We start from the raw sequence: 140,815 nt of genomic DNA on the forward strand, positions 1-140,815 counted from the left end.
GCCCACCATGCTGCAGAGCCAAAGCTCGGGTGGGGCATCCACAGGCTCAACTAGTGTGTTTAAGGGTTTGGCAGATGCACCCAAGTTGATTGCGTCCTGCCCACATATCGATGTGAATATGGCTGGAACAACTGTGCCATGCCTAGTTGATACAGGATCAATGGTGTCTACTGTGACCGAAGGGTTCTTTCGGCAGTATTTTGAGCCCTGGGGGGAGGAACGCTTAAAGGCTTGTCATTGGCTCCAGCTCAGAGCAGCCAATGGACTTGAAATCCCCTACATCGGCTATTTAGAGTTAACTGTTGAACTCTGCGGTAAAGTGATGCCCCACTGTGGTGTTTTAGTAGTTAGGGACCCCCCAGGGACTGTTTCCCCACCAATCCCTGGAGTGTTGGGAATGAACATTCTTAGGAAATGCTACCAGGAGTTATTTGGACAGTTTGGACCGTCTCTGTTCAACACCGATCCCGTGGTAGCATCCCCTGCTCAGTTGGTAGACGCCCTCCAAAAATGTCATGCTGCGGACCTGCAGCCTTCCCCAAAACAGCCAAGTAAGGTTAAGGTGCAGGGAAGGAGGGCCGTTCGAGTCCCAGGGGGTGCTATGAAGATCGTTGCTGCTACCTGTTCTGAGCGGTATTCCAGTACCACAGCATTGTTTGAACCCCTGGAGGCTGGTCTGCCAGCAGGTTTGTTGGCATCACCAGCCTTGGTTCAGGTGGTCAGGGGTACCGCTTATGTTCCAATTGTCAATGTTGGTGACAATGACGTGCTGCTTTATCCTCGTACCCTAGTAGGGACACTGGACGATGTCACAGTGGTGAGCCTTCCAGCAGGGGTGACAGAGGTTCCCCCAGTGGCTGCGAGTGTCTCCTCACAAACTGCTGCTGCTCCAGCTGCGGACCTGTTTGCAGAAATTGACCTGTCCTTCCTGTCCCCTGAAGAACAGGTGAAGGTGCGGTCACTGCTTAGAAAGTACACCTCTGTGTTTGCTGCAAATGATCAGGATTTGGGTTGTACCAACCTGATCACTCACGACATCCCCCTACTGGATGATGTCCCGGTCCGGCAGCGATACCGCCGCATTCCTCCATCGGAATATGAGTTGGTGAAAGAGCATATCAATCAGCTCTTGAAAGCACAAATTATTAGAGAGAGCTCCAGCCCATATGCTTCACCTATTGTCTTAGTCCGGAAAAAGGATGGCAGCATTCGTCTGTGCGTTGACTACCGTCAACTCAATCTGAAGACCCGAAAGGATGCTTTTCCGCTACCACGAATCGAAGAGTCACTTGATGCTTTGACAGGGGCCCGCTGGTTTTCCACTATGGACCTGGCCAGCGGGTATAACCAAGTCCCTGTTGCAGAGAGTGACCGGCACAAAACAGCTTTCTGTACGCCCTTCGGTTTGTTTGAGTGGAATCGTATGCCTTTTGGGCTCTGCAACGCCCCCAGCACCTTCCAACGGTTGATGCAACGTGTCTTTGGGGACCAGCAATGCCAGTCGCTCCTTCTTTACCTGGATGATATTGTTATATTTTCGTCCACGGTACAGCAACATCTGGAGAGGCTGGGCGTGGTGCTGGGGAGGTTGCAGAAAGAAGGGCTCAAGGCTAAACTGAGCAAGTGCCGTTTCTTCCAGCGGGAGGTGCACTACCTGGGTCATGTGATCTCCGATCAGGGAGTTGCCACGGACCCCAGCAAAATTGAAGTAGTAGTTAACTGGCCTACACCATCCACGGCTACGGAACTCCGTTCCTTCCTTGGATTCGCCAGCTACTACCGACGTTTTGTCGAGGGTTTCGCCAAACTGGCTGCTCCCCTACATCGCAGAGTTGCTGAACTGACTGGTAAGAAGTCCAGGAAAAGGCCCGTCCGGAGTGATGCTGGACCCTGGACCCCAGAATGTCAGCAGAGCTTTGAGGCTCTAAAAGCCAAGCTCACCATGGCTCCGGTACTTGCCTACGCTGACTTCTCCCTCCCATTCATTTTGGAGGTTGATGCAAGTCATGCTGGATTGGGGGCAGTGCTCTCCCAGGAGCAGGAAGGGAAGGTGCGGCCTATTGCCTACGCCAGTCGAGGGCTGAGTCCGACTGAGCGTAATATGTCCAACTACAGCTCTAGGAAGCTTGAGTTGCTGGGCCTTAAGTGGGCTATGACTGAGAAGTTCAGGGAGTATCTCCTAGGCCATAGATGCATGGTCTATACTGACAACAACCCCCTGAGCCATCTTGCGTCTGCCAAACTGGGAGCTGTTGAGCAGCGTTGGGCCGCCCAGTTAGCTTCGTTTGATTTTGAGTTGAAGTACCGATCAGGTAAGTGTAACAAAAACGCTGACGCTTTGTCTCGTCAGCCTGGCACCACTTCACAGGTATCGGCATCCAGGGCCTTGGGCACGTGCTTGCCTGAGCAGTTGCAGCAAGCTTTGCAAGGAGTAGCTACATGGGCAACACAGTCTGTGGTGACTGTCCTCCCTTATGTTACCCCTGCTGACCTCCGGGAGCTTCAGCAGTCTGACCCCACCCTTCAGGAGATCCTGACCTTCTGGCAACAGAATCGACAGCCCACTCGTATAGAGCGACGAGCCCTTTCTTCCGCTGCCCTTTTAGTGCTGGCCCAGTGGGACCGCTTGGTTGAGTTAGAGGGGCTGCTGTATCGGCAGGTGTTTTGTCCTGATGGTGGTGGGGCTGTGTATCAACTTCTTCTGCCCAGAGCCCTTGTTCAGGATGCCCTCACCCAAGTCCATCAGGAGCATGGACACCAAGGTATAGAAAGGACTTTAGCCCTGTTGCGTTCCAGGTGCTATTGGCCTGGTATGTCCCGTGAGGTAGCCCAATGGTGCCAGGCTTGCGAGAGATGTCAGCATGCAAAGGACAATCAACCTGTTGCGCATGCGTTCATGAGCCACTTACTGGCCTTGCAGCCGAATGAGATTGTTGCAGTCGACTTTACACTACTGGAGCCAACCCCTGATGGTCTGGAGAATGTGCTGATAATGACCGATGTTTTTAGCAAATACACCTTGGCCGTCCCAACCCGCAACCAGCTCGCCTCTACAGTGGCGCAGGTCCTGGTCACGGAGTGGTTTGCGAAGTTTGGCGTGCCGGCTCGCATCCACTCCGACCAGGGCCGGAATTTTGAAAGTAAACTCATTCAGCAGTTGTGCAGCTTGTACGGGATCATCAAGTCTCGCACTACCCCATACCACCCAGCAGGTAATGGGCAGTGCGAACGCTTCAACCGCACGCTGCACAACATGTTGCGTGCGCTGCCTACATTCCGTAAGAGAGACTGGAGTTCTTGCCTGCCTCAGGTGCTGTACGCCTACAACACCACTCCTCATCAGTCTACAGGCGAGTCGCCCTTCTTTTTGATGTTTGGGCAGGAGCCGCGACTGCCGATCGACTTCCTACTCAGTCGGGTGCCAGAACCTGTGGGGGGAACTGTGCATGAGTGGGTGCAGGAGCACCAGGCACGCCTTCAGGTGGCCTTTGATGGTGCCAGGGAGAGACTACGCTTAGCTGCTGCACGCAGAAAGGCAAATCATGACCAGAACGTAAGAGAGGTGGTACTTAAGGAAGGCCAACTGGTGCTACTTCGCGACCACAGTGCCAAGGGTCGTCGAAAGACCCAAGATCTGTGGGGCCCAGTCACCCATGTAGTGCTTCAAGCCCCAAGAGAAGGTGGTGTTGTATACACTGTAGCCCCAGTGGATCAGCAGACCAAAGTGAAAAGAATACACCGGTCCTTGCTGAAGCCCTTGCATAATAGTGACTCTCCGGCTCCCCTACCGGTCGTGAGTCCTCCTGTTGCACCTTCAGCTCCAGTGCCGGACGACGAACTGTCCTTTGAGGATGACTTATTTGTGCAGGTGTCTGCCTCACCCCCAGCAGCCTTGCTCCCTGCAGTAGTGGTGCCGCCCCCACCCTCTCAGGCCTCTTTATCGCAAGTTTCTAGGGCTCCAGAACCATCAGCGGCTTTTCTTGCTCCTTTGGCTGGCCAGGCGCCGTCTGCACCTGAGCCAGCAACTCGTTGTTATCCTGATCAGGTCACCGTGCGCAGGTCTACTCGGTCAACAGCTGGCCACCACCAAAATCCCCATCATCTTCCAAGGTCCATAGCTGGACAGCCATCTAGGGGAGTTGATGTGGCTGAATCGTCATCTAGGGCCACCTATGTGGTGTTTAGACCGTGGTGCTAAGATGTGTCTCTTCATCGTCGGGTCGACGATGCAAACCGGGGGGGTAGAATGTGGCAAGACCGGCTTTGAGGGTCTAGGCTGCAGGTGCTCTTACCTGGCGTTCCGTGGCGCTGCACTGGTGGGCTATTTAAGCGCTCCCTTCTCAGTCGTTCCCCCTTTTGGCTCACACGCTCTTCCGGGCCTCTCCTTGTGGCCGCTCTGTCCTCCAGCTCAGGTAACTTTCACTTTGTAAATTCCATGCCCGTTACATCAAATTTCCTATCACGTTTCCTTTTAGTGTCGCTGCTTGGCCGCTGCTTGGCCACTGCTTGGCCGGTACTCTCACCACATCTGTCCCTCGCGTCTCCGAGTCACGCAGCACCTAGGGCGCGCTTTCGTCTCCCCTGATAAGGTAATGTACGCCCGGTACTCCTCCACTCATTCATCCGTGCCCATACTTTTACCGGTGTCTCTCTGTAGCTCCACGGGTGAGCCGAGCGAGTCCCTCCCCATTGCGCTTGGCGGTGCGCCGCCGTGTCCCTTAAACCGCGGCGGCAGGTAACCAAACCCTTATCATCACGTGCTACCTGTGCCAAACCACTCTAAATTGTATGTTTGTAGCGTGTGCCGGTCCACGTTGTCTGGACCACTTCTGGACGGCGTTATCCTGTGTAGTTGCCTTTGATTCAGCCTGGGGATTACGCACCGTCACCTTCAACCACGGTATGTTTAGCCCAGATCCTTGCACTACAGGCTCCGATTTTAATTCCAAAATTTAATTTTCTAGGTGTCAGCGGGGGCCTGCAGCGGCGTGAGGACACCACCTCTGCTGTTTTGCTTTTTTTTTGTTTTATTTTGTTTTGCTTTTTGTTTTATTTTGTTTTGCTCTGTTTTGTTTTGCTTCAGTTTTGCTTCGGGTTTTGGGGCTTTGTTTTGCATTTTCAATATTGTGTACTCGTTTTCTCACTGTAGTGTTTTACTGTTTGCTGATTTTTTTTATTTTTTTTTTTTTTTATTGATGTAGCTACTTTTAAACCACTTAAATCTGTCTTTTAAAATAGAAAGAAATAAAGATTTGTGCAAATGATGGAACCTGGCTCTCTTAATGATATGCTTACCTGTGGGCCTTACATTTAGATTTAATTTGCGTTGTTGCAGCAACTCACCATTAAACTTAACATTTCCCGGAGTGTTGAACCCCTCGGTTGCCACACTTAGCCCACCAGAGGAAAGTAATTCATCCATAAAAGAGAAACACACATTTCAGTTTGGATAATTTCAGGCCACAGTGCTTAATACTACAAGTGCAGTATTTACTTAGAGGGTCTTTATCATGCCCTTATGTCCATCTTCTTATTATCCATAGTATATTTTGAAACAGAGATTAAAAACATTGAACTGATAGGAAATACTTTACCATAGTATAATTGAATTTGTTTGTTTTAGTATGAGCATGAAATATATTTCACTGCTGTATATACAATATTCTACAACATATACTTTTACCACAACATTCAAAATATAATAATCAATTTATGATGATGGTCATGGTCAATTTCAAAGCCATTAAGATGTGTCACATTAGTGGCCATATCAAGATGTAAGCTCTTTCACTGACTACACTCTTTCCATTGACTACATTACCCATTAGCCTTTACAGCCAAGCGTAATGACGTCACAAACACATCAACAACTCACATGTGGCCTACGCTTCGCCGCCGTTGCGGTGTTAGCAACTTGGACAGCGAGCGCATTTACCAGCGCGGACACTTGATTTTGATATATTTATACAAGTGTAGGTTGTCTGTACACTGTCAACCCTGAGCCAGTATGCCTCCGAAGAAACCCGTCCAAGCCACGGGAAGTAAAAAGACTCAAGAAAAGAAAAAGGAAAAGATAATTGAGGTAAAGTGACACGAGGTACCAGAACGTTTCTTAGCATTAGCTGCCCGATAACACAGGAAGCTAATGTAAGGCTAGTCTACACTGCTAAGTCACTTAACTTACAGATTTTCTATCCTCCTTTATTTCCTTTAGCATTTTTAACACCACCAGAGCATGATAACTGCCTATGTTTGTGATATGTGTGGAGGTTGTCTCAGTGTCCACCGGCATAACGCGACCGAAGCCCCCACGGCCTGCTCCTAACATGTCGCTTTTACGTGTACTAGACTTTACTAGATTGTAGACACACTCAGTAGATCAGATCTGTCACAGTCCCTCTATAATTAAACCCCACGTTTGTGTCAGTTTGTCCCTCGTAACTCTGCGGGCATGTGCTGACCTGATGCATTCATAAGGATGTATTGAAAACCTTGGATCACAGTCTTCATTTTCCTTCCTTTTCCATACAAGAACAATATCGCGCGTAATTGCTTCGCCAGGAAATCTAACATTAGCTCATTAGGACTTTGTACATGATCATAAATGACTGTATGTGTAGTATAGGGCTGCATTGTATTGTAAATATGATTTCGATTTTCTAATTTAGTCTCACCACAGATCTAAAATATGTTTAGTGAAGCCTATTGGAAAAATAAACCTCATGCTCAAATTGAATCTCAATTATGCACAGCTATGCACAGCACATTGGTGATGATTTTTTTTTTCTTACAAACAAATTCATTTATACCTAAAAGGAAATGTTCCTGGCGGATAGTGAAAATCGCACAAGCTCATCAGTGCACAAAGGCACTAAATGAATCTGGTATAACAATAAAGTGCAAATCTTTCATTAGTGAATTGGAACTTTTCAGGACAAGACTTTTGGCTTAAAAAACAAAAAGGGAGCCAAACAGCAAAAGTTCATAAAGAATGTTACACAGCAGGTGAAGTATGGCCAACAGAGTGCACGACAGGTGAGTGAGCTACTTGAGATCCTTCAAGATTTTCTTTTTATTCCCTTTATAATTGTAAATTTCTTGACAGATGGCCCAGGCTGAAGCTGATAAGGGCAAAAAAGGTGACAAAAAGAAAGAGTTGGATGAACTAAATGAGCTCTTCAAACCTGTAGTTGCTGCTCAGAAAGTTAGCAAAGGTCTGAACATAACTCAGTTTCTACCACTGTATAAATAGTAAATGAATTACTGAAACAGAATTTGTCTGCCTGCTGTCACTTTTAGGTGTGGATCCAAAGTCAGTTCTGTGTGCGTTCTTCAAGCAGGGCCAGTGCACAAAGGGAGACAAGTGCAAGTTCAGCCATGACTTGTCCATGGAGAGAAAGTGTGAAAAGAGGAACATGTATGTTGATGAAAGGGACGAGGACCTGGAGAAAGGTTAGGGTTCACAAACTCTTTTTGTTTGAAAAAGCCTTCAAGAACTTGTGCGATTAGATTTTTCTTACGGCACAGACACTATGGAAAACTGGGATGAGAAGAAGTTGGAGGAGGTGGTAAATAAGAAACATGGCGAGGCTGAGAAGAAAAAGGCCAAAACACAAATTGTGAGTGACTATTCCAGTGTCAGTATTCTTTGTTTTATTAGCAGGGTGACAATGTCAAAAACTTGACTTGCAATAGCGACTACTGATGAATTATAATAGCAATGGTTGTTGCGACTGAAAGGTCAACTGCGCAATTTAACAATTTTACAATTGTATCGTTGCAAGAACTATGTTCAATCTTTTCCAGGTGTGCAAATATTTCCTGGAGGCCATAGAGAGTAATAAGTACGGCTGGTTTTGGGTGTGTCCAAAAGGAGGAGATACCTGTATGTACCGTCATGCACTTCCACCTGGCTTTGTGCTGAAGAAAGACAAGAAAAAGGAAGAGAAAGAGGAGGAGATCTCACTGGAGGAGCTCATCGAGAATGAGGTAGGCAGACATCCATAAACCTACCCGATCCCATTTATTTAAACCAACACTATTATATGAACCGTAAAATAATGTTGGTAATAATGTTGTGGTATATACTTTCTTTAGGCACTTTTCAATCTCAATTCTTTTCAGCTCAAGTCAAAGAACAAAAGACTGTTTCCTAACTCTGTTGTTTAATTGTTTTTTCCCGTGTAGCGCTCGGCTCTAGGTCCAAATGTCACTCGAATTACGCTGGAAACTTTCCTGGCTTGGAAGAAGAGAAAAAGACAGGAGAAGGTTGGAGTCCCTCAGATTTAACTGTTGTAAATACTCTTGAACCAGTGTTTCAAAAGTGTGTGGTGTTACATAGGTGGACCGGGCCAGGGAGGAGATGGAAAAGAAGAAAGCCGATTTCAAAGCTGGAAAATCCCTGGTGGTAAGTGTCATATTCCCTTGGCTGCAAGGTGCATCAGAAGCAGTTACTGAGGTGCTGTGCTACAGGTGAGCGGGCGCGAAGTGTTTGAATTCCGGCCAGAGCTGGTGGATGACGACGACGCTGAAGCAGATGACACGAAATATGCTGATGAAGAGGAGGAGGAGGAGGAGCAGGAAGCAGAGGTATTGTTTTTGTGCAGTTCCACAACCGTGAAGTGTATTGTTGTTCTAATGTATTGCCAATTTGTCTAATTTAATCCCTCCAATCCTGGGCAGTTTTTTACCTGACCCTCCAAGAATATACATTTCTCCATTGCCTTAAAAATATGAGTCCAGACACTGGTTGTACCTCCCAGAGTTCATATGGGTGTCATTGGCAGGTGGATTAGCCAATCAAGCACACGCATGGTCCATCCATATCAAATCAAATATGGCGGCTCACAGCGACAAAGGACAGAGATATTTCAGGGGATTGAAGAACATTGCAGATTTATGTGGAATCAATGACCAAATTGAAAGAATCTACAAAATGATGACTAATGAGACCATTTGTTTTCTATGTATGTCACTGAAACACAGCCCTGGCTTTGGCCTGAAGCATAGCAGGGGAAGTGGTGACCAGATTTAGGTATCTTTTCTATATAGAATATGCAGGGAGAACCAGTATACATCTCTGGCAAGGTAGTTCTGTCCCACTGTGTGCGCTTTGTGACCTGCTTTTCCAACAATAGATGTAAAGATTGTTAAGTGTGCCTGGCTCCTGATGCTTGTATGAAATGTCATTTAATATTTTAAAGGCGTCGTTGTATTAATGCAGTAGACCTAAAACAGCCTCAATTTCTTGTGCTCATGTCACAGGTGGATGCTGCTGTACAGGACATAGATCTGTCCCGTTTTGTTCCACAAGAGGTTGACAACACGGGCATTACCGTAGCCTCGGTAGACCGCTTTGCCTCCAAAAACGCGCCAACGTCAGAAACTGGTGAGCTTCATACAAACACACTTCACATAATGCAAGTGCAGAACATTGAACTTTGCTTCTTACAGATGAGCAGCTGAATGGAGCATGTGGTGGCGAGACCAACGGCCTTTCTGGAGGAGAGGAGGGCGGAGGTGAGGAAGAGGTACCTGTGGATGAGAACCTGTTCACTGGAGAGGACCTGGATGAGCTAGATGAGGAGCTAAACACCCTGGACCTTGAGGACTGAGAGTGGGACTAACAGACTGCTGCATGGAGCTATCAGACACTATAATTTTATCAGACTAAATAAAGCCTCATTACTGGAAGATGAGTGGCTGCCTGCCCCTCTGTTCTGTAATGCCATGCCCCTCACAACAGCTCACGAATGTCTGAGATACATCTGTTTAATGTGAAGTCCAAAAGAAGGGGTTCATACAGTTCTACGGTTGTGAAAGTGAGAAGAAAGAGAAATGCTTTTACTGGGATAAACTCTTTGGCTCCGGGGCCTAAGTGAGACCAGTGTGAGCACTGTAGAATCAAGCCCATGTGATGATGATCCTAGTGCCAGCCCAGCTCGGAAAACTGCTGTTGGAAAATAAATGTCATAATTCACTAAAATATGTTCTGCCACCTGTAGTGGTGCTGTGAATTGTTCCATTTCATCCCTGCTGACCACCAGAGGGTGCACAAGTATTCAGTGCTTTAATACACTGAAAATAAGGATTTATAGAACCCTAGTTTGTACTTTTGTTGGCCTTCCTCTACACGCCCTTTAAAGCTAATTGATATCTAATGATTTTATTTCCTCCCATCCCACTAAGTTAGTTTTTACACAGAAGGCCAAAGTCTTAAATCCTTAATCTTGCTTTCATCAGCATTAAGACGTTTTAGTAAGATTTTACAGTGAAAAAAGGTCTGTCCTTTGTTCACATGGTTTATCTGCAATAATCAAAGGGTGGACATTTTTTTTTATTTACTAAAAAATGAATAAGACTCATGAAGATGGACTCATAAAAAATGTTAAAGCAAAGTTTTAAAATTTGAAATGTTTGGCTGTTTTCTCTAGTATTTTCAAACTTGTCAATCAGAAAAAGTTTGGAAAAAAAAAAAAAGCACAATGTTTAGATCTAAATTCAGTTAATGTCTCAGCCGTACTAGTTAGATAATAGCTAACTGGAGTTGTAAATTTAATGTAGAAATGTATGAATGAAGATGGATCAAATCGGACTAACTCAGGTGTGACTTAATTGTATAAACTCTGGAAGACAAAGTAGAGACAGACAGGGAATGGTATGTTTAGAGGGTCACATTTGGGAGTGGCATACATCCAGACAGGCATGTCATGCATAAAGCAGATTTAATTACAGCACTGGTTCACAAAACAGATTTTTCATCTTGAAGCTTTTCAAATTGAGAAATAAAGACATTGCACAAAATGTAGTAATTCCACTTTTAATTTTGACACATTAAAACAAAACTCAGGATGCAGTAATTCAACAGTTAAAAAAAAATCTTGGAGAATCATATGATGCATTATATGGTAAAACACTAAATTTGGATGGTCACAGTGAGGTCAGTGATCCCAAGTAAGGTCAGACAGGTGTCAAATGTCGGGTCAGAGGTCGAGGATATGTCCGGTGTTGGTCGGGTTTGTCAGGTCACGTGTCATGATCAGTCGCCTAGGAAACAAGAAGCTGCACAGTTAACACAAATGTTTACAGTCTGCCTTGACAATTACAACACTTCAGGGTCCCCACTCTGGCCTACATAAGGTCCAGAGGCCTTTGATGGATTGAGTTGTAAGAGAACTGTAGGTCTTTTGAATATTCACATTAGTACTGCTATAAATGGAAGTAAATTGTCCTTTTATAAAAGACAGACCAATTTCCAAGCTTTACAGGGTTTGTGTGGCTCAAAATTTGTTCAAATATTTTCTTGAGTATAAAATGCTAATTCACCTGCATTTAACAGCTAATCTCAAAAGGGTAGGATCAAATTATATTCTACATTATTCTAGGACTTGTGGGAACCCTGAAATATACATTACTGAATGCATAAGAAAACAAATTCATATGCTCTGAACAATTAGTAGCCTAATTAGAGCACTTACCATTGTAGTACCACTCTAATAAGTGCGGGGGCGCTTGTGAGATTCCTCTCGTGGTGGGTCTGCCAGCATAACTTTCATTTTCACTCCATTCACAAAGCGCCCATGCAGTGCTGCCATGGCATCGTCTGCACACTAATAGACAACATTCCATTTACACACAAACATTCAGTATACACACAAAAGTGACATTAACAATATCTTACCTGCTTATCTGCATACTTCATGTAGCCAACCTTTCTCCCAGGAACCAGGTGCACTTCGATCAGAGAGCCAAAGCGGCTGCACAGACATTTAATAGTTGACGTGAAGGGAAATGTGTGGCAAAAAATAATAAAAAGACAATACGTTCAAAATGGAACACTTACCAGAAGACATCCTCCAGCACATCCAGAGGCAGAACGGTCGGGGTAAAAACCACAAAGAGGCGCTCCTTGGACTGGCTGTCTCGAGGAGCCAGTTTTTGTGGAGCAGGCAGGTTGACATCAGTCTGAATGCGAGTGGACACAGGGCCCACAGCCGAGTAACCCTGCAGAGTCACAGGCAGATTAAATATGGTCCTGTGGCGCTCACACTTTCACTGCTGCTTTTGCCAATAATCCAAGCCCACTGCTAGTCTGGAGAGAGTCCTGGACTTTCGCATCAGCGAGAGCATGCGGTTACAGGTAAGGATGTAATGATATCCAATCTCACGGGTTGGCATCATAATATTGCAAAATTTTGGAGAGGCCAACAGAATTGTAGATCTGCCTTTCTACCATTTCTGTCATTAAAGATTTGTTCATGTCTAAATAGAGATAAGAATCACGACTAAACAGTTCCCTCTTTTTTAACTTGCTGCAATAAAACAATGCTTTAAGGAAAGAGGATTGTAATTTGATATACAACGGCCATGATATTATTGAGATACTTGACAATGTGAAATCAATATTTCGTTGTGTTTCATCAGCGGTGATCAAGAGTGCTGACTTATTGCGAACACTCACTGAGCCCTTCATCATGTGACCACTGGAGGCTCCACTCCACACAGCTGACATCATCTGGGACGAAACGTACTGCACGGCCATGCGATTCACTGAGCTACAGAAACACAGACCAAACAAAATGATCATCACTGAAAATATGTACATTGATATACTCAGATGGGCCCAGAGAAACATTTAAAGGACCCTCTCTTATCTAGGCTGGGGTTTTTAGCAGTTGTCTTATGCAGAATAAGACAGGAAACTGTGTTGTTTGTGAAGGAAATTATGGCAATCTATGGAAATATCTTATGGTAAATGCAGCCTTGGCAATTTGCTAAATGTGTCCATACAAATTGAGATTTTGATTCAGTTTAAATTAAATGTGCAGCGCTAACACAGTGCATGCATAAAATTGTCATATTAATACAATGCATACAAAACACATTCTTTGAAAACATATTTACAGCACCAACACCAAAAGATATTTATCCTTTGGCTTTAACTGCCGAGGCAAAGCAGGGCAAGTTTATCTGTATAGCACAATTCATACAAGTAATTCAAAGTGCTTGACAGAATAAGAAAGACATTAAAATCACAATACAAACATAAATCATTATAAAATTCAAAATTGCAAGGAGAGTAGTGCAGAGTAAAACCCTTTAAGTCAAAAATACACAGCTAAAAAGAACAGTTTTTTAATCTGGATTTAAAACAAGTCAAAGTAGAGGCCTGTCTCACATGTTCAGGAAGACTCTTTCAAGTTTTAGCTGCACAAAATTGAAATGCTTACTCCCCATGTTAAGTCCTGACTTTATCCATTACAAGGCCTCCCTTGTGTAGTGGCACGAAATTAATTAATGAAGCCCCTGCTTAATCCTGAGGCAGATTACAGCAGATTGACATTTCCAGTTGAGTTCCTTAAAAAATAACATCTTACCTGCTGCGGTCCTCTCCATCTTCCAAATAGGCCACCACCAGCCTGTTTCCAGGAGGATACTCAAATCCATTCAGCTTTTCTTTGGCATAGACAGCCGAGCCCAGGTTATTGTAGCGGATCAGTGCCTGACCTGAGAACAGTTACAATGAAGCTCACACATAAAACAAAAGTGACAATTGTAGAGAAACTAAATGTCAATATTTAAAAATGATTATAATAGACTGCCCACAGGAGCTCTATATATGGCCCTAATGTTTTTATTTTTTAAGAGGACTGGACATTGAACTAGTATAACTAGCTGTAAATCCCCAAAGGTGATTCTTAGCAGGAACATTTGTGCGTAATGTCCCCGACCTGATGGGAAGTGTATGATAAGTTTTTTCATACCATAGTCTCGCTGCAGTTCACAGTACTCCAGGCCTGGGATCAGGTCAAACAGAGCGAAGTACTGCTCCTGGGACAGTGCAGCTCTCGTGCTCACCATCAGGCTGCGGGTATACTCCCCAGATCGGTAATCCAGGTACTGGTAACCGGACGCGTCCGCTGCACACACACAACATCAGCTGATGTCCCAAACAACAAACCCATCACACACAGACTAGGTTTTATTTTATTTTATGGCTGTAGGACATAACATGCTAATAAGATTTAGCAATAGGGGATAAATGATTTAGAACGAAATAATAAAAGAATTACAGTAATACTACTATAAGTCTATGGTAGCTATAAACTAATAGTCTATAAAGTATTGAAAACACAGTTTGATTGAATTCTGGTCTAGTTCTATAATATGATAAAACATGGAAATCGAGCTAACCTGTGGGGAAGCTGTACTGGCTCATGGCATCTCCAGTGTTCATGTACGCAGCTGTTGCAGTACCATAGTCATCTCCAGTTCCAGATTTAGTGCGAGGTTCAGCCACCACAGCCTTGTAGGCTGCAATATACAGAGTTTATAGTAACATACTGTAAAAGGCTCAAAACCATTTGGATAAAAGCAACAGGTCTTACATCTGTCGCAGTTCTCTATGGCGAGGGCAGCCTGAGATGGCTTATAGTATCGAACGTAGCCCAAACCTTTACTCTCCCCAGTCGTTTTGTTCTTGATTACTATAGCATACTCAATATCTCCATACTCCTGCAGAAGAGAGAGTTCAATAAATGAGGCAACAGTTTTTGCAGACATAAGCAAGTGAGTGCTTGTCTCTGGTACCTTGAAGGTTTGGACTAGGTCCTCCTCTGTGAAGGTCTTCGGGATCATGACAAAGATTCGGGTCAAATCCTCATCCTCCACATCTCTGTGTTTGCTTGAATTTCGGGATTGGGCAATAAATACCTGCACAAGTGAAATGTATCCAGTTAAAAATGAAAACATTTGTTTGTGTATCATTAACTGTAAAATCTGCTGTTCAGTGTGATAGTAAAAACACTGGCACACAGTCCATAATAAGTTAGTTATCATTTGTGGTTATGTTCTGCTTTAGTGCCATTTGATCTTTTAAATAAAACAAGTAGGGTGTGTGCATCAATGGGTCCTTTAAGTGTGTCCTTTAAGGGGAGACACAGACAACAATGTGTTCTTTTTTAAAATGCATCACATGAGAAGACATGGAAAGGCTTTTTCCTTAAACCAACTGGTACTTTTCTGTGTGGTTCATGTAAGCATTGTGTCAATGTCCTCAAAATGAATTCTTTAAAAGACCCGTCTGAATCCAGGACCTTCCATTGCCACAACTTTGCCAACTCCAACACCACTCACGTTATTTATAAATTTTCCTATCCGTGTGATTGCTTCTATGGGGGAAAGACTAAAAGGAGATTCAAGGACAGACTTTCTAATCACAAGGATGCCATCAGAACCAGAAACCCAAAGTATCCTAAAGCACAGCACTTCCCGCAGATCTTTCAAACATTAATGAGTTTGAATAAAGTTAAAAAAAAGTAAGTGGTTGTGGTCATGCAAGAAAGTTGGTCCAAAGAGCAATATTCTATTTTAACCAGAGTCTGGTCCTGAAGGAGAGCTCTGACTGGCCAGTCACTGATGGACCACGTGCACTTTGTTAGGCTTGGCAGGAGTTTAATGATTTGACTCGTACACATTTACAATTATTTTATTCAAAAGACTCAGAAGCATGATCATCACATTTTGCAAAATGTGTTGGGTGTTTACATAAATATTAAAATTACCATTTTAACATTTTAAAATAGTTTAATATTGTTATCCAAGTAGGCTGTAGCAAAATTATGTAGTAGTACGTATGAATCTTCATAAAATAGAATAAACTGATTAAACAATGTGCTCCACATTTCTTTTATACTAAACCCGACCACACCAAACAGTGAAACAGAAAACTGAGTTCTCTGTCTGAGGGAACATTAATCCTGACTTAACTCTTAAACCCAGAGTTAACTGGACTTCCTTTGTGAAACAGGGCCTGCCCCTGATCTTTTACAGTCTCTTCCTCATAGTCTCCCTTGCTCTGCCTGTAGATATCACCTGTTATTACCTGTGACATGTAATGGTGCTGTATGCTGTGGCCCGATCCATTTAAAAATGAGCAAATATTACAAACCGACTGTTAATTTTGACATGGATTTTGTCCACCTCATATTTTCTTCCATTCATGTGTATTTCTACATTTTTTTTGTACTCACTGTGTACTGTTCTAGCATCATGACCTTCTCACGTGATGCCTCTTAATAAGAACACTTGTTGTCTGTTGGCGCAAAATGATGTAGACATTTTTAGTAATATTATTTGAATCTTAATAAAATAGGATAAATTGATTAAATATGTTCCTCCATATGTTTATATTAAATCTGACTTATCCACAGTCACATGACTTCCTGTCCCTCTAAAATGGAAGTTTCCTCTGGTTTACTTTTGCCATGGTGAATCCTCTTTTCTGGGAGCCATTGATAAAGTCTTGTGTCTTCTGCTAAACTGTTGCTTTATTATCTGAGTTTTCTAACTCTGTTCCAAACCTGTTTAACAAAACTGAAAAATTAACTCTGACTTAATTCTTTAACCCTGAGCTAATTGAATTTCCATTGTGAAACAGGACCTGCCGCCGTATTGCTTGCTGTACCTGTTTGTAAATAACCACCGGTAATTAATTGTGGTATGCAATAGTGCTGTATCTTCTCATGTGATGCCTCTTAATAAAAACACCTGCTCTTAAACACATAAACTCTGGACATGATGGCCATTTTAATTTTGGTGTTGGTACTGTGCCTAGACTATTATCAAAGAGCGCAGAATGCCTCACATGAGTGTCTCAGTTGGGTTACTAGCTTCAGTGCAGAAATCCAATTAGTTTAAATGTAAAAAGGAGTCTCTCTGATATGAATCCTCACTATCTAAATCCCAGCACCTAATGCTATGTGCTAGCCATAGCGCTAGCGCAGGCCTCTGCAGCTCAGCGGAGATTCGACCAGATCCAATATGGCCGTTGGTTTGCATGTAGGTCACGTGTCTGAACCGTATGCTTTCAATAAAAAATATAAGGACAGTTTATTTTTTAAAAAAGGTCATAGTGTAAAATGAAACTAAAATGGTCCAAAAGGTATTGCTGTGCATATTTAAGAAAAGGGGCATTCCTCCGTTCGGTTTTCTTTTAATTACCTAAGCAGTATATTTCGGCGCCCATTAGCGCTAACTACAACTGAACAAAAGAAACGCTGTTACTGCGGCCTGGTCCATGAAGGCTCAGATTCTTACCTTGATGGGTTTGGATCCTTCCCCCAGAAGCCGTCCATTCATCGTCTCCATGGCTAGGCAGGCCTGCGAAGACTTTGCGTACTTCACATAGGCGACACCCCTGGACTCCTTTGTGTTCTTGTCTTTGACCACCCATATTCCCTGAATGTCTCCGTAAGCGCTGAAACTGTCGCGTATCTGTTCTTCAGTCACAGTGCGGCTGCTCACAATGAAAAGCCGACTGTTTGGGGGATCATCGAGATTCTCCGGTCCTCTGTTTGATGTGCAATCCTCCATGTTGCGTTAATGCGTTCCTTTTGCCAACAATGCAGCTGCACCACTAAGCTACGAACACGCTTCGTTTTCGTCTTCGTCGTCGTCTTCTTCTTCTTCTTCCTCTTCTTTTACGTTTAGTTGGCTGTAGGCAAACGTCAAACCGAGCATTACCGCCACCTACTGGACTGGTGTGTGTGTATACCCGTTTGTGTGTGCATAGGCCCAGTTAATTTCGTCTTTTTCATGAATACAAAGAGGTGTTTCCATATGGTTTCTGAAGAATTTTTCAGCATATAATTTAATAAAAGGAAGCTTTTCTTTTGCAACTGCTGAGCATAGTGGTCTTCCCTCGTCGTCATGGGCACAGTACTTGAGGACATGGGTGTGTGTGGTTGACTTTATAAATTGTTCATGTTTGGATGTTCCAGCTGCTCTCAAACACGAATGTCGAATTTTAGGCCCATTACTAAAGTACCTGTCCTATCAAAAACCCTAGAAAAAGCGATTGCACCTTAAACTAAATAAAATTACAGAGAAATTTCAGTCAGTTTTAACTCACTCCACAGCACACAGATGGCGATGGCACTTTTAAGTTTTTAATGATTTGTTTTTAACTGTAGCCCTTTGTGTCTTGTGTAGACATCAGTGGCACAGCTCTTTTGTTTTTGTTCTTTTGTATCCGATGCTCCTTGAAATATGGCTTCTGCAGGGTCCATCCTCACCCCCATCTTATCTTCCCTGTACCTATATACCTAAGTTCCACAGGGACAACATTTTCTTTGTTTTGCGGTTGACCTTTAGACTTATCTCCTACTTAAGCCAAATGAGGCCTCCCATATAGGTCTCTTTCTTAAACCTAAATAAAAACAAAACAGAGATAGTTGTCTTTAGTGACCAAAGCACTTTAGATTGTGTAACTAGTGCAATTGCCCCATCCTCCCCCTAAATTATTTTATTTGTCCCATCTAAAAAAATCTTGGCTTTTTATTATTTATTATTATTATTGATCCACCCCTTAACAAATTACAGCTGTAAGAGACTTTGAAAAAATCATACTTTTATTACATCCAAGCTGGACTATTGTAACTCACTGTGGTCTGGCCTGGACCAGACTTCTCCCTGCTGCTTCCAGGAGGTGCAAAGCGCAGCAGCCTGTCTCATGACAGGTACCAGAAAGTGAGAACGTATTAGCCCTCCACTGGTTAAATGTCAATTTTAGAATGCATAAAAAAAACCAACTTTGTTTTTAAAAGTCTACATGGCCTAGCCGCACCGTACTTTTAGAGCTCCTACAGCCCATAGGAGACAGTGCCTTCTACTTTGTAGCTCCCAAACTTTGGAATAGCCTTCCTAAGCACAAACATTTACCAACCAGAGGAGTAGCAGCAAAGTCTGGTTCCTGGGTACAAATCATCTCGAAAGGCTGCACTACATGTCAACTAATGAAAACATGTTATGCCCCCGAGTCTGACGAACTAAGAGGCAACACCTTCCAATTTCAGTTATTATTTTTTAAAACTTATCTTATCTTATCTTAATCTTGTTTTTCTTGCTGTATATTGTTTATTTTATATATTTTGTATTGAGCTTTTGTCAGCACATTGGTCAGCTGTGGTTATTTTTAAATGTACAAATAAATTTGACTTGACTTGACATGCTCTACTGTTTCAGTGCAGTAGTCACAAGCTCCATAACAGTGTTTGCCAATCTTCAGAGGGAGTAGTTCAAACCTGTATGGCCAACCCTCAATCGTGAGATAATGAATTCTTCTCTATGAATGAAACAGGAACCCATTTCATTCCCATTTGGTTTTGAAGAAGAAAATCCATCCTACAGTTTTTATACTTAACAGGACAGCTTGGTTATCTGATGCAACAATAGCTTTATGTATATTTAACCAGAAACCAATTAAGGGAAAGTGCAAAGGCAATTATTTCAACAGTGTACAACGTAAGATGGTCTGGCACTCTTTTGATGCTAATGCCATATTGTGGAATGTTTACAGCAGCACTAGTCCTTCCACATGCCATTTAAAATACTAGCACTATAAACCATTCTGGGGTGGATCTTTTCTTTTCTTTGAGGGAAAAATAGATCGAGAGCTGAAGCAATAAACCATGGACATTTAACATCAGTAAAGCCAAAATGATGTGCTTTTATTTCACAGATCTATCAGAAACTGAAAAAATCTAACTCTCGTTGCTACCAGCAATCTTGAAGTACTGCCTTTGTTGGGTGAGAAACATTATGTCCTTGAAAATGAATCCAATATGGAAGCATGAGTTTAACTGTTTTGACATGAGGGAGCTCCTCTGTCTCAACCTGTAGAGGTGTTAAAAGCAATGAGTTGAATGCTCCGCAGCATATTCTCAATGCTTGAGCTTTTTAAATGTCAGCAGCAGATATACTGTATATGCAAAACATCCATAATCAAAAGAAGGTCTCATAAGCGCTTGATGAGCTCTCACCAAGGCCCTTCTTGTTTGTCTCCAATCCTGACCTGCCAAACATCAAATAAATTATTGACTTTGTTAAGACATAAACACAATGTTTACAATTTCAAAGATTTTATTAAGACATTAAATAGAAGCAAGTGAAATAATGGAAAACTATACATCAAAGTGTAAGGACTAAACAATTTTAAAACATACCATATTTAAGTTGAAATTAGACCCCATCTATGATGTTTGACTCTATCATTTTTACCAAAGGAACAATACAAACAGCTGTTGTGATTATGTGGACAATGCAGCCTCGCAGGATGGTCAATATAAGAAAGAATATGAGACACATGCTTTACTCATTCACATCACTTCTTCAGTAGCCTACTACAAATACATGTAAAAACTCATTTAAATCTCCGCATTGGACTTTGGATTGGTATCAGAATCAGAATGTGTTATTGCAATTGTCAGCAAACAAAATACACAAACTAAGAACTTGCTTCGATTTTATGATGTAACACAAAACAATTCATAAAAATGTAAAAACTATGATGATATTGTCTTAGTTTAGCTCAGCCCTATGCGACTTGCACCCTGGGGGCTAGATGAGGCCCTCCAAACAATCTTAATAGGCTCACGAACCCTGTTCCAATATCCCTGCTCTGTTCCTCTGTTCATCAACTAGGCCTAGAACTTTCTATTTAATCTAATACTAATGAATTATTTGGATACTATAATGTTTTAACTACAAACTGTGCTGCATATTTGTGCAGACAGACATCTTTATAGGTTTATAGGAACATTTCTCGGCTGTAGACCTACGTGAGAGCCACACACACGACACAGCAGGGCAGCTGATGCCAGGGACATTAGAGCTCAGAGGTAGAGGCATTATCACAGGGCAATAACGTCGTTTGACCACTTGACTGAACGATATAAAGCTACGAGGGAAACACATGCACACGTGACAGGGTGACGTCAACAGCCGGTGCCGCTAAACAGGAGTGACCTCTGCGTCCGCCGCCACATCAGAACTGTCTACCGGCGTCTGAGCATCTACACGGACCACTCCACAGGCACTCGGTACCGGTGACCTACTAACACGGACAGGTGAGCGCAGCTCTGCTCTTCAGCCTGGGCCGGCCATTGAAGGAAGACTGTAAAGAGAAGTTATGAAGTGAGGGCGCTCGTTGTTTAGTAACGTGAAGCTTAGCTCGGTATGAACGGGGGTAGTAGGCATATGAGGATCGGGACGACTGTGTGGGCAGTTCTGTCACTGAACCCCGCTATGATTAATCGAGCTGATCCAGACTTAGCAGGTGACACGGCGTAGCGGCACAAGGAGAAACGACCTTCCGTCATTCAAGCATCCTTGTCAGTGTGGATTACCAAACGCGCGGCCAACCCCCCCGCTTGCATCCTGTGTGACCTCATGTGAACTAGTGTTTTGTGGTTTGGCAGTCTCTACAATTAAAACGTTTTAGGTGTTTTACTGTTTACTTACAGAAACTGTCCTCCAAATTGTTAAAATGTGCTAACTACTGAATGTGTAAGTGTCCTTGAATCTAAAAGATGCGGAAACAGCCGGCTAACGCATCTGTCCGCCATGTTGGAGTGGGAACAGGGTGGCGTTTTGGTTGCATCTCTTGTAACTTTACTTGTAATAACTTGTTGATCAGATCGATGTACAAGCACCACATGTTAGACCACCGACTACGTGTATTACTTTTATCTTGTCAGCCCTTTCGGTATCCTTTTCGTTTCCCTTAAGCTAACATTATGTATTGAGGGTCATATAAGGACACTGAGGTTACCTATCTCAGCCGTTCCCTTCCTTTTATGGTTTCATACCTACATATCTAAAATATATCTTCTGTCGTTTAAACATACATTTTTTTGTTGTTGTTGTTGATGCGAAAGCCACACAAGGCTTAAAAAAAACTTTAAGCGTATTATGGCTCCATGTGGGCCACCCCCTGTAGCGCACACGGCAAATGCCAACAGCCAGAACAGCTACAGGTAACAATTGTGTTTGGTGTTAGCATTACTTGTCATGGGTGATTTAATCGAGGGCATTTGCGGAATAGCGGCCTGTCTGGGTCAGTTACCTTAAATGACCTTCAAAGATGGCGCTGGTCACCCTAGAAGTTATGAGCGCTCTCCAAGAATAGATCAGATACTCTGATACTACTGCTTAATGCAGGTTGTAAATGTACTTTGTAGTAGGGCAGAGTCTTGATCACTGGCTTCTTTTTCTCGACAGTAAATTATGGGTGATATTGCCAAAGGAAAGAAGGCCTTTGTACAAAAGTGTGCCCAGTGTCACACTGTAGAGGAAGGGGGCAAGCACAAAGTTGGGCCAAACCTGTGGGGGCTATTTGGCCGCAAGACTGGCATGGCAGAGGGATACTCCTACACAGACGCCAACAAGAGCAAAGGTTTGTTTCCTGAACTATCATTTCTTCCCTTCCTCTGAGAAATTTAAAGTTTGAAGGTGCCATAATTCAGAATGGTTTGGAGGTTATTTTCCTGCTAATTAGCAGCCATGGTCTCTATAAGATATCTTATTTGGTTTGACTGGTCCATAATTACTTTAGTGTCAACTCATACACCTTCACAATTCTAGTCTCAAAATGATCAAGAACTGACTTATATTATTATTACTATGAATATTACGTAAATAAATAGGATTTTCTTGCACTGAGTCAAAGCTACTATAAACTTAAATTATATTATTATTATATATTATTATTATAATTTCATAGAAATTTTAAAGCAGTTACAATGGACATGTTTAAACTGCATAGACCTAAAAGCTTATGACATGGATACTAACAGTCACTGTGGTGCATGTTTGGATTTTATCTCATATTGTATGTATTTCATGCATCCAGGTATCATCTGGAGTGAGGACACCCTGATGGAATACTTGGAAAACCCCAAGAAATACATTCCTGGAACCAAAATGATTTTTGCTGGCATCAAGAAGAAGGGCGAGCGACAGGATGTCGTTGCATACCTGAAGTCTGCAACTTCATAACATATGTAGAACAGTATAAAATATTTAATTTGATGTTTTTGTTCACTTATTTTAAATGGTCAGTTTGGGATTTGGTGGTTGTGCTGAATCCATGTTTAGTCCGAGCGGTTGTCTAAATGATCCTGCACTAATCTTTTTGGTGAATCTATAAATTTTGTCATCATTTGATGGGAACAATCTTGCTCCAACACTGCGCATCATGCGCCTTTTTGTGGTTTGTAACCTCGCCATACAGTTCAGAATATTTGTGCAACCTGGTTCTGACCATCACATGTGACCTGTTTTACTATTATTAAAATTATTTTAATGAGTGTGTGTCTGGTTGTGCCCCTCATAGTTCACCTGTATCTGTAATGTAATTCGATTATTGCACATGAGAGATGGTCAGTTGAATTTATCCATTGATTAAAATATTTTAAAGTATCACTTATTTTTATATTTAATTGTTTTATTTATTCTTTTTTTTCATTAAGGTGATCAGTGAGTGCATTAGAGTTAAAAATCTTATGTTTGAAAAGCCCATCTTCTCAAAAAGCCTTTGATTTAACTTGTATAGGAAAGTTAGGGTACACTTAAGTGTTACTCATGTAGAGAAATTTGTCCCTGTATTTGAGCCATCTTTAAATGCTGCTGTGCTCAGGATGACCTCAGATGGAAAAGCCAGATACAAGGAGGCCTGGATGACCCAGGAATTGAACCCTATACCTTTTTGCTGAGATTCAGTGCTAGCTTTTTTTTACTGCTGTGTAAGTCAGTTTTGGAGCATGTTAACAGTAGAAAATCACCTATCAAGACTGATAAAGAATAGCATAATGAACATAGTTCACTGAAGACAGGCCTGCAGCACACACCAACTAATGAAATGGCGTTAATATGATTAACTGAGATTCAGGAGCTGGACCACACCTCAGCCTCCTCTACAGCCAACCACAGCTTATCTCAGCAATGCCTTCTATTACTCAGAAGCCCTATTTATACTGCCTATACCAACAGCACCGTCCACGGCAGCTCTCTCAACCCCCTCACGCCCACCCTTGTCTTTCGCCCATCCTTCAGTCCGAAGATGTCATCTTCAAGGAGAGGATTCCGATTCAGCTTGGTGACCATTTTGGACTGGAGACCCTGTCTCCCCCTAGCCATCACATCTATCTGCCATCAACAAACATCTTTATCATATTCCATTGTTGTGGTGTGGTCCATGCTAGTGAATTCTGTTTGTAGTGTAACCTAGGTGTTCTGTTACTGTTACTGACATAATGGAAATTTGGGGTGTATCCTTTTATAATCCCAAGACATCTGATCCAACTGATATCAACTTCACAATAGCAACTGTATAATAAAATAGTTTGAATAAACTGGTTTGTTCTCAAAATTATCCAGAAGGCAACAGAAGATGGATCTGGAGCAGATGTGAGGGAGGGTTAAGCTACAGTGACACACAGCTTTATTATAGAATGTATAATGAAGCTACAAGGCTAAATATCATATTCTGGTGTGTTCATAAATACATAAACCACAGGTCTAACGTGGTAAAGTCAGGAGTCAGGAATTGTCCTCTGAATCACAGGCCATAGAGTTTAAACAGAGAGGTCATCGGCCCTGCTCCGGCTGCTTGTTCCACTGGTTTTGCTGAAGCGTCTCTTGTCTTTCTGGCACATAGCTGTGTTCGGGCACAGCAGCGGCCTTTCATGATTGCTCCTTTCTGGGGGCTTGTAGTTAGCCTCAGTCCTCTGGTCTTCAGTGGGGTTAGTTACGGTCTCGTGCCATCCAGGACTGTAGCAGGAGAGCTGCAGGAAGTCCTCTTCCACTGCAGCAGCCATGTTACTCTTCTCTGTAGCCATGTTCTCAGAGTTCTGCTGGTTTGCCAAGCGGTGCTGAGGGAAGGGCATGGGTAAAAAGTGTGTGGACCCTATAACACACTGGCTGAAGTCAGGGGGTGGGGTTGAAGGTGGTGGTGGTGACAGAGAGACTTGTCTGGCCAAAGATGGTTCTTCAGGTTTAGCGTTATTCCCAGCACAAAACAGTTGCCTGAAATCACAGAGGACAGTTTTACATAAAACTACACAGCATGTCTTTATTTATTTATTTATTTATTTATTCGGACAGTAATACATAGAACATAAATAAAAAAATAACTAAATAATAAAAAAACCAAAAACGTAAATACATAGATATCACACAAAAAGTAACTATTTCTATTCTATAATAATAGGCAAAATAAATGTTACGCAAAATTTTCCTTGTCTTCTGTTTGGGAATTCAGTGACAATGTAGTGTAGTGAAATGTAATATTTATAGTTATACATTCTGCCTCACAGTCTCAGATGGGGCTATAAAGCTTAATGCCAAAGGTTAGAATGTGCAGAATGAACATAAATTGATAATAAAACTGGTGAAATGCCTGTAATAAATAATGGAACATTATTTATTCTGTTTTATTCATGGTAAAGAATATTTGGTCAGTTGTCACTTATATGCTTTTCTAAATCCATTGGGTGATCAATTAGATGACTGCTCACGTGTTTCGCTCCTTGATCAAAGTGTGAATGTATGAACCTGAAGATGTGTGAAGTGTACCTGCAGCAGTGTTTCCAGGCCAGGTGTTGCAGCTCAAGTACACTGAGGACTAAGGACACTGCTGACACAGCCAGCATGAACACAATAAAGACGTTCTTCTCTGTGGGTCTGGAGACATAGCAGTTGACCGGATGAGGACAAGGCCAGGCCTGAAAAGGAGAGAGCAGTGCTCAGAGAGATGTGGCTCATCAGGTGTGTCTTTATTTACTTTGGTTTTACCTTACACACATACAGTGGGTTCAGAAAGATACCATAAAGGAAGTATTGAAGACACAAAAACACTACCTGTGGGAAAAAATGTAAATCTCACGGAAGTTATACATTCTGAAAAAAAAAAAAATCTAAACTGAGGAAACTACCTCCATGATGCTGCGAATGAGGATGCTCAGGACATAGGTCTGCAGCAGAGCCCCACGCAGACGGATACGGCCCTCTCTCTTGTCCTTAGAGCCGTCCTTTTCTGTCCTTGCCTCCTGGATGTCCACCCTCCCTCTGTCATGCCCTCCCCCAGGGTCATCTTCAGACCGTCGATCTTCCAGCTCCTCCTGCCGACTCCTCCTCTTTTCTTCTCTTCGGACGGTGTGCATGGCATGGCCCATGTAGATGAGGCTGGGTGTGGACACAAAAACAATCTGCAAAACCTGAAAAGCAAAAGAGACACATTTTCTAGACTGTCAGTCATTAAATGAACACATGGGGTCAGTGCGTGTGCGTGTGTGTGTGTTTGGGAGGGAGGTGGGTTACCCAGTATCTGATGTGTGCGATTGGGAAGGCCCTGTCATAACAGACATTCTCACAGCCTGGCTGTTCAGTGTCACAGTTAAAATCCTCCTGCTCATCACCCCAGGATGACTCTGCTGCAGTGCCCAGTACAAGGATCCGAAAGATAAACAGGATGGTCAGCCACACCTGACATGGTGCAAAAAAATAAAAATTAAATAATATTAATTATTACAATAAAATTCATAGGAGGAATTCCAGAACAGTACTTATCATTTGATTGATTGAATTGCAGTTTAAAAGTAATACAGTCTAATTCAAACTATCATTCCTGAATAATTGAGCTATAAAGGTTGCCTTTATGTAATATGGGAATTGTATGACCTTTCACCATGGCAGATAGCAGTGAAAAAAGTTTTTACAGCTGCTCTAATAGTATATTAAAGATGCACCACGAGATTTTCGAGTGGAGAGTCCAGGAACTTGTCCTCATGTAGATATGGTTACTTTGCCTACAGTGTTCCACAGACTATTTTGCATTTATTCAGTTAAAGGTATTTTATTAAATAAATAAATAAATACATAAAAAATGTAATATTATTGGTAATGGGGTTGCCTCTTCAATGTGGACTACTGTAGCAATAACATCTCCATGAAAGCTACAGGCACGTAAAAGTTGCATATACATCTTAAATGGACAGTTCAGTTTTTGTTACAGTTTTTTCTTCTTCTTTTTCTTCTTTTTTCTCTGTTAGCTACTTAGTCATGTGGATTTTCTTAAAAGGCTACATGCATGCTTTAAAACTCAGCTTTAAAACTCCAGTACTAACTGACATTATGTCTGACTTACAATGCTTATCTCAGGAGAACACATGAAGCATTGATTGAAGTCTCCAGTGCATTATGAATGAGACACTGCATTAAATGTGTACACTGTGAGCACCGTGAGCCTAAATTGTTATTGTTATTTTTCCATAACATATTTTTCTAAAGCAGAGCGCAGAGCAGTCTGGCAGACCCGGGTTATTTCTCTCAGAGTAGCCCAAGTTGTCATCTAGCTTTTAATTGCCACACCAGAGGGCACTGTGGCTTGACAGATCCTTTTTCATCTGCCCTAATATTTTTCCAGTCACACCAAACACATTGTATGTATGTATGTATGTATGTATGTATGTATGTATGTATGTATGTATGTATGTATGTATGTGCTTATATAGACCCTGACTATACATTATTAAAACAGTAAATGTGAGGATTCCTTCATTATAATAATTTGGATTTAATCAATTGGGTCCAAATTCATTGTTGAAACTTTTATTCAAAATCACCAAAAACATGTTTTGACAGAAAACTGTATTAATAACAAAAGGGAAACCAAATGACCTAGTGGGACAACCCACCCTGACATGGAACAAGATGTCACAATAGATTATATTGTCTTTAACAGTTACTCTTGAGTAAAAAATGTGATAGCCAACCCCAGACTTTCTTATACATACTGAGTCAGAGCGGCAGTTTATGATAGTAGTTTCCTTATCAGAGGAAAACTATTAAAGGATCTATGTTAAGATATTTTCTTATCTATATTACAATGTTGTTTCCTCACACTGGAGTTGTGTTTTGTTTCATTCCATTCACATGTTTAATACACAAATCCTGCACTAGAGCACTGCGAGTTCCTTGAAGTTGGAAAAGTGCTATATAAAAATGTGATCATTTATGTGATCGCTTATCATTTATGATAACAGCAATATAATATGGCTTACAGCTCACAAGAATCAATATTATGTATGTATTATTACATATCTATAGTATATTCATTGTGAATTGTGGTTGTGTATAAATTTCCTTGCTTATTAACATGTATCATAGAGTCATATGATGGATGAAGTTGTAAATTAAAGCATTTACATGAAATAGTAACATGATTTTTCCACTGGTGTTATAAATGAAACCCTAATAGTTTGTTTTGCACTTCATTAACTCTAACGCTCCTTCCTCCATGTAAAAAGTTTGGGAATTGAACCTCTTCAAACTTCATGTGCTGTTGAGAAATTACTTAGATATTTAAAGAATATATGTCTAAAACTGTACCTTCCCCACAGAGGTGGAATGTTCCTGCACTTCCTCTAAGAAATTTCCCAACAGGCTCCAGTCCGCCATCAGAAATTCAGAGCTTAGCCTCAGCAAGGCTTCAGGACCAAACCCAGATCAAGGTAGGACTTCAGCAGGACTTCACCAGAAGCAAACCAGGACTTCAAGTGGATTTCAAATGGACTTCAAATGGATTTCAAATGGATTTCAAATGGATTGCAAGGATCAAACCAGAAGTAGTATTTCCAAGACCTCAGCAGGGTTTAATAGGACGACAACCACAACAGGCCTCACCAGGTCCTGCAGAAGACAGATGTTATAATCTTCTAGACAATTAACAAAACATTGATTTTATCTGCACTACATTATGCATATGTATACAAGAGTTCAAGTGGCATACTGACCCTGACTTAGGCTTTACCTTTCTCTCCCCTCACTTGACTCACACATGAGAGCAAATGTGTTTAAAAGGACAGTTCTGTTACAGCAACATTTAGGGAGGAATAATGCAGAATACACAATACAATAAAAGATGATGTTTCTGACAAATATTATTACAGTTCATTTGGATGAGATGTATTTGTTCATGTTACAACTAATTTAGCAGTGAACATAAATATATCATGAGTCAATACCCTCTTCCCCTTTGTGGATAGAGGCAGCAGAGAAGGGAGTTGAAAGGGAGTTGACCTGGTCTCTCTCTTTCTGCTGGAGTAGAGTTGGTTCCCACACTGCACCTCTCCTGTGTCCAGAGAAGGAACAGAGCTACACTCCAGAGACATTGTGGGAGGGGCCTTAACTCCCAGAGCGAAGGACCAGGTCACTCACTGACTCATATATTTTAACCCCACAATATACCCTATATACCCTGTACCCTAAGCCTGGGAAAAGGTCACAACACCACAGCTTTCAACAAGATAATCTCAAAATGCTCCTTCACACAAGCTGATGTTTTGAGTTTGCTGTCACAATTTCACAAAAATTCAGTAAGATATGACGCCATGCTGATAAGAGGAAGAAAAGTTTACCTGCGTACTCCTTACCCTCTGTAGATGCAGTCACGCTGTTTGAAGGTACTCTGGAGCTACAGGACTGAGAAGGTATAAATGTACACCTAAAGGTGTCCAAGGCCGAGCTGAAGAAACTGCAGGCCCAAATCAGGTCAAAGTCACTTCAGACCATAGAGAGAGTGAATTCTAAATTTAACAATTATGTTTGCCCTCAGATCACAACTGATTCTAAGCAGTCCTGACAGAGCTCCTCAGTCCCATGCAGAAGAGTCAAAAACCAAAGCGACTGTGGGTGTATGAGCTCTCTGTCCCGAACAGTGCACAGTGGGTGTTACTGTGGGGACTTCACCCTCCTCTTCTACCCCCAGGGCAGTCCAGAGGAAGCGGCTGGGTGCCTGTGCCTCCAGCATGTCTCTGCTGCTGTTTAGGCTGTCTGCCACTTAAAGGAAGTCACATATTGTATAAGGCACAATAGTCCAGGTCGCACCCGGCATTCCGCTCTGATTCTGCTCTCCTTTAAAAAAACAAAACAGCATCACATCATCATAAGTTCTACAGCTGTGTGTACAGGTGTCAGGAATGTAAGAGATGCTCTCTTGTGATGTAGCCTCATCTGGGCAATAGACCTCACCATTCAGCCTCCAGGTACTGAGAAACCGACTTTGAAACTTATTGATAACACGGTCCATCAAGGACCACAACAGTCCTCCACAGTCCACAGACGATCATGTGACAGAGTGTTAATTAGAGAGTTAAGGATCAAAAGATGTATGAGCTGATCTTATTTCTGTCCACTGAAATGTAGTCTGTGTCAATTTTAAAGTTGTTTTATCTTGATTCTTGTAACAGAATCAATGGTCTCTGTGTGCTCTATGAGGGGGCTCTTAATGGATTTAAACTGTGGCTAATCCATGTGACACTTAAAAGGCCTGTTTATCAGATTATTAATACTTCAAAAAATTTGTGTTAAACAAGGGAAATTTTGCCATATTCAGAATGTGTGGTTATGTTAAAGCAGGGGTAATAAAAACTCAAGTATCTGTGTGAAGATATAAAGTTGTATTTTTAGCTACTCAGAAAAGCCATTCCCAGGCACTTCCAAGTCCCAAGGCTAAAAATGTCGACAGACAAAACATGTTTGTCTTTTAAAACAAACAACCATGAAGATTTCCAAATGATTTCTCAAAAGACCTTCTCATATCAAGTCATCTGACCAACCAAATCTCTCCAGACATCTTCATGAAGCAAAGCTGGCAGTTCAGGCACTTTATATTATAGCCCTGAAATACAAAATCTATACTGACAGAACAGACTCAGCAGAGAGCAAGAGCTGGTTCTCTGTTCACCACAGTACCAGCCAGATGACTACATATGAAGTTACCTCTAAGATGGGTGATAGTCAGGAGGCCCAGGTGAGGCACAGTTCAGCTCTAAGGTAAAATGGATAAGTTGGTTGGTTAGATGTGTTTATATGCTTCCTGTTGTTTATTCTCTTGTTAGACTGAAGTGTGATTTTGAGTGCTGTTCTGTCCACATCACCCAAGTGCCTCACACCTTCTTATCAGCTGCACAACATCACATGCCTTTCCTTAAAAGAACATGTATTCTAACATGCACATGTGGCAAATTGAGATGCAGTAATATTAAAGTTCCCCTCCATATCCCTCCACACCTTTATATTAATACCCCTCTCTGCCCCCCATTCCACACAGCTCGCATGGGGGTTGTAGGTATGACATGTGTGCCAAGTCTAAGTAGTTTAGTCTGTTTGTGCTGAACCATCTCTGTGAATTATTGCCATTATGTCTTCACAAGTGCTTAATCTATTAGTTTCTGTTTCTGACATATGAAAACAATTATGCAGTTTCTGGACAATCACATTTTTTCTCTAAAGAACTTTAATTAAATAAATAAAGGGAGAATGGGGACACACTGTGATTAAACATAAAATACTGATGAAAAGCAAAACAATGTTGTGGGTCAGGAGGATACAGAAGCATACAACTGTAGAGAACTATGTATGAAATAATAATTGTATGTCTATAATATGACATAGTTCTCTGGAGTTGTGTGCTCTTTTTCAGATGGCAAGTTTAAAACAACATTATGGTATGGATAAAAAAAGCAAAAATGAGATCACTGCTATAGCTAGCACATAGGGCAAGAGGTCCTAGCAGTTGCCAAGAGAGTAGGAAAGAAACCTATTACCTTTAATATTATTTGTTTTGTACAAAAAAAAAATTGAGTTTCAGAAAAACTTTTTTCAGTAGGGTCTCCAGACAGGCTCCTCTCCTCTGACAGAAAGACATGCTCCTTCAATGTAATTGGTTAGTGTGTTGACCATGCCTCGCTCATCCCCTGGCCCATGGAGCTGCTGGTTTGCTCCATAATAAAAAGAGCCACTGTGGCTTAGGGGAGGTGGCTGTGGTGGGGGAAGGTAAGAGCCATACGCTGCAGTAGCAGGAGTGTAGGCATGTGGCAGGTGCTGGGACAGAGAGGAACTCAGAGATGTCATGTGACCCAGAAATGATGGCTCATTGGTCCAGATTGTAGATGAGTAGGCCTTACACTCTGCTGGAGGATACATGAGAAACAAGTCTTAACAAGAGTAAAATGTGTGATTGTAAAATTGAGGTGGAGACATACCTGAGGAAGAGCTGCGGCTGTGAGGCACTCGGATCACTGCTGACCTCACCTCTCTCTGCCTCTGCCCTAAAGGACACACAGAGGTGCTCAGTAAACCATGAAAAGAACTACACATGCTCTATGTTCAGTGAAAGGAATACAGACGCCGGGGCAGCCGAGGGCCGTCCACTGTCACTTTGATGGCTCTCTGGATAGTGACGATTTGAGGAGGTGTGGTCAAAACGTTGATGGACAGAGTGAAGCTCTTACCTGAAAAATGTAATAAGCACTGAGAAGAGTGAATTAAAATCAGTTACCAGGAAGAAGAAAGAATCAGACCTCGACCACTTCGGCCAAGGAAGCGCAGATCAGTGAAATGGGCAGAGCCATGCTTCATGGTTGTTGTGGCATTGCGAAGTTCAGCACTGTAGTTGTCATCATTACCTGCCATGAGTGTAACAACCACACCATCGGGCACATCAGTCCCTAACGCCACCACCTGGAGAACAGAGCACAGCGTCTAACACAGAACCGTGACATCAGCCTCTCACTCTGGCTGCTCTTACTGTGAATGTCCTGGGGAGGCTCTTGTTACATCTCCAGTGCTGGGGAAGGCCGCTGCACAAGAAGTTTGGGCTGTCCGTCTGTACCAGACCTCTAGAGGGAGCTGTGCTGCGCAGGTACTGGGCCTTCCCTGGATCTCTGACCGCATGAGGAGGTGGAGACAGGCGCTTCATCACAGCCTCTAAAAATGACATACAGATGTAAAACTAGAAAAGATCACGAGATATTGCAAAATGGCTAAGTGCTAACTAATAATTACTAATAAGTAACAAGCACATTTTTGTAAAATGGATTATTATTATGATACAACTGATTATGATTAGGAGTGGCAGTTCTGTCGCTGAGTCAGGGTTAAACAGCCTTACTACAGTCCTGCTGTGTCTCACACAAATGTACTAGTCCCAAGTGCAAAAGGAAATTGTTTGCTTACAAATAGGTGTGTGTGCGCGCGCGCGTGTGTGTAGGGGTGTGTGTTTGTGTGTTGGGGTGTGTGTGTGTGAGAGAGAGAGAGAGAGATTGAGAGAGAGAGTACCATGGAGAGTTCGACTGTCCACCGCAGCTTTGTTGGGCCTTGCAGCACTTGCTTCAGTCCAGGAGAACTCTGCAGCTGCCCCTGACAGACACAATCAGATCAGTTCATTTCTGTAATGTGAATTTTATGATATGTTATTCTGTAGGTAATGAAGAAGAAAAAAAAAGTTGTTTTTTAAAGAAATATGACTTTGTTCAAATGCGTTTATTTTTGTCTGCGTGACTTGAACTCTTATGCTCTTTGATGTTTTATTGCTATATTGCTTTGCCTGGAATGTTCTGCAATGTGACAATAAATGCATCTATTTTAAATTACATGTTAATAAGGACCATTCCAACATACCATATCCATGGATTAGGTGGCGGACTCTCACCAAAAAGTTACAGGGTGCCCCTTTAAAATACACACAGGGCAATCGTTCCAAAAACATAAACCGAAATAATAAAATATACTGAGCTCTAAAATGTTATCTTTTTTAGCCGGTGCTGTTTGTGCTTCCAGTGCGTACATTCGATAAGGTGATCGCAGTTCAACTTACAGCCACCAGAGAGCGCTGTTCTATCAGTGTGTCCCAGCTGCCCTGGTGGTTGTGGTGCTCTGCTTTATGAGGTGTGTCGTAGTATCGAACAGCCCCATCGTGTAGAAGTACAGTTACCAGTGTGTCATTGAGGGAAACTGACACTTTTACATCCCAACCAACCATGTGTACATCATGGTTACTTTAACAGATCCATGATTATAGTACTTCATGGTGTACATATTACATACGTCATCAAATCGCGCTGAGACGATAAGGAAAAAAAAACAACAAAAAACCAAGAACAGGATCAAAACAGGAGCCCATGTGGAGCAGAGTTGTTAGCATAAAGTCTATGGTTGTTAGCAGTCACATAAAACAGGTCAGAGAGCCCGGACCCGTGTAGGCTCTTTGTTTGGAGATTGTTTTGTGTTCAACTCGCCACAACCTTTGAATACAAGGAGGGTAAGGCCATTATCATTCATATTGGGACAGGAGGAAGTTGCTGTGGTTTTACCCATAGATCTATGTTTTACCACCTGTTTACATATCTACAACATGCTACTGGTCCCTTATTCCTTTTATTCTGACCCTTGCTGATTTACAGCCTGAAAAAATGATATGTTTAACTGGATGGTGATATATAATGATATATAATTTGTATGTGATATCATAATATAATATGATAATACATTGTGCAGAATATGAGCAGTCCCATGGTCGGGTCCAAAGAACGAGGAGCCTCCAGAAGCAGCTTCATCCCAGAGCTCCAGAGCATGATGTAAGTACACCACAGCCGTACACCACAAACAAAGTATTCCACAGTACTACTCAGGACACTGCACTACAGTACACCTCAGTACAGTAGTTTGAACTTACCCCAGAACAGAGTGGAGCCGAACAAACTGTTTGATGCCATGGCAAGTTGTATGCAATAGAAAGTACCTAAATTGGAAACAGTAGACCAGAATGTGAGTACACCAACAAGAATGAGAACTTGATGTACTACTTTATAAAGGCAATGATTTATGTAATGACCCATCAACAAATAATAATGCACATGATTTATCAAAATGTGCAGCGTGGAATGATTTAAATCCATATGAAAAATATGTACATGGCACCAAATTATAGTCTTGTCCTGGCCATTCCAGATGACAGTTCAGAATAGAGCCCTAAATGCGAGGATCTTGAAGACATACTGCTGGGGTGACCTCAGATCCTTGTGTTTACTTACAACCCCTACAGCAGCTGGGGGAGATGCTGAGATTATTTTGGCAAATGAAAGCAGCAGTAGAGAGTAAAATAGGCCTGTCATGATAACCAATTTTGATGCACTATTGCCACAGAGAAATGCGATAAATGATTATATTAAAACTACTTTATGTCACTGACACAAAACAGGTTTCAAGAGTATCAGGGCCTGAGTTTCAACAAATAAATAGCAGAATGAACCAATAGCCATAAGCCATTTGAACCAAAAGCCATAGAAGTTATTTAATCAGCCCTTTACAGCTGAAATCTTATTGTATTACAAAAATGACAAAAAACATACACCTGATAAATAAATATATTGTTTCAGGTTTCATATATTGAACAGTAAGTCAATATAATAATTATTGTGACAGACCTACCTAAAAGGATTTACTTAAAGTGGATACAATTAGAATAAAATATACTAAATAAACCTGACTTTTTCCAAATATTTTTGCTCACTTGTTGTTACTCAAATGTGCCAAAGGTTCTAGCAGAGAAATAGAGGTGTGTGTAAAAATAAAGCAGTCTGTGTGTGGTACTTACCCAGTCAGTGCAGACTTATTGGTCGTGGTCAGAGCTGCTCAAACCAAACTGACCCCAAGACTGGGCAGACCACAGCCCAACAGAGAGAAACTACTTTCCTGATGGGACTTTTAACCAATCACGGCTGTTGTGATGGCTGTGACACTAACTTGGTTTGGGGCATGGCCGGGAGCTTATTGTCACAAAAGAAATGAGAGGGGAAATGGCCCCAGGATGTGGCTTCTGTGTGCAGTACTGTCCTGGAAGTGGCTTTTCTAGATGCAAATGCTGGTCAGACCCAGTGTGGTCAGCTCTCAGCCTCACCTCCTGTGCTTTTGTCTGACTCCACAACATCCAGTGACAAAACCTGATGACATGGTATTCACACAGACACATGCACACGCACACGCACAGGCACACGCACGCACACCTTGCAGCAGGACCTTGAGAAACATCCATTTTAGAATTAAGCAAACTTTAGCAAACAGAGGCACAATTTGTCTATTTGCTTATTTGCGAGTGCAGATTGAAATCATGTTTTTTTTAATTCTGGTATGTGTGATTTATAATTTGGGGCTGCATGAGCTTTGACAGTGTGACAGAACAACTAAACTTGTTAGTATTTATTTGCAGGTTTGCACTGGGTGATGCTCGCAGACCACTTCAGGAAACAGCTGCTTTGATGGAGGACATTGTTCACTCTCAGCTTGTCACTTTGGTATGCACTGCTAAAACTGAGCTTAACATTGATGCCCTCCTTCACACATTCCCCATCTTCCACATGTTTATGTTGTTTCAGTGCTAAAAAAAATCAAACTTGAGTGATTAAAAATATACTAGTAATTTAGATTTTAGACATCATTGTCCGCTTAGATGTGGTTCAATAATTACAATTATTCACAAAAACCTGAGAGTCTAACAGATGAATTTGTCTTTTTAAACATAAAAATAATGCAAATCTAATAAAAAAAAATGTTTTCAGCTGCATTTGGCCAGTGAGGCAGCAACTCTGCGGGGGTCAAGGGTCATTTCAGCGGAGGACATTATATTTGTGATGAGAAGAGATAAGGTAAACAAAACTATCTGTTTGCTAAAACTTAAGTGCTTTTAAAAAATTGTTATTGGTTTGTATTTCAGAGAAAGGTGGCAAGGTTATTAAAATACCTCCAGTTCAGAGATTATAAATCAAAGCTTATGAAAAGTTTGGATGATGATGAGCCACAGACAGATACAGGTAGGATATGACTGGGTTCAGAGGTTAAAATCTGTTAAATGTTAAATGAGGTTAAAGTTAAAGATTTAAGTGTGCTGGTGCAGACAGGTGGAGCTCCATTTCCTCAGGTGGGGCCCAGCGGAGGCAGCGGTTGGCCCAGGACTACCTGCTGTGGATGGACCAGACTGGAGAGCTGTTGGCTCTGGCAGAGAAATCTGAGCTGGACCCGGTCAAACAGGAGCGTATGGAGGTCAGGACTCAGCTGGAGGTTCTGGTCCATGTGAACTGCAGCTTTATGTGCTAACAGTGTCTGTGATGTTCCAGCGTTTAGAGCGGCAAACCCGAAACATGGACCAGACCCAGTATTCAGAGTTCTGCGAGAGCCGTCAGCTCACTTTTGGTGAGGTTTTAGCACATAATAAAAAGCACAATATTGGATATGTCTGAAGCTTTTTGCAGTTCATTTTTCTTGTATATACAGATGGTCATGGCAACACTCACTGAATATTAATCCCAACATTTCTGTATTTAAATGACTCAAGCAAAAAAAGCCTCAAAGTTTCGGGACTGGTTGGACTGCAGCAGCTTGGAGCTGAAGCCCAACACTGTTGCCATGGAAATACTGTCCTACTTGGCCTATGAAACAGTTGCACAGGTAAAAAAACAAAACAAAAATCCCACCTAGAACAGAGAGTGCAGATTAAAATAAACACACATATCTGATTGAGATACGATGATTACAACACTTTAAAAAGCAGCAGAAACACTCTGGGTCACATCTTCTGGCTGTTCCCATTAAACTGTGCAGTGTAGCCCAATGCTGACCATTCTGTAAGTACCGAAGGTAGTGCTTGGTAGTATGAAGGAAAAAAAAAAGTGGTTTTGAATTTGATTGGAATAAAATGTTAATTAAATAACAAAATTAAACAACACATTTATGCTTTCCACTCCAGTGACATTATACACACAGAAACATCTAATTTATATCTCCAGTGTACAAACTAGGCCAAAGGATTTGCAATTAAAAAGTCCAAAGCTGATCCCTGACCATTTGAAATTATTTTATTAACAAACTTAAGCGTTGTTAGTGCGGCATTTGTGTGAAAATTTTCTTTTTCTTTTTAGATTGTGGACCTGGCTCTTTTGGTGAGGCAAGAAATGACAGCAAAGATCGATGCTGTCAGTCATGTGATCAGTGCAAGCTACATTCAATACCAACCCCCACACGAGGTAGTCATCTTAGTGCCCCTTGTCCTCCCACACACCAACATTAATGGTTGTCTGTGAATTTAAATAAATAAATAATTAATTCTTAGGTGAAGAAAGATCCAGATTCACCTGAAGCCACACCCCCATCCACCCCTGGCTCCTCCCACTCCACGAAGTCTCTGTCGCAGGGCAATGGAAGCCTGGACGGACGCACGAGGCAGAGGAAACGTAAAAAGGTTTGTTTTTTTGCAGTGCTGGTAAAAACAACACTTTTTTGTGTTTATGACTATAATTTGCGACAAATGTAATGCAGAATGTTTTGGCTTTGGGGCAAATTGTAAATATTTATTATGATTTCAGAGCTGTCCAGTTGCAGCAGACCCACCGACTGGAGCTCTACAGCCCTGCCACATCAGAGAGGCCATTCGGCGGTACAACTACAGACACATGGTACCTACTCACCACCTAAAATAGATTAAGACAAGCAAATATTTGCTGTTTGTACTGCAATGTGTAATTTTCTATATTAGAAGAGCTGGTATCTAAACCTCACAAGTAACTTAGTTTTATGGTTTAAATATATAGAGTGGATTTTAATATTGCTAATACTAATCCCTTTCCCTCTTTTACAGAGTGCCTGTGGGAGGAATGGAATGGCTCTTTTTGTTTGCTAAAATAATTGTACATTTCTTACATTGAAATAAAGTTTGAATTCATAAAATGTTTAATTATTTGTATTGACAAAATACTGTTCTTACAACTTTATTGGATATTACACAAGAACAAAACATTAATTCAAAGTGAAGTTGGTTGTAAAGGAGAAGACCTGCATGTACACCACTTGGCAGCTCCCAGATTTGACAATAGAACTGAATGATCTGCTTTGATCATGAGGATTATTCTTACGTTTGCATGTACACATTTCATATGACTCCACATTATTTTCTTCACTGTGACGAGTGAGACATGGCTGGCTGTTTACAAGTATATGGTTATGTGCTGTCCAAGAAGCCTCAGAACTTGTGGCCACTGTTCATTAAAGCCTCTCTCTCCAACAGGAGCTCTCCGTATCTGTGCTGCAGTTCTTTTTCTCGCTCCATCTGTCTCTCGACATCTTCTCGCAGTGCCTGAAAAAAACAATTACGTTTTGTAAGGGCTTCTATTACCAGAATGAATGAAGGAGGGCTCACAGTACCTCCAATCTTCGGGGAATGGCTGTATCTTCTTGTGTCTTGAGCTGAGTGAATGTCTGAAGCTCTGTGGCTGCCTGCTCCACCTGAGAATACATGTGCACAAGTCATTATCTGCCAAGTGTAAAACTATCCCAACACTGCGTTTGCCATTCCTTTTCTCTCGGCGACTTATTTTACTGGTGGATACATTGGAGACACCAAACACTTTCAACCTAACAAATCTTTCCTCATTACACTTGTTTCACCATTTAGAAAGCATGCTTTGCTTTTTGCATTTTAAGTGGGCTCCATTTTTGCTGTATTTTATTCAATAGCTACATACAAAATTCAACAACGCTATGGAAACCCCCAAAACTAACAATCTGCTTATCTTCAAATGTTGCTCATAATATTTCACCAAAGATAGATTGACCAATATGCAAACTGGTCCATAGTTGTGTGTTGAGGGCACACCTGTTCCCATAGGTCATTGTGCTGCTTGAGGAGCCCTAGTGCTCGAGACTGGAATCCTCCCAAAAGGATTTTGAGTTTCTTCTCTAGTTTAGCTGCTCGCCGAGCTTCTGCAGTCATGTGACCACGGTTTACCTGAGGACACATGAAATGCTTATAGATGAGTTTGTGACAAAAATCTACAGCCAACACTGGGAGCTATACCTCTAGTCTTTTCTCCAAGCTTTCAATTCGATCTTTCTTAGACGCCAGGTTAGCTCGGGTGTACCTGTTTTGAACTGGAAGGTACAACACCTGGAGAGAACATTAAGTCATATTTCATTGTTGTCTGATCTGAATGATGTCCTGTAGAAGACGCAAAAGAGCAGAGAGTTACCTGTCCATAGCACTCCTCCCACACCTGGCTGTAGGCCTCCATACTGAGCTCACCATGGCCCATTCCTGCTTTCACCACCTCCATTTCAGCAGACAGAAGAGTTTTGGCCTGCAACATTATACAGCCACATATACTCTTATAAGTCAATTTTTATCTGAATGAGCAGTATAAATCATCACATTCAGTTATTTAACAATGCATACAAACCTGTTCCATGTCTTCAGGACTCAGAGGTTTATATTGGTGACTTTCCAAGTAAGTAATATGTGATGCGTTGTTTGAGGTGGAGGCAGGACCTTTGCCTTTGCTGCGCTGTAACTGGCTGGCTGCATTGGCTGCAGGATGATGAAGACAATCATAGTGCAACATAGTGATCATTTCCTGTTTAATGAGCTCTTCGGCCAGTTGCAAGTCCAAGAGGGCCTCCATGGAGGGGGGACGCAGTACTGACTCGTTTACCTGTACAAATCGCATTAGATGTGTTAATAAGCAGCAATCTGAAGTGAATGCTAGTGCTTTTGTAGGTGCACATTTGTGTTACCTCAGTAGGTCTTGGGAGGTCCCTTTGCACAGAGGTGTGCCGCAGCTTCAGCTCCTTTTGCCGCTCGGCCTCTCGAACAGCCTAGGCACACGTAAGACTTTATGACAGATGTCACACACACAGCGTTGTACCTGCAATCTGTCAGGCAGTACCTGTTTGCGTGCTTCCACATCAGCTGAATCTTCAATGAATCCAGTCTCTGTTTCTGTTTCCTCCAGCTCTTTCTCAGCATTTTCGGGAAGAACAATCTCAAAGTCGTTCTTTGGGACAGGAAGTGACATCAGACCCTGTCTCAGCTGCTGCAGGCTTTCTCTTTGCTGTCACACAAAATATAGTAGGTAATTACTTACACTGTACAGTTTTTACATTAAGTTAGAAAGTTCACATTTCCCCAACTGCTATATAGAAAACATAGAAACATTTCTACACTATATATACATACAGTATCATCAGCAATATGACAAAGCTATGTTGAGCTTAATAAATCTCAGATTCCGTTATGAAAGTTTACCGCATGCTTGGTGAAGGCAGGGTCTGACAGCTGCTCCTCACTGTTGATGTTAAGTTTGTCCCTAAGGGGTGTGCGTCCTGGAGTCAGTCCTGGGGTTACAGCCCCACGGGGAGTCATTGCACCTCCAGCCTGAGGAGTCATGCCCTCTGACCCCTGGCCTGGTCCTGGGGTTCTGTACAAGCCACAGGTGTTGTTAACAAATGGTTAAAGCCACACAAAAAGAGATTTGGCCAAGTGAATAATGTTGTCATGAACCTATGTATTTCAATCTGTTTATGCAAAGAGAGGCAACTAATTCTCACCTGAAGGGGGTACTGAGCACTGTGTTGGGGGTCTGGACGGTCTGTCTCTGGGGGGTCACTCCACTAAAGTCACTCTCATGCAGAGGGGTGTTGAGCCCTCCCTTCAGAGGTGTGTCAATGTTGGTTAAAGCCATCAGATTCTGAGCTTCCTGTAGTACACAACAGCAACACATGAGACCCTGAGTGAAAATTGTACTTTATTACCCAGTAATGTTTTCTAACCATGAATGTTAAGAGAAGAGCTGCTGCTTACCCATAAATTTTTTCTGTTAACACGTCCACAACATTTTAGCTAAATTTAATTAGAAGCTGATGTGCAGTCAGTGGAAATATGTTTCGATAAACTACTATCAGTGATTTACAACCAACTGTGGCACTTCACAATCACATTCTCAGTGTTACACTATACATTTCAGTGTTATACTACACATAATATAGTCAATCCAGTTCTTTGTTTAGTAAAGTGGAGCAACATATGTAAATCACCCCCAGGGGGCATGGTTGCCTACTTAAAGGAATAAAACAGTGACATGGTGTTTACCGAAATTTAAAATAACCTGCAAAAATGGCCTAAAATCAGATGAACATCAGACAATTGCCCATTAACCAAATGTTTGTGACAGCCACACGGGCATTATGCCACTGTGTCTATGGCACTCACATTGCCTTTTTTGTACAGCTCAGATCCTAGAAGTGTGAAATAATCTTCTCATCCCCTCAAAACTAAGGGTCAAAAAGACTATTTGAAAGATGCTTTTTAGAATAGTTAATACAAATCCCTTTCCCTCTTTTACAGAGGGAATAGATTTGGGGTACCTGTAGTATGCGATCCTGGGCAGCAGGGGTCCTCGGTGTCCGGAGCCCAGTGCCAACAGCATTGGTCACACTGTACTCAGACAGCAGAGTCGATGATGCAGCATTACCACTGTCACTCTCCTCTGCCGCCTGGCGCGCTACCTCACTAGCCACGCCCATCTTCACCACCTCCTCCAGCTCTGCATCACTGATCTGTCCACAAAAAAAAAAAAAAAACATCTTAAATTACTAGTCTGTGCAATGGGCACATACATTCATTTACACCATTTATAACCTGTGGTGCAGGCAAAACTAGTTTGGAACGTTTTTTAGTGAATTCAGCCACTCCACTGGTCTGAAGGATGGCAGAGGGAAGGTCACTCTCTTTCTTCTTCTTTATCTTCTGTTTGTCTCTCTTCCGTTCATGCTCCTCTCGCTCGCTGGAATAGAGAAAAAAATAATCTTACAGTGTTATTCCCCTGGTAGTAACAACTTCGGCATTACATTAGCTGTCAGTTAAAATGTGTTCATTTGAACATACTTGCGCAGTTCTCCGTCCAAGTGCTGCTGTCGCAGACGTTTGAAGTCGGGCTCCATGGCCTCAAAGTTTTCCATACTCGTGTCGTAAAAGCCCTTAAGTTTATCAAGAAAAACACTCATCAGTTCCAGAAGAAGGCTGCTCAATTACAATTATCTTGTAAGTGCATTTTCCATGGGTTATTCATTGTAAATAAAGCAATTTGTGCATTACAATTACATTTACAGCAGGTAAAAAATCTGATGTGTCCAAACATTTACTCAGTATTAAGTGCCAACTATTCATGTCTCTACATTCTACATTTTCTTGTTGTTGTTGTAATTTTCTGTTTTCTTAAGGTGACCCAGTGTACATCATAATTACAAAATAATTTTATCCATACATGTTTTCAAGTCCATATATAGTTTTCTTTCTCAGAATATTTTATTTTATCTATAAATCTTTTGAACATGCATAAATCTTATATCTTTCTTTCTTTTTTATTATCATATTCATTTATCACATTCAATATTATTGGTTTAAATTTTATTTTCATTATTTAGAATTACTATACTATTTTTCTTATAATATTAATTTAGCAGTTTTATATTATTCATTTGGATTGCAGGTATATTACAGGTTTTCATTTAAATTCCTAAACATAATTTTGAGGGACTAAATATGCAAAATAAAATGTAAAGTACAATAATTTAAAAAAGCAAAGCAAATAAAACATAGTTCCAGCTAATCCTTCTTAGAAAACATACAGAACCCAAATGAAAAAAGAACAAAGCCGTAAATAAAAAATAAATAACAATGAGATTTCTTGGAAAATATAGTGTGATATCATCAATATGATTGCTAGAACAAAACATACATTTTACTGTATCATTATTTTAGAATTTCTTTTTACCGGAGCAGGTTTCTTCTCAAAAGGGATCTCTGCATTGTAGTCCACCCCCCTTTTCTTCTTCCTTTTCTTGTTAATGCGAATTCCTGCTGCTCTCAACTCCCTGCGTTTCTGCAGAGCTGCCAGTCGTCTGAAACGAAACACATTAAACAGTTAGACATAATTTCAGAGGGCAACGGCTGAGGTATGAGATCACAGATTACTGACCGAGCTTCTTCCAGCTGCTTTTCTCTGGCCTTCCTTTTGGCCTTTTTACCCTGAGTGTTGGCCAGACGAGCTCGAGCCTCTGAGAGCATCTCCAACTCATCTGACAAAATATATGGACACATTTCATTTTACTTGCATACTACACAAACCCTATATTATATATGTGTGTGTGTGTGTATATATATGTATATATATATTTTTTTTATTTTATTTATATTTATATATTTATTTATGCCGTTGATTGTTGATAGATTTTTTCTTAATATATAAATAAATAACCTTATTATAGATTATAATAACCTGCAGTCTGTTGACACACAATCACAAAAAAACAATTAAAGACTGGGGGCTGATAAATCAAAAAGGTGGTCCAGAAAAAAACTCCTACCTTCATCCATATCAACAGGGTCAGGCCTAGCAGGTTTAGTCTCAGGATTGGGGTCAATCTCTCCCGGTTTTAACTTCCTGGGGTCATCACCCACCTCTTCCTCATTATCTCTCTGTGCAGCTTTGTCTCTGAAAATGTACACATGTCAAAAGGACTGCTATAGTGTGCACTTGTTGGGTGCACAAAGCATGAACTTACAGCAGATATTCGTAGTGCTCCAAACATTGAGCAGCTGTGCGTCCTATGATGGGAGCAATGGTCCTCCACTGAGTTGGCATCAATTTGGCCAAATGCAGCAGCTTCTCCTCTTCTTCTCTAGACCATTCCGTTTTCTTGATGCTTGGGTCCAACCATTCGTACCTAACAGAGACCAAGACCAACAAAGTTACAAACAGCAAACAGGAACATGCTGGTTTCATGTGGTGTTGGATAAATTGTAAATACAGCTTTCTGAGTGGAAGTTGCACATGAACACTGCACCAAATCAAAGCAATAGAAATTCTGGAGGTAGCACAAACAACCCCAGTTATGATGTCAGGTGCACTGATTGGTGGGAATCAGTGACTGATGATCAATGAACAATAACTCTGCAAGATACTTTGTATCACGTGAACATTAGGTTTAGGGTGCTGAAGGCAATAGTTTCTGTTCAAAATATCTAGTATTGAATATTTAGTCACAAACAGATCAGTCAGCATCTGTCCAAAAGCACATGAACACACACAGATTGGGTGTATAATAAGCACCACTCTCAAAACAATCTCCCATTTGAACCCGGCATACAAATTAAACGCATAAATCAGACATAACTTTCTTCAAAGCTCTGTCTCCTAGATGTTGACCAAATCCAATGTTCTCGTAACCATAAAACATAGCTAATGTTACTATTGTTTTTTTAATTTATTTTTTATTCTACCTTAAACCCTTATGACACAGCAAATGATTCAATAATATTCTGTCAATTTTCAACTTAAGTGATGTGAAGAAAAGAAAGGGTAAATGATGCTCCTTATGTTATTTTATTTATTTCTTATCAACTAAGCTTTTTTCTTCTCCTTTTCAGAGGCAAGGCAAACACTCACCATAGAACTGTGTGTGACTTTCTCCCTACCCTCTCTATAAATCATAAATTATGTCAGATGTACAAACATCATAGTCCAAAAATATTCCTGTTTTACAACAACCGATTATGGATAGATTATAATAGCCTAAAAGCACAAACAATTCTAATAAATTGTGATCAACCCAATAAAACCAAGTGAGACTCACCATCTGGCTTTACACTGTTTGGCGGACTTGCGATGTAGGAGCGAAGCAATACGAGACCACTGATTTTTCCCATATTTCATCACCGCCGCCTTGAGGATCTCATCCTGAGGAAATTATAATAAATGCATTGTTTTTTAACAAAACCAAACTTCATGTGTGTTGCTCCACGCGCGCTGCGTGGAATGTATCGTTCTAGGCTTGTAGCTACCACAAACGGGCTCACTGTGTGGTCACAATATTGTGTAAATATGGATTAAGTTAATATTTATATGTGCATGCAAGTCTACATACTACCTAGGCACATATAATACGTAATTAGCAATAAGCTAACGTAAACCTATAGATTTCATTGTAAACGTTAGCATTGTGCTGTTGGATTAGACATACACACCTCGGTATTCCGCCAAACGCCTCCTTTTATCATAATTCGTGGCATCTTTGAAAATGTTTAGGCACCCTATAGATAAAAAACAACAAGTAATAAGTTCCCTTGTTTGGACTGTTACAAAAACAGATGCGAAAGCCTAGCAGATAGAGGACTGCGTTAGACGAGTGAACGTGCACAAAATACCGGAAACTGTTAACGACGCAATGTATTATGGGTTGTGTAGTCACCGGTTGTGTAGTTAGCGAAGAGTGCAGTACCGCCACCTACTGATAATAATTTCTCTAGCCACCAATGACCCCATTTGTACTTTCTTTACAAAGCAAACCATTACCAAACCCTAACCCAAACCTAACCTTAAATCTCTCCAAATTTGAAGATTGCTCTGATGTAGGCACTCTAGTGTAGATAATTCAGGATTTTTACACATAGCCTACTCTTTCTTTGCTTTAAATAGGATGGTTTCATGTATTTTCTCTCTCTTCATGTATATTGCAGTAGAAAGACCAGAAAAAGAGAAAGATTTTGAGATTAATCACATTTATGATTCACATATATATAGGCCCATTATGTTGAGCGGCTCTGAATTTCCTGCTTTGTCTTTTTTGCATCTGTGCTTAAGAGAATGAGAACTGCATATTGCTAAATAGTGAGTGAGTGGTGCTTTTATTGTAACATTTACTGACTACAGATACCTTACAGTTCACATGTGCTGCTGCTGATAATACAAGAAGAACAAGAACATGACAATAGACATGCACAGACATGGTAGGAGTCACTCTGTCACCTACTCCCACTGACACACAGAGCCAGCCAATCACAGCTGTAGACGGGTGAGAGGGGTTTCTTTGTAAGGAAGACATGAAAAAGAGGGCTCACAACTTCTAATATTCAGCACCAGAATAAACAAAAAAGAATACTATATAATATATTTCTTACACTAAATAACAATTTCATAAAGTATTTTCAATAACACAAATATGTCCAGAAATAGATCATATACATTTTACCATCAAGTATTTATCTGACACAAACGCACTGACAGTCCAAGCTGTCCAGTCTTTAGAGCAATACTGTTGAGTTGGAGGACTGGGGCGGATGATGTGATGTGACTCACTGGGTTGACATGCACTGATATGTACAGCTGTAGATGCCCCCTTCCCACATAAACTTGGGTACATGATGCTTGTTTATTTGAGGTCACCAGCGTCACCCTGGATGGTCTTTTTGATTCGCAGCAGCATTGTGGTGAGCCACTGGTCCAGACGAGAAACTGAGTCAAACTCTTTAACTGCTTCTGTGAAAGCCTCGCTGTTCTGCTCCTCGTGAGCCTCCAGCAATTTCTGCGAACAGACAAAATGCAAGGTAGAAAAAGTTTCAGAAGTAGTCATCTGGACACTGTTGACATGAGGTGTTTTGGCGGCCATGCTTTGCACAGGTTTATTACACAAATAATATAGACGGCAAATCCAAAGTTATTCTATGCCAACAGCATTTTACTCCAGTCAGTGAACTACTGTCCCTACTGACTATTGTTTTATCCTGTTTCATGTCAAGATGTGTTCAAGAGGTAAAAATGAAAATGTGATACCTTTAAGAGTTTGAGCTCTCTGGAGTCTGTGAATGCTGGGAACATTTCCTCATACTTCTCAATTGCCAGCTGCAACCACACACAAAATATTCAGTGTAACTTTCAAATCATGCAGTTCAGTGACTCAAAGAAGACATGTTGTGTGGGATATCAGCTTTTTCTCTTTCTCTTCACTTCACTTAATAAGACTTCAGTTTAACAACACAGAGCAGAGCAGCAGAACTGAATGAACTGGATATGCATCAGTTACACTAGGGTAGTGCTTCTCAAATAGTGGGGCGGGCCCCCCTGGGGGGGCGCGAGGCTCCGTCAAGGGGGGCGCGTTTGACCTCGGGGAACATGCTTTTTTTTACTGTCCTAGAATAAAGTGCAATTGCACTTCCACTACATTAGGGGGCAGTGGCGCTCTCATTGGCAGAGTGTGCGCAGGGAGCATTCGCTCGGTGGTGTAGGAGTTTTGTTTGCACTGAGCATGCGCGCTTTGCACAGCACAGAGTTTGAGTATGAAGTGTAGACACGAAGTGTAGCAGACCCTCAAGTGACACCATGAAAAAATATTTAACAGGGATGAGAAGACAGACGGGGAGAGACGGAGATAAAGAGACAAACGAAAATCTCACGAAAGCTAAGACGAGGAAATATGACGAAGCGTATGTAGCGCTTGGCTTCACTGTGAGATGTTTTATTCTTCCTAGGGGGGGCATGACAGAAAATAATTGAGAAGCACTGCACTAGGGCATTATAGCATTGTTAAAAGTGTTTCTTCTATGAAAAAGTTTTAGTATCACCACTTCAGGTTTGTTTGACTCAGCATATGTCATTAAAAGCAGATGTACCTTAGCATTAAGCTCATCCACAATGAAATGACACAGAGATGCCTTGAAGAAGTACTCTTTCGCATTATACTTAAGCAATGGGTTGTCCATAGTGCTCATGGCCACCTTAAGCACAAAACAAAACATGCCATCACTAAACTGAATTATTATTAAAATAATATCTATAATTAAAATAATGTATTAAATATAGGCAGAATACCTGTTCATAGATTTCAATGGCCTTCTGGTACTGTTCCAGCTGGGCACTGTAGTGGCCCACCTTCAGCAGACACTTGTTGGCAGAACTGAAAAAAGTCACATTTGAGAAAGTAGCACTTTCAGTAGCACTGAGTATATCGTATACAATGTGTACACAAGACACATATACAAGACACATCCTCTTGACAGAACATGCTGGACTACCTGTTAGATTCCTCGCCCTTGTAATAGTCTGCTGCCTGTTCATAGTGGGCAATGGCCTGGAAACAAACTAATGTGTTTATATTGTCACATACCAAGGCTGTGAGTTAAGGTAGGAAGTCTGTGGCTCACCTTTTCAATATCTACCAACTCTGACTCATAAATCTCTGCAATGGTGATGTGATGTTTGGCTGCGATGGTGAACCTTCCCTGAAGCATAAGAACAAATAAAGAAAAATATTAAAGATAAAAATGCACATACACCAATAGGCTTCTATAAAATGTGAAGATGCACAGAACACAGGAGGAGCATGTGAACAACACAGGAGGAACATGAACACATGAAGAACACATGAGGAAAACAAGAACACATGAAGCACGCAGAGGTAAACATGAAACATATGAAGACACATGAAGAACCTGTGAACAACACATGAAGAACATATAAACATATGAAGAATGTGTAAAGAACATCTGAACAATACATGAAGAACACGTGAATGACACATAAAGAACACAGGAGGAACACATGGAGAACACAGATACAGAGAGTTATAAAGGCACCATGTCCGTGTAGATGTCAATGGCCTGGTTCAGACAGTTGATAGCCTCTGCCAAAGGATAGAGAGCAGAGCAAATTAGTTATTTGTTTAACTCCAGGGCATCAGTAGCCAAGTACATGTTCATGAACAATGTCATAACATCCCTGCAGCTGTTCAGTGCTTTAGTGCTAATTTTAGTGACTTGTAATTTTAAGTGTAAGAATTAAAGATGAAGTGATAAATGTAACCAAGAACATTTTAAGTTTATGTCCTTCACTAGACTACACTAATCTGCTCTTACCTTCCCTCATCAATGAACTCTGTAAAAACTTAAGAACCTCATTTACCAGAGGCAGGGACTTTCTGTCATTGTGGAGAGGGTGCCACCATTCACTAGTGCTTTTGGGTAATTTTGATAATGTGTACCTCTTATGCCTTCCTAGCACCTAGGATTTACTGGTAAAAACAAAATACAAAATCAGACTTGACTCCCCCCACTGCCTTTGCTACATGGGTTGTGCTTAGATTAAAGTCATGATGCTCACCCTGAGGGTCAGCCTTCTTGTAGGCATTCCCTGCATCCACAAAGCTGGTGGCAGAGTCCAGTTTGTTCTGCAGCTGCATGTGTAGTCGAGCAGCTTGACAGAAGGCATTTCCTGCCGCTGTACACACAAACATACACAAACTTACACAAGGCACATCAGGACAAAACAGTAAGAGTATATCTTGAACGTGAAGAAGTGTGCAGGAGCATCATTACTACAATTAATGTGTGCACCCACCACTCCAGTTCTTGGCCATCTTGAACATGTTGGCAGCTCGGGCGTACATCTCACATGCATCCTCCACCTTGTGGTTCCCCCTGCAACATACAGCTTTCATCACCAGAACATCTCCACTTCAGACAGAAGCAGTTTTCTGGGTCTGAGGGTCCAGAAGTGCAGGTTATTTCTGTCATAAGCTATGTGCTAAATATCCCTCAAGTGAGGCACTGAACTAGGTTACATCAGCTTGTTTACAATTACTACACTAGGCTTCAGTCACCTTTGTGTGTTTACATTCTTAACATTCTGCCAAAGTAAGGACCATAGGGACAGTTTTTGTCTTTTAGACTTCATATTGTCCAAAATGTCCAAAACCCAAGGGTTTGGACATTCATATTCAAGGGCTGCAGAGTCCCACAACATTTGGGCAATGCAAAACACGAAGTTCTAATGCCCATTGGAAACAAACAAACAAACAAACAAATCTAACCAAAAAAAAAAAAAAAAAAAAAACACTCAACAGCCTAAACTCTAAACTTGAGCAATAGATACAATAGATCATAAACAATCAAACAGCCTAAACATCCGCCCACATAATGCGTAGAATAATCTCTGGAATCTCTTGCTTTGTGAAGGGCTCCTCTATCCTATTACATTACACCTCCCACTGCTCAGCCCCGGCCTCACTCCAGCCCAGGTCCAGCAGAAGCTGCAGCACCTACATTAGCCTATAACAGTCTGTGATGGGTGCGTGACAGTGAGCTCTGTGCCTGTTGTGCGCTATGTCGCTTGTGCTGTAAGCTGATGGCGCATGAAAAAACTGAGGAGGCCCAAGAAGGACAGAATGTCACAGTGGTTGCGTCTATATGGCCATCCGCGCGTGTTCCGCTGTCATTTATCACAAAAATAGCCCATCTTAAGCGGTCTAAAGCTGACAACATGGAAGGCACGGGTTAATGCAAACCGAGCCCTTGCGTTTGTCCACCAAGGATACAGGACGGGGGCCCGTCCCTCCCCCATCAGCAGCTGAAACAGAGAGAGCGTTTACCCGAACATCCCTCCGAGAAAGGAGCCGGACGCCTTCACCTTCTTGTCAGCCTCAGCCATCAGCTGCATGGCCTCTTTCTCTTTACCGGAGTTATCCATAGCGCCTGGTTTGACACAGGATTCTTAGAAAGGAGCGAGAGCGGCGGAGAAGAGCACGACGCGTCAGTCACAGATACTGGTGCTGATGCTGAGGAGCTGCTTCTGCTGCTGCAGGAGGCTGCCCGGCTCTGTGGTGACCTCCAGCGGCCAATGGAGGCTTGAACACGTGTTTTGCCATTTCACAATTGGCAAAACACATAATTAAGCTATATGCTATACAACCTTATTAGGCATAGAATGAAAAGAGGCTTATAGAAATGTTTAATTTCATGTAGGTAATCTAAACCAATGCAGCAACGTCTTCACGGAGGCAGGAAAGTGAAGGCTCTACAGCCTATGTGAAGATAACAGTCTGTTTATCATGTGAAATGTTTTGCAGCACACCTTTAAATTGTTAGCCTGACTACATTCCAGAGTCTGTCTCGCCAAGCTGCTTAATATGCCCCAGCACCGGCATTCATAAATGAACTTGTCACAGAGCTCCAGGAATGTATCGGCAATATTAAGCTACACATAGCTCTAATTACTATCATTCAGTTATAGACTGAGACTGGTGGCCTGGTGTAAACTATTATTATATCAGGTTTATTGATTTCAGTTAACAGTTCTTCATTTAACATGATTTTGTAAACACAGTATAAAGAAAAAGTCTCAGAAAAGAATTCACATTTGCAAGGAAGCAAATAACTTCCAACACTTCCAAAACTGCACACTATCCTATAATAAATATGGAAATAAATATGAACATAGAACCAACATAAAAAGTTAAACAAGTCAAATATACAGAAGGCTGCCTTAGAATGAACCTAAAACAACAACCGGTGAAAAAAATCTGCTTATGTCAGAAGCCTAACCTGCTCTCATCCTTCTCCAACAAAAAAGAGCTGCAGTCCATGCATTATATATTTTATTTTAAACATGTTTTAGTGAAACTAAAATCATGCATAAATGCTCAAAGGGTAACATGGTAAATGTGTCTAAAATGATAGCAGTAACATTGTAGAATGTGTACAGGTGAATCCTCTACATTCTCCTCAGTCCTCTTCTGACAACGTTTCATGAGGGGTAGATACTCTGGATTTGCTGTGACCTCTGACCTCTGACGACCTGTCCTGCAGGAAGACCTGGATCTCTCCCGGCAAGCAACGAAACTTCTCCTGAAACTCAGCTTCCACCGCCTCTTGTAGCTAGAGTTGCAATCATAATTTCAGAGGATATTTCAAAATGTTTTTAGAAAAGACTTTAAGACCTTAAATGTCTAAGCATCCAATTCATCATCAGTACATCCAGACCCCTTTTTGAAATGTCTCCAATAAATCCCATTAGCTGCAAAACTTCTAATTGTGAAATTTATTCCAAGTTTGTTTCACAGTCATAATGAAAATAGAATATTACTGTAAGTATAGACACAGTGTGTCTTTGTGTGTGGACACAGGCTCACCCTGGGCTTCAGGTCCTGGATCTGCTGCAGTAGATCTCTGTGCTGCTCCTGGAGTTGCTCTGCACGCTTGGCCTGAGCCTCCTCCAACTACAACAAACACACAGCACCATCATCACACTGGCCTATGTCAGACCATAGTTAGTTATAGTTCACCAAGGCTCACCCGTTTGATGTTCTGGACCACCTCATTTACATAGCACTTGTTGATCTCGATCTTCTCCCTAGTGGCAAACAAAGCAAATATTACCACACCTTTGACAGAGGCAGCTGTGATGTGTGTAGAGAGGAAGCAAACATGGCATATAAGAGAGTTTTAAGAAGGGGCTGAGGCAGGGTCATACTCCTGTGCAAGGTGTTTCTCTTTGGTTTTGGCCTGGTTGATCTTCTCAGTTCTCCTTCGATCCATCAATCGCTTGAGTTCCTTTTTCTCCCTGAAGGCCAGAAACAACCCATTACAACAAGCTTGTTTGTTCTCATTTAGGGGATACAGTAAGCATGAGTTAGCAGTGTGGTGATGCATTTTGTAGTACCAAAGGAGGTTTGAATCTTCCATTATTGATTTGTTTGTTTGTTTCTTGGGCGTGGCGTGAGGAAACAGATGGGTGTAATGTGAAATCTTACTTGTCCTGGATGTCTCCAAGTTTCTTCATCTGGACACAATGGTTCTGCTCTGCCGCCCTGCTCAGCCACTCTGTCAGCTGTGCACAACAACAAACATGTGCTGAGGCACTTTGTGGAGCTCTGGGAGACACTTGTGACGAGTCCTACCTCTCGAATGTGCTCTCGGCGGAGATACTTCTGGCTGTAGTACTGCTCCTGTCTCAGAGACAGAAGGTGCTGCTGCTGCTCCTGTCTTGCCTGTAGGAGGCGCTCTTCCCTCTCACTTGCTTGAGTTCTGTTAGACAATAAATCACACTCAAACCAAATAAACCACTTTTCTAATTATCTACACATGTTGCAGACATTACTGCTTAAGGCCAGATAATACAATAAAATAATACACATGTTTATGTGTATATATATATATATATACACACATACATACATACATACATACATATATATATTAGGGGTGTCAAATTATCGCGTTAATTGCGATTAATTAATTACAGTCATATTTAGCGCGTTATGTTTTTTAATCGCGTTAATGTCATTTTTAATCTCTAACTTTAGTGTTTCTGTATGCGAGTTGCTTTATTATAAAACCTGTTTTTATGTGTTGTTGGGACAACAACACACACACAAAAAAACACATTTATACATTTTTTTTTTTTCGGTAATTCCACTCATTGCCGGAAACCCACACAAAACGCACGCAGTAAGAGCGATGTAAACGTCATGTTAACGTTGGTGGCGTCAGTCGCACAATGGACGAGGTCGTAGAGCCAGTAGTAGAACAGAGTCAGCAGTGCACAGGTAAAAACGCATTCGTGTCTTGGAAATTATTCTCCCGACGTGAAATATAAAAGAAAATAACTAATATAATATCGCCTACAACTTAAATGTCACTGGTGAAAACAACCTGCATAGACTCATGATGTCTGCACTACTGTCCTATAGTGACCTGCCACATGAGGGGACACGCACACAAACACACACAAACACAAACACACACCTTCATCATCGTCATTAACCTGAGAACGCGCGGACCACGTTTCCTTCCGTAGTTACTGCGCGGACACCGCTGTCCTCCCGTGAGCCACGTGTGGATCGTGTTTTCTCACGTACGCTGCGTAAACCGCGCTTCCTCCTGTGCGCCTCTAAACCAGAACTAACACCAAGACTAAAACCAGAACTTATCCAGTCCAGGACTAAACCAGGTCTAAACCAGGACTAAACCAGAACTAAAACCAGAACTCAAACCAGGTCTAAACCAAGTCTAAACCAGGACTAAACCAGAACTAAAACCAGAACTAAAACCAGGTCTAAACCAGGACTAAACCAGAACTAAAACCAGAACTAAAACCAGAACTAAAACCAGGACTAAACCAGGACTAAACCAGGACTAAACCAGAACTAAAACCAGAACTAAAACCAGGTCTAAACCAGGACCAAACCAGAACTAACACCAGGACTAAAACCAGGATTAATTCATTCCAGGACTAAACTAGGACTAAAGTAGGACTAAAGCAGGTCTAAACCAGGACTAAAACAAGGACTAAAACCAGTGATCTCATATATAAAGCATTTCTCTATCAATAATATTTTTAATATGGTTAAGGAAAGACTGGACTTTTTATTGTCTTTAAGTAGACAAAAGTTATTATGTTCAGATTTCCTCGTCTTTGCTACTTTACAGCAAACAGTTTCTTATTCATGGAGACTTGGGCTCAACAGCCAATTTGGGGAGATTTGTTAAACAATAAATGACTTTATCAAGTCACTTTTTTTTGTTCTATATCAGTCTTTTGATCTGCCACAATAATGTAATAATGAATTTAAATGAAAATACCTCAAATTGAAGGCTTTTCTCAGCAATTTTTAGGTGAGATTAAAATGAGATTAATTAATTACAGATCATAATTAATTAATCTCTCAATTTTTTTAATCGCATGACAGCACTATATATATATATATATATATATATATATATATATATATATATATATATATATATATATATATATATATATATATATATATATATATATATATATATATATACACACATACATACATACATACAACAGAAAAGAAAATTCAATGACAGAATAAAGTAATTCTTTTTGGCATAACCTGCTATGATGCCGAGCCACTTTCTTGTATTTGCTTTTCAAGTCTAGATATAGTTGACTTGTTTTCCTCTGGTGTTTCCTGAGAAGCTCCTTTAGCTCCTTACTCTGTCGCCTCTGCTCTTTCTGGTACAACTTGGACTGCTGGAGACTCTCCATGGAGCACACCTGGAGGTCTACGGTGGACAAACAGCTCTAGCTATTCACAAACTGCTGTATTTCTGGTATTTGATAGAGCCACATACAAGGAAGAACTTCTCACCAATGAAAACACAAAGGACAAGGTCTTCGGACTTGGAGGGGGCTTTGTTGGCATCTAAAGTAGACCAAAATGAGCTCAGTCCAATTACAGGAGACAATCGAGATGTTCTGTGGGCATTACCTGTAGTAGCTGTCAGCTGATTGGCTGTTGAAGCTTTGGGAGTGGTGGTCACTGGGGTGTGTCCCATTGGTACAGAAGCCAGGCTCAGGCCATTTTCCACTGTTGTTCTGGTGTCAGTCTTTCTCTCCACACAGCTGTCTGCCTCACTTTGCTGCAGAGTTACAAGACCCTAAGTCACAGTATTTACTCTTTTTGACACATGCAGTCTATATGACAAGTCAGAACAATTCTCATTTGAGCGCATGGAACTAAATTACTCACACAGAAGTTCAGTTGTCAGTGCACAACAAAACAAAAGCACACCTCAGATTGCATGTCCTCCTCAGGCTCCTCCAGCGTCAGAGCGGCCAGCTGCTTGGACCTCTGTTCCAGTAGGTTCACGTAGCGGATTGGATTAGACAAGGCCTCTATCACATCTGAGCCACACAAGCATAGGAAATTAGACAAAAATAACCCTAATGCTTGTGTGGTGTGATGCCTGACCATTAATTATAAAATGAACAATGAATAACAATTTGACTGTTTATCTGAAGTTCATGTTTCCTTTTTGTCTCTGGGTAAATCGTATCTGGTTTGTCAATTTGAGGTGTACAAGTGGTCAAACTACAGGCCAACTTGTTTTTGTGTTACATTAAAGCAAAGGAAATCATCACCTGGGCCAGGACAATGCCTCTTCTGTTACCTGCAAATGTATCTGGTACATAATCTTTGACTTCCATGTAAACAAAAACAGCAGGCAGAGTGAGGGGCTGGTTCTTTTCATTCCTCAGGCCGATGTAACGGTAACCTAAAGAGAGAGAGAAAGCACAGTCAGTCCTTTTAGACTTCAGATGTGGATATCAGGTAATGTGCCAAATATTCCGGCAGAGGCTGTGTGTGTGGGTTTAGTGATAAAATTAAAAGAAGCAGATTTATAGGCATGATGTACTCTATATTAAATGTGAGACAATAAAGCTGGTTTCAGAAATCCCCTGCCTTGTGGGCACAGTATTTAACAAATAATGTAGATAATTCAATTATTCTGTAATCTCTAATGCTGGTCCTCTGTGGTGATGAATTATATATTGCCTATGTAAAAGAAATACAGAGATACCATTCTGGATTTGCCAGGCAAGATGAATTAAAGAGCTATATGAAACTACATACATAGATCAAACCATTAGACTTAAGATTTTATTTAAAAAAAATCCTGATTGGACAGACACAGGCAGTAGATGACGGACTTAGAGGTATGTTACATAAAACACATAAGGTTAAAAAGGGCCAAAACTTAAATTACACATCATTATCATTATCATTTTTAAATGACAAATAAAAATAAATGACAACATCTTTATGTTGTTAAATCAATATTTAAACTGTCAGAAAAAATGACTTCCTTGTCTGTAAATTCCAACTTGATGAAATAGGTATTTCATAGATTTAATTTTAGAACTCCCTTCCCTTCCTGTAGAAGGGCTCAGAATTCAGAGCTAAATTATTTTTCTTGATTTGTTTTATAAAACCATGAAATATGATTAATAAAGTGTCAAAAAATAAAACAGTACATAATGCACAATGTTGGAATTGATTGCAGAACACTCTTTTGTGCTTTTCTTGGTTTAAGTGCTTTTGATTCTTTAATGAAAAATACATATTAATAGGCCTTAACAATTAAAGTATAGCCTCCAAAACAGCCCTGTCCAGATGATCTCAGATCCATCTGTTGTTTTGTATATGCTGTGCATTCATCTTGAATGGTGAACAAGTTTAATTAAAACATACCAATTCTATTTACCGGTAATTATTTCACATTATTACTTAACTTCAGGCATACCTGGCCTTATTGCTGACACTGGAATAATCCTGTGTCCAATAAACTTCCCTCCTTCTTCAAAAACAGCCACTCTGAGGGAGGCCAGAGTGGGCAGTATGACCTGGTAGAGACACACACAACTGTCAGAATCACACAGTGCTACAGTGAAATGCTTTCCTCAGCACCACCTCACCTTTTTGAAGACAATTGGCTCCTCGTCCCACACTGGGTTGATGGCATTGTTGTTGGGAGAAGTTCTGGTTCGGAGTGCTTTCCTCCTTGTGTCTGCCGGCAGTCCAAACATGTCCATCTCCACATACACGCCCACTCGTTTTTCACTCAAGAACTGACCTGAAATCACCTGCACTTCCCAAATCAGACTCATCAGCAGCTCCCACAACAAAAACCACAACTACAACCAGCAACACCTCCAATACCATTCATAGCTCTGGTACTATGTATACATGCCCCCTGTAGCCTCACCTTCACAGACAGAGTGTTTGCCACAATGCCATCCACAGTATTCTCTGTGAATGGGTCAAAATGTTTGTCAGGCCGCCTCATAAACTCTGGCTTCAGTCTGTACCCGCTCCGACCGTTATACTCAAACATAAAGAGGTTAAGCTGCATCGAGAGATCTGGAAACACATGACACAGGGCCTCAAATATGAATCATTAAGTGATAAGTCATCAGTTACATTTAATCCAGTTACTGGCATTGACTTGCTGATATTTGGCGATACATTTACTTATGTAATGAGGTAATTAGTCCACATGATTCATCTGTTATCTTTTGAACTAGGAAAACCAGTTTAGTAGATACTTATTAGGTGGTATATGACAGCATTTATTGGTCTGTATTGTTATGGGAAGCCATACATACTGTTTATGCTAAATGAAAGGTCCTTGTCAGTAAAACAAATACTCAGGTTCAATATTTCATTAATTTCATTAACAGATCATCACAGAAATGTAGCACCAATCCCTCCCTCAAAGTAAAAGTGGTGTCTTAAGGTTAATAAGATCTTACCAATCGTTTGATAATTGAGAGCCACCAGCTGACATCCAGCATTCCAGAAAAGTTGAGGCATGAAGTTAGAGGAGTCCACTCTAGTCCCTTTGGGGTAGATTCGACTCAGTTGAGATTTATTATATCTAACACATGGTTAAGGAGAAAGTTTGCATATGTATATATGGGATATTGACACTTTAAAATCCAGTGCCATGGATACTCAACAAACTCCACTGGTGATTTCGTGAGATGCTCTAAAGCTTTGGTCTCCACAAAAGATGACATGTGATAGGAGCGGTCGGCCTCTATACAAAAAGAACACATCACAGGAAATGGGTCTTTCCCACAGCAGGGTAGCACGGTTATTGTAACTATTAATGTAGCCCAGTGTATCTAGATGATCACAGTTTATGATTTCTGTGCTATTAGGTTTGTATACTTACTTACAATAGAATTCTGTGTTTCAATACACCCACACAATGCATTATATAATCTTTTACATACTCAGCAATGTTAAAGAACAGTTTCTTACTTCTGGAAGCTTCAAATGAGTTGAATTTGGTGGGCTGCACGTAGTTGACCAAAGTGGACATTTCCTCTGCGGCAACTGCCTCACGCTCCACTGAGCCCTGCACAAGAAAAGCACTGGAATCACTATCACACATCTGGAAGTGAGAAAAGCATGACAGCCAGGGTACAGAACACCACTCAAAATACAATGTGTCAAACAAAAGAACAAAACTGAAATGATCGACTACACTGTGAACACTAAAGAGTGTAGCACTAGCAGCAGCAAAATGAACCACACACAGAGCAGCACCTGAAGACACCACAAAGCAGCTCACTGTGTCACTACTAACCTTTTTACCCTCATCGTCTTCATCTTCCTCATCTTCCTCACTCTCAGCCTCAATCTCTGTAGAAGAAAAGAGCAGGCTTCATGCTCTATCTGCAGACTTGGTGCACACTTAAGCATAGACTGTTGACTGGATCTGGTGCTTTTTAGAAGACTGTATGAACCTGATTGCATACTAACTGAATGCACAACAGAGAAACCTTTCCATAATCAATCAGTCTCTTGAAGAGACCTTGGTGAAGTTGTATAATATTCTTAATATTTGAAGAGTGGGAGATAAACAAACAAACAAACAAACATTTTAACAAGTCTCACCTCCAGTATTGTTGCTAAGTGACAGTAGCTCATTCTGATTGGCTGTCTGCTCTGTCAATTTCTTGGTGTCACCAGTGGAGGCGGGTTTATGGGACTTTTTGTTCTTGATGAGTATTTTTCCCATCAGCTCTTGGGGGCTGGGTAGAGGGACACCAGGCTGGAGCTGCTCACACACACACGCACGCACGCACACACACACACACACACACACACACACACACAACACAGTGAGTTTCCATGTTTTTGGGGGATTAACCATAATCACTGCTTTTCTAACGTTAACCCATACCATAATCGTAACCTAATTAATCTTAATTTTTCGGTCAGGCCCACATAAAGTGGTTATATAGATTTCAGTGTCCCCATGTGATAAATACTCGCCTATATGTTAAAGGTTTATAGGTCCTGAATTTTGTAGAGATTGTGCTTTTCTGTTTGAATCCAGTTCCTTCCAGTGCATATTTCCTTGTCTCATTGCGCAAGGCATTTCATTTGCATCACCTCCAGTATCTATGCACACTGGTTAAATGAATGTGTATGTGAATGGTAAAATGATAAAAAGCATTTTGAGTCTTCATGGTGGAAGAAAAGAGCGGTGTCTGTCCCAGAGATCCTCTGCAACTTTCAATAATGCAAGATAACTTACTGGATATTTGTCCAGAGGGTCGATCAAGAGTGCTTCTCCAAAGATGGAGCGACAGTATTCAGCCATCTTGGCCTGCTGTTTGAGCCTGAAGAAGCAGAACAAGTAGATTGGAGATGGCTCCACAGTGAAGTGGAAAAACTTTTGCACTGGGTCTATTTAATTTAATATATTTACATATTCACAGTGTTCCCTTACTTAAAACAACAACTGGCCAGATGGCCAGAATAACTTAAATTCAAGCAGAAATGGAGTGTGAAAAATATGCAACATGAGGCTATTCCAAATACTCACGAGTCGACATGGTTTTCAAAAGACAGTATGACTGGGAATGGTGAAGTCTTGAATGCACACTCTGCAATGGCTTCAATCACTTCCTAAAATGAACAAAAAGTGTTGGTTAAACACAACTATAATGAAGGGTCTTAACCCAACACACAACACCAAAGAACAAAACTGACTTTTCATGTTCCAGTTCAAATAGAAACAAAAGCATGTGTTTGATTATTAATATGAGTGATGTGTCATTTATTTTCAATAATATTATATAGAAAACAATGGAAGTACAGTAACATGCAGTGAAATCAACTCAGGGTACCTTGAATGATATTTCTGATGTCATGGTAAAACCATGTGTGATGACAGGCTCCTCCTCAGCAGTACGGCCCTTCCACACATCCAGCTCCACACAGCGACATCCGGCCAACAGCACCTGGCGGTACATCTCCACTGATGAGCTGCCCGCCAACTGGCCCGCTGTTAACGTCATGACAACCATCATGAGCTAATACTGCACAGCAACAACCAACCAGAAAGATCCACTACTAACACACCAATAACAACCAGGACACGAGCTGCTGCTGCAGCTACAGGGCACCACAGAACAATCCTCTGCACACTCATGCAGGTGTCCTGGAGCCACACCTGTCAGGTACGTGTTGTGGGAGGAGTTGATAAAGTAGTGTGACAGAGGGAAGCTCATGTCCTCAGACTGATCCAGTTTCTCTGGAGGGATGACTCCATTTTCGTCACTGGAGAGGTAAGAGCAGAAGGCCTGCAGGGACACCAGCCCTAGGGGTGGCACCAGAATATACAACATAATTAAAGAGTTTAATATGGGTCAGGTATCAGAGCCACATATCCTGTTCTACCTTCCTGCAACAGGTGGGGTTGGTGCTGGTAGCGTTGCAGCAGTGAGCGAGTTTGAGGTGGCCGCTGAGGTGGGTACAGGATTTCATTGAGCCGCGGGTCTCTCTGTGTGCTGTTAATGAAGTCTGTCATTTGGTCCAGTGTCAGCGTGCCATCAGTGCCCCCTCTGCAAAAACAAGACAAACCACTGATATTTCTAGGGCTATTACAACACAAGAGAAGATTTACGCAGCACTTGAATTCTCTTATTGTTTGAAACAAAGACGTGTTTTTTTTTAATTTATTTTTTAATCAGTACTCACTGCTGTTTGAAAATTAGAGCAAGTTCTGGACGGGGACATAAATTTTCCAGAAAGCTGCGGTACACATCCAAAGTGAAGTCCTCCAGTCTAATGCTGTCACCCTATGAGACAAGAGCCAGTGTTTGTGTTATAGTGGAGCTAAATCTTCTCTGCACCGGCTTACCCGGCCATAAGGCAGTCTGCAGCTCTCCAGGGCACTCTCCACTCTCTTACGATCAGCGGAAAACAGACGAACAATGCTGAAACAGAACAAAGCTTTCTTACGGAACATTTACATGTTCACACTTACTATATTTTTTGTTAGTTTATAATCTGATTTCTCCAAGGAAACACAGATTCAATAGCCCTCCAATCACAGTTAGAGACATATTTAATGTGACAGGAAGATATAGTTACTTTTTGACGGGTATTCTTTCTTCTGCATTGGGCAGCAGTGTCAGTCTAACATACCTGTAAGCAACAAAGCACAGCAGTACACATCATTGTCATTATCATCAAAACTTTATTACAAACAAAAACACACACAGCAAATGTATACAGCCACAAAAATAATATGAATATTTAGTTATAGAGAGAATGTTTTTATTCATATTTTAACAAGTCAGTGCATATGTTGAAGTAACAGGTCTTATGTTTTTAAAAAAATGTGTCTGTCACTCACGCCTTCAGTAAACTCCTCTCTCGATTCAAGTTGAGGCTGAGCAAGTTGGAACACAAAGCAAACAGCTCCTCGCTCCACACCTGAAGTGCAGGACCAGAATACCATATGGTAATAATCTCACATTGGCCCCTCTGTATAGTCACTCTACATGAAGCCCCCCCGTTACCCCACATAGGTCAGTAAAGCCCTCTGCACCTTTGCCTCATCCTCCTGTGAAGCAATGAAGATGAGTTGGCTGACATTGACCAGGTCAGAGGCAGTAACCACAGTGAGCATGCGGTTCTCTAAGCGCCCCACCAGGTTCCCTGCATCCAGCAGCTCACGCAGCTTGGCCTCCTAATGTCAGATAAATAAGTGACTCAAAACAAAGACAAGGGACAAACATCAAGAGCAAAGCTTTAGAATTAGCACTTGGATGGCAGCTAGAAGAAAACAGTAGGAGGAGACAGTAGAAGGAGACAGTAGAAGGAGACACCAGGAGGTGCTGTACCTTGGCAGTCTTGGTGCTGCGACCGGTTCGGACATCTTTGACCAGAGTCAGGTCCAGGAGCTCAGTATCCTGGGGAATGCAAAACTGTTTTCTAGTAGTGTACTATTGCTGAATCAGATAATCTCAACATGTAGTTAGAATTTTGCCTGTAAGATTTACTAATGGATAGTAATTCTGTTATTAGCACACAAAATGTCAAGTGAATGAACACACAAAAACATTATGTATTAGAAATATGGTAGGTCTGGACTATAGGCCTATGTAATGGAGGGATCAGCACCTTGTTCTGATCCATCCACTGGAGATAGAATCCATGTGAATCCACACGGAGCATCACCGGAGTCACTGTGGACAGGTCCTACACAGACACCAGGATATTCACTAAGTTAGGACCATCTTTGGAAAACAAAGAACAGCGAGATCATGACCAGATTTACAGATATCAGGAAGTCATGGATGTCATGCTGAGCATGTGTGCATGCAGCAGATAATGCTGCCTCTAAAACCCAAACAACAAACAAATCTACAAGTGAGAGGGGCACATGAGAAATGCCCTCACTGATTTAAGAAAATGACTTTATGGTTTGATAGTCCACAGGGGTACAAACAGAAATGTCAGACTTAGACAAAATTGGCTACATTACCTCGTCCCATTTAATGAAGTTGCTGCCGGTTCTCAGAGTATGAGATACAACAGGGGGCTGCAGTTTGAGCGCGTGGACACCGGGCTGAGCGCTCGCCATGGCTTTAATCACAGATGTACGTCCAACTTCTCACAACCGCTCTTCACTCTGCTTTCCTGTGTGTTACTGCGCCTCATTGCGCCTCACCGCCCCTACCGCTGTGCGCCCACCCCGTGCGCCTCTGTTGGTGCTGTTATGCACAGAGACGTAGGCTACTCAACAGATGCTTTCGTTTGTGACAGGATACAGATTGACTCATCATTGGGGACATGCGCAGATCGCGGCTTCCCACAGAAAATGTGGTGAGGAGAAACTGGGAGGAAAGAGAATAACGCGCGCAAGGCCATATGAGGCCACTTTAGGCCTATTTAGCTTACTATAAGGTTACCATGACGATGGCTGGGCAAAAATGCTGCAGCCTTCTATTCTATTCTTCTATTATTATTATTCTATTATTTATCATAAATAATGTATTCTTCTTGAATTATCATTATTTGCATTATAATAATTATTATATTTCTATTCTATTATATTTCTATTTATATTGTATACCAAAACTGCAAATATCCTTTGACTTTTCACAAATCAAAAGCTTAAAATATCAATTTTATGTCATTTTTACTCTGTTGATAATGTGTGAGCACAGGCAGGATCCGGAACTGGAGGACAGCAGGGGAGATCTTCCTATTGGGAGCTGTCAGGATCCCAACAGGAGTGATTATAGGCTTATCAATTCAGCCCAAAAATAAGCTTAAATGTAGGCCTACTGTATTCCTACTTCCTGTAAAACGTTCCAAATGCATTTGCATCTTATGCTACCTCGGAGCTACCATCTCTCTCCTCTCTATCACCTCTGAACATCTTACTCTCCTCGATCACCTCCTCTGAACAGCTCACTCTCCTCCGTCACCTCTAAACACCTCTCTCTCCTCCATTGCCTCCATCATCTTCTCCATCACCTTCTCCAAACACCTCAATCTGAAATGAGTGCACTATGAGTCCTTTCTACAGGCTTGACCTCAAAAACAAACTTCAGAAGACCAGCATATGTGCACAGATATAACAGGGAATGGCGGTGGAGGAAGGTTGAGTTTAAAAGTTTCTTAGTTATGAAACATGCTCACAGCAGTCCTACACTTAACTCTGCACATCTTCTGATCTCCTGAAATAGCTCAGCCTCCCACTCGTCCTTATATAAGCTCCAGCTCAGAGAGGGGCTAACATAAGGAGTGTGAGTACATGTGCCTGTGGGAGCGTGCACGTGCTAGTGTGTGGGCAGCATCTTCTTGTGCATCCTTTTTGTGTTAGCAAGAATAGCATCCATTAGTGTATTTGAGTGTTGAACACCTGTATCATTATTACATGCTGTTTTTACTGGACACAGTTAAAACAGGGCATCATTGGGGTGACAGGGTGAGAGCTCAGTAATAACAAAATTTATTCTCAATCTCTCTCTCTTCTTTTATTTTTATGGGTTTAAATCAATGCGTACTGTAAGTATGCAGTTTTACATATAGCACCGTAGTGCAGTGGTGCTGGCATAAAGTTAATAGCATAGGGCATCTCCCTTTGTGTTTTTTGAGAACTCCCAACCACTTCTGCATAAATAAACATAAATATAAAACAGTAGAAATTTTGCCAATTTTAAATGTGTCATTTACTGTGTTGGACACTGTTAAGCAAAAAGGTCAAAAGTACATTTACATCATGTACATGTGCAGCACAATCCAGCAAAAGACAAGATATATTACATTATGACTATGAACTATTTACATGACATAATAGAAGAGCGTCAGTGCCATCATCAAAGTTCTGCAACCCTCTGCTCAGCTGCGCTCTTTCAAACGCTGTTCTCTCTGACAGGCCTCAAAGATTTTCTCACACTTGGCCCCACGCTCAAACATCTGCATACAGCATCACATGTAGTACAAGAGTATGCAGGTACAATAAGCCTTAGACACATGCCTGTAGTACTCACAGCTGCCAACAGGCTCTTGTCGTTCCTCTGTAAAGTGGACAGCCCCGAGCAAAACTCCAGTAGTATAGCAGAGCCCGCCTGAGAGCCACATCCCACCAAACGGCCCCTGTCCTGAATCTGAAGGCAATGCAGGGGCTCGTCACACACCTGTAGAATAAAGATGTGCATCATTTGACACTGGTGAGGGTGACTGTGAATGTGTGAGTTGCCCACCTTGAGACTCAAGGTGGGGTCATTCTGCTTGAACAGAACATCTCATACATCCAGCACACCATCCATCTTTGAGGTAAGGTACATTGAGGGCCGCACGGGGCTCCAGCATGCGTCTGTCACGTAGGACATCTGGTACCTGAACACAACATGCACAAGTTCTACATCTGGGTCTGACAAGAAGGATGGAATAGGCCCTCCCTATGCTTTATGCGGAAGCAAGAAACTTATGCTACATGTGATATGATACATAAAGCTCTAAATCACGCTCTACTGTATTTCGATTCTTAAACTAGTTGCTGGAGAGAAATTAAATTGAGCGGAGGCACTAGGTGGAGCCAGCCTGACTAAACCTGCACTAGACTACAATTAAACCAGAATTAGAACCAAACCGAGTCTACCTTAGGACTAAACTGAAGCAAACCAGGCCAAGTGTGACTACAGCAGTATATTAAATTTTGTATTAGATCCTATTTTTGAATGTAAACGTATTACCTGTGTCTACCTAAATTAAATACTACTAAATTACTACTTAATTAATGAAATAGCCTATATTACACTGTTTTCTGATCTATGTTATAATGTTGTTTCCTCATCAAAACATACCTACAGTTGTGTTTTTGTTTCATTGACACATGTTTAACACACAAACCCTGCGTATTTAGTCTGAGATCTGAGTTTTTCAATAGAATAATTAAATAGAAAGTTATAGTAAATAAACATTTTTGTAGGGTGCCAATATTACGAAAGAGCATTGTAGTCAGTGAAAAAAAAAAAAAATGTGGAGGGGGGAGGGGAGGGGGGATTATCTCGTAATTACGAGATAGTATCTTGTAATTATCTCGTAATTACGAGATAGTATCTCGTAATTACGAGATAATCCCCCCTCCCCTCCCCCCTCCACATTTTTTTTTTTTTTTCACTGACTACAATGCTCTTTCGTACAATATACAGGTGTGAGTAAAAATATGGGTAGTGCATTTTATTTTTTGTCAGGTTTCTTCATGGTGCCAATCGGTCTCTCTCACAAGCTCTTTGACCACATTGTGCCGTTTTTCATCTTCCTCAACTGTATCACCATCGCCTTGGAGCGGCCAGGCATAAAGAAAGAGAGCCCAGTAAATGATTCATCTTGTGTTAGACTGCAATTCCCCATACTATTTTAATGTCATTTTCAATGTAATATACTTTTTATTCAAACAAACTACATTGATGTGTGTTGGCAATGTGTGTCTTCAGGTGCGGGTGTTCCTGAGCGTCTCCAATTATTTATTCACTGTGATCTTCCTAGCAGAGATGACCATTAAGGTAAACATTTTGTGATTTGGTTTCATTCTATATCATAGCAAGGTTTAACGCCAGTCTTAAAAAGCATTTTACAGCTTTTATTTATTTATTTTTTTTGCATATTAACTACAATTGAATCACAACTGGAATTTAAATAATACTTCTCATATAAAATTCCTTTCACACAACATATTCTGTCTGTTTAGAGTCTTGACCCTGTTATGTAGTATTATGCTGAAATGCTTTGAATTCTTGTGTGACTTAAGATCCTAATAGGGTCATAATTTTGCATGTATAAAGGTGCATCATATCACTTTTCTGGTGAAGGGTTTGTCACGAGCTTGATGTTATTGTTTGTAATGTTCCACAATATAGCATTAAACTACACAAATATTGTATGAATTCAAGAACAGGTGATTTTGTTGCTTAAAAAATCTTGAAAACCAAATTCTTACAGTGTCCTTGTCTTCATATAGATGGATAAATAAATGCCATAATAGCATACCCTGTAACAATCGAGGTGAATCAAAAACATCTCCATGAATAAAAGTAGCAAACTCTTTACTAGAAAAGTTATGCAGTCCACCTTTAAATTACTATATGCCCTCTCAATACTGTTCAACCTTAAATGGTTAATATTATGCTATTCTCTGATTTATCATATTTTTCGGACTATAAGGCACACTTAAATTACTTAAATTTTCTCAAAAATCAACAGTGTGCCTTATAATCTGGTCAGTGTATGGGGGTCTTTAGGATTGTACTTGATGCAGACGAGAGGAGAGGAGAGGGTTTTCTGAGATAAACAATAAATAAAAACATATTTATGAACTATATAATTGTATGTCAATGTTATGCTTTTGGTGGTGCCTGAAAAGAGGATTCAGAGAAAAGAACTTAATGACCAATATCCCAGATGTAAGAGTCTTCACACATGTTTGAATGTGAGGTTTGGAAGTGTAGACAGGAGTAAGCACCTGCCAACTTTTTCCCTCCATCTGGGTGCCATGACAGGCACGAGACTGTGTGCTTCAGTTTGTTTGGGTCTCTGGTGGAATACAGTGGGTGATTTATATGTAATTATAAATGATTACTGCTTCTGAGGTATTCATATTGTGACACAGACCTAAAAACATTGATGCTTTTGGCTGATGGTAGTTCAACGCACGCCTCCTCGTCCTCCTCAGTGAAGTACTCTTGGTAAATATCCAAAGCGTTGTTCTGCTAGAGACAGTGCCCCATGACCTGTCATAAACAGATAAAGCACAAGCCCTTCATTTAAAGGGACAGTATTAGGGCTGCTTAATTATTGAAAAAATCATTATTAATATAATTTTGGTCAATATTGAAATCTCGATTATTCAAGTGATTATTTTTTAGTTACACGATGCATTTATTCAGCATTTCTCTCTCAAAAAGGAAATCACTTTGTTACTGATAATTTACACAAAACTTTCAAATTGAAAATAAATATAGGCTACAAATATGTATCTTGCACTCACACCTGCACAACTGAACCGGGCCACAGCTGATGATGTCATCACACGGCACTGTTTGTTGGAGAAAATAAGTCTAGTGGCAGAAATATCTATTAAATAGTGAAGCAGATGTGGGTACTATTGCAATATGTGTTCCTCCATGAGTTTATTGATATAATAACAGCGCGGAGGAGATGAGGACAGGAGGAGGAGGGAAGACAGAAGGAGACAAGGACAGAGAGAGGAGTAGGGATAGCTGGAGACGAAGCTGCAAAACTTTTGTCTCTGTCACAGTCCTTATTGAAGGTCAACATGGATTCGCTATGTGGTTTAGAGTGGACTTTATTCACAGTTTTCCGCATCTGACAGGGATCGTAAAGTAAAGTTGTGCATGTGCGCATAATGAGCAACCGTGTCGTGCTTTGGTCCACCTCCTCCAACCAGCCCAAAGTCCCATCTATGCCATGCCTGTGCATGGTTTAATTGCGCTCACACTGGACAAATATATCTGCACCCTAAATTATTTTAACTGGATTATATGAGTTTGGGGATCGTTTGACACACAAATTGAAATCACAATCAAAATTGAATTAATTCCACAGCCTTTGACAGTATGTAGCCTGTAATCTTAGTTTTAAAAAGGCAACACAGTCACAACTGAACCCGAGTTGCCAGTGCCTCTTGTCTTGCATGATCTTCCTTGAACACTTTACAAAACTGAATCGGAGCTACGTCCAACGTAAAGCTTACCGTATCCTAGCAACGACCCCCACTCAAACAAACTTTATTAGTGCATAAGCGTAAACTGACACTTATTTTTCCTGTTGATTACGCGGTGCCTTCATAAGGAAAACCCACTCATAAATTAAATAACTTAACAGTTATAACATTACAGGACTGAACCTGTTGTTCTCAATCTTTTCACACCAAAAACTACATACACCGTTGCTACAGAAGTTCAAAACAAAAACTAACCCAAAAGAGGATAAACAACTTTAAGCAAACACATGGAGATGGCAGAGTCTGCAGAATATGTCTAAATCATGAAAACCCTCTCAGCTCTGGGGTTTTCACAGCATGGTTGCAAATAAAAAATATTTCTCATCATATATTTTAAAGGTAATAAGGCAGACACTAAAACTAGAGCAGATGCAAGGCTGATGAGTACTGCAATACATGTTGTAAACCTTTTTTTTTTTTTTTATCAAATAAAGATTCTGAAAGTGATATGTTATTTTTAATAAGTCATTTTTGTTACAAAATTGTTTTTCCTGAGATCATAATCAGGATGATGTGAAGTATGGTTGCTAAAGGTGCTCTTTGGGCCTGATCTTCATGGTGATGCCCAGGTTCAGTTGTCATGGTGACCGAGCGTTGAGCAACTTAACCGTCTTGCGGCCGTAGTGCCAGTAGCTGTACCCAGATGCTGCTGTAGTCACTGCAGTGATAAACCTGTAATACACAGTGTAAAAGACTGACACTGTAAAAAGTATATTAAAGCATCACATGGATATATTGTACATGTAAATGTCCGAGTAGAGTGTGTAAAGGGAAACTGAGATGAGAACAGAACCTGTCGAAACCACCTCACACTACCGCATAATAACAGGGCGATGCACACACACTACATTCACTAAGCCACTGCCTTGCTTTCTGATGTTCTTTATTTGGAGGAGTTTGAGAAGAGCATGCAAATACACAAACCACAAGTTTGTGAAACAAAATACACAATTTAAGACCAAATTTATTCTAAGCATAAATAGAGATAACTCCTGCTTATAATGAGATTGCCATTAACATAAACTTTTTACATATTTTTTCGCCACCGCAAAGGTAATTAAGCATTAAATGAACTTAAAATAAATGTATTCTTAATTTTGTTTCTGAGGGCTGCCCAGTGACGCCTGTGCATCACTGGTGCACTGCAGCAGAGCTACATGTAGTGGAATGAGTAAAGCTCCCTGTGCCTGTGTGTTCTGTATGTTCAAAGGACTAACCATAGACACTGCAACGCAGCACTGTCTGTGTACTGGAAGACTGGAGCAGCCAAAGATGCAGCCACAAGGAACAGCTGGATGGCTGTGTTCATCTGAAAAGCACAAAGCAGGTGATCAAGGCTACTTAAACTTAAAGCCACATTACCATAACCTTTTAACTAAAAACAGACTATAAAAATATGACAAATTCTATTGACTTAGTATTTCTACATTTGCACAATATCAATTCTTACTTTACTGAAGAGGGTAGGCTTGAGCTGTGCTGTAGTGTAGCAAGGATTAAAGAACCTGCTCAGGGTCACCTGAGGATGAATAACAAAAAAAGTCAGTGTTGAATACAAGCTGCAGTGTGCAAAGTGGGAAGAGAATGAGCACAAATGGACTGTTCTCCTTTGTGGACAGATTTGAATGTGTTCATACAGGAGGTTTTTTTTTCATCGCGGGCTAAAATTGAAACATTTCAGCAGACCAAGGGAACAAACATTTAGATTTAAACTGTCTCTAATTATGGGCTGTTGAGGCTAGTAATCTGAACCAACTATGGACAATCAATTCAGGGCAAAATTGAATCAAAATAGAAAATAGATCAGCAGTCCATCAAACTACTTGAATGGCCAAGTTTGTCCACTTTGGGCGACACTGATTTAAACCAAAATGAATGCCATTAAATAAACAAATCAGAACAAAAAAAGTAAATGCCTCATAAGGTCTGGATTCTATTGTTTGTAGGGTTGAAAGTGCTGTTACTGGCAGTACTTTGTGGTGTTGCACTCACTGGTGGAGGGACAGTCTTGTATCGGACCCAAAAGACTGCAGCAATGAGCCCAATGTCTCTGGAGATGACGAGAGCTGTGAGCAGAACTGAAACAGAGCAGTGTCATGGAGACTGGGGTGAATACTACTGACCTACACATCAGCCAATAAAACAGATGATTTAGCTTTAACTATTAGATTTTATACCTACTGAATGCCATCTTTACAGTTTACTAAGCAACATAATCAAATTTACTTTTGTTAGCTTTTTAAAAAAAAAAAACTTAATGCCTCATTTAACAAGGATAGTTCCACTGATATTTGAAATCTCATTTTCAGGGGAGTCTTTGTACTCTGTTTTTAGTGACAGGGGAACTGAGTGGAAAAAATACGCAATCAAAACTGATTATTCAAAATAATCAGGGCTGGGTATTGTGAAGAACTGATACAGTACATGTCCCAATACAGGATCCACAAAATAATACATATCCTAAAAATAATCTAAAAAGTTACTTTAAGTACTTTTTAAGAATGTGCAGAATAACAAAATGCTTTGATATTTCATGTTCACATTGCCCTTAACAGCAGAAAGACTGATTTCTCAAGCACTCACTTTTACAGCTTAGCATACTGAATTTTAATGTGCAACTTAGTGTAAACTGAACAGAAATGATCCTTCTCAGTAAATGACAGAGCCTTTCATAGGAACTGTGTGGTCACCCATTATGTGACTATAAGGTTTATATGACTACATGATGTAGTATGGGTGGATCCCTCATTATAAATGCACCTTTCAAAGGAAATTAGAAAAGTACACCAACAAAAGCTATAGTTTAATCATTTTACATAGTCAACTTATGTGTATCACAATGCAGAATCAGCCCCTTTTATGAATACATATATATATGCAGACTGACTCCTTTCAGAATATGAGCAAAAGTGAGTCCTCACAGGAAACATGGAGCTCTCACCTGGGATAAGTTCAGCGTAGGTGAGACTGATGTATAAAACACTGATAAGAATCTTATCAGCCAATGGGTCCAGAGCACTGCCCAGCGCCGACTTCTGACTGGGCCAAGTCCTGGCAATGTAGCCGTCGAGCTGAGAGACACACACAGGACATACCTCACTTTCGTACACTCACTGCCAATACACAGCCTGAACACCTAAGTATGTTGTACTACTCTGGGTTGCAATATATTAAACTAAGGAATATGCATTTGCGAGCTGTTATCTTGCATATGACAGAGGGGGTGGGGAAATACCAGATCAGTGGCTCCTGCAAGTGTGAACAGAGCCAGGCTGAGGTGGAAGTGCTGTGTGATGATCAGGTGTCCTAGCACAGGGGCGAGAAGAATCCGACACACACACAGCAGATTTGGGATGGTCCAGGGATTCTCGTACTGTAGGCACAGAGCAGCAACAAGTCAGAACAAACAGCTCACGTTCTACTGGAACAACAAGGACTGAAGAGTATACAATACCACTTGGTTCCTGTAATCCTCTCCTATTTTATATCTTGGCTATTGGGATTGAGGATTTTGAGGACATTCTGTTTGAGCCATGAAAATCAATAACTTGAGAGTAATTTAAGTTCCCAAAGTTATCAGACCACAATCCTCAAAATAACCATGCCACCCAGTGTAACTTATAAGGTAATATTGTGTCTTTTGAGTTTTATGTTGAAATTATCTTGTGTTCCACAGCTCACGGGAGAGAATACACACTAAACATTCATGGGCTCAGTGAAGAGTATAGTACTATTCATAGTGGCTGTTTTTCAGGATCTTTATTACAAAATCACAGCGTTCATTAATTATTTTTCACACGTTAGGTCAACACTGCGTACACACGGCCCCTCTGAGTATTCCAAATGTTTGAAGGAGGAGCCTCCAGCTGAATCCTGCTGAGGTGCGGCTCACCAGCTCTTTGAACTTGAAAAGCCCATGTCCGGAGACTGGACTGTCTTCACTGCGGTCCGCCTCTGAACCATTGGTTAACTCCTGCTTTTTACTATCACAAAGTCCTCGCACTACAGGTACAGGCCAGTCATTAATCCACGATCTCTTATGGCCTCTCCAGGGTAAAAATACAGTTCCAAACGTGCGTCCCGTGTGTGTGAAGAACTGGAGCGCGGAGGTAGTGCACGGGACACGGCTCTGTGTGAACCTTAAGCAGTCAGTGACAGGTGTGCGTGTAGACCGCCATGACGGTGGCTCGAGCGCGCACACACTCCTGTTCCGCGCGGACACCGAACGCCACACAGCGGCTGCCTTCGAGCAGCGAGGCGCCGACAGCCTCAGCACACACACGGTCAGCATGTTTAGAAGTAGCCTTCGCTATGAAAAGACTTCCCGAACGCTGTCCTGCCCCATAGCCGACTGTAGACTCAGAAAGACGGTCAGAGTCGGCAGGGTTGCAGCTCAAGCCTGCAAGCTACCATATTGCCGTATTTCGATACTTGCGGTGTCGTGGAACTATTGCGACAGTGGGGCGCGCCTTTTTTCCCTTGACTCCTCCTCCGATGGATCTATAGTTCTGTGCCTCCTCCCATCCGTAAGTGATATGCATGTGAAAGTAGAATTATGCGACATTTGTATACTGACCAACGTTCCATATAACTTTTGGATAAGGCCTACTTCAGAGCTGTCAAACAGTAACCAAGGCTGAATACATTGTATGATTGTGTTTATTTTATTTGTAAAAATACATTTTTATGCATTACACATACAACATTTACCTTGAACCAAACACAGGAGTGGAATAAATAGTTTTAAATAGAAAAGATGCCATTTATATTACTGTTTACAGACAAAACCGAGAGACAAGACTGAGCATTTTACTTTTATATGGATCTGGTAGCCGTACACTGCAGACATCAAGTGATTCTGATGTCTTGTTGGTTACTACACAGTTTGCAGTTGATAAATTTTAGCCCCCTTTTTCAGCAGAAAGCCCTGCTCATTGAGGGAACTTAACAGCCCTTCAAAGTCCATGACCTAAGAATAATAATAACAAACATTAGAAACACAACATCATATCAATAAAAAGACAGAACAGTAGCCATCTACACAGAGACTTTCTAATAGTCATATGCGAGTCATATATGTGTTGTCCTTCATAGGAAGTGGTCACCTTGATGTTAAGCTTGTCTGCTACAGTGCGGATGGTCTGCAAGTCAAACTCTCGTTGGTTGGTTTTCTGTGCATGCATGTGCAGAGCATGGACTAGTCTCTTAGCGACGCTGCGCTGACTCATGCCTGAGCCTAGCTGTGAGCGCTCAAAGTCCAGATTGCCCAGACCATCTGAGTAGGTGTCAGCTAGACTGCAACAGTCATTGAATAAATTGAAGGTCACTGCTTTAAGAACATGGACATTTCAGCACATAACCACATTTGGGAAGACATTTCAACCTGTGCTTCATGATCTCCACCACATCCTCTGCATCGCTCTTAGAAGCAATTTCTCTCAGCTCCAGTCTAGCCCTGGCCTACACAAGAAACACAAAATGATCAATGTATGTGAAGTTAAAAGGGGGACCAAAGGGGTTAAAATCTACCAATGTATACACATTTATACATAAGCACATCAAATCACATTCAAACTTTGATATGACAAACTGTAAAGGTGCTTATCGGAAACATTCATGTTGGGCATCTCTGTCCTTCTAGTACCTCAGTGAGCCGAATGAGGGACTCCAGCTGCCTGGTGGTGATGGGGGTGGCGTCCGCAGACTGGCCCTGAGCTCTCAGAGAAAGGTAGAAGGTCTGCAGGGTCTCTGCTGCTTCTGAGGACAGAGATGGCTGCACATACTGACGGGCGTAACTTATGTACTTCCGGAGCAGGCAGGCAGGAATGGGGTCCACAGTCTCCCCCACTGAAACCTGACAAGTAAAAAATCTGGTCTATAAGAGAAGCAGAATAAGAGTATGTGTGAACTTTGCCTTTGCATGTTTTAGTGTCCCAACTGCAGTTTAATGTGGCGTTCCAAAAGCACTTCCTTTTGAGTTCAGTGATCCCACCTGCAGTCGTTCAGACAGCGGAAGATCTGAGTGCTGGAGCAGAATTGAGCTTTCCAGTTGGCTGTTGTCTCTACTGACAACTGCACTGCTCATTCTCCCCTTTCCTGCCCTGTTGGCCATCACATGCTCAGACACGCGCCGATCATGTGACTCATCTGGGATGTCCAGCAGAAGAAAGACCACATCAAAACGTGAGAGCAGTGCCGAACCCATTCTAAACATATGTAAATAAAATGTAAGAAGTCTTACATGGATGCTTTACTTAATATTAATATTTATAGCACTTTATTAACTAACTTGAGATTTTCTGAAACTGTTTTTCCACGGTTGTAATGACCTCCGATAGGATTTGCAGCAGCTACCACAGAGGTACGAGCTGGTAAAGAGGACACAATTCCAGCTTTGGCTAGACTCACTGACTGTTGCTCCATGGCCTCCAACAAAGCCTGCTGCTGGTTCCCCAACTTATCAAACTCGTCAATGCAACAGATGCCTAAAACATGTAAGAAAAAACACATGGGGAGTTTTGATATTGTAATACAAATATCTGCCTTAACTAACACAACTATATTTAAATTTTAAAGTTACAAAATAATTTTCACAACAGCTGAATAAACTTATTGTCTTCATAACGACTGACTGAGTTTGCTGGTATTCCATCAAAGGTTTACCATCTACCTTGATCTGCCAGCACCAGAGCTCCAGCTTCCAGAGCATAGTCTCCTGTAGCAGCATCCCGAGATAATGTGACCGTCAGACCTAAACAAATACAGATGGTCCTGGGTTATATTTTGTAACTGTACATGTGACTGGATAATTGACAGTGCGGCTTGGTTTAAATATGACTGTTACCTGTACTGCTGGTGCTGTTGCCACAGACGTAAATGCCCCTTGGTGCCACATTACACACTGCCTGCACAGATGACAAATTAATAATGTGGGTTGACAAATTTTATGAAAGGGCTTTTGGAAATGGTGAACTACCTGTAACATCTGACTCTTGCCAAGGCCTGGGTCGCCTACCATCAGCAAGTGAGGGTCTCCTCGGACTGGGACACTGTTTTTATTTGTGTTTTTCTGTCTGCCTCCAAACAGAGCCAGTACAAGTGCAGCTTTCACAAGCTATAAATACATTAGTTATGTAACCAGGTAAATTTTGATATTCAAGAAATTCTGATGACATACCAAATGGCCATAAATGACTGGACACAGGGAGCTGTAACACAAGTACAGAAGGAGGGGTGAGAGTGTACAGGTGGAAGAAGTGTGATCACAGACCAGATGCTGTATATGCACATACAAATACAAAATCTTTTCACAAATAAGGCACAGCCTCATGTATATATGAATTTTATATATTATATCTATCGATCTCAATCCATCTATCTATCTATCTATCTATCTATCTATCTATCTATATATATATATATATAATCTATATATAAAATATATATATATATATATGCACATACATTTTTTTCAATCTGCATTTGCACTCCTCTTCGTTTATGTAATTATGGAAATTATGAAGTAAGAATGGTGCCTTACTGGACCATTAGTCTGAGCAGGTCTGGTTGTGACTGGATCTCCTGAATGGCATAGAGCTCCTTCAAACTGAACTCCTCTGCTGAGTGAGCCTCTGCTGACCCCTGACATCCTACTTTTGACTGAAGTCCTACACAAAAACATTCACATTTTACCCTGGCACTTTTATAATTTCAACAAAAATGCACATCTTAACAACCCACCTTTAGTGTTACTGACAGAGGTGGCCTCAATGTAGAGCAGGAACATGCACTGGTCTTTGTTTCCTCTGTGAAATCCTAAACATACCATGCATTTCAAGTTTAATCCAAAAATTATTGTGGGTTTTTTTCATCACACAAATACACTCCCCTCAATGATTTGACAAGCAGGCCTGTTAATCATCCAATTACCTTCTTTGGTCACTCGCACAATACCCGTCACTGTGACTGTGTCTCCAGGGACGCAGCTGTCACAGAGGTCAGAGGTCAGATGACACTCCACTGTACGGGGAATACGGCCTGCCTCCCGCTGCTCTCCACCCATCAACTCCTGAACTCTGGTGACAAAATGCAAACCAATTACATCTGTTGTCTATTAGTTACATTAGTGAGTTTTTACAATGTTCCTTATTGACCTCTTCCCTGTGATAATGAATAATGTATATATATATATATATATATATATATATATATATATATATATATATATATATATATATATATATATATATATATTTATTGATGTGATAATGATCAGTTAATAAGATGAAATTTAAGTTTTAAGACTTATTTTTGTAGTAGTCAAGGTCAGTCAAAAGTTTTTAAAAGTCAATTTACTAGTGTCACACAAAAAAATTCAGATGGTGAATTAAATAAACATTCTGTTCAATGAAGGAGACACCAATGACCAACTAAGAGATTTGGCAGTCTTAAGTGTAACCGGATTTAAATAGTACTATACCAGGGCCAAGTTCTTATCAAGAAATGAATCATAGTTAAGACCACAATATGTAACTTTTTAGCTAAAAAATAGACAAAAAAGCGCTCTTCTCCTAGTTGTTTCCATGGAAATATTGTTCCTTTGGCTTTATTATTCCACAGCATGGTATAAAACATATCTATCTCCATTGAGAATGTGCCGAAGTATGGTTTTACAAGAAGAAGCTTGCATACCACAGTTTGAAACATAGGGTTAAACCATTCTAACACTCACTTGATAATCTGCCAGTCCACAGTCTGAGTGAGAGGGGAACTCCGGCATGGGACCAATGTCCGGCTGCGGCAGTCTGGGAGTGCACACTATAACATAACAATAACAAAAACACATCAGACACACCAGACAAATACACAAACTGAAACATAGACTAACACACAGGGAAGAGGAACTGATGCGTACCTTTGTGGGTATGCTGTAATGACCATGCTGGAGGGTCACGGCCTGGGTGTGAGAGCAGCCCAGGCAGCGAAAGGCCAGGCGTGCACAGAGCGGCCGAATGTTACTGACTCTGACCACAGTCCCCCGCACACCCACAAGACGACCAAACACACTGGCCCTCAGCAGCCTCAGCGGGGTCAGCGGCTCATAGTTATACAGCCTGACCAAACACAGGGCAAGAGTCAGGCACAATCTAAAGTACATTTCACATACTTGGTCTCTTATTTATTTATGTTCTATGGTGGATGCCTGTTTGAGCTTATGTTGCTGCTGTGTTATCTCGTCTTTGTGTTAAAGCATGTGAACCCGTGTCCCAAGACAAATTTCTCCCACGGGAGACAATATCGGGTTATCTTATTTTATCTTCTATATAAACTATCTAATGGAGATACCACTACATCATGCAAAAAAAAAAAAAAATCATGAAGATTTTAATCAGAATTGAAATTAATATTTGTTTGTGATATCAATATCAAGACAGAGTGGTACATCAGCAAATTAATAATTAAGAAAACAAACATAGGAGGCATATATGTAAATACGCTGTTGTGAGTGTATTCTACAAGTTCAAAGCGGAGCAAACTTTTACTCATTAAGAATGTACGCACTTCTATGCATTTCCAAGTCATCCCACATCATTTTCTTTTCATCTCTCTTGTGTGCAAAAGGACCAGGATGAGAAACAAACTGCAGTTACCTGGCACTGATGTGAGGGATGTTGATGAGCGGTGTGGCGACAGGCAGCTCTTCTCCCTGGAGCTCGGCCGCCTGACGCTCCAAGTCTGTGGTCAACACCTTACAGACAAATGGAGCCATGGATGAGGTTATGGAAATCAGCTTACAGCAATTTTGGATTGCATTTTCTACCACATGTTCTTCTTTCCTGTCTGTCATGATTAAGTAAGGGCATTGGTCCTTTACCTAAGCTTACCTGGTGAATGGCAACTCCCAGACAGCTGAGGATCATCTCTGGTTGTTCCTTCAGTTCTTTGGTTAAAACTGGAAGTTCTTTGGTAACCATCTGGTCACTGATAAGTTCCATATAGTCCACAAGTATGCTGCCCTGACGTTCGATCTCATCCTGTACAGGGTCATATTTTTATATTGTGTATTAGCATTATTATTTTTTACTTGATTATTTATCACACAAAATATGTTTATGCTGGAAGCCCAGCACGGCCTTGGTGGGGGGGGGCAAAGTGTAGGCTCAGAATTGTTGATGTAGACACAAAACTGAAGAAAGAACAGAATAAAATGTATACAAAAAATCTGAGTCTTGAACCCGGAGCGTCCGCACTAAAGACAAGAAGCATAACAGAGAGCTAAACTACATGATGTAGTAGGTTGTGGGACTGCCTCATCTGCCTCCCCCGACCGCACGTCGTTGGTACTCCACCTCACTGTCTCCCCACTGCTCTCCACTCAGCTCCAAACATGGCGACATGTTGTGTGCTGCTTGCCCGCGCCTTGAGTCAGATGCTCTTCCCTGTTATGCCATAGGAGGCAACCGAGGCGAATGTACGTGTTGCGAACAGAACGTCTAGAAGTCATCAGGAGCTGCGTGCAGCCTCTAGGCAGCAGTCAACTTCTCTACCAACAGTTTTGAATGTTTATCAGAAAACAACTACTCAGTATTCTGTTTGAGTGTAATTTTCTGAACATTTAGGGCCGAATTTGGGATTTGGGACAACAGCTTAGATTTTGGGAGGTCTGGTCACCCTAGCGACAGTAGCTCAGTTGGTAGAGCGTTTGCCCACTGATCTGAAGGTCCCACTCTTGACATAAACATCATTGCATTGGTTGAGTGGTCAAATCCACTGACCCACAGGTTGGCTGGTGTGATTCCAGATGAATGCTGTGATCGCGTCCTTGAGCAAGACACTTAACCTACCTCACCCTCCAGTGTCTGCATACACTGGAGTATGAATGGAGTATGAATGGTGTATGAATGGTGTATGAATGGTGTATGAATGGTGTATGAATGGTGTATGAATGGTGTATGAATGGTGTATGAATGGATGAATGTAAAATGCTTTGAATGCCTTGAAGGTGGAAAAGTGCTATATAAAAATGTGACCATTTACCATTCAAATCATCGTATTACCCAGTAGCACCACAACTGTTACACAAAGCATATACAGAAACATAAAACTCATACAGAAAACCACTGACCTTATCAAACAGGTGAATCTTCGAGGTGAAGTACTTCTCAAACACTTTGATTCTCCCTACGTTGGGTGAGCTCTCTGTGAAACCTACACAAATTAAAAGCTCTAAGTCTATTACTGCACATCATATTTATTTTGATTTAAAGTGAGTAAAATTACAAAAATAAAAATAAAAACCTTCAGTGAAGTACAAGGCCCATCCTTTGTATGGGCACCTAATGTCTAATGTGGTCTGGGTCCAAACAGCTGTGAACATCAATGTCACATTAATAGAGCAACACACAAGTTCATAACTCTGAGGAAAATAAGCTTGTCGTTTGTGGGAACTGAATGTAAAAAAAATTAAGCAGAGGACGATGATAATAAAATAAAAGTTTATACTTTATTACTTTATGAATAAATATTACCGACCTCTTCCACTGCTTGAGGATGAAGGCCATTTAGGATCTGTTGACCCTCTCCAGCTGTTCCCCCCACCTCTCCAGCCGCTGCCCCACCTCTCCAGCCGCTGCCCCACCTCTCCAGCCGTTGCCCCCACCTCTCCAGCCGTTGCCCCCACCTCTCCAGCCGTTACCTCGTCCTCTCCAGTTGTCCCTCTTGGGCTCCCCTTCACTCATGCTTTTACTGTGTAGAGTCTGAAGAATAGTAATACTCCATGCTGTTGTAATTATACTTGTGAATGATGACTCTGATGTCACCATATCAACTTTTAGGCTAGAAATATCAACATGATATATACTGCTTAATGATACAGTAGTAATAGCATGATTCCTACTGCACACTTAGTATTATGAAGAAAGAACTGAACTAATTCAGAAATGAAACAGAAGTATAATGTGGTATTTAGAAAAATAATTAAAAGCAAGCCTGGTGCCCCATCTAGTGGCACAATGGGAAAGTTAACATAGACTGAAACGCCTCCTCACAACTTCAGGGGAAATATTTCCACCATTCTGTATCCATAGTCCACAAACACAGTTAAACAGGTAAATTTCCCCAGGATGAGATGAGTTCAGATGCTGTGGGCTCATGGACTGTTTAGAAACATTCTATATACAGTCTGTGAGTAGAGTCTGGCTGCAGACCTCTTTTCCACACTGTATACAGTCTCTACTTAAGAGTCCATGTTCTCCTGGGTCTCGCCAGCGTATCCAAAATGTGACAAAATTATGAGGTCGCTTGTGTTGTAGGATCATGCGGAAAAGAGGTCTGCAGCCGGACTCTACAGGCATAGGCCAGACTGTTATTCAGTCTAGACGAAGAAAGCTAAGCTCTGTAATCCCTGGTCTGGCTGTCATTCGGTTTAGACAGAAGTTATGATGAAATCTCACCGTTTGAAGTGCTTGTAAATTGTTATACGTGCCGAAATTATCCAATTTTTGTTCTTGTTTTGTTCTTCACTTGCCTCAGGAGGAGGAGGAGGTCCCCAGTTTCCCGCGCTTGGACGCTCCGCCTCAGGATGACGTCATACGAGTACTTCTTCTACTGTTCATGGAAAAAAAAAAAAAAAAAAAAAAGTGGGTGCCCCTAGTGGAAAATCTTGGAATCAAAACGTACCAAACTGCATGGTTGAATATATGCATAAGCCATGACTTGCTTCACCAGTAATATTGAGTAATACTTTCGATTCCAGTTTGGATGACAGCACAGCTAATACAGATTTAAAGCCATTTAAAATTTAAAATGTCTGCAAGGCCATGGACAAAATGTACACAGTCTGTTAGAGAGCTATTACAGTTCAGGACCCACTATTATTTTACCCTTCATTGTACCATAATTTTGCTCCTCTGACTGCGCAAAGTCAAAAGATGTGAAGAGCTGAGTAAAGAAAACTATAGTATTATTATAAGAAGGTCTCCTGCATCTTTTTATCTGCAACCAAGTGATTCTGCTAATGTGACCTGAGTGTTCTTAATCTAATGAAGTGGTTGATTTCATAGTGCACAGCATGTCGTTTTACTTCACCCGATTTAAATTTTTTGCAGCTATCCATTCTGTCTTATCTCCTGCCAGGGAGGCAAACAGTCATTCGGGAACCCTTGCGTTCACCTCCATTATCCCTGTGTCCTTTCCTTCTTCTTTCCCTCTGTCCTAACTCCATTCACGCCTGTGTATCTGTCTTGGTAATGAGAAAGGGGCGCTCAGTTTGGCCGCGCAGCGCAGTGATGGGGCTGGGGGAATTGCATTTCAGATGGCTTCATTTGGTCAGAGCTAAGACCTGCTCCTGGTGTGTTTGAGGGTAAGTGTTCCACAGTCTCACACACAGCCAGGCAGGCATATACAACAGCATTTACAAGTTCCAGAGTTAACAATGCAGAATACACAGGTTCCAGTTTAAAGTGTGTGACCATAAAACCAGTCATAGACATAATGATAGTTTTAAACAAATCAAGAAGCAATTTGTGAAGAAAAGATAACAAAAAATATGTTGAAAATTAGGGGAAGTATAGAGTAACATTTAAGAGAGGTCCATATTGGTAACTAGCCTGATTCATTAGTGGGTTTCACTTCGTGGAAACTGTCTGACCTCGCAGCATAAGAATTCCTTTTCTTAACGGTAGGTGGGTACTTTTTTTCATTTAACCAGTCACTGCTATTTGGTCGTGACGTATGTAATGCGCTGCTAATGGGCTAAATGGTACATAAAGCTTTTCCCAAATCCCGTATAGGAAGAAGGGCAATAAAGTCTTTCTCCTCTTTGTTCCTGCTTTAAATCCTCAACCTTTGGAATCGTTGCCAACACAGAAGATATGGCTCTTTGCTGATTGGCTGGTGCCTGAACTTGCACTTTAAACCTAAAAATCTGGCCAAACTGGGAATTAAATAATGTATTTATTTTATTATTATTATTTTAATTATTCATTTTTAGTATTTTTAAAGCAAAATCAAAAATGTAATCATATTTACACTGTGAGCAAAGTGAGTAGTCCATTCTGTCATAGGCACTTATATCCAATTCCACCTAGTAGTTTGGCTTAAGTAGAATCATAGAATTAGAGCTCGTCTGACTGTAATAATATTGGTGCCCCATTAATTGTTTTTGTCTGGCCTGTCTATTTTAGTAACTGCAGTTGACATTTAGCGAGGTAACTGTCTAGACCTGTCTGTAATAAATGGAGTAATTTTTGAATGCCCTGGATAAACCTCCCAACATTAGCCTAAATTATGAATGACCTCAGCGTTGTTGGTTTGACCAGCCATATAGTGCTTAAAGCACATATGAAAGGTTAAACTACTAATTTCAGTAAAACATAGTTAACATAATTAGGCTATATTTATGTATAGTTTACTAAAAGTTTAATGGAGGCTACTTCCTGTTTCTACATGAACAGCAAATATGATGTAGTCACATATATATTATGTTAACAAGGGCCAATATTTGGGTCTGTTGTCGCGAGCCCCTGTGTTTTAGGGGCCCAGAACTGACCCCTCTTCCTGTTAATTTTTATTAGAAGGGGGCCCATGTGAGTCTTCTTGCCCTGATCTCCAACATTTCTGTTGACAGGACTGCAAATAAATGACAGTGCCTTTATTTTGTCAATGTTTATATCAGAAAAAATGTCTCTTGTAATTTTGCTCCCAACATTTACCTAAATATTTACCACAGGTGCAATCCCACCAAACCAAGTAATTAGAAAAGCATGAAAATTTGGCATCTGCACTGAAGATGCTATTGGGATGTGCATTTGTTTATTTATAAGTGAGACATACCAGCTTCAGGCCTTGCTCCATCTGGAAGTGAAAATACCATGGTTTTGTTATACTTTTGCTCAGTGCTCATGCTCAGTAGGTCTACACACAGTGGTCCAGTAGAAACATGAACAGAACAGGTCAGAATTTGATCAAAGTATGTTGGGACAATACTCCAGAGACATCAGCACCTTTCTCTGAAACACAAAGGGCGGGAAAGACTAAAACAAAGACAATGAAAACAGATGGAAGCAGCATGACAGCAGAGAGGGTAGAGGAAGAGGGAGGTAGTTAGAGGATGATAGAAATATATTTATGATCATGCAAAACAATACAGCACTTTGCATCTGTTCTGCACCAAGACATATACAGTACATGCAGGCTATAATCTATCAGAGAAAGGCCAATGAGTCAAAATCAACAGTGTATCTGTGGTATCGCCTTGTACACCTTGATCGCCCTAGTGACCAAATACCATGGTGCTTGTTTGGTGCTCGTGGGGAAAGATGAGGGGGCAGCAGTCTAAGCAGGGAGTCCCAGATCTCCCTCACCCCAGACACTTCTTCCAGCTCTTCTGGTGGGACCCCAAGGTGTTCTCATGCCATTGTGTCCAGGGTCTTTCCCGGGGCCTCGTCCCAGTGGGACATGCCTGGAACACCTCTCCAGGGAGGTGTCCAAGAGGCATTCCGAACAGATGTGTCTTTTTTCTGGTAGGAAAACTGTAAATGTACAGGGCCAGGTTATGGGTGCAGCTGTGAAACACAATGCAGGGGGTGAAGAGTTGACATACATCCCTGGTCGTGTGGTTGTGTCTTCCACATAAACCTTTGAAAAGCTCACTGGAGGCCTAAAGATTCTCTAAATAGAAAACATTTACCTTCTGAGCACAAATGATGATGTAAGTTAGAGCAATAATGTCATAGCTCCCTCTGTGGCTGTGTGAGTGTGAGCATGTTTCCGAGTATGCGGTGTGGCAGTAACAAGCTCCTCTTTGCCATGAAAACAAGAAGTGTTTATCAGCCAAACAAGCTCCCCCCTAATGTAGAGGTTACAGATGACAAGTGGTCCTCAGGTGTGGCTGTGTGAAATCAGGCTCTCCTCAGCGCAGTGCAGTGCTGTCTGTGTGTAATTGCTCTGAGCTGTCAACTCAGTGGTAAACTGAAAGGACCCAATTAAATCCTGCTGCCTGCTGAGGCTCCCAGCTCTGCACATGAGCAGTGTCCTGTCTCACCCAGGCCTGTTCTCAGTGCGTACCTTCTGCCGTAGCATCTGCTGGAGTCTGGACTGTTGTAGTCTTCCTCTGGCCCCATGTCTTTGTTCTGCCTTTATCTCGCCTCGTGCAGCTGTGGTCAAAATCCTCATAATATTTGTCCAAACTAAATGCGTGAGTGTTTTTGTTTTAGATTTCTGTCCATAAAGGATTATTTGGATTCATATTTAGTTACAGACTATAGGGGATGAATTAATGAAGTTTACAAATCCTTTATTTATTTTTTATTTGGGATTGACTAGTGGAAAGTTTCAAATGAAATACATTTTTATACAATTACATTATGTACCAATTGAAGGCTATGCAAAAGTATGAAAACACATAAATTGTCTCCTATATGTATACATACATTATCTCTGAAAGTACATTTTAATTTGGAAAGTGGTGGCACAAACAGACACTGACAAACACTGCTGCGTCACCAGCAGAGTGGGATTTTTCATTCTCTCCACAAGTTCCTTGAGCTCAGTAAATAAACTATCCATCATTGTTAGATGTGTGGCATCAGCGTAACTGACGAAGAATGTGTTGCATGCAGAATATATGGTAAAGTATCTCGAACAGTTTACTTTTGTTTGTGTGTGACTGTGTGTGCACATATTAATCCACCACTGGGCGTCTTGGGTGTTTCTGTACAAAGAGGTCATTCAAAGAAACACACATAAACAACTACACAAATCCTTCAAAATTAACTCTAAACATTCATCATAAAAATTCAGTAACATGTCATAATGTTGACATTTGCTCTGTGCAGTTGCATCATATTTCCTTTCTTTTTGTTATCACCTATGATGTAACGTTTACTATTTTTATTCAAATGCATTTTTTTTTCTATATTTTGGTGTTCTAAATGTAATTATAGGTCAATCAACGCTTATCTTAACTCTCCATATTAAACATTTAAGATTATAGAAGTACTTCTGAATGTGTGTTAGTTATTGCCTTTCTTGAGATACATACCACCAGCAGGGGGCGCAGGAACTCCATCTGCCGGTGCACTGCTGAGTGAATGGAAAAGAAAACATTGTGAAGCTGCAAAGTGGAGATGATTTGAGTTCTGAAATGCTGAGAATGAGTCTGGTAAAGGTGTCCGGGCAGCCACAAATCAACAGTGAGCAAAAGTCTGGAGGATGAAAATGAAGAGGGATATCACAGATTAGGCTTCTCAAACACGTACAAAATAAACCAAACACTACTCCACATGTTTCTGAAAAGGATTACCTACAACTTTTGACATATATATCAAATGGCAACATTTATAGTATAGTAATGACATATTTTTATTGGCATGCAGTACCTTATAAGTTCATTTAGTCAATTTTCTGATGGAGCACAGGTTCAGATTTGAGGAGGAGGAGGTATAGAGAGGCCTCTGCTGCCACACAGACTGGAACTCTAGGACAGGCAGAAGAGAGCTTCCTGCTGAGTATGAGTATCCATCTGACTAAAAAGCCTCAAACACAGCTCAAAGTCTGTGTTGATCGCTAAGGCAGCAGATAAAGCCCTTCTCTATCCGCACTGAGCACCGCAGGAGCTGCTCCAAACCTTGAGTTGCCCTGTGTCTGACCTCACAAGGAGAGAAATGACAAAAACAAAAGGAGAAAAACACAGGCTGCTTGTACAAGTGCATTCTTCGGACAGTGGGGACAGTTAAACTGCTGCAGACCATTTGCTGGTAAACAGGTCATCCTTCTGACAAAAGAAATCCACAACAGCAGTCCTTCTCATGGCAAAGGTTCAAAGCAAAAGGCTCCAGGCTGGTTACTGAAACCTGCGAGTATAGTTCCATTTGAAATAACTGGTAAAATGGTAAAATAAGGGTGTGTGTGTGTGCAGTGATTGTGAAGTAGTGCACTGTGTGGAAGTTTGACTTTGAACTTTCAGGATGTGAGTGAGGCGGCTCTGGAGGTCGACTGAGCTAAAGGCACAGATTGGATTTGGAGTCAGGATTATGTGGACTTTTTATTCCTTCTTCAGGAGAGAGGGTCAGGGAGAGGAGGGAACACTGCAAGACACATATTTAATAAAAATATTCTGACAGTTTTGAATGTGTTAAGTGCAGATCATATGCTTACACAAATAAAGGAAAAAGAAAGATGTGAGCAAACTCAATCAAACTCAAATTTTTGAATCATAAAAAAAATAAAAAAATAAATGAATTTTTGTCTGAAGCAAATTTAGCAGAATGGCAGATTTTCAAAGTCACAGAGTTCAGAATGAGAACAATACAATAGGGGAGACAATGGGGACGTTACAGTCGGCTGGAGAAAGATGGGCACAGCCAACGTTGTTAAAGCTTTGAGCTTTAAGCCATGTTCTAATGTAGTGTCCTCCTCAAAATCATACTTGCAGTTGGGTTTTGTTTCATTCCTACATGTCTGATTAACCCTTTATTATTAGTCTTTCTACATCTCTTATTATTAGTCTGTCTACTTCTCCAATGCTTTCTTCCACCTTTTGATGTAGTAGTTTTCAAGCTAACCGCTACGTTTTCCCTTTAGTATTGTCAATTCCAGGTCTGAAATAATCTAAATGATTCTTGTGAATGTGTGTTGAGTTTAAATACACAATTAAGCACTTCACACGATACATCACAAGGTGGAACAGAGTGTTTTCAGGTTGCTTGAAGAACTCAGCCTAAATATGCAGGGTTTATTGTGTGAATAGAACAAAACATGACTTTAGCTATGTTTGTGATGAGGAAATAACATTATAACATAAATTGTAAAAGGGCTCTTTATGCTTGTGCCATCAAATGTAAGTTATCCAAGACTCACAGCACACATACAAATAAAACACCAAGAAGAGTCAAAGTGAGGATAACAGCAGTCAATGTCAAGGAGGAGATGATGAAGTTATAATTGGAACTTTGTGAAGAAAGTTCCAGATTAATTAACACGTTTTGGGCTCAACTAAGCAAGTCTAATGGAGCCAGTAGAAGCCAGAGTCTATTGTTGGTCCCTCCATCCACTCCCTCTCTTCTCCAATGGCCTCATTTCTCTCCTCTCCCTCCCATCCGCCTGCTTCCACTCCTCCTTTACAAATATATTGGAGAGACTTGGACCATGAAATTAAAATATTAGTGAATGGCATCAGTGAATATTTCCAATTCTGTTGTAAGAATAAAAATCTGAAGTGCCATAACAGCCAAAGGTCATGTGGAGGGTAACATTTATCACTGTTGCTGTGGATAGATTGAACTGTCCATATCTTTATTTCAGTAAAAAAAGAAATCAGGTAAGGATTTTTTTTATTATCTGTGTTGCATTGTTTTAAGACTTATGCATTCAAAAAAGTCCAAGTTGTATATTTCTTTTATAAGCATTACAGTTGCACAATGTAACTTTTTGGTTGGAGGTTCGTCGCCTTCTTGTTTCTGTGGATGTGTCATTGCTGCTCCACAATATGACATTAAACAGATCTATATTACATGTATTCAGTTGTTTTTTATTGCTAAAATATATCTAGAAAAACAAACATTCTGACTCTGAGTGAGGTTGCCTCTCGGTAGATCTGACCTGTAACTTGGCCTGGTTTGGTCTCCATAAAGATATAAAGGTTACCATACTGTGAAATATTACAGACAAAACAATAACATCTACACGGAGAAAAGAAGGTGGTGAACCCTCCACCAGAAAAGTTACACAATGCACCTTTAAGAATAGACAAGTAACTTTATTGTTCTTACCCACATAGATAGTACTGTTAGATAAGTGGCTTGAAGATAGGGACCAAAACTGCCAGTTACTAGTCTAAATTTATCACTAATTGATACTTTGCAGTCTCATCACACTGGGGGTCTTCAACATGTATGTGTATGGTGGAATGTTTGGAAGTTACCATGGTAGCACAATACACACATTAGCAAACATTATCAAAGGTTTTAAGGTAGTCTGAAAACTCAAGAAAACAAACAAAAAATATAATTTAAAAGCACATTTTCATGAGCCTGTGATCAATGCAATTGTTCATGGTCAGGTTTAGGTGTTTGATTTTCAACAAAAGGGTGAGGATGACTAACTGAAAAACTGTTGGCTAATACTAACTACTTGTGACCGTAATGTTTTTCTTTTTAGTTTGGCATTTTCCTTCCTGATTGGACATGGAAAAATATCTTCCTTCCGTGTAAATTGTCTCTGCAGTGTGGATGGAATTTTGATGACATAGCTAGAGGTATTCTGTTTTAGAATGCTCCACTACTTCTTGTATTTTTGTACTTTTCTTCTCAACTTTTTTTCCCCACAAACTGCCACTTAACTGATGTAAAATTACTATAAATATTTACCACATGGTACTAATCCATCAAACCAAGTAATAATTAGAAAAAACATGAAAACCTGCCATGCCTTCTAATGCTCTTTACAACAGGAACTTTTCTCTTTGAACAAACAACTCCCATTCTCTCATCTAGCAGATTTGAATACTGTGTTTTTCTATACAATATAAACTGCAATGTGTAAAGAAATAGTTCCATAAAGTCATCATCTGTGTGTGGTGCAGTGAGGTGAGCCTGCTTTACATTTGTTTGTGGTTTACAGAGGCCGTCCTTTCATTTAGGGCCCTGGCACAACTGCTGTTACAGTTGTCACACCCAGAATGCTGCCTTTGTGATAAGACAGGCAGCCAGGTAAACAACATCCCTGGCTTTAACATGTTATCAATACCTCACATGAAAGACTATCCGGGACTCCTGGTGAAGCCACCCAGAGGAAGAGGAGTTTAGTTTTAGAGCTGTTTCACTTATTCACATAGTTTTCAAAACAAAATTACATGCATCTACATACATTCAGTTACATAATCTAGTGAATTATGGCTGTCCCTTGACATTTTATAAGCCTTTTCAAAACATTAAAGTGCCTATATAACACTATTTTCTGATCTGGGTTGGGTTTTGTTTCATTCATACATGTTTAACACACAAACCCTGCATATTTAGTTCTTCGCTCAAACTGAAAACACTCCAAGTTTGTTCCACCTTGTGATGTCATGTGGCAATACAGGAAGTGTTCCATGATTTTAGCTCTGGAATTGGCAGTCTCCACTGAACAAAACTGTAAAAGATGCTGTTAATTTGAAAACTACTGCTTTGTGACACCATAAGGTGAAGCAGAGAATTTTGAGCTTTGGAGGTATTTGGAAGTATTACTCAAACATGTGTGAATAAAACCAGAATAAATAAAAACAGAGTCAACTTAAACTGCATGATTGCAATGATACAGTGAATGTGTTCACTAGAAAATAGGTTATAAATGCTAACTACTTTTGTGTTAGAAAATCATATAGCCATGCACAGAAACACATGCAATTTCCACACTGAACAAAGTTGCGTAGTTGATGGAGCAGATTCAGTGTTTGTGTGGTGAACCTGCAGGGCCCAGATAACGTCCTCCATTTGAACGAGAGCAGCTCAGAGTGACAGCTCTGAAAACACTGTTCACATCAGCAACACTGTATGGAGACGACCTGTCACAACACAAGCACACAAATATTAACTCTGTTTCACTGTGTAATTATTAATATATGCAAATGACGGCTATGGAGTCAAACAAGCAAAAATAAACTTGACAACCAAGAGACATTAGTAGAATTCCACACAAATGTTTGAAACACCCTGCCCCCCAATTTAAGTCTCGTCTTAGGCACCATGAGTTGGATTTGGAGATGTACTGTGGGGCTGGTCCTTTCAAAGCTTTAAAAACAAGCAATAACATCTTAAAATCAACTCTAAAATTAACAGCAAGACAGTGAAAAGATGCAAGAATTGGTGTGATGTACTTTTTGGTTAAAAGCCATGCCGTGGAGTTCAGAACTGTAAGTGTGAACGAGGCCAATTTAAAGTGCATTATAGTAGTCCAGAAGCGATAAAATAAAAACATGCAAGACTTGCTTAAAAGTTAAAAACACCTTGACTTTAGATAAAAGCCTGAGGTGATAAAAGCCTGATTTTATGACTGTACTGATCTGCTTGTTGAGTTTAAAATCACTGTCCAGAGTGATGCCTACATTGGTGGCAAAAGGATGAACATCTTTGAGGAGTCTATTAGTCCAGTAGGGGTTCAACACAATTACAGTTTCATTTAAACAAAGAAAGTTTCGGGCCAACCAAGCCTCGATGTCACCTAGGCAGTCAACACATGTGTAAGGGGACCTTTTGCGTGCTTAGAGATAGGCAAATAAATGTAGCAGTAATAAGTGTAAAAAAAAAAAAAAAAAGATAAAAAATGCTGTGTTTTCTGAAAATTACACCCAGAGGAGCAAGAAATGAACCCTGGGGGCTCCACAGTGCAAAGGGGCAGTGGATGAGGTGGAGTCCCCCAGCCTGACAGTAAATAAAACAAAAACAGGCACAAAATCAATTCAAACAGAAATCTGTGCCATTATTCAACAACGATACTTAATTTGTTGTCAGTTGAAAGTCCATATGATTACAATAACAGATTTCTCAAGCCAATCTCTAATAAATAATAAAAAGATTTGATATCTGTGGATCACAAATTTGGATATTTCTTTGAAACAGTGAATCAGGCTACTATTTTAAGAAAGAAAATCAGAGGTTTATTTTTGCATAAGATTCTTGTCACAAGTTAGTTGCCATGTCATATTTACTGAAAATGGAATCTAAAATGAGTTAGAATGATCAGTGATTTTTCAAAAAGGCACAGACTCTTCACAAACTGGAACACCCTGAATGCAGCACATAGTAATCAATGAGATTGCAATCAAGTGCTTGTGAAGCTTTGAAGAAGGAGCTTTCATCTGCAGCAAAACAACACTCCACAGAGCAAACAGATCCTGTCCAAGGTGGCCTGGTCATCATCAAACAAGGAGACAGGCTTTATAAGGCAGATTACTTGGACACAGTTTGAAAAAAAAGAAAAAAAAAAAAAAGAAAAAGTATAGATAATTACACAATTAACAAATAGCATATAACAATGCAATAAAAGTGTGAATAATCAAAGTTAAACAGCCCCAGTAGCTTATATATTGTATAAGCAGCCCTTGAGGTCAAAATATGTCTTCTGTGTTCCACATTTAATTAGAAAGTGTTTGTATTGTCCAAATATGCAGTTACCATGCTGGTTGTTGTTAGCATTATTGTGACTGCAAAACTCAGCTCTACCCTCTGAAAGTTGAGAAAAAGGCCTTGAAACTTATTGTGGTGAATACGTAAGATGCCTGGAATACATAAGGTAACTTTGGACTACTGCAAAGTGTTTACTATGAAACTATTTAAGTTAGTAAAACAGGTTGATGCAGCAAGCACAACAGGCCAAAATATACAACCAAAAATCCAAACCTTTCCAAATGTGCCACTTTCTGAACTGAGGGATGAGCTCAAATGTCATGTGACTGTCTCAAACTCTGGAATAGTGTGTGACCCTGTTAAATGAGAGTTCATAATTGGATTGTGTTACTAACCCCACAGACATGATTCTCAGTAATGGTTTATGCAGCTCTCAGGACATTTACTAGACTAGACCATTGGTCTATATATTTTTCATATTTTTATACAGAAATCTGAAAAGCAAAGATAACTCAACTGATTTAATACAACTGTCTGTGTACTTGTACCATTATTGAACAAAACCAATTTACAGGGGCATTGATTCATTTATTAGCTCACACACAAACATGTTTTTAAACATGTATATGAGCCTTCCAGCAGCTGACAGCTCTGGAGCAGATGGAGAGAGTATGACCCGACCTGCCTCACCTTCTCACATCAGACTCTCATTAATTACACCACAGGCTCCTGACTGCAGCTTGAGTGTTCTACTAGGATAGAAATTAAAACATCATATAGTCATAAAAACACAGGCAAAAAAGTTATTGCAAAGAGACAAGTAAAAAAAAAAAAAAGATTAATAATGCACCATTAATTACAAAATTCATATCTATTTTACAGCCAAACAACATTCAGAAAAAAGCATTTTTGTATAATGCTCTAACATTCAAATGAGGAAATGAAAATGGGAAGTGGCAGAGTTATTTAAAATACATTTGTCACATTCTCAAATTTAGCACAAACAATGTTTCTGTATCAAAAAGTTGGCAGTTGGATTTCAGTTGGCTAAACACATGTTAACATTGTGACCTTGACTAACTCTTCATATGCCGTATGTATGTGTTATATGTATCTGATTGAGTATTATTGATTGAGAGGCACTAAAATCTATATACCTTTCTTATGGGGACAAAAAAAATCTGCCCCCCATTATGTAAATCCTTTATCAACAACAGTTCAGATATGAGTTAGATTAATATTAGGGTTTAGGTTTGGCAAGTAACAACTATGGTTAAGGTTAGGATCAGTCTCCAGAAAATGTCCCCAAAAAGCATGTAAACCCAACATGTGTGTTAATGCAAGTGTTGTTCTTAAGCAGGGCCGCTATCGGCTGTCAGAGAGAGAAAACACACACAGACGGATGAGGGGAAGGGGGCTACAGACACACATACACACACACATACACAGACGGATGAGGGGAGGGTGGGCTGCAGCTCTGGGCTTAACAGCAGCCTGATAGATGGCTGAAGAAGACTCAAACGTCAGGGTTATTGATGGCCGACCGCCGGCGCTAAAAATACAACAGCTCTGACCTGAACCCTTTGCTCCACACCAGGCTCCTATGGGCTGACCCACCACCCCGCACTCCCTGCCCGTTTGTATTAACCGAGCTAAAGCTACAGTGAGCATTAAACACTCACATCCACAATGTTCTGTCTTCAAAGGGCAAGTAGTAAAACAGGAAGTGCTCTACAGTGCTTTTAACTCCACATACATTCACATAGAATCATTTGATTTCAGTCCAGGAATTGATTATTTTTCCTGAAATAAAGGTAAAAGGAAGCTATTAACTTGTCTTGTACAGAACAATAATAAAGGATGACATGTGTGAATGAAACGACACACAACTCCATGTATGTTTTTGCGGGGGTGACAACATGAATAAAAGCTCACAAGAGTCAATTTTGTGTAATATAGGTCCTTTAAACAAGTGGCCCACGCATAGGTAAAGAAACAGTATGAGAGCAGTAATAAATGCATGGAAATTTTCCATTTCCATTTTTCCATTACAGGGAACTAAATATGGGCATACAGGAATTCAGTGACCGCACTATGTACCATGGGAATAACCTTCGTGTTGTATTTACCAAACCAAATGACTCCTATTCTTAATCCTACAACTGTGACAAGGGGGCCCCAGACCAAATCTACAAGATCAATTCAGAATTCTGTCCAGAGACTCTTAATTAATGGCAAAAGTACTCGATATGGACATGCAGGCTTTTAACCATCTATGGGGGCAGGGGCGTGTCAAAAGAGCTAGGGCCAGCACTGTAAATGATAATACTTACATAGGTACAGTGTTTGACTCCAAATTCAGAGTAAATCTTCTAATTCTTATAGCTGTCAGGTGTTGCATTAAAAGTCTAAACACACGTCTCTCTCCAGAAGAAGCCAACAGCGCTCATTCAGACTCAGTCAAAAGTGATAATTAAAAGCAGGTCTCAGAGGAGCCCGGGATAATTGTCTTTCTGTGACGCGACACTTTGACCCACTTAACCACGAACAACTCAATTGGACACTAAATTAAGTTCAGAATTCAAAAGTAATATGCATCCCTGAAATGAAGTAAATGTGTCTTTAGTGTTTACAGCTGTAGGAATATTCAAGTGAGGTTTAATGCCATCATCAATACACATGGCTTTTGTCACTCATCAGTCTGATCCAATAGGATCTATTCATGCATACCTTTTTTTTTTTTTTTTTTTTTCCACGCTTACCAGAAAACATTTGGAAACATGACGATGACAACTTTGGGTGTAGTTACCGACACTGGACATGTATGATCAAATCATGGATTCAGCAGCAGTGGTCTTCACAACCTGCCAAAGCTTTTCATGGGGGACATGACTAATCACATGTTCGATGTCACTTACAGGCAGCTGGTTGCAACTGTTGATCTGCCAAGCATAACGGAACGCTACAGTGACATCTTTTCTTTTTTTTTTTTTTTTTAGTTTTCCCGGATTTTGTCAGCGTTACTATTGCCAGCAGAGCCCAAAGGAAGTTATTATCCACATATTTCCAAACGTCTTCCGGTTTTGAGAAGTAAGCATCAAGGGAGCCCATATGGGTGACTTCCTGTAGGGTTTAGGGCAGGTTTATAATATATATTTTTTGCAAGTCCTGACATGTTCTATTTCTATAGGTCATTTTTTTCTCTGATCAGGCTCCCGTTGGCCCTATGAAAATTGATTTTTGAGGTGATGCTACAGAGTTGCCCTCATATTTTTTCTTGATTATAACTAATATAATAATATGACTGTGGAAAAATTAAAGATGAAGCAGGCAAGCAGGCAGCAGACCCCATACCAGAAAAGTTATATAATGCACTTTTAATCACATCATAGGGCTTTAGTAATGGTAAACTACTATTGTAGACACAGCTGCCCTGGGGCAGACTGATGGAAGCGAGGCTGCAATCTATGCCACTGGTTCCTGTCTTGCCTAAGGACTCAACAGCCATTGGCGCTCCACTGTGGCACCTGGAATACCCAGCAGTCTCCTGTCCAAGTACTAACGAGGTCTGGCCTTGCCTAGCTTCTGAGATTTGACATCAGGCTTTGACAAGGAGGTTTGTTTCTTTTATGTCAGGCTTTCAGTTTCATTCTAGATTTCCAGCCTGAATAAAATCCTCTTTGAAATCTCATATACTTGATGAGATGTTTAAAGATTGGATTAATAAGGTTTCAGTTGCAAACTTTCTCCTCATATGCTCACCACTGTCAAATTTACATAAGCAAATTCTCTGAATAAAGACAAGCCTAAAATGTTTAAATAACAAAACTGGAATGATCATTTCAAATTAGTAATAAAAAAAACTTTTTTTAATTTGAAAACGGTGATGATGAAGACTGATTTGATGATGCTATTTCAGATATCTTAAGAGAACCAAGAAAAAGATTAAATGATTGAAATATTTGAGACAGAAAAATAAAATATTTAAAAACAAAGAGAGACATTTTTCTAACAACTACAGGATATGGAAAAATCCAAAATGGATAAAAAAAGATAATTTACAAAAAGAGAATGATCATCTCAAATTAGAAAATGAAAAACTGAAATCTGAGAAGTGTGATGCTGTTCAGGCAATAATGGCATAATGAAAGGAAGAGAGATGCTATAAGCCCACGGCGAGGACTGGAAATAGCTCTACAAGAGGAACAAATATACACTTTACAAAATGAAAACAATGATCTAAAATTAGAAATACAAACGCACCAATCTTAAAACAGTAATGTTATCAGGAAGAAAGATGAAATTATAGAGCAATTTGAAGCTGAAAAATGTAATGTTACAAAGGGAAAAGATGGGAATAAGAGGAAACAGTAGAACAATTTGAGTCTGGAAAATCTAATATAAAGGTAAAAGACACTCTCCCCTATCAACCACAAGAGATGGAAAATTCTCTGAGTAAAGAAAAATCTAAAGTGAGTCATTTACAAAAAGAGAATAATAATCTCAAATTAGAAACTGAAAAGCTCAAATTAGAAAACTGTGATATTTTCCAGAAGAAAGAGAAAATTATACAAAAGCTTGAGAATGAAAAATCAGATTTAATTATGGAAAAAGACAGCATTTCAAGTGTACTGCAAAACCGTGCTAAAAATGGACCATTTACAAAAAGAGAATGATTGTCTCAAGATAAAATATGAAAACTGTGATATTCAGAAGCAAGAGATACTCACTGGAAAAAATATGAATGAAAAATCTAATTTAACAGAAGAAAGAGACCACCTCATAGACGACTGCAGGAATTGGACATAGCTTTGCTTGAGGAAAACAATTATAGTTAAATATAGCTAAAATGGATCATTTACAAAAAGATGAACAAACTGAGAAGTTGGACATTAATGGGAAGAAAGAGGAAGAAGTTGATGTATCTAATAAGGAAAAAAGCAACTCTCCTGTAAAATACAAGATATAGAAAACATTTTGAGTTAGAAGAGTGTAGGAATAGAAAAACTAAAATCTGATCATAATACCACTGTCAAAGAGAAAAAGGAAACTGTCTAAAAATTAGAGGGGAATCAAATTGTAGAATTAAGTAAAGGGGTGATGGAAAGCACATACAGTAAAGAAGAAGACAAAACCTTTAATCTACTAAGGGAAAATCTTAATTTCAAATAGCAAACCATATAATTTCAATCTGAAAACCCTGGTCTTCTGCAGTAGATGAAATAACTGAAAAACATGAGGTGGAATAAATTGCTACGCAAAGAAAACTACATCTCCACTGATCTCCATCATCAACTACAAGAAACCCAATATGCTCACGGTCACATGGGAGAATATCATTTACAAATTAAACCAAATTACAGAAAAAGACTGAAACTTTTTTAGATCCTCAACATCAAGCTGCAATCGCCCTCACACCTAAACACTTCAATTACACTGATACAGTTCAGAAGAAAATCTATTGAAAAATCATGCCCCCCTCTCTATACCGGCTTCTGTCTGGCTCAACATTTTGGTCTTAAAATGTTTAAATTAAACAGCTTTACATTTTATCATTCATTCAAGATCACTGGCTGTATACTCTGGACATCGTCTTTTTGTCCCATTCACTATAATGGCTATAAATAAAACAGAAATCAAAATGGCTGCTGGTCTTCTGGAAGTATAATAAGATCTGGATGATGGACCAAAAAATGGCATTGTGTTGTTTTCAATGGCCTGATTGGTGCATAATGCCAAAAATATATATTTTTGTTTGCATTATTCCTCAGACCAGGCCCGGTCTCGATGATGGCAGCCAGAGTGGAGCTAGTGCAGCCTTACGGTGGGACTAGGCTAGATCTTGTGCAAAAGAAGAAAGAGATCCACAATGAAGTTCTTTAAAGCTCCAAAATTTTTATTTCACTGACACCACAATGTGACGTTTTGGGTCAAACCCTTCATCAGACAATAGGCTAGGCTAGATCTTACAAAGTAATCTTTTAAGCACTTTGTGGATTTAAAAATTCTAAAAAGTTCATGTTGTAAAAATAGAGAAGAATCCCACAAATCCGACGTTTATGAAAGCTGTCAATGCCCCGTCAGCTGAGCGCAGGCAGTTCAATTTCCTTTCAAAAAAATGCATTCTTTCTTTCAGAAGCTAAAGTTCAAGAGTAAATGTTTTATTTTCTAAAAGCATGACATGCTGCTCCACATGTACAATCTGAAAGATCAATAGTTGAAATAGAAGGTCAGACTTCATGAAGCCATATTCCCTAAAAATAGGAAATAGGAAAATCTGTCAGGGTTAAAGAATTCCCTTACAGTAACTTTTTTGTGCCTCAGCACCATAGTGTGTGGTGTGTGGTGTGTAGTGTGTAGTGTGTAGTGTTTGGTGTGTGGTGCGTGGTGTGTGGTGTGTAGTGTGTAGTGTGTAGTGTGTAGTGTGTAGTGTGTAGTGTTTGGTGTGTGGTGTGTAGTGTGTAGTGTGTAGTGTGTGGTGTGTGGTGTGTAGTGTGTAGTGTTTGGTGTGTGGTGTGTGGTGTGTAGTGTGTGGTGTGTGGTGTGTAGTGTGTAGTGTGTAGTGTTTGGTGTGTGGTGTGTGGTGTGTGGTGTGTAGTGTGTGGTGTGTGGTGTGTGGTGTGTAGTGTGTAGTGTGTAGTGTGTGGTGTGTGTGTGTGTGTGTGTGGAGTGTGTGGTGTGTGGTGTGTGGTGTGTGGTGTGTGGTGTGTAGTGTGTAGTGTGTAGTGTTTGGTGTGTGGTGCGTGGTGTGTAGTGTGTAGTGTGTGCAGTATAGGCCCAAAATAATACACATAAAACAACTGACATGAGTGACAGATGTGTGTGTGTGTTAGAAAAAGACACTTCTCAATCAGTTGAATTGTTGAAGTGTTGCAAATTTACAAACATTTTCACTTGTAAACTGCTGGACTGAGGAGTGTCTGATAGGGACTCATGAAAACCTTTAAAAGTAAAACACAACAAAACCCACTTTTTGGCTTTTGACTCTTTGACTCATGGAAGAAGTGATATCGAAGTATCAATATATCAATACTGACTCATCGATACTCTTATGCACACATTGATGCTATTTAGCATAATGCTAATTGGATTGTTCCAATCTCTTCAGGCATCCTGTTTATCCTCACTGATATTGTTTTTTTGTTTTTTTTTCAATAAAAATATGACTTAGGAATAATCATGTTCCCATTGGCCTCATGAAAATAGACTTTTGACTTCAACCTAAGCTCAACCTAAGCTCAAGTTCAGATTGTTGATACTGGTTGCTGGTATGTTCATTCTTATTTACTACTTGATTTGTTTGATTGTGGTTCCTGTCCGGTGGCTCGAGCCTATTATATATTATAGATGACATTAAATATGGGCACTTTTTCTTTACAGAGCTCCAAAATTTCAGTTGCAGAGGAAATAAAGGACTGAGCTGTGATGGAGAGGACCTGGTGTCAGATTTTGGTATGTCTGCCGTTCTCCAGACGTCTCCTCTTTCTCTTACTGCTGATGCTTCCCACACAGCAGCTGGCTGCAGTTGGCCTTTGTGTTGAGATATGTGCCGCTCAGACAGCAGACGGATTCATATCTTGCCAACTCTTATGACCTGCACAAAAACTGTGGGACTGAACTCAAAGATGAGTCAGAGCTTTGTACAAGCTGCAGAGCACCCTTCACTCTAGGGAAGGATTTTCAAGATTATTATAAGTCGAACAATAATATGAAACAAAATGAGTTTAAAATACTTTGTCTATTCATTCAAAAAAAGAAAAGAATAAAAAAGAATAATGGTTGCCATTCCCCATTTAAAAGCTCACGTTAACTGCACCAGTTGCCTGATATAATGTAAATATAATCCATTACAAAATATAGCTAAATGTTGAGTTTAATGAGTAAAAAAAACTATACAAAAATCTTGTAGCATCCTCACCAGCAACAAGTGTCATGTACTAATGTGTGGCAGCTCAAAATGACAGATGTCAAGATAGCATCCATAGCAAAAGAAAAATTCTATTCTGTCAACTGGACAAAAGTTTTTGGAGTGAAGACATTTCACAGCTCATTCAAGCTGCTTCTTCAGTTCTGGTCAGACACTGGTGAACACTGCCATATATCTGCCTGAAGGGAGGAACTAACTACACTGAAACTACTCAATTACTCCTGCAATTTCACCAGTACTGAAGAGCCTGTTATGGAACTACAAACGATTTTCAGGACACAAAGACGCTTTACAGAACACATATTAAACCAGTCAAATAATACAGGATAAATAAAAACAGTGAATCATATTGAGAAAAGTTAAACATTAAAAGCTATTCAAAAGAGATGGGTCTTGAGACTTTTCTTGAAGGTGGTGAGGTCAGTGCAGTCATGGAGTTGCTGAGATAGTGAGTTCCTGAGAGTAGGAGCAGTGATGGAAAAACCTCTGTCTCCACAAGGTCAGAGCTTGTTCCTACAGGGGAAGGACGAGACAGGTGCAGACAGGAGCAGGGACAGGAGCAGAGGAGGGACAGAAGGTTGATGTCGGAGGAGAGGAGGAAGAGAGATGTAAAGGTAGGACGGGGCCTGGTTGTGGAGCATTTTGAAGGTGATGAGGAAGATTTAAAGTGGATGAGCTGAGGAATGGGGAGCCAGTGGAGGTTTGGAAGGACAGGAGTGATGTGTTCATGGGACTGGGTGTGCGAGAATCTGGAGTATAATCTGACATTCCTCCTGCATCTCTCACCTTTACCTCCAACCACGCCCGGTCCTCCAATCACATGCTCGACCAAAAGGTTACTCCTCCCATCACGCACATTTCCATCCCAGACCACACACTGAGGAGGGAATGGCGGTTCACACAATCACACACACAAACACAATACCTACAAGATTTAATTGTAATGTTCAAAAACCTTTTAAAGCTGGACTAGGCAGCTAAACTCCACCCACAACCACATTTCAAGTAGAACTGCTAAACTAGGCTGTACCTGTAGGACTAAAGAAAAAAAAAAGAGAGGGCAGGACATGTGAGAAACAGTGTGACTGGTCAGGAACATCTGGCTTTACTCAGGGCAGTGCTGTGTGAAGTCACCAACTACCTGGAAATTGCAAAGGCCACTGAAGGCAGTGCAAACTTACTTTAGGGCTTTTTTCACCAGAAAGCTTCAGATTTACCTCATTTGCTCTAAAATTGCCAAAAAGTACTAGATAATACCTTACAACACCATATTGCTGTGTTTCAGGTGACATCACAACATTCTACAGGTCACTTATATTTAATACAGATGGGGGTCAGGTAAAACTAATATTGTTAAAATGCAGATTTATGATGCAATATGGTGCTTTCTAGGGTCTAGTCATTAATAGAATATAGAAATGATAAGTTTCTGCATTTGTGACTTTACCTATTAGATATTTTATAGGAAAGTACAATGTTATAAATAGTCTCATCTGGGAGCATGACATCATCACATTCTTGAGTCTGTCAACCAACTATACACTGTTTAAAGGAGCTGTTTGTACAGAGGAAACTGTGAAAGAGGAGGAAAAGTAGGTGGTGCGAAGACAGGCACTAAACAAACACATGCACTAGTGAAAAAAAACATTACCGTGGAGCTGACAGCTGTCAACATGGAGGTGTAGCAGCTACAAGTGTATGAGAGAGAACGCAGAAGAGAGCACCACACAGAGCTGCTGCTGACAGACTCTGAGGGGAAAGTAAAGAACTGTAATGTGACAAACTCAAATATGTGTCAGAACAGTCCAGACAGAAGCACCACACTCAACAAACACTCAAGTGGAGCCACAAAGAATCAGATGCCCTCCCTGTTTGCTCAGAGGGAAATGCGTAATAGGGATGCAACGTTCCAGCTTGCCGATGTTGATGCTTTGGCTTTAAGTTTCTGCCGATACACGATATTAACTGATACCAAAGTAGGGACTGAAAATATTATTTATGGGAAACAATGATCCATGATGCGTTTTGTAACTTTTTATCATACTAGCTAGAGAACAGCTTTGAAGCCATCATTGTAAAGTAAATCCTATGACAGCAATTTATATTCCAAAATGGGATAGCGACTAAACCAAAAATTTAAATATTGTTCCATATGCCACAGTGCACAGTGACTATCGAGGTTTTTAATTCATATGATAAACATGTTCATAAAAAAGCTTTGTAGTTCAGCATCACAATCTAAATTAGATACCTCAACAGTAGAAATGAATAATATGAACACACGGCTGCTATGCTGGAAGGACCCTCACTTTTTAATCCCATCTTTATAGATTTGTGAAACTGTGTTGCTGTGGGGCTGCATCATCTGGGCTCTACTGAATTACATTTGACTTATCCTTTCCTGTTATATGTATCTGCGTATAACTTTTCGTATTGTTGAAAGGATAGATAGATTGATAGATTTATTTATTGTCATTGTATGAAATACAACGAAACTTCAGCAGAGCAGATCTGTAGCAGTAAAAATGTACAAATATACACACATCCTCACATCCATACCAATAAAAAACATTTATTAAATAAAATAAATAGATTATTGCACCGAGTCCCTTCAGGTCTTTTATCTGTGCCTGTGCCTGTGCCCTTTTAGCACATCGACTGTGCAGCCTGTTTGTGCGTGTGAGGGGAGTTTGAAGTCTTCCTGAGGGGAGAGTGTGGAAGAGGCAGTTCCCGGGGTGTGTGGGGTCCTGCAAAATGTTGGAGGCCCGTGTGTGGAGACGTGAAGAGTAGATGGTGTCCAGGTTCGGGAGTGAGGAGCCCACCACCTTTTCAGCTGTTCTCACCACTCGCTGCAGGTCCTTCTTTTCAGCAGCTGTGCAGGCTCCATACCATGATGTACAGCAGTACGTTAGAACGCTTTCGATGGTGCACCGGTAAAAGTTGGTTAGGAGCTTCTGGGAGAGCCTGTTCTGGCGGAGTGTTCGTAGAAAAAACAGTCTCCGCTGGGCACGCTTTATAACGCTGAAGGATGTATGGGGGACAAAGTGAGGGACAACACCTAAAACATTAGTCAAACATGACATGTAGTTAGAGGCAATAGAAGCAGTTTGCAATAAAAAAAATGTGTAGAGGCCATTTGAGCACTAAAATACTCTGAAGTAGTTTGGTTGAAAATCTCTAGTCTTTAAAAGAAGAAAGAACTTCATGGAGAATGACACAAGCATAGAGGAGTTACAGGGAGTAGTTTGAGCTCTGGAGAAAGAGAAAAGCTAAATAGGCTATTCTCGTATTGATGTGCGCTTGAAGGAAATAAAACACAATTTCAAATATCAAATGAAATTGCAGTTTGAATGGTTGCAATAATAAAATCACAAAGATTGCCATTACCCTATTTAACCATATAATGTTTTTCCTTTGATGTCGCTTATCCTATAGTAAAAAGGCCCATGTTAAGCTATTTTCTGATCTATAGTATAATGTTGTTTCCACACCAAAAACATACCCGGAGTTGTGTTTTGCTTCATTCACAAATGTTTAATGCACAAACCTTGCATATTTAGGCTGAGTTCTTCTCTCAAACAGAAAACAGTCTGTTCCACCTTGCGATGTCATGTGGTAAAATAGGAAGTGCTCCACTGTGTTTTTAAACTCCATACCTTCACTAGAATCATTTAGCTTGTTTCAGCCATAGAATTGCCCATCTCTATTGAACAATAAGCCAAAACTACTGCTTCATGACACCACAAGTTGGAATTGAGTATTTTGAGCATTGGGGATGTTTACAAACTAATAACTAAGATCACTAACTAATAACTAAGATCACTAAGATCACTAACCCTAAGATCACATATGTAAATGAACCAAATTATAACTCCAGGCATGTTTTTGATGAGATTACAACAATCTAACAGGGGTTAAAACTCACAAGGGTCATTTTTGCATCATATAGGACCTTTAAAGTTTATAAATGTTTTGAAATGCATGGAATTCTTGCATTAGTTGTTCATATGTTAATGCTCCTGGATATGTTTTAAATGTGCACAGCATAAATCACAAATCTAATTCCAATACTTATCATAAAAACACAAGATTTAATATAATATACGCAGGATATTTTTTTCCCCAAATCCTTAAGCTCTAACCTGGAGGGATCAGCAGCAGGTGGTCAGAGGTGACACCAGGCCGAGATGTGTGTAGTTCAGGGTGATCACCAGCAGAGGGCCAGTCTCAGGTGTGCGCTCCCACCGGATTGAACATAACGCGCACATGCAAGCTCAGCAGACGTCTAAAAGAACATATGCAGCTCTTCTTAAGTAGGTTACAAACTGGGCTGGGCTTCTTTAGACTCTCACATAAGCAGCACAAACACATCCAAACTCCCGCGGGATCATTATTTTCTGCAGCGCTCATTTCTCACTCATGACACTTTTTTACATAGAAATTAAGAAACAGAACTCACATTCAGGGCTATAATTATTTGCCGCACATTGTCAGTGGAGGCTGCTGCCCTGTGGAAATTCTAAATAGGTTTTAGAGCAGCCGTCATCTGGATGGAGGTGAAAAATGCGTCCAGACAAGAACTAAATGAGCTAATCTAATTCAGCGTGTTGCCGTGTGTTTTTGGCGCGGGTGTGTATTTGCCTGTGTTAAGTCAGTGTGAGATGTAATTGAGCCATCGCGCTGCGGATGTTGCTGGAGCACACAACAGCCCCAGCGCTGGCTAAACTGTTGCTGTAATTGAAATTAAAAGGTAGCCTCATTCATCATGTTGCAGAGGCTTTAATTGAAATGTGAGTTAGAAAAGCTTACCCAGCCCAGGTTTGGAGAGTGGGGACAAGAGGCTTGCAGAATGTGGAAGAAGCGAACTCGTATCAGCAGCACCTGTCTGAGAGACAAATAACACACAGCTCTCTCACTCACAGCTCTGTCCTTCGTCTGGGGCTTTGTCTCAGTATTGTGGTAATTAGTGCTGACAAAAGATCTGCACGTAAACAATAGGTAGATGCAGAATAGACAGCATTGTGAACAGTTGGCCTAGTGATCACTGTCAGTGTTTTGACTGAAATTCCTTGATTTGGAAAATTACACTGAAGCCTTATGTGTATTGAACAAGGCCAGATGGGAGCAGAAAGAAGACCGAGGTTGTGCAGCTCACAATTAAATAGAGAAAAAGTTCAAGTTCAAGCCAATGAAACATACAATAGAACACACCTTCAAAAGATGTAACACTCTGACTCACACAGAAGTTTTAGAATGTTGTTTATTTTTATGTTGTTAAAATGTTGTTCAATGACAATGCTCAGGTGGTAAATTCACTGAATAAACTTCAAAGGTCTTTTCTTTTTACACATTACAGTTCAAGAACAGGATGAGTGAATACTTTATAAAGATTTAAAATAAGCCCATGCATTTTAAAATATATGCTCATTGCATTGGTTTGCTTGAATCTACATTTTGCACAAATAATTAGTATAATAATTATCATTTTCATATATTTTAAAGCCATATTACCTGAAATGTTTTATTGTTGAGCTCACAATGAACCCTTCTCAGAACCAGCCCACAGTGCTGTGTAGAAGTCGTATATTAAACAGATGAAAAGCCCGGTCAGGCCAAGCCACAGTGAGACTTTTAGAACAGCTCTTTCTCTCACTGATTTACATGATGAACCTCATTACTGTGAGGTTACACAGCTCTTTTAGACTTTATTTTAATACAAGCTGTGCTCTGACCTCTGACGCTGGGTGGGAAGGGCCTTAGGCTTTCATCTGCCGCAGAGATGCACAGCTTAGAATAAATGTGGGATTTAAGTTATGCTTTTGAATGACTATAAAAACATTTAAGCCCTCTCCTGTATAACTGTGTAATCAAGAGAAGTACTGACCCATAACAGACACTGCCGTGGTGTTAAATCTGCAGGTACAACCACATTCTGCACATTATGCAATAATCCAAAAGGTAACACAATTGTCACTTCATCCTGTAATAAAACCTTTGTAATAACTGCTGCATTGGTAGAAAAGGTTATCACATTTTTAAACATTTATCTTGTTAAATGTGAAAGCTTTGTGCAACAAGATTAAGAAAGTCATTCAAACAGAAAGATCATAGTCTCCACAGTAAGAAGAAAATGTGGGGGCCAAACTCTATATAACAGGCAGGGACGTGACAAAGTGCGATTGTGATCGACTGCTGGGACCGGCTTTGCATGGATAGTTTTGCAAGGATTCAGGAGTCTGATTTTTTGGTGGTGCCCCTGCAAGCACTTGATGCCCTACGTGCTGTGCGTAATGTGCATGTGTGGAGCAATGGCTCTGATTGACAGTCATATTTGTTACCCCTTTAAAAACACAATGAAGCATTTCCTGTATTACCACATGACATCACAAGGTGGAACAGAGTGTTTTCTCTCTGACAGAAAAACTCAGCCTAAATGTGCAGTTTTTTTTTTTTTTTTTTGTGTTAAACATGTGTGAATGAAACAAAACACAGCTCCAGGTATGTCAGAAAAGAGTGTAATATGAGTCTTTTAATTTATATTATGTTAACAGAGAATCTAAATAATAGCCCAGCCAAGAGAAGTAGCTTTTTCATTGACACATAACAGAGAGGTTTTATTAATTGTAGATAAATTAAATTTTTACTATCACAAACAAAAACTTATTGAAGTGAGGAACAATTAGTAAATCAGTCACATTTTGAAAAAGGGAACATTTTAAAAGTAAAACAAAGCCCATGACTGTTAGGGCCTGACACATGCTAATGGTGCATCAAAGAAAACCATTAAAGCAACATTTTTGTCATAATTTGTGTGACTATGATGAACTCATGCTTTTATTTTATTGACCTTGTTTGACCTTTTTTCCCATTATAAACACAGGTGATGTCGCAGATAGAGACATCACCTGTGTTTATAATGGGGTTTGTTATAACAGCTAGTATTTTTCCATAACTTTTGTACATTGTGACACAGCTGTTGAGAAGCTGTTTTTTGGTTTGTCAGCAAAGCCACTGAGAGGCAGTTAGCTGTGGTTTTTGCACACTTCATTCTGAGACACTTCTGCTACTTGTGCACTTTCCCTGTACAGAGGCCATCACAGAGAAAATCACTCAATGAGGTGAAAGCGCATGCTCTGAGAGTGGTCTTTAGGGGGGGCTCTGATTAGGCCTACCATACTCCATACAACTGTACAACAACTCATCCTTATGTAATAGATAACCCTATGTCAGTCTCTATTTAACTATTTTCACTATTGCTTCTCCTTACGACCTTTTGTGAGGTCCCTGAAATATACAGATATACATATTCACGATATATATAGATATATTCACGTTATTTCCATATTTCACTTTTTCTTGTACACAATACTTATGCCTTAAATTTTTTTTTAATCACCATTTATATTTTTGCTGTTTGTTATTAGAATATATTGTGATGTGAGAGCTACTCTGGACAAATAATTTCCCTTGTGGATCAAGTCTGAGTCTACCATACTGTCTCCTCACTCATGTCTTTTGTGTGCAACAGAACGGAAGTGAGTAAAGACATATTCAGTGTAATAATGAACTAATGAAGTTTCAGTGTCTTCATTTGTTCCATGAAGAGCAAATAAGTTGTGAGTATTGCAACTTGGAGTTCTTTGTGCATGTAAACATAGTGATCACTGAGAGAAAAGACTCCTCCCACCTGGACAATGGAATCACGGTCGTGAAAGTTGTGAACGCTGGAGATGGCTGATCTTTCTCACGCTATGGTAAAACAGCTTGGTTCTGTCAGCACAAAAGACTCATGTCTGGGCCATTACACTGGTCATGGACTGTCTCTTCATTATGTGGCTGTAGAGAGTTGGTTTGGTCTCCTGTTCTCTGAAGTGGGCCGCTGGGGTCTTTACACTTGGACTGAGTCTCCAAATGGATGGCAAGCTAATCCTGTTGGACACAGCGCTGTACACATGTGACTCCTGCTGCCGACATTATGGGCTGCTTAGTCTTGTCCTTGTTTTCTATTATTCGGCTGCTCAAGTACTTTGGGTGTGTGGGCTTGGCTGGGCCCCGTGAGCTTCTGCCAGGGCCCTCAGTGCCTGTGTTAATCCCCCAGTGATGTGGTGTTCTGGGGGTAAAAAAACAGACTAACTGGGCTTACTCCTCTGGCTCTGTTAAACCATGAAAAAACATAACAGTTGAGAAAGCACTGGAAATCCAAGTCACAAAGGAACTACGGCACAATATAAAGGCTAAGCTTGACATGTGCCTTTTAAAACTGAAACCAAAAGTCCCTGAGAACATATTTTATAAACCCTTGTCATATTTCTTATATATAGCACTTTGTAATTACTATATCTTTACAAGTTCTACATTATGCAAAACTGACTTTAAACCATGTTATAATGTTGTCATCAAAAACATACTTGGAGTTCTGTTTTGTATCATTCACACATGTTTGAGTAACTCTTTATTATTAGTCTGTCTATATCTCCAAACTCAAAATGCTCTGATTTCATGAAGTGGTAGTTTTCAAGTTAAACGCTCTCTTTTATGTATAGTTTAGTAGAGGCAATTCCAAAATTATCCAAAATATTCTAGTAAAGGTGAATCTATCTTAAAAACACAGTGGAACGCTACCTGTATTACCATATGACATCACAAGGTGCAACACAGTGTTTTCTGTTTGAGAGAGAACTCAGCCTATTCAGAGTTTGTGTGTTAAACATGTGTGAATGAAACAAAACACAACTCCAGGTATGTTTTTGATGAGGACAACAATATTATAACATAGATCAGAAAATATCATAACACAAGACTTTTAATAGACCAGAGAAAAGTAAACATATAAACCCAAAATAAAGCATAACATTACCAGATATTTACAGCTAAATAGAGAGTTATTTAAAGTTTACTTAACCTTTACAGAGTCATGCAATTACACAAGTAGTGAAAGACCTTAGGTGGATATACAATACCGTTATATGAAGGTATTTTTTAACCAAACAGAAGCAAAGGCACAGGACAATTAGCTCAGTGTGAGTAGAAGAGTGGCAGTTCTATTCTCAGTGTGTGAGGAAGAGGACGTGTTCACAAATCTTAAAGTGCATTTCTCAGGTTCAGGTTTCTCAGCTTGTCTTTGGAGAAACAAACAAGAACGAAAACAAGCCCAAATCCTGTTTGTGTCGGAGGCTCCTGACTGTTACAAGCCAAGACCATGTCATTTATTACTTCTTACAAACCTCAAATCTTTTATATTCTATATTTATATTCAAAATTTCAACAAACAGATTTTTCTAATCTTAAGTGTAGCAAGCTGTATTTTCATATTTTAAGTAAAAAAAAAACTTGTTTCTTTTCTTTCTTTCTTTTTTCTTTTTTTTTTTTTTTAGATCATTTACTTGCCAAGTTAAATTCACTCAAATCATCATAGAATTTTATAGAATTAATTCAAGTAATGTTAGCTTGATTTTAGTTTTTGCAGTGTACCACTCATCATATGAATCATGTACAAAGTGGGATACAGCGAATATACACTTAACGTTAGTTAGTTTTTGATTGAGCTCTTGACAATTACAGACATTGTGTATTAGTTAACTGCTCAAATTCTGCAAAAAAAATGTTGAAAAACCCGAGAGGCTAGGTATCTGTTAAGAGGGCAGCACACTTTAGATTCAGTAAGGCTCACACAAGTAGGAAAAGCATTTGCATTTCCTCAAGTGTTGTGAGATTATGTAACAATATAAGTAAAACTTTCTATAAACCTAAGGCAGTTCAAAAATAACTATAAAATGTGAATTTTCAAAAGCTACATGGATGAAATGTGAGACAAGAACTGAGATGATTGTATTAGTTAATACACAGCAAGAAGTGTTAAATGTAAACTATAAATAAATGTACAATAAAGAGGTGGATAATAGTAAAATACATTATTTCCACTCCTTTTAGAAAACATGTGATTACATAATATTATATATTTTATGCATGTATTAGGCTACGATAATTACTATATAGACTTATCATTTAATATATGAAAGCTTGAACAGGATATTTTGAGACTCAGCATTTATTGTGAGAGCTTTTTCTTTGCAAAATTGTTATTTTTGTTGTAATATGATAAGATTTGAGCTGCAGAGGGTTGAATAAGTGACTTCTATGGCTAATTGTTGGTTCATTATGTTATTTATTTATTGCATTTCAGACCTTTAAATGATACTGTCTATTTAAAAATGTTTTTCTTTGGATTGTCTTGCTTTATTTTAATTGTATCAGAGGCATAAAATAGCTTCAATATTACTGTTTGTCACAATATATCTCTGTAGCAACATATTGTGCTTCAAAATTTGTTATCGTGAGAGGTCTAGTATGTATGTTTTTATTTTGACTGCAGTGTTTAAATAAAAAATTGAATGAAATAAAAATTAAATGAACTCTTTCACAACATAAATTAGTGTAGATGTAAGGGCACATTCTTATATGAGTCTACAAATAACTTTTGCTGACAAAGGTAGAATGAATCTTCTCTTAGATATATATACAGTAAATGTAAATAAGATTGTATGCTTCACACATACACATAGTATTCTTGTGTAGTTTAATATCCTGTATCAGCCTGCGTAGCACATGGTTCCGGGCCATAAAACTCTGAAGTTGCAATAACACGACAGTTAACGTGATGGGGTGTCACATGGTCCCCAAAGAAAAGGACCAGAGCATTTCATATAGAGAAAGGCTACGCTGAAGTTGGAATGCATTGATTGTGCCTGTCTGAAAGGTCAAAGGTGGCGCTCACTGACGCCCTGGTGGCTGTGTGTAGGCAGTGCAGTCGGGGTGTCATGGAGGAAGTAATCAGTGATGTTGTGCTGGCCACCAGGGAGCCGAGCTGTGTGAGCAATGACCCGGAGAGGACGGAGCAGACACAGAGATGAGGTCTGTGGTCGGCGTCTGAATCCACCAGCTCCTCCTGACTTTAATATCAGACACAAAGGAGCCCGGCCACCTCTGCGACCCATACTCCACACCTGTCATCTTTCACGGAGTCACTCATTGAACACAAATCATATCAAGAACTGTAGCTAAAAATGCTAACTCTAAAGAATGACGTAAAAACTATGAGAACAAATGCTCTTGTTTAAAGCTCCTATATTACAGATAATTGACTGTCGTGAGCACTTCTTTTATTTCCATATGACATCACACAGCGAAACAGAATGATTTTAATAACATGCAATAACATAACGATAACATGCAATAACGGTTTGTGTGTTGGACACGTGTGAATGAAACAAAACACAACTCCAAGTATGTTTGTGATGGGGAAACAACATCATAATATGGATCAGAAAATTGTATGCTACAGGCCCTTTAAGTGGAACCATTTACTGCCCATTTATTTTGGTTTTGCTAATTTATTTTATCTCTTTGAGGAATCATTAAAGGTGTATTGTGTAAACAATACACCTTTAACTCTTGTGGTGGAGGGTTCATCAAATGCTTTCTCCATTATTGTGTTGTCTGGAATGTTTCACAGTATAGCATTAAAGCTTTCTATCTTCATGGAGACCAAATCACACCAAATTACAGGTCAGATCTATAGAGAGGCAACCCTAGTAATAGTCAGAATGCTTGTTTTTCTAGGTATTTTTGAGCTATAAAACCACCTGTACTTAGATAAATGTAAAGTAGAGCTGTTTAATGTTGTACTGTGGAACATTCCAGGCAAAGCGATGACATTCATAGGAACAAACAGGTGATGGACCCCCAAGCAAAATGTTGCATATTGCCCCTTTAAAGACATGACAAAAATAGAGAAGTAAAGCTTATGGCTATACCATTTTCCTGGCAGACTCACAGTTTATCAGTGCAGCCCTAGAATATCAACATATCTGCGTCCTTGAGATAGTCACCCGAGGAAAGCAGCAGGCCCATATGGACTACTTGGGAAGGTACTCCATCTGAATTTCAACCTCTCAAAGTCCAGAGTCATGAAGCGTAAAGCATCTTCTTTAATGCAGTGCAGGGAATTTTAATTTAGTTTCAGTCCTCTTTTGACCGGCTTGATCTTCATCTAATTATTGTTTTTAGTTTTAGTCTAGTTTTAGTTGACTTAGACTTAGACAAACTTTATTGATCCACAAGGGAAATTATTTGAACGCAGTAGCTCACACATTACAATATATTAAAATAACAAAGAGTAAAACTATAAATGGTAATAATAAATTCCAATATAAGTATCTGAAATAACAAGAGACTGGTATCAAATATGGCATAAGTAAAAATTTAAAAGATATAGAAGTATAGCAATACAAATATATCGCTCAGCTACATACAAGACATCAAAAGGAGAAATAAAATTGCAAAGATGAAAATAGTGATTAATGTGACAGGAGGGTGAGTTGTTGTATAGATGTATAGGAGGAAACATCCAAGCTCCTTGGATCAAGGACAAGGCCCCGACAGATGAGGTACTCAGAGAATGTCTCAGACAGTGGGGTCCAGAGGAAGAGGTGCTGGAGGGACCATCATGGCAGGACAAACCCCTACATGCAGCGTACCACCGGAATAGTGGCTAATATCAAGAAATCCTACCAATAGCTTGAGAGGGCTGGTCCGATGGACAGTACAGCTCATCCTGGCTGCTCAGGCGCAGGCCCTGGGCACTCGAGCAATAGAGGCCCAGATCTACCACACCATGGTGTAGGTTGTGCAAAGAGGCTTCTGAGACAGTCCAGCACATAACTGCAGGGTGTAAGATGTTGGCAGGGAAAGCATACATGAAGCGACATAACCAAGTGGCGGGCATAGTGTACAGAAACATCTGTGCAGAGTACGGGCTGGAGACCCCAGGATCAAGGTGGGAAACACCTCCAAAGGTTGTGGAGAATGATCTAGCCAAGATCCTGTGGGACTTCCAGATACAGACTGACAGAATGGTGATGGCGAACCAACCAGACATAGCGGTGGTGGATAAGAAACAGAGCAGAGCCGTGGTGGTGGACATCGCAATACCAAGCGATGGTAATATCAGGAAAAAGGAACATGAGAAACTAGAAAAATACCAGGGGCTCAAGGAGGAGCTGAAGAAAGCCTGGAAAGTGAAGGCATCAGTGGTACCTGTGGTGATTGGAGCACTCGGGGCTGTAAGAGCAAATACAGGGAAATACATCTCAGTCCAGAAAAGTACAGTACTAGGAACAGCAAAGATACTGCTCAGAACTCTCAAGCTCCCAGGCCTCTGGTAGAGGACCCAAGCTGGATGAGGGTGAGAGAGACCAACCACCGTTGAAGGTGAGAAACACACATTATATATTTTAATTGTAACTATGAATTGTATTTTTTTTACTATATAGACCTTTGTGTATCATCTGGTTTGGTTTGGAATTCAAAAGTGGAACAAGGATCTATAGTCTCTGCTTGTTCCATTCACTGTTTTATTTTTTTCTTTATTATTTGACAATATATCAGTACTTTAGTCAACAAAAATATGTATATATAGTCATAGTTTAGTTAGTTTAGAAACAAAATTATGATTTAATGCCTTTTGCTATCAGGGAGTTCTTTGTCAAAGGTCTGGAGAGCATCAGTCCTGTCTGTATACATGCTGTTGGATGTATTTGCGGAGGTTTGAGCTCCACAGATGTTCAGTCTTAACATGTTCATCTGCATGATAGCCACTTGGAGTTCACAGATTCAACCAGAACCAGAACAAATCTGTGTGCGACTCCAAGCTTATATTATTAATTTCACAGCTGGTTAAGGAGTTCCCATGAACCAGTCACCAGCAAAAGTCTCCATCAAGTTACACACCTTATAGACTTATTGTTCAATATATGAAGCTGTATCAGTACATTTTGAGGGTCAATATTTATGTGTGTACATTTCCTTTGGACTAATTAAATACATTTTTGGTTGTTTTTGCCTATTCAGTAAGATTTTGAATGTAAATTAAAAACTATATCACTTCACTTACTTATTATAGATACAAAATAAATGTTTAATTCTGCTACTTATCTATTGTAACACAGTATTACAATTTTTTTTAATAGTATTTTCAATATTATCGTTTATCCTCTATATATTCTTCATCAATATCAAAATATTCTTATCAAAATATTTTATCGTGAAAGACCTAGAAAAGGAGCTCTTTGTAATGTCAGCTGTGTTATTCAAGGCAGTGGTAGAGTTATAGCTGAAGAAAAGGGCTGAATAAATAATCAGTATCAGCTCATATCTTTCATGTGTACCTGGCAACAGTGGGACGCCCATCCACATACAGGCACATAGGCTTTGAAGGAGCATCAAACCATCTTCAAATACAATTCTTCCCTTTATACCATGTCTATTTAACACTGTGTCTTCTTTAGAATATGGCAGATATGGCGGATCTGCTTAAATAGTCCAAACTCAAATCATACTGAAATCTTCTGATAGCCAGGGTCTTCTGCCAACTGTGCACATTTCAGTGTTTAAAGAAATGTACTCCTCCAACAAATGCAAGTCATATTCAAATGGAAAAAAAAAAAAGTTACAATGTTTAGTTGTGAGTTCACTTAAATAATATAGAGCTGCATTCCAGTTGATGTAGTTTGGATTTATTTTTATTCTGTTCTGAGTTGTGATCTCAGAATTCCAATGCTTTATCCTGTGTCCATGTACTCAAGGCAAGTACAAAGACTGGCAGAGGCCATTTCAAAAGATGACTCCCATCCTCTCAATAATGAGTTTTAACTGCTCCCATCAGGACACAAGTTTAAAGTCTTTTTGTAAAATGAAGTGCTACAAAAGCACCTTTGTTCCAGAAAGTAATTTTTTAAACATTTATCTTATTTATTCCCCTTTGCACATATGCTGTTTATGTATTCTTGTTTTTAATGTACTGTTTCTAAAGGGGTTTTAGTTCTTTTAGCCTGCACTATGCACTGCTGTCACTTAGATGTAGATGTGTGCATATGAATAAATAAATGAACTGACACACTGCCACACAAAATTTACCTGTTGGTACCAAAAAAGTAACCTTGAACCTTGATTTCAGAACCCCGAGCTGGGGCCGAGTTGAAAAACCCTACCTGGCCGCTCCCTACATTTCACTACCACTGTCCACGCACTGTTGGTGAACCTGGAGCCATTGCATTAAAAAGATGCTGTTATGTGCTGTTATAGTGCATCTTTGTTTTACATGAATAATAAATCTCTGTCAACACATTTAGATATATTTTATGGATACAGCGAGCAGTTTAAAGAACCATCTTCTGTCCAAAAATGCATCTTAAAAGCTGTTTTTTGTCCCATGTGAAGTGTCAGCAGTTTTCTTCTGAGTGGAACTACAAAGCTTTCAGCACTGTGGTGGCTTTTGTCGGGAAAAGAAAGACAAAGATGGCATTAGTGTCCATGTATTATTGAGTGAAGCAGTGTTTGTGCCATAGAGGAACTGAGTGAAGTGTTATATGGGGATCGCTATATCGAGATCTGTGTCACTTAGAGGAAAGTGACAGGGTAGGCTCAGAGGTTTCACCAGAGAAGAACTTGGCCATAAGAGGACTGAAGACTTTTGTGCGTTTCTCAGCACATGCAACTCCTCCATTAGACTGGTCCACACGCTCAGCAAAGTTTAGCAGGTCACAAACTTACCACTTTGGTGAAGGTCTTTTTCCAAACACTATACTGTAAGGAGAATGGAGATCACATAATAAAAGCACATACAGGCTTAACTTTTAAATTTCAGTTCATATATTTTCATTGCAAAAAGAAATGTATAGGTAAGTCAAAATGACTTCAGTTAGGAACATTGTGCTTTAAGTGAATAGATTCAGCTTGACACGTAAAATTATGTACCAATGGAATAAGTGTGTTTTTCTTAATTCAAGCAACATTAGATTTTGTTTCTTATTTTAAGTGCAAACAGTTGTTGTTCTTCTTATCTTCAGTGTAGCAAAGTGTATTTTCATATTTTAAGCAAAAAGTCAAATTTTATTTGTCAAGTGAAATTTACTCAAATCATGATAAAGCTTTCGTAATTCAAGTATTCTTAACTTAGCTAGATTTTAGTTTTTGCAGTGTTGTCAAGTATTTTAAAGTACATACACTGTAACTTTTCTGATGGAGACTATAGAGTGGAGAGCTACCTGCTTGTCTAACTGGTTGAGTTACTGTATTTACTGTATGGTATTAAACTTTAATATCTTCATGTGGAGAAGCAGGTGATGTCAATCTAGACAAGTTACATGTCAGATCTGTGGAGAGGCATCTCTGCTCACATGCTGCTAACATTTGAGGCATAGCAATAAACTCTTTATGGAGACCAGACCTGCACCAAAAATATACTGTGCAAAAAAAAAAAAAAAAAAAAAAAGTTCTGTCTTGTTTTTTTCTTTTACTAATTGTCTTTTTTTCTCATTAAGATTTACAACCACTAAATCTTGGGCCTTTCTTTACACCATCCATCTTAACAATTTTAATAATAAAGTTTTTTTTTTTTTGTTTTTTGTTTTTTTTTAGTATTTTCTCAGTCAATTATTTCTATAAATGGGTTTAACTGGTTCACCTTGATAACTAACACACTACCTGTGCTGCTGAATAGGAGCTGTCCTTGGTGCTGAAACTGACTGAATGCTTTTCTACAATGCTTATTATTCAATTAAACTTACTTTTAAATTTGAGCATAATTTTTGCGTGTTAAAATCAAGATAAATGTGGCTGTTTGTATGACATGCCTCAAATTGAAACAAACGTGTCATGAGTGGATGTATGAAAAAGAGCAGGGCCTTACAGCACCAGAGGCCTGTGTAGAGCATCTATCAGTATAACACAGACACAAGTGGAGCCCGCAGAGAAAAGCAAGAAGCTGTTTTAATTTTTCTGAATAATGAGGAAATTCATCTTGGAGTTATCTGAGCTGCATGTGTAAATCTGGGCATCTGTGGGTGTGTTTTCACTGATGTCGATCGATGGCTGCTTGTGATTGGACGAGACATGAGGCTGAATGCCAGCAGACTCACTCTCTGATGCCCTCACACAAAACCTCCATGACACTGTCTCCAGGCCGCTGCTCATTTGTTTGACATCTCATTGTTGTATTCTCCACTGATAGCTGCTGAAAAATAGATTTACACTTTGTGAGTGCACACATTTGCCCAGCTAATTGAAAAGTGTCATGCTGTAAACAAGCAGAAAGAAGGCTCCAGCTCAGGGACCGGCAGATTCATTTGTAAAGCCTGTACACGAGAGAGGATGGAATCTTACAACTATCATTAGATTCACCTATACTTTGAGAATATTTATCATTTATTTTGTTTGTGAATAATAACTCTATTCTGAGCCATGTGGGTCATTTTGAGGGAGTGGCTAACAAACAGCAGTGGCAGTGATCTGAGTGGTATTGAGGTAATTCTTTATTTTATCATGGAATGGCTTGAAAAAAGACATGATGTCTAAAAGAAGCTAATATATTTTTGGTAATCCTGTATTATTAGTCTGGCTACATCTCCAAAGCTCAAAATGCTTTGTTTCACCTTGTGATATCATGTAGCGATAGTTTTCAAGTTAACTGCTACCTTTTACCTTCAATTCATTAGAGATGAGCAAATCCAGGGCTGAAATTAAAATGGAGTAAAAACTTCCTGTACTGAGTGTTTTCTGTTTGAGAAAAGAACTATGCAGGATTTGTGTGTTTAAAAAATAAATAAATAAAAAATCTTGACGTATGTTTGTGATGAGGAAACAACATATATATAAAATAGTGTAATGTGGGCCCTTTAACCTTTTTGCATGTATTCAATTATTATTGGTAAAAATACATAGCTGAGTCACCGTCCCACAGATCTGACCTGAAACTTAGCCTCATAACATACCTGCTCAACTCTATGGAGACTATGGCAATAGCATAGTGTGAAATATTGTGGGCAAAGCAAAACATCTCCCTGGACACAAGCAGGTGGCAAACCCTCAACCAGAAAAGTGACATAGGGCACCTTTAATCACTTCATAGCCACAGTTGTATTTTGTTGTTTTGTTTTATGGATTTCTATTTTTCCATGTAGCATGCAGTTAACAATGAAACACAGCCTGAGCCAGTCTAATCCCACTTCTGCCACACAATCCTGCCTTCTTTATCTTATTAGGCAACTCCGTCTCATTTGCTGTTTTTACATACAGACTTATGAATGCTTCAGCAGCATCTTGTTATTCCTTTGTGAGTCCACACACACCTGCTCATACCCCACACTGTCAGGAGCAGGGCCTCTGTCTAATCTTCTCACTTTTGCTGGCCGGACTAATTGACAGTTCATTAGTAGATTTATGTTTTACAGTGCACCATTGACTACTGTGCCTACAGCTACTCTCACCATCCCACGTCCAGAGTTGTGAAAGAAGAGCTTTCATCTTCCATTCTAAGCAAAGAAATGACACTGTGAAACCTGAATAACTAGCACTGGTTAAAATCACTCAAATTCAGAATATTAACACGTTGATTTAAGAGTTGACATTTCAAATCCCACTCCCTGGCATTAATGGTAAAGTGGAGATGGAGTTGCTAAAGTCATATCCACTGACCCCCAGTTACCACAAATGAATATGGTTGTTGTGTCTTTGGGCAAGACACGTAAATTAACCAACCTCAGCCCCCACTGTCTGCGTACACTAGCATATGAATGCGAGTGGTTCCTTGATGTAAAGAGCTTTGAGTGTCAATAGGAGGTAGAAAAATGCTATTTAAATGTGACCATGTTATTTGTGAGTTTTATCTCAGGCATGTTTTCAACAAAATGTCCCTACCCCTTTTCATCCTGAGCTTCTGTCAGGCTATATATAAAAACAATTATTAAGTTGTTTACATAGTGCTGTCCTAGGTAAGGGTAAATGAGAACTTGAGATGAGAAGGATATGTATAGAATGGACTGACCTCACCTCCACCTCTAATGAGCGGAGAATGAAAGAGCTTGGAGATATTACCAGCTGTTCCTCCGCACTGCCTATGGAAGTCGCACAAACATTCTGATCATACAGGGAGAGTGGCTGTAGCGAGCTAAAATTGCATGTTGAAAACGAGTCAATTGCAGTCACAGGGTGTGAGGGTAAAAGGCTGAATTGTTCTATTATTGCCTTCCCAGTATGGGTTAAATCCACACACAAGAGCTTCATAATTGGAGTGAGCTCTCAGGGTCAGTAATGGAATGATAAAAGACCTTTCTCAGTGTGGGGCTGCTTTCAGACATATGCATCCGGGTGCACAGGCTTGACTACGCAAATCGATACTCAAAATATATTCACAAAATATCCTGTAGTGCCTGTTCAGTCGCTGAATGTTGGCCCATCTCAGGGTGTTTATTTGTACAACTCTAAAACGATGCAACAATATTTCTCTCAGGTCAAGGCCAAAACATATATTTATCTTCAGCCTATTGTGGCAAGGTTTTTATTTATTTAAGTTGTATTTCATTGTAGAGATGTGGAAAATATTTTATTGTTACTGTATGGATGTGTGTATGGCATCTCACTGGTCCAGCAGTAACCAAGAGGAAAGCTAGGCCACTGCATAACAGTCATGCACATGGAAGACTCTCTTGTAGTGGTAGTAGTAGTGAAATGTGAGTGAAGAAGTGAAGACTTAGTGATATACTAACCTGGGATCAGGCGTTCAAATGAAAATAAGAACTGTGGACAGCAGTGGGGAATTAGAGATCACTAAAGAGTTCACTGCAATAAGGAGAGGAGGCAGGTGATGAGCATAAATGCAGCAGGGACACGGTGAGTTGTTTAACATTTTTCTGCTGTTTGCCTGTGGTTGGTTTAAGAGAGACATAGGTACAGGCACATGTCCTATTGTCCCTACATACGGTGCTTCAGTGTCTGTTGTTCCTGATTATCTTTGGCTACACGTATGCTCTGTGAACCCTTTGGACTTGAGGTTGTGCTTTCTGTGCTGCCACAAACACATGTGTGGATGATGCTCATTTACTGCTGTTGCTGTGTCCAGCTGAGATTTCCTTATGTGAGGCTAATACAATGTAATATGAAGACTAAAGGGAGCAGTAGGCAGAACAGCTGAGCCTGAACCCAAAATACGAGTTTTTATTTATTTTTTCTTCATTAAGTGTTGGCACACTGACATGACATAACTATGGCATTAAACTGTACTAATAGTAAACTGTACTACTTTTTCCCTAAAATCTACATTTTACCCAAGCTTGCATAAAAAAAAAAAAAAAAAAAAAAAAAAGTTCTTGGTTTAGCATTGTTTAGTATTTAATTCCACTTTAACTTTCAACAGCTCTGGACTATTGCTATGTTGCTGTGTCCCCATCTGACATCTTGACAATGTCTACCATTGCTGTATTATTGATGCACTTGCTGCTATGGACTCTCTCATCCACAGTTTGAGGCAGTGTTGGTCATATTTTGAACAAACATTTGGAACAAAAGCAAATTTTACCTTGTCTAAGTCCCACATCTCTCATGAAAAGCGAAACCATCTTTGAACAGAGGAGTGTAATGAAAGGGAGCCCGAATGAGGGAAACGCACTATAGAAAAACAACAGGCTGCAGTTGAGAGCGGACAGATCAGAGCGCACAAGAAGATGAATGAGCTCTCTTAGTGCTCCTGGTTGTTTTTCTGTTCTTTGACAAACACTGACCAATGATGGATGAAATAAAAGCCAGGCTGAGAGACCGGGAGTGACTCGTGCCCCTGCAGCGCATGAATATAGAACTAATGTCTTCATCAAACTGCACTCTGCCAGCAGCCTCCGAGCTCTGCAGACCACCCGGCCCATCTGTAGGCACTGTTCACACCCAAAACCATGGAAACGCTGTCACGATGAATTGTTAATCCTGGTAATGGTTTACACATTATTACATGATTATGAAAGAGCCGTGTTTTTAATTTTATTGTAATCTTCTGCCTCCCTTTCTGTTCATTGTTTTCTGTGTCGAGGGCTTCTACAGTGGAGTTTGAATTACTCATGCTCTGATGTGTCTAATAATAACATGATATCAACGCTAAACCTTAATAATCCTGTATTAATATTACAGAGATCTTTTGAGATTTGGCTTCCATCCCTTGCAAACTTAAATCCAACACTCAGAAGCATAATATCAACTGTAAGACTATCAAAAAATAATTTAAAATGAAATATTTTATTTATTTATTATTTTATTTTAATATAGCTTTTTTGAGACATACATGGATTACTTAAAGGTGTGCTTTGTAACTTTTCTGAGGGTCCATAACCAGCTCCTCTCCATAGAGATCTTGCCTAGAATGTTACATGCCAGATCTGTGGAGAGGTGAGCCCACTCACAATATTCTACCAGAATACACAGTGCACCTTTAAAGATTCTCTATATATTCCTCTTCTGGTGGAAGGTCTGCCCCCTGCTTATCTGCAATGTTCCAAGGTGACATTAAACTATCTTTGCAGGTGCGGTTGACCTTTTAGTAATAAAAACTCCTGTAAATGAATACATGAATGATAGATATATACTGAAAAAAAAAAGGTTGCTGGATTTGCGTAAAAAAGTTATGGAAAGCGGTTGCATGCAATAAAATGTGTTTAGGCTTTGAAACTTTTTTCGATCCCCTCTACACATATTTTTCTTAGAACATGAACGTCACTTTTTCATATTGATGAAATTTGAACAAATCATGCTGAATATGCATATTTATCTTAAGTTACCTTATCGTGAAATGTATAAGTATGTGTAAATTAATTTAATTGATCTAATACTGTAAAATAATACAAAAACAGTCTTTAGGTTTCCACAGTTCTGTATTGTCTTAAACAGAATCAAACACACAGAGAGCACAGGGACAGAGATACACAGTTTGGAGCTGGACAGTGTGAAGGTTTATTCCAGTGAAGAAGCTCTGGTCTCTGCCTGTGGACACACGAATAACACATGATGATTACATTATGATGATCTACTCTGTTGTACATGTTTAAATACATTTATAGCACTTATTACTACAATAACGGACCAGAACAGAATCACAAGAACATTAGAACTGTATCTGCAGAAACAAAACTCACCATGTGCTGCTTTTCTTCTTCTAAATGCAGTAACAGGTAGGGTATCTGGTATAAAGTCCTCCTAATGCCACATCACCTTGTAGAAACACGATGACTGTGTCAATAGGAAGTTCATTTTGAAAAATTTTAAAATAATTTCAGCTGGTTTACTTACTTTGTTCATCTGTGGTCTGTGTTTTATTGGTTCTCAAATATCTTCCTTTTTTCTGAAACGTCAGCTATAACATTCATGAACTTCCCCACAGCTCCAGCAGAGCTCTGGACGTCACTCTGTGTTTGTAGACGACTCAGGAAGCAACACATTTAAATCTGAGTACAACTGTCACACTCCTGTAGATGGACAGTCAAATACAATTTGTTTCAAGGAGTCCTTACATTAAGTCTAATTTCAAATAAAACACCACAAACATGTTTTAACAATGATGACATTCTAGGCCAGAGAAGCACATAAATAAAAAAAAACATATTTGAAAAGTCTTACCTCCAGATCAGCTCTCATAATCCTCCTGTTCCACACTGTGTGTCCTCTGCTCCTGTAACTGTCCTGTGTCCTGCGACATTTGAATTTTCCCTCCAAAGGTTTTGGGGAGGAGAATTCCAGAGGGAGGAGCCTCACCAGAGATAGTAATGAAATCATGTTTCCTCAACCTGATTAAAACACGCAGGTCTCACATCGGCCACAATCTAGCGACCTTTGTAAGATTTAAACATGCTGGACAGAGAAACGTAAAAAAAAGTGATGTTATTGTTGTCAAATTTGTTTTTGCAATTTGAGCAACTCCTCTCAGACTGCTTTTTCAGTGTAGGTTTAACACCAGACTATGGAACGTTCCAGTTAAAATGACAACATCTATATGGAGACAAGAAGGTGGCGAACCTTCCACCAGAAAAAGCTACATAATGCACTTTTAAAGAGTTTAAATAAATTCTCATCTACATTTAGTCAATACTTTGCTATTTACCCTGACAAACCAAGTATTAAAGTGACACAATAGAATAATGACTGCAGGTTGGTGTTGATCTAGTGAGGTGTGTGCACAGAGACACAAGGCTTCTAACAGGAGCCTGCCCCAGCCTGTACTGCAGTATTGGCTATGTGTACTGAGATGTGTTTGCTAATGTGTGACTTTGAGCACGACTTGCTAATACACTGTGTTTACACTCATACACTGTCAGCTTAAACATCTCTTTGTTGGCTAAGGACCAGAAGTGATTCATTGAGAAAATAAAGCAAAGCAGCACAAACAAAAGGCTGTAGGATATTAGAGCTTGTTGTTGCCACGGTTATTTATCTGACACAGGCCAAATCTCATCAGCGCTACCCGTTCTGTTATCAGGCTTCGCTCGGCTGCAGGGCCAGCTCCCAACGTCAGATGATCTCAGGAGAGAAAAGCCAGGGAAATAATCGGTGGCACGAATAATAGACTGGCTCTGATAAATCAAAAACCAAACCAAAAGATCACTGTATATAAAGCCAAATGAGTGGAGGACAAGCTGACAGAGAACGGGAGAAAGAGGAGAGAGAGAAAGAGCTTTAGAAGAAAGGTGGTCTGTTTCCATTTTGACTACTAATAAAAGTTTGGCAAAATACCTTGCCCAAGGACACAGTGGCCTAGGCTGACAACAGACATTCAGTTTAATGTATTTTGTACAGCCCAAAATCACAACAGCAGTCGCCTCAGAGATCTTAACAAAATTGTTGATTCAACAGACAGAAAATCCAACTGTGAAATAGTCAATACCAGACAAGTAGATTAACCAGCATTCCCAGGAAACAAGAAAATGGAGAACTGTCACAGGCTATCCCCAATCGTTAAACCCTCCTTCTCTGTTGCCTGACCAGTCAGTCCCCTCTACATTCTTTGTATCACATTTGTATCTACATTTGTATCATGTGTCTCTCAAATGCAGAAGACATCTTGTCTCAAAAATTCTCAACGTCTATACAAAATATATAACTTATTTTTCCTGAGGTAAGAAATCGTTAAATGTTTCAAATGTTGATTGTGAGAAAATCCATTCTGTTTCTCAGTCCTTTATGTAGTTTTTCTGCTTTTTTTTTTTTGTTTGTTTTTTGTTTTGTTTTTTTACATGTAAATCGTCATGTTTGTTTTTGACACAAACGGACCATGGTTAATCCACCTGTCAATCACGCTCTCTGAAATTTGTGAGACAGGATACAACTCCTGATTCACCCGTTCTTGTAATTTTGTCAAAGCATGTGGTTCAGGCTGGTCAGGAAACCTTCTCTGCAGTTTGATAAAGGAAACTCTGAGGGCAACCACAGTGAAGGAGAGATCCACCTCCCATGTATGGAGCGGCTGTTAAGCTTTACTGTTACATTGTCTCTTGGGTTTTTAATTATCCCTGGTCTTCTTAAAGTACCTGACCTTCTCAACTGCGTCTTAATGATTTTCATTTGTGATGACTTCTACGTTAGGAGATAGAGCGTGTGGGCAGCTGTTCAGAGAGGAGCCCATTTGCGCAAGTGGGAAGAAATCAGACTATACAATAAAATATTCTAGATACGATATGTGAAAAATGTTTTCCTGAGGTGTGCATGAGAGAGAGCCTGATTTGGATTGGAAAGGAATAATCCACCCACATACAAGTCAACATAAAAGTAGACAATGTTTTCTAAAAGGGTCACAATGAAAGAGAATACTGAGTGAGCAGTCTGCAAAGTTTGTAAGTCAGGAATCACTTGTTGGGATTGTTTGGTTGGACAAAGAGAAAGCCATGTCAAGTCTGTGTAAAGCCCAATAAGACTACAGTTATACACAGTTACTCATGGCCTGGGTATGTATCAGGAGCAGACAAGAGGAGCAGTCCAGGCATCTCATATATGAATATCCACCTACAGCTTGCCTTCTATAAAGCCAAGGAGATTGTGATGGTGGATCTTATGAGGAAGAACATGTAAACTAGAGTAGCCTATGAACTATAGTGACCTCTGCTTCTGCGATCTCACAGCTGGCCTCGCTCACATCTAGGGCAGAGAAGGACCCTCACAGGATCTTGTTTGTTCTGTATGGCCCCTGTACTGTCCTGAGGAAGAACTGAGAGAACTGGGATTTCTGTGAAGAAATTGAAAACTAAATTAGCCAGTACTCCTAAAGTCAGAAAACAGCCCTTTCCTCTTATGTGTAATGCCACTCTTTAATGAAAGCTCTCAAAGAGGTGGCAGTACCTAAGTTGACCTTTTGTTCAAACTACAGACTGACTTCCCCTCACTGACATACACTGCAGCTGGTGGAAGCTTGCAGAATGTTTCAGGTCACTTTGTGCAAAAGGGTATTAATTAATGATGTATTTATTTATTCAGGCTTCACCTTTTCATCATGGCATACACCAATTTCATCACATTATCATGTGAAAGGTGGAAGAGACTCTGGTCTTTAGTTAGGTGTGATTGACTGATGTCTTCCTGAAAGGAGAATTTAAACCCAGCTGCACACACGTACATCGCACACATGTGCCTGTATTCTAGGGCTGAAGTCAACTCAAGAAATTCTTGATCAAGGATCAGTGGATTCGACTAAAAAGGGGCATGGCAAAAGCGCTCAAAAATATAACATGTCTGTATCTGAACTGTACTCACAAAACTACACCAGCACAGCAAAGACAGATTAAACTTGTGAATCATTAGTTTAATCTACCTTTTTTACATAAAAATACCAAAATAACAAAAAATACCACTCACTAACTTTCCTCTGCTGCTGTCCCTTGTTATTTACATAAAATGATTAGTCGAATAATACAGGTTGTGCTCGGCTAAACATCATTGCACAGTCGCACACAAAGAGCAGCGTGCTGCTTACATCACACACCTGGCCTTTGTTAACAGCATTTAGCGGCTAATATCATCACACTGATCCAAGCACATCTGTCTGGGGCTCTACAGCAGAGTCCTGAGGCTGCTGTTGTGAACACCTGCCCGGCCCCCCTCTCCACAGACCTCCTGCACACAGCCTCATGGATCATTACAGAATTTGCATCTGTCAGAGGCTCATATCTGTGTAATTGAGTGCTCTGTCCAGGTCCATTAGAGTGGAGGTGACTTCATTATATGTAAGCACGATCTGCACTCACAGCTGCGTACAGTCACAGGAATGGAACCTGTCCATTCTGAAGTACTGAACAGGTACAATGGGCTGTAATCTCTCCCAAATAATGATAAAAAAAATGCTAGGAAATGATATGCATGGATGCTGAGTCTCTTAACCAACTTGAGCTTGTGTCACAAAGACAGCAGCAAAAAATATATTCATTGCTTGACCTGTTTTGTTGGAAGGTAGCTTCTTATGTGCTCCAGTGAACTGCAACAAATAAAATTGTATGTACATAATTGTATTACCCACATCTGTATTCTGTAAACTGACTTCATGAACAAACTTTGTGAATGTCAAATGTTAAGCACTGTAGACTACTTTGCTTGCACAAGCACTTCATTAAATGACTCATTATTGATTGGTGAGTTAATATTCTCTTTAGCAATTATTGATGACAAGAGGGACTCAATCAGCATCCTCTTCCTGCTTTCTGCATTGATTTAATATATACCTGTAGGGCAAACCAGGACCACTGGACTGAATGTGGTCTAGTCTTTTTTATATAAATCACAAGGCTTCGGTCTATAACACTGCTGGGCTGCTGCATTGAATGGGAATACAGAATACCACATCAAACTATATTTAAGTTATCACTTTACTTCACATGACATATACGTTATCAGTTGGTACATTATTTGGTACATTATTTATGCACTTATTTATAATTATGGGCCACTGTTGTTTTCTATGAAATGAAGTGTATAGCAAATACAATGAAAACAGCAAGATGTCATCTAAAACAATATTAAATGAATACAAACAGTACACACAGATGTTCATTTTTTACGAGAAACCCCTTTGGACCCTGAGCAGCTCCTCTCACCAGAACAGCCAATAAGAAAAAGTCTGAGAGGAGGTTGTGGAGATGAGAGAGCGCCCCCTGCCCTTCTTACCCTTCTGTCACTGCTCTTGATTCTCCTGAGGTTCCGGCACCTGACTGTGCCTCTGTGCTGTGGTCATGCATCAGTGTGACCACACAGGCTGCTCCCGCTGTTCACTCCCCCCAGAGGAGCTCACCTGGGCAGGGGGCATGTGCAGGGGGGGCTGTGTGCAGACAAGGGCAGTCGAGTAATGGAAAAACAGGCCTTATGTGTGTGACTGCTGAGGCACCAGGCTGTGATTGTGAAAATACAATATACTAACACTGCATCAAATGTAAACCCCACTGAGTTGTGTGTAGCTCTGGAAATGTCGAGCTGAAAGACTACGTCAAAAAGAGAGAAATGAAAGCGACTGAGATTACACAGTAAGAATCATCATTTCACCTGATATTATGATAATATATGAGTAACCTTCGCCGTGTTGAGTTGTAGTAGCAGTAGTGCTAGCATCAGTCTTGTGTGCTCTGCTCAAAGATAAATAAGCAAAACTTCATCTAAAATAAGACGAGTGTGGTTGCTTAACTGTTGGTAGGCCTGTCACGATCAGAAATTTTAAATTTTCTCCTCATCATTCTAGTTTCTCTTTCTTGCATTTTTTTCAGAGGCTGGTGTAAGGTCAGATTGTTGCTCCTCTGTTCTTTCACATGACCAGCCTGATAGGAGCAGACGGGATCACAGCACTCACACAAGCAGAGGTGTGGCTGGGGGACGGGTCAGATTGTACTAGGATGGCCCGACTACGTTCTCTTCTGTTGGAGCAGAGCCTGTTCACTGTCTATCACAGAGAACTCCACTGTCTAAGCTGCAGCTCCAGGCTATTTGAGCAAAAATGGAGGTTATGTCTCATTCAAAGCCATCTTTCATTATGTCCCATGACAGCTCTACTTAGGAATGTGGTGACTTTAATCTACAAGCTGACTTCTTAATTAATTTATTCATTTTCTTTTTTTTCATTAATTTCATACATTAAAAATCAATCAAACAAACAAACAACAACAAAACCAAAACCAACAACAAACAACAAAGAAACAAACTTAAAGATGCATTCCTTAATGTCAACACAAAGCACTGGACTATTACCTTTGTTACCAGCAGCTGTAGATACTTAAACCATTCAATTTCACATTCCTGAGGTGTGCCTTATGTATTATACCAACTGTATCTGTGTGTATTAGCTCACTGCAGGACCTGACATCTTTAAAATCTGCTCTCTGCCATCAAACAGGCCCCTCCCGGCGGTGGCTCCTGTTCAGGGCACAGGGCTAATGGGACACCTGGAGAGGCTGAGGCTATGAGCAGGAGGGATGTGCAGGGCTTTGACTGATGGACAGGTGCTTGTATCTGTAATGGTCTCACTGCAGGAGCTACATTAGATTTATGCCACACATTGTGAATGTTACAAGTCATTTACAACCATTACTTTGCACAGAGAATCCTCAGAGACATACAGCACACTGCAGAGGGTACACGAGGCAGGGGGTAAATGTCTTATTGTGACAATGCTGCTGACTAGAGCACATAGACTGGTTAAGGAGATTGGCCTCTCAGGTTTTCAATGCAGCAGCAAGAATCTAAGTACCTGCATGTGTACATGTGAGAGAACGATGTTCTGACTCACCGAGAAGTCTCTTTCTTCAAGAAAAGCTCCAAAATGAGAAGTGCAACCATCATATTGAGTTGAGTTGACATGATTGATGCCACAACAGTGAAAGTGATTATTTGCATAACAACAGATCTGTGGTGTATTAAATCAGGATAAACAGAAAAGTACATGGAGGCCAAGTACATAATGAGTGGCAGTGATTTGTTAAGTGCTACTCAGCAGAAGCCTGAATAAAAGATTCTACACACACAGAGCCACATGAGCCATACATCAAGGTTAATGCGCTCCTAACGGGACATCATTTCCTCGTGCGCGACAGCTAACACACTTTAATGCTTTAATAAGCCAGCTCCGAACACTCAGTGCCAGCGCTCACACTCAAGAATCATTTTTACGGCTCAAACTTAATCTACCTATAAATTGCTTTGTAACAGCCTCCAGTGCATTTCCTCAGTCACACTCATAGTTCACTCCCTGAAACTGGCCCTTGTCAGAGCTGGTCACACTCAATCTTTATCGCACTCAGACAAATAACAATGTTTTTTTTTTCCCCTTCATGCAGAGGTCATATTATTTAAAAAATTATAGCAAAACTAAACTAAAGATGTGTATTTGAAAATATCTTGATCTTTAAGAGGCCCCAGCAGACAACATACAACATACAACATACAACATACTTGCCCTATGCACTTTAAATGATGATCTGCCTGGACCTTTGTCAGAAGGTTCCCTCCATTATGTGTGGCTTTTATATGACTTATTTTTAAATTAAATGTCATTAAATCATTGTACCGCTTATTTGTTAAATCTTAACTTCATCCATAGTCTTCAGCTGGGACTGAGGCTCTTGCTCTTCTTGTGCCAATCCTGTAAATCTAGCATTACTGCTGGTCAGAGCTGTATTGAGCTTTCTCTAGCTCACTAATAACCATTGGGTTAAAACTCACGCTATATACTATCTTGGCCAAATTAGAGATTTCTTGATTGAGACTGAATTCTTAAAGTGTACTGTAATGATAACTACAGTTTGTGTACATAAAGCGTATCTTGTGATTTATTATTTATTTTTATCTTTATTTTAACAACATAATGACTTCAGCTGAGATGTGAGAAAGTAAAATCTAAGACAAGAGAAGAGAAGAAGAGTTTCATCAGCTGTTGTAGCTAGTATCACTTTGGGCCACTAGGTGGAGGGATGCGTTACCGACACATTGCTTTGCCAATGAGTTACAACATTTTGTACAGGTTTATTCTTGAGAAGAAATTCTGTCAAGCCAGATTTCTTACACATTTATCCTTTATAAAATTTCAAAGCAAAAGCACAGTCCAAATGCAAACATATGACTCCATTTGTGAGAGAAGCACAGCCAATCTTTATAGAAAATAAAATCTGTCCACACTCTACTGATTTAGGCTCACACGGCGCTGTGTGTTTGGGTTGGATTTGCTCCTGGCCGTTATTCTGCTTCTCTTCCTGCTTCTCTGTTTTTCCATCCGTCCTCAGCTCCGTGGCTGTTTTTCCTGGACTGGATCCCGGCGGGACACTCTGTTGCTTCTGTCAGAAAAGGCCCACAGCTGACTTCCATTAGGGAGAAGTGGAAACCTACACAATCCTATATTGTCAGCTAGAGTTTCAGAGAATGACTCGGGCCAGAGGCTGAGGTTCAAAAGGCAAAAATAGTGCAGCAAATTCCACTGCAGCTGGAAAAAGAGGAAAGAAAAACACCAATGGGAGATATATGAGGCGCCCCCTCACAGACCGGCCACTCCTGAGCAAGCCAGCAGGGGCGCTCTCACTCCAAACTTCACTGGAACAGTACTTAAAATTCCTTTCTAATGAGATGCACAGAAGGCTAAATATATAAGCAAAATTACATTGGGACGTTTCAAAGCTGTTGCTTAGCAACTAATACACCCACAATGGCCTCTGTAACAAAAAGCTCTTTTAAATCATGTGGCAGTCCCCCCCAGAGTCTGAATTTTGGCTTGGCAACATGTCACTATTATGAGTGCAACATCCACTAACAAGCTCACACTGTATTCATAGACATATATCAGCCATTTGTGTTTTTATATGAACCAACAGGCTGAATATAAAGTGAGCTCAGATATTTTTGGTGTAAAGTGAGCTGTGGAGTGACTGCATCCACCATCTCCTCCAATTCCCCCAGCCCCAAGTGTGTGTGTGTGTGTGTGTGTGTGTGTGTGTGCGTGCGTGTGTGTGTGTGATATGACCAGAGGAGGAGGGGGACACTGAGACTGTCAGAGAGGCCCTAAAAAGACCCCAGGACGCCTCGAGTGATGGAGTGAGGATAAGATGGTGAAGCAGCCAAAGGAGGACAAAGGAGCTTTGACGAGCTGCTCCTGGAGCAGAAGTGGGTCATGGCCTGAATCCACGTTTACCTCCTGTCCTAACACCCACACTGTGCCACAAATCACTGTACACAGAGGCAGACAGCGACAGACAAGGACTGACAGGGGCAAGCAGGGGCAGACAGGGACTGACAGGAGAAGACAGAAGCAGACAGGGACAAAGAGTGGCAGGCTGATGCAGAGAAAGCGGCAGAAGCAACCATGGACTGGCAAAGGCAGGCATGGGGCAGAAACAGATAGGTGCAGACAGAGGCAGGCAGGTGCAGACAGGGGCAAGCAGGTGCAGAGAGAGACCGACAGGTGCAGACAGGGGCAAGGAGGTGCTGAGAGAGACAGACAGAGGCAGACAGGGGCAGACAGGGCCAAGGAGGTGCTGAGAGAGACAGACAGAGGCAGACAGGGGCAGACAGGGGCAGACAGGGACAAACAGAGGGAGACAGGTTCAGACTGAGGCAGACAGGGGTGGACAGAGGCAGACAGAGCTGTGTAGCATCTTGCTCAGTTGATTTCTCTGGTTGCAGCATTTTATGGACGTGGCCCCTGTGTGGCCTCCTCTAAACGGCCTGGCTCAGGCCCAGGCAGTCACTTCCACACATGGACCCCAGCGCCACATTCTTTCACTGCTCCACTCTGTTTCTGTGATACATGTGTTAGGATCATATGGGCCCACTAACAGGACAGTCTGGTTTTGTGGCCTTTTAATGGTTATGCTGTACACTTGAATAAATTTACTATATCTAAAATAAGGGAGTATGTTGTAAAAAGAATTCAAATATTGTTCATGGATAAATACAGCACAATGTAAACCACACATATAAACACTGGATGTGATGCTATTTGCCTAATGACTGGAAATATTAGGCATGTAGATATATGTCTAAATACCAGACAATATGTAATTTGAGAGTGCAGTGGGCCAGTGGTTTAGATCCATGTATAAACATCAAAATGACAAAGAAGTTCTTTGTCTATGTGGGGCTCATGTGACATGAAACAACTGGAGGATTTTTTGTGGATTAACCAGTACAGCTGCATTGTAATTTCTTTGTCCTTTTGTGACCACAATGTTGCATACAAGTTTTTCACTCAGTCTGACAATGTGCACTGGTCAGTTATCTCTGGCATCTGTGTTAGACTTCCTCAAACTCTACCTTTTAGCCTGTGTAGGCTCTATGTGTTGCATTGATGACACATGCACATTTTGAGGAGTTTTGTGTCTCCAGGGAGACATGATTGTGTCTGTGTTTTTATGTTGAGCCAAATTCCCAGGCGCCTCGAAGTACCTCTGACCTCCAGCAGAAGCAGCTCCCGCTCTCACTAAATGAATCCCACGTGAGCTGTTCTTTCTGCTCATGAGCTCCATCCAAATGTTCAAACTGCTTTCATGCAGTAATCTGGATTCACACAGCGCACTCTATTGTCAAGAGATCGCTCTTTGTATTGTCAGATTATTAGAGAATTAATATTGTAAAGGGTCTGGGGCAATTACCACTTGTATTCAGCCATGATTCACTCTTCATCTCACGATGCAGTGGCTCTGCTGGGACCTGCTTGTTTTATTGCTTTCATTACTTTTGCATGCTGTTTTTTCTGCACCACTTCACTCTGTTAACTTATGATCTCATTTGTTTGGCATATTCCACTCAGCTGTGGATGTCAGTGTGCTCTTGCTTCTGTTTTGACAGAATGTTGAAAAAAAGAGAATATAAGCTCGGTATCAGACAGACGCTGGTTAGCAGAGTACACATTTGTTTGAATTTAAATGGAAATCAACACTTGCATTACTCTTGCAGTAAAACTTCATTGCATGAAATGTATTTTTATATACATTTTGAAATTAACTATTCTTAATTCTTGTTTCCTGTGGCAAAACAGTTCAAGGTTTGGAGATTCTGCTCGTCTGTTTTCACAACTGGTCAAATTTGCTTATATTTGTAGGTGATAGTTTGCAGATGTGAAGAACAGGGTCTTGACTACTCGCTGCAACCAGAATCCTTGTATTTTCTTCTTTCAATAATCGAATCTCAAATGTAATCAGTTGTATGGCACTTACTCTTGTACTGTTGTTATGTACGGATAATGACATTTGTCCAAATAACATGCTTTTACCGTAATACTGATTGGGACCTGCTGTGGCTGCTGATCTCTGGCTGAACAGGAAATGAAAACCTTCTGGGAGCATTTAAGTGCTCTCAAACATACCTTGGTTCCTTGTGACTGGACTTAAACTGATAGGCCAGTCAGTAAATCATTGTTTACTTAGGCTATCCTGCTTTGACAGGCACTCTCCATCTCTCTATCTATGTACCATCTCATCACAGTCCAATCTAAAAGGTACCAGTTATGCAGTTAAAGTGTGAGTGTGTAACCAGTGAGCCTCTGTATTTTCTTCTGCCTACATTATCATTCCAGTAGGTACTACTAGACTTACCAATATTAACATTTAGTTAAACTACACTTATTTTTTCTTCTACTATGTCTTGTTGTGGTTGGACATACCCTCTGATAAACAATAATACTGAAACTAATTCATACCACACAGTAACCCAAGAGCAGATATAAACCAAAAAAAACAACAACTGTACAATATTGTTAAAAAAAACAAACAAAGAAACACACACACGCACACACACACACACACACACACACACACACACACACACACGCACACACACACACACACACACACACACACACACAATAAAATGCAAAATCAAACACTTTAGTATTCTGTAATTCATTCTTAGTTATTAATTCAACATTGTATGGCCCAAAACTTATCATGCTGCCAAAAATGACACTGGAGCAAAGAAAAAGTACACATTTTAAGTACTGACCCCCAGAAATGATTGTTCCAGCTTTCATATATTGAACGATATAGTTAATATAGTAATTATTGTGACAAACCTACCCTCTTGTCTTGATTTAATTACAGGACTGATACAGAAAAGGTTCTGTCTGGAGAAATAAAAAAAAAGGCTTTAAGTCTAAGTCAGGTTTTTTGGAGCGCAGGTTTAGTGGGAATTCCCTTTAGCACATCTCCCCAAAAGCCCCTCAAACATAGCTGATGGGCATGCATGTGTTTCCATGGTTACTACCAAAAACAGAAGCATCTCAGACCCAGGATGGATGTCTCAGCTGTCTGGGAAACCACTTTGTCTGTGGTGACACTGCTCAGGCTCTACTCAATATCATAAAAAAAAAAAAAAAAAAATCTGATTATACACTTATCATTCAAAACCCATTTAAATGCACCCAAATGTAGCCCCCCTGTGTAATGGGTGGTCAGAATAATAGAAAAGCAAAGAACAATAGAAATCATCCATTTCCCTCAACTGGTTAATCTTCACTCATCTTCTTCTGTATTTAATAATGAAATTGAAGTAGGTATTGAAAAAGGGCATTTAAAATCTGAATAATGTGATAGAGTGGTAGATGGGGAGCTGAGCATGCTGATATCATCACATGGGTAACCTCTGTGTTTAGGTTTCTCTGTACAACTGTTTGTCCCACATGGATGTTCTGTAAAAGAACATAAGCAGGAGAGGTTTTGTTTCTCAGCAGTAACCATGTAAGCTCCTCTAATGCTGCCAAAGATTCTCACAGTGCTGTCAGAAGCTTCAGCTTGGCCTCAGCGTATTGAGCCATTCATTAGAAACTCCACGACTTAAAAGAAAGAGGAGAGACAGAACTATTCACGGCTCCGCTGCATGACGCCAATTATACAGCGAGAACAAGAACACCTCGTAATCTCATGTACTTCAGTCACTGTCAGCCACAGAATACAGCTGTCATATGAAAACACATCTTTGGAAATTAAAATCCTTCATTGAGGTTAAACGGATATTTTAAAAATGGAAACACTGAAAATCATAGGCTTCTTTTGTTCCACGGACATTTCACAGTCACATGAAGACTTTGTTTTTAAAATACCTCTTGACTCTTTATGATTAGTGTATGAAGGCTTTCCATTTCTGATGGACGTAGTGCTGCCAGTCACGGAGCAGAGAAATAAGAGATCTGGGCCAGTGGTTCATGGTTCTCCAGTGGCGAACCCTAGCCTAATAGCTAGCCTAATGTCTAATGTTTGAATGACATGACACCAGGTCGAGAACAACTGAGCTCTGCAGGCAGCGAACACTCTAGAGGAGCTGTCGGGAGAGCCTTGTGTTGCAGAATTAAGTTTGCATTCAAAGTAAAATAAAAAAATATATAATACAAAAACAAAAATATGAAAAAAGCACTTACATTTGTCCACATAATTGCTCAGCTGTGACAATGATTTTGCAAATGCAGTGTTTGACATGTTGCCCATGGTTACGAGGGTGTTGTGTGTTTCAATGATCCAGAGCACTGACTCATCAAAAAGACAAATTGGGTCACAGTTAAACTGCATTATTACTACACAAAGGTTGTGACACCTGCTGCTTGAAGCTGCTCTATGTTAAGAAAGCTGCTGTTTAAATTAGTGGCCTCAAAACTTGATGGAGTAATGTAGACTTATGTAGAGTGGACAATAGCATCTTACCAACACACAGGCAAGTATCAAACGGCCTTCAATACAGAATGCATTCTTTAGAATAAAATGAACTAATCCTGGAAGGATTGTTAATGCTTCTTTGGCTATGATATATATTTAGTAGGCTAATCAACTAAAACATATCTTTTACCTGTGACCATATTAAATTGCCAAGACCTGTTGATCTTGCACATAAAATACAGTCTTTCCAGAAGCCAAGACTGATATCCATATGTGATCACAGAAATGTATGTGTTTCTGGAGAAGCTGTTGTGTGGGATCCAGAATACACAATTCTTCAGTACTTAATGAAAATGTGAGGCTGGTCACTGGTAAATGATAGGTGCCTTATGAGGTCCTCCATTGTGACTGTACAAGCATGGTAGGTCAGGGTTCCATGAGTTACCAGCGTCACACTGAAGTACAAACAAAACAAAACCACTATGTGAATGCATTTTCACCTCCAAACCTATGTGTGCTTTAGTGAATATAGCAATATATTCAGATTTGTCTCATATTTATATCTTTCCCTGTGGTATAAGAGGAGCGTTTGTTCTGATTACTGTCTTGGATAAAACTTCTAGCACAACTTCCTGACATTCTCATTGTTCTCCTGATCTACCGCGCCGAGGGTGGAGTTCAGACGCTGACACGAAGGGTAGAGATCTGTGGCACCCCAGACACCAGCGCACACCTCTGCCTTTACCAAAGTCTACAAAGGGCACAAAGTCTTTTAACAAGTGGCAAGGCACAAAGTGTGTTTTAAGCGGGTAGTGTGAGCTGTGCCGCCGCCATATGACTTGTTCCGACAGAGCAGAGCGTGGGTGAAACATCCGCAGCGCCCTCCTCTCTCTCCGTGATGACTCCATGACAGCTCGGCACAAAAAACCCTTTCTGATGTTGAAGTGCGGGGAGCTTGTCGACGGAGGGGGGTGAGAGGCCGAGTGCGTCAGCGTGAGTCTTGTATGAAGAATGAGAGACTGGCAGGTGGTGGGCTGGGGGTGGAGCTCCCACAGAATTTAGAACCGCTCACTCCTGTCATGATTATACGCAGCCCAATCAGCTCAAGAGCACTAACACTACAGTCTGGTCAAATGAAGCTTTGCTCAAATAGTTAGACAGTTTATAATAAATGCAATCATCAACAATGTGACTTGTGGGCTCCACCTGTGGCACCTACGCTCCATGCACACAGAAAATCCCAGTGTCTCCTAGACATGTTCTTGATCCAAACAGTGCATGTGTGCAGTGTTGCTGAAAGTAAAGTGGAGTAAGCACAAAACTTTTAAGGCTCGGACATGCCCATTTGGCCATGCTCAAATTATTTTTCAACTACCTAGATGTTCTTATTGTTCAGTTGTCCCCTATTGCCTTATTTTTATTTCAAGTGCATACTTTTGATGTGCAGTAATCAATTTCCAAGTAACCTTGAGCATTTCTTTGTTGCCGTGTGGGGCATGAGATAGGATGTTTGTGCCTTCCTTAAGTGTGTCACTGGGCACATGGTGTTGCTAGTGCCTAAGCTAAGAGCGCTTGAACCTCACTCAGAATGTGTGTCCCAGTAGCCTGCTCCTGCCAGATTGGCCTGAGCTGCACAAGTCATTGAAGGGCTCATGTAAGACCAAGTGAAAGAGGCTGCAACTGAGCGCTTTGTTCTCTGTGTGATTGTGGAGCTGTCAGGCCAGAGCCAGAGCTGTGGTCTTGGGCTTACAGCCCCGGTGCTGTTCCAGGAGGAAGTGTCCATGTCGCCTGTGTTTGGGGGCGCTGCTAATATCACACAGAACATCTGTCTGTGCTGAAGGAGCACTGTGTGCAAAGCTCTGCACTTGGCACGGCCACACTGGCTGCATGTCTGTTCAGTGGGGAGCATTTACTGCTTCATCTTCCTCTAAACAAAAGCAGGACCTGGATGTGTATATCATGTCCCTATTGAGGAGGCTAAGTTCCCAAAACACCTTGTCTGATCCGGTTTGATCCGGTCTGAAGTTGTCATAACTTTTCCCACTACGGTACGTTATCTTGTTCAGATTATAAAAAGCCAGTGTTGGAGCTGGGATTGAATCAATAGCTTTCAACCTTAGGTTTAGTTTTAAACTATGAAATATCCAATAAATAACAGTCTTGTTTTGTCTCCCACATGACCCCTGCTAAATGAAGGTCATATTTTTAGATGTAACCATTGTCTTTGGGGTGAGTGCAGGTTTGTTTAAGAACATTCATGGGGCGTTTCCTCACCACAGCTGTGTATTTGTCCTTCATGGTCCCAAGTGAACCTTTCAAATATTTATTTCCTTTGGGTTGCACAGTGGTGTATTTTTTACACATCTGACCATTTGATTCAAAATGCAATAAACTTCTATGCTTTGTGCCAGACAGATATGAAAAGGTAGTGTCAAACCAAGCCTATAGATTTGAACAATTCAACACTCTTTGTTTTAAATTTAATAAACTGCATTATCCTTACCCCTAATGCATAATATATGAATCTAATGTTGATTAAAATTGACTTATGGGTAATACTAGTGTCTCAAGGAGTAGCTGTAATGAATTCTGACAGGTAAAGATCCCAAAATAGCCCCTCACAGGAGGTTGAGAGAAGGTGAACCACAGACACTGGGGAGGCAGCAGCTGTTGTACAGGGTCACTTTGCGCACAGCCCCCTGTGTCCCACTGACCTGAGAGTGTAGACACTTATACTTTAGAGGATATTTATTAAAGTGTTTACCCACATGCTAAACAGATTGGATATGCTCGAAGTAGAGCTGAGATTTGTGTTTCTGCAAATTCTACTCTTGGATTTTTTATTTTTTGTGACGTGTCTAAAGAGGGCTGCAAGAAGACAACAGATCTTCTAGATCTTTCAGATGGAGTTTCTTTCACAGCAAACATACAAATGTGTACCCACAAGGATATAATGAATAGATTCAGTCATCTGATCTTCATTATGTGACTGCACCGTCTCTATGACATTATCAGCAGAGAAGCAGCAAACATCACTAGCATTTTAAGATTTCTTTTTCACATTTGGGAATGAGCTTGCACTAACTTAGAATTACAAATGGAACTGTGTGGGACAAGGTGCATAAACAAATGGCTGCGCTCTTTGTGAAGTTGACACTATTTATAACCTTTGGCTATTTGACAGTGAGGTTTAGTTAGGTTGATATAAGTAGTTTTCAGATATCTTTTGTCAATAAACAGTAGTAGTAATTTGTTGTTCATGAGTTTGACTCAGACACGGTGGTCATGTGTTAGAATTGTTTTGTATTTATATAGAGTTTATAGAGTTGACTCCTGAGTTCCTGTGAATCAGTGACTGTATTATTTGGGAGTCCTGTTCCTCTGAGGCTGAATAAGCAATAAATCCAACTTCTTTCCAAATCTCCTGGGACTTGTTCCTGTCTCTGTTATTTATTAAAAACAACAGCAGCTCCTGTTTACTGCTCGTCGACCAAAGACAAGCGCCACACTGCTGCTACTGCTGTCACATCTACATTACAAGTGCGGCGCGCCTGTTTGAACTGCCTCCGAGGATAAAACTTTATTATCAGGCCTCCGCTCTGAAGTCAGGAGGAAATGACAATCCTTCTACACTTTTATGTGGAAGGCACTTTGAGTTCAGTTTTGAGACTAGATCTAGTCTACATTGGATACGAAGCTAAACTAGAAAATATTTGATAAGATAATGAAGGAGGTTATTCCAGGAGTGATGAAAAAGATGAAAAATTAGGACCGTTGCCATAGCAATTAACAATTTGCTTCCAACCAACACGCATATATTGCTTGAAAAAGGAGAAAAAAAAAATAAACAGTTCAACTTTATGAAGAGAATAAAATAGGCACATCCACATTAAAGGGGCTATATTTAGTGCTGTCATGCGATTAAAACATTTTAGAGATTAATTAATTATGATCTGTAATTAATTAATCTAATTAATCTCTTTTTAATCTCACCTAAAAATTGCTGAGAAAAGCCTTCAATTTGAGGTATTTTCATTTAAATTCATTATTACATTATTGTGGCAGATCAAAAGACTGATATAGAACAAAAAAAGTTACTTTATAAAGTCATTTATTGTTTAACAAACTTTAACAGCTGCAGTCACTTACATTCCACAGTATCATCATTATTATTGCTATTACTAATCTGCAGTGTAAAATATATTCCCCTACAGATTACAGATTACATATCCCAAAATGTAGTTTGTAACTTAATCCATTTAATTACTTAAAGTGACGTAATTTGAATACTTTGGATTACTTGATATTGTCATGCTTTTTAAAACTACATGAATGTAACAACTGCATCCTGCAAATGTTGTTCTTGTTTGTTCTCTTCAAATTGGCTGTTGAGCCCAAGTCTCCATGAATAAGAAACTGTTTGCTGTAAAGTAGCAAAGACGAGGAAATCTGAACATAATAACTTTTGTCTACTTAAAGACAATAAAAAGTCCAGTCTTTCCTTAACCATATTAAAAATATTACTGATAGAGAAATGCTTTATATCTGAGATCACTGGTTTTAGTCCTGGTTTTAGTCCTGGTTTAGACCTGCTTTAGTCCTACTTTAGTCCTAGTTTAGTCCTGGAATGGGTTAGTCCTGGTTTTAGTCCTGGTGTTAGTCCTGGTTTAGACCTGGTTTAGACCTACTTTAGTCCTAGTTTAGTCCTGGAATGGGTTAGTCCTGGTTTTAGTCCTGGTGTTAGTCCTGGTTTAGACCTGGTTTTAGTTCTGGTTTTAGTTCTGGTTTAGTCCTGGTTTAGTCTTGGTTTAGACCTGGTTTAGTTCTGGTTTAGACCTGGTTTAGTCCTGGACTGGGTTAGTCCCGGTTTTAGTCTTGGAGTTAGTTCTGGTTTAGAGGTGCACAGGAGGAAGCGCAGTTTACGCAGCGAACGCGAGAAAATTTACGCGGCGCACGAGAGGACAGCGGTGTCCGTGCAGTAACTACAGAAGGAAACGTGGTCCGCGCGTTCTCAGGTTAATGACGATGATGAAGGTGTGTGTTTGTGTGTGTTTGTGTATAGGACAGTAGTGCAGACATCATTAGTCTATGCACACTGAAAAAACGGTCCGAGAGGGGTTGCTCAAAATGCAAAAACAAATTTGACAACAATAACATCACTTTTTTACGTTTCTCTGTCAAGCATGTTTAAATCTTACAAACATCGCTTGATTGTGGCCGATGTGAGACCTGCATGTTTTAATCAGGTTGAGGAAACATGACTTTATTATAATCTGTGGTGAGGCTCCTCCCTCTGGAATTCTCCTCCCCAAAACCTTTGGAGGGAAAATTCAAA

The 140,815-nt window shown here is 40.4% G+C and overlaps 11 protein-coding genes and 1 long non-coding RNA gene across 14 annotated transcripts in view; 4 read left to right on the forward strand and 8 right to left on the reverse strand.

The window, feature by feature from the left end:
• The first annotated feature begins 5,876 nt into the window (after positions 1-5,876).
• zc3h15 (zinc finger CCCH-type containing 15) lies at positions 5,877-10,807 on the forward strand. The gene is made up of 11 exons (XM_020921202.2): positions 5,877-6,082; positions 6,934-7,035; positions 7,106-7,214; positions 7,300-7,452; positions 7,528-7,619; positions 7,807-7,989; positions 8,188-8,268; positions 8,342-8,407; positions 8,473-8,589; positions 9,265-9,388; positions 9,454-10,807. Exons 1-11 carry the CDS (start codon positions 6,008-6,010, stop codon positions 9,612-9,614), a joined length of 1,263 nt encoding a protein of 420 aa, XP_020776861.1. The 5' UTR covers positions 5,877-6,007; the 3' UTR covers positions 9,615-10,807.
• Positions 10,804-17,472, reverse strand: rbm45 (RNA binding motif protein 45). Its single transcript, XM_020921154.2, has 11 exons — positions 17,098-17,472; positions 14,590-14,712; positions 14,388-14,514; positions 14,194-14,313; positions 13,764-13,919; positions 13,377-13,506; positions 12,461-12,554; positions 11,843-12,003; positions 11,681-11,756; positions 11,478-11,609; positions 10,804-11,046 (listed from the first exon to the last, which is right to left on the reverse strand). The coding sequence occupies exons 1-10, from the start codon at positions 17,371-17,373 to the stop codon at positions 11,493-11,495; spliced, it is 1,380 nt and encodes a 459-aa protein (XP_020776813.1). The 5' UTR covers positions 17,374-17,472; the 3' UTR covers positions 10,804-11,046; positions 11,478-11,492.
• A 3,294-nt stretch (positions 17,473-20,766) lies between these two features.
• On the forward strand, positions 20,767-23,266 carry LOC110157079 (cytochrome c). 2 transcript variants are annotated; one of them, XM_020921336.2, is made up of 3 exons: positions 20,767-20,906; positions 22,060-22,234; positions 22,691-23,266. In XM_020921336.2, exons 2-3 carry the CDS (start codon positions 22,066-22,068, stop codon positions 22,834-22,836), a joined length of 315 nt encoding a protein of 104 aa, XP_020776995.1. In that variant the 5' UTR covers positions 20,767-20,906; positions 22,060-22,065; the 3' UTR covers positions 22,837-23,266. The 2 variants fall into 2 exon arrangements, with proteins under 2 accessions (XP_020776995.1, XP_055018827.1); XM_055162852.1 differs by having other exon boundaries at positions 20,830-20,973.
• Positions 23,267-24,256: 990 nt separating this feature from the next.
• LOC110156827 (gap junction alpha-5 protein-like) lies at positions 24,257-28,344 on the reverse strand. The gene is made up of 6 exons (XM_020921056.2): positions 28,228-28,344; positions 26,158-26,322; positions 25,773-26,054; positions 25,633-25,698; positions 25,414-25,562; positions 24,257-24,864 (listed from the first exon to the last, which is right to left on the reverse strand). Exons 1-6 carry the CDS (start codon positions 28,294-28,296, stop codon positions 24,414-24,416), a joined length of 1,182 nt encoding a protein of 393 aa, XP_020776715.1. The 5' UTR covers positions 28,297-28,344; the 3' UTR covers positions 24,257-24,413.
• Positions 28,345-31,165: 2,821 nt separating this feature from the next.
• runx2a (RUNX family transcription factor 2a) lies at positions 31,166-33,380 on the reverse strand. Its single transcript, XM_055162801.1, has 7 exons — positions 33,301-33,380; positions 32,959-33,039; positions 32,429-32,607; positions 32,202-32,361; positions 32,028-32,132; positions 31,884-31,949; positions 31,166-31,811 (listed from the first exon to the last, which is right to left on the reverse strand). Exons 3-7 carry the CDS (start codon positions 32,597-32,599, stop codon positions 31,501-31,503), a joined length of 813 nt encoding a protein of 270 aa, XP_055018776.1. The 5' UTR covers positions 32,600-32,607; positions 32,959-33,039; positions 33,301-33,380; the 3' UTR covers positions 31,166-31,500.
• A 184-nt stretch (positions 33,381-33,564) lies between these two features.
• Positions 33,565-38,397, forward strand: supt3h (SPT3 homolog, SAGA and STAGA complex component). The gene is made up of 12 exons (XM_020921182.2): positions 33,565-33,940; positions 34,177-34,256; positions 35,888-35,972; positions 36,237-36,323; positions 36,392-36,488; positions 36,572-36,717; positions 36,792-36,867; positions 37,010-37,122; positions 37,593-37,697; positions 37,784-37,912; positions 38,037-38,126; positions 38,309-38,397. The coding sequence occupies exons 2-12, from the start codon at positions 34,180-34,182 to the stop codon at positions 38,348-38,350; spliced, it is 1,047 nt and encodes a 348-aa protein (XP_020776841.1). The 5' UTR covers positions 33,565-33,940; positions 34,177-34,179; the 3' UTR covers positions 38,351-38,397.
• Positions 38,398-38,422: 25 nt separating this feature from the next.
• cdc5l (CDC5 cell division cycle 5-like (S. pombe)) lies at positions 38,423-45,712 on the reverse strand. Its single transcript, XM_055162784.1, has 19 exons — positions 45,527-45,712; positions 45,136-45,239; positions 44,065-44,226; positions 43,867-43,994; positions 43,479-43,578; positions 43,275-43,401; positions 42,386-42,477; positions 42,140-42,284; positions 41,866-42,057; positions 41,050-41,198; positions 40,748-40,919; positions 40,389-40,553; positions 40,237-40,317; positions 39,903-40,154; positions 39,696-39,803; positions 39,524-39,613; positions 39,323-39,454; positions 38,872-38,952; positions 38,423-38,803 (listed from the first exon to the last, which is right to left on the reverse strand). The coding sequence occupies exons 1-19, from the start codon at positions 45,569-45,571 to the stop codon at positions 38,690-38,692; spliced, it is 2,439 nt and encodes an 812-aa protein (XP_055018759.1). The 5' UTR covers positions 45,572-45,712; the 3' UTR covers positions 38,423-38,689.
• Positions 45,713-46,356: 644 nt separating this feature from the next.
• Positions 46,357-50,798, reverse strand: napba (N-ethylmaleimide-sensitive factor attachment protein, beta a). 2 transcript variants are annotated; one of them, XM_020921395.2, is made up of 10 exons: positions 50,701-50,798; positions 49,671-49,750; positions 49,434-49,550; positions 48,911-48,957; positions 48,479-48,556; positions 48,350-48,405; positions 48,147-48,231; positions 47,948-48,052; positions 47,112-47,180; positions 46,357-46,863 (listed from the first exon to the last, which is right to left on the reverse strand). In XM_020921395.2, exons 1-10 carry the CDS (start codon positions 50,796-50,798, stop codon positions 46,711-46,713), a joined length of 888 nt encoding a protein of 295 aa, XP_020777054.1. In that variant the 3' UTR covers positions 46,357-46,710. The 2 variants fall into 2 exon arrangements, with proteins under 2 accessions (XP_020777054.1, XP_055018654.1); XM_055162679.1 differs by lacking the exon at positions 49,434-49,550.
• Positions 50,799-51,688: 890 nt separating this feature from the next.
• On the reverse strand, positions 51,689-63,463 carry LOC110156950 (1-phosphatidylinositol 4,5-bisphosphate phosphodiesterase beta-1-like). The gene is made up of 32 exons (XM_055162859.1): positions 63,221-63,463; positions 62,857-62,934; positions 62,577-62,645; positions 62,282-62,422; positions 62,087-62,166; positions 61,822-61,875; positions 61,589-61,664; positions 61,426-61,526; positions 61,126-61,289; positions 60,899-61,045; positions 60,573-60,730; positions 60,269-60,351; positions 59,978-60,062; positions 59,332-59,494; positions 59,021-59,076; positions 58,693-58,789; positions 58,381-58,465; positions 58,179-58,303; positions 57,632-57,786; positions 57,342-57,509; positions 57,170-57,269; positions 56,036-56,140; positions 55,657-55,769; positions 55,354-55,504; positions 55,234-55,287; positions 54,976-55,147; positions 53,008-53,134; positions 52,861-52,937; positions 52,581-52,670; positions 52,403-52,460; positions 52,240-52,326; positions 51,689-51,985 (listed from the first exon to the last, which is right to left on the reverse strand). The coding sequence occupies exons 1-32, from the start codon at positions 63,317-63,319 to the stop codon at positions 51,833-51,835; spliced, it is 3,471 nt and encodes a 1,156-aa protein (XP_055018834.1). The 5' UTR covers positions 63,320-63,463; the 3' UTR covers positions 51,689-51,832.
• A 5,973-nt stretch (positions 63,464-69,436) lies between these two features.
• crls1 (cardiolipin synthase 1) lies at positions 69,437-73,426 on the reverse strand. Its single transcript, XM_020921424.2, has 7 exons — positions 72,885-73,426; positions 72,228-72,365; positions 71,934-72,063; positions 70,985-71,070; positions 70,443-70,511; positions 70,210-70,301; positions 69,437-69,664 (listed from the first exon to the last, which is right to left on the reverse strand). The coding sequence occupies exons 1-7, from the start codon at positions 73,281-73,283 to the stop codon at positions 69,571-69,573; spliced, it is 1,008 nt and encodes a 335-aa protein (XP_020777083.1). The 5' UTR covers positions 73,284-73,426; the 3' UTR covers positions 69,437-69,570.
• A 207-nt stretch (positions 73,427-73,633) lies between these two features.
• Positions 73,634-81,563, reverse strand: mcm8 (minichromosome maintenance 8 homologous recombination repair factor). The gene is given in 21 exon segments (XM_020921184.2): positions 73,634-73,961; positions 74,098-74,287; positions 74,376-74,452; positions 74,637-74,846; positions 74,985-75,198; positions 75,282-75,477; positions 75,663-75,743; positions 75,837-75,897; positions 75,969-76,106; positions 76,170-76,200; positions 76,533-76,659; positions 76,733-76,807; positions 76,922-77,067; positions 77,724-77,809; positions 77,907-78,105; positions 78,643-78,740; positions 78,877-79,026; positions 80,118-80,200; positions 80,291-80,359; positions 80,525-80,613; positions 80,615-81,563. Coding segments are annotated over 21 exon segments (2,529 nt in total). The 5' UTR covers positions 80,731-81,563; the 3' UTR covers positions 73,634-73,868.
• A 59,175-nt stretch (positions 81,564-140,738) lies between these two features.
• Positions 140,739-140,815, forward strand: part of LOC129411631 (uncharacterized) — a 905-nt gene continuing 828 nt past the window's right edge. Inside the window, exon 1 of the long non-coding RNA XR_008633395.1 lies at positions 140,739-140,815. This exon is cut by the window's right edge and continues 77 nt beyond it. This is a non-coding gene — a long non-coding RNA (uncharacterized LOC129411631).

Source organism: Boleophthalmus pectinirostris, unplaced genomic scaffold, assembly GCF_026225935.1.
Source record: "Boleophthalmus pectinirostris isolate CB_2022bp ecotype Guang Dong unplaced genomic scaffold, ASM2622593v1 HiC_scaffold_5, whole genome shotgun sequence".
NCBI lineage: Eukaryota > Metazoa > Chordata > Actinopteri > Gobiiformes > Gobiidae > Boleophthalmus > Boleophthalmus pectinirostris.

What these genes read in the sequence shown, in the direction of transcription:
- LOC110156827 (XM_020921056.2), bottom strand. Translation starts at nt 28,296, where the DNA reads ATGGCGGACTGGAGCCTGTTGGGAAATTTCTTAGAGGAAGTGCAGGAA. An exon ending in TCGCACACATCAGATACTGG is followed by an intron (nt 26,055 to 26,157) that starts GTAACCCACCTC and finishes TTTGCTTTTCAG; the next exon opens with GTTTTGCAGATTGTTTTTGT. An exon ending in ACCCACTGTATGTGTGTAAG is followed by an intron (nt 25,563 to 25,632) that starts GTAAAACCAAAG and finishes TCTCCTTTTCAG; the next exon opens with GCCTGGCCTTGTCCTCATCC.
- cdc5l (XM_055162784.1), bottom strand. Translation starts at nt 45,571, where the DNA reads ATGCCACGAATTATGATAAAAGGAGGCGTTTGGCGGAATACCGAG. An exon ending in GCGTTTGGCGGAATACCGAG is followed by an intron (nt 45,240 to 45,526) that starts GTGTGTATGTCT and finishes TAATTTCCTCAG; the next exon opens with GATGAGATCCTCAAGGCGGC. An exon ending in ACCTCCCAAGACCTACTGAG is followed by an intron (nt 40,155 to 40,236) that starts GTAACACAAATG and finishes CGATTTGTACAG; the next exon opens with GTAAACGAGTCAGTACTGCG.
- runx2a (XM_055162801.1), bottom strand. Translation starts at nt 32,599, where the DNA reads ATGAAGCGCCTGTCTCCACCTCCTCATGCGGTCAGAGATCCAGGGAAG. An exon ending in CCTTGGCCGAAGTGGTCGAG is followed by an intron (nt 32,133 to 32,201) that starts GTCTGATTCTTT and finishes TACATTTTTCAG; the next exon opens with GTAAGAGCTTCACTCTGTCC. An exon ending in CGGCCCTCGGCTGCCCCGGC is followed by an intron (nt 31,950 to 32,027) that starts GTCTGTATTCCT and finishes TGTGTCCTTTAG; the next exon opens with GGCAGAGGCAGAGAGAGGTG.
- supt3h (XM_020921182.2), top strand. Translation starts at nt 34,180, where the DNA reads ATGAGCAGTCCCATGGTCGGGTCCAAAGAACGAGGAGCCTCCAGAAGC. An exon ending in TGAGCCACAGACAGATACAG is followed by an intron (nt 36,489 to 36,571) that starts GTAGGATATGAC and finishes GTGCTGGTGCAG; the next exon opens with ACAGGTGGAGCTCCATTTCC. An exon ending in AATACCAACCCCCACACGAG is followed by an intron (nt 37,698 to 37,783) that starts GTAGTCATCTTA and finishes ATTAATTCTTAG; the next exon opens with GTGAAGAAAGATCCAGATTC.
- zc3h15 (XM_020921202.2), top strand. Translation starts at nt 6,008, where the DNA reads ATGCCTCCGAAGAAACCCGTCCAAGCCACGGGAAGTAAAAAGACTCAA. An exon ending in AAAAGGAAAAGATAATTGAG is followed by an intron (nt 6,083 to 6,933) that starts GTAAAGTGACAC and finishes GGAACTTTTCAG; the next exon opens with GACAAGACTTTTGGCTTAAA. An exon ending in AGGAGGAGCAGGAAGCAGAG is followed by an intron (nt 8,590 to 9,264) that starts GTATTGTTTTTG and finishes CTCATGTCACAG; the next exon opens with GTGGATGCTGCTGTACAGGA.
- crls1 (XM_020921424.2), bottom strand. Translation starts at nt 73,283, where the DNA reads ATGCTGACCGTGTGTGTGCTGAGGCTGTCGGCGCCTCGCTGCTCGAAG. An exon ending in AGCCTACCCTCTTCAGTAAA is followed by an intron (nt 70,302 to 70,442) that starts GTAAGAATTGAT and finishes TGTGCTTTTCAG; the next exon opens with ATGAACACAGCCATCCAGCT. An exon ending in GCTGCGTTGCAGTGTCTATG is followed by an intron (nt 69,665 to 70,209) that starts GTTAGTCCTTTG and finishes TGTGTATTACAG; the next exon opens with GTTTATCACTGCAGTGACTA.
- napba (XM_020921395.2), bottom strand. Translation starts at nt 50,798, where the DNA reads ATGGATAACTCCGGTAAAGAGAAAGAGGCCATGCAGCTGATGGCTGAG. An exon ending in GATGGCCAAGAACTGGAGTG is followed by an intron (nt 49,551 to 49,670) that starts GTGGGTGCACAC and finishes TTGTGTGTACAG; the next exon opens with CGGCAGGAAATGCCTTCTGT. An exon ending in AGTTGGTAGATATTGAAAAG is followed by an intron (nt 48,406 to 48,478) that starts GTGAGCCACAGA and finishes GTTTGTTTCCAG; the next exon opens with GCCATTGCCCACTATGAACA.
- rbm45 (XM_020921154.2), bottom strand. Translation starts at nt 17,373, where the DNA reads ATGGAGGATTGCACATCAAACAGAGGACCGGAGAATCTCGATGATCCC. An exon ending in ACCTAGTCCAAACCTTCAAG is followed by an intron (nt 14,515 to 14,589) that starts GTACCAGAGACA and finishes TCTCTTCTGCAG; the next exon opens with GAGTATGGAGATATTGAGTA. An exon ending in TGAACTGCAGCGAGACTATG is followed by an intron (nt 13,507 to 13,763) that starts GTATGAAAAAAC and finishes AACTGTTCTCAG; the next exon opens with GTCAGGCACTGATCCGCTAC.
- LOC110157079 (XM_020921336.2), top strand. Translation starts at nt 22,066, where the DNA reads ATGGGTGATATTGCCAAAGGAAAGAAGGCCTTTGTACAAAAGTGTGCC. An exon ending in AGACGCCAACAAGAGCAAAG is followed by an intron (nt 22,235 to 22,690) that starts GTTTGTTTCCTG and finishes TCATGCATCCAG; the next exon opens with GTATCATCTGGAGTGAGGAC.
- LOC110156950 (XM_055162859.1), bottom strand. Translation starts at nt 63,319, where the DNA reads ATGGCGAGCGCTCAGCCCGGTGTCCACGCGCTCAAACTGCAGCCCCCT. An exon ending in AAGACGATGAGGGTAAAAAG is followed by an intron (nt 58,790 to 59,020) that starts GTTAGTAGTGAC and finishes TTTCTTGTGCAG; the next exon opens with GGCTCAGTGGAGCGTGAGGC. An exon ending in CAAACACTCTGTCTGTGAAG is followed by an intron (nt 57,510 to 57,631) that starts GTGAGGCTACAG and finishes TGGGAAGTGCAG; the next exon opens with GTGATTTCAGGTCAGTTCTT.